Source organism: Procambarus clarkii, chromosome 54 (assembly GCF_040958095.1).
Source record: "Procambarus clarkii isolate CNS0578487 chromosome 54, FALCON_Pclarkii_2.0, whole genome shotgun sequence".
In the NCBI taxonomy this organism is placed as follows: domain Eukaryota; kingdom Metazoa; phylum Arthropoda; class Malacostraca; order Decapoda; family Cambaridae; genus Procambarus; species Procambarus clarkii.
In genome coordinates this window covers 31680219-31824397 of record NC_091203.1, presented here as the reverse complement: position 1 = coordinate 31824397, position 144179 = coordinate 31680219, and the positions used below count along the sequence as shown (strand labels likewise).

The 144179-nt window shown below is 42.8% G+C and overlaps 1 protein-coding gene across 1 annotated transcript; it reads right to left on the bottom strand.

The window, feature by feature from the left end:
- Positions 1 to 21235: 21235 nt before the first annotated feature.
- LOC138352777 (KRAB-A domain-containing protein 2-like) lies at positions 21236 to 21685 on the bottom strand. Its single transcript, XM_069305366.1, has one exon. The coding sequence runs from the start codon at positions 21683 to 21685 to the stop codon at positions 21236 to 21238; it is 450 nt and encodes a 149-aa protein (XP_069161467.1).
- Between the last annotated feature and the right edge of the window lie 122494 nt (positions 21686 to 144179).

Genomic DNA, 144179 nt, shown 5'->3' with positions numbered 1-144179 from the left:
GGTAGGGTTGGTTAGGTTCGGTCATATATCTACGATAATTTTAACTCCAATAAAAAAAAATTGACCTCATACATAATGAAATGGGTAGCTTTATCATTTCATAAGAAAATCATAAGTAGTCTCCGTGGTGTAGTGGTAAGACACTCGCCTGGCGTTCCGCGAGCTCTATGTCATGGGTTCGTATCCTGGCCGGGGAGGATTTACTGGGCGCAATTCCTTAACTGTAGCCTCTGTTTAACGCAACAGTGAAATATGTACTTGGATGAAAAAACGATTCTTCGCGGCAGGGGATCGTATTCCAGGGACCTGCCCGAAACGCTACGCGTACTAGTGGCTGTACAAGAATGTAACAACTCTTGTATATATCTCAAAAAAAAAAAAAAAAAAAAAAAAAATAGAGAAAATATATTAATTCAGGAAAACTTGGCTTATTAGGCAAATCGGGCCTTGCATAGTAGACCGAGTAAGACATTCTGGCTACTAGGTACAACATATATATATATATATATATATATATATATATATATATATATATATATATATATATATATATATATATATATATATATATATATATATATATGTCGTACCTAGTAGCCAGAACACACTTGTCAGCCTACTATGCAAAGCCCGATTTGCCTAATAAGCCAAGTTTTCATGAATTAATTGTTTTTCGACTACCTAACCTACCTAACCTAACCTAACCTAACTTTTTTGGCTACCTAACCTAACCTAAACTATAAAGATAGGTTAGGTTAGGTTAGGTAGGGTTGGTTAGGTTCGGTCATATATCTACGTTAATTTTAACTCCAATAAAAAAAAATTGACCTCATTCATAATGAAATGGGTAGCTTTATCATTTCACAAGAAAAAAATTAGAGAAAATATATTAATTCAGGAAAACTTGGCTTATTAGGCAAATCGGGCCTTGCATAGTAGGCCGAGAAGTGCGTTCTGGCTACTAGGTACGACATATGTCTATATATATATATATATATATATATATATATATATATATATATATATATATATATATATATATATATATATATATATATGGCTACTAGGTACGACATATATATATATATATATATGTCGTACCTAGTAGCCAGAACGCACTTCTGAGCCTACTATGCAAGGCCCGATTTGCCTAATAAGTCAAGTTTTCCTGAATTAATATATTTTCTCTAATTTTTTCTTATGAAATGATAAAGCTACCCATTTCATTATGTATGAGGTCAATTTTTTGTTATTGGAATTAAAATTAACGTAGATATATGACCGAACCTAACCAACCCTACCTAACCTAACCTAACCTATCTCTATAGGTTAGGTTCGGTTAGGTAGCCGAAAAAGTTAGGTTAGGTTAGGTTAGGTAGGTTAGGTTGTCGAAAAACAATTATTTCATGAAAACTTGGCTTATTAGGCAAATCGGGTCTTGCATAGTAGGCTGAGAAGTGCGTTCTGGCTACTAGGTACGACATATATATATATATATATATATATATATATATATATATATATATATATATATATATATATATATATGTCGTACCTAGTAGCCAGAACTCACTTCTCAGCCTACTATGCAAGGCCTGATTTGCCTAATAAGCCTAGTTTTCATGAATTAATGTTTTTTGGACAACCTAACCTACCTAACCTAACCTAACCTAACGTTTTCGGCTTCCTAACCTAACCTAACCTATAAAGATAGGTTAGGTTAGGTTAGGTAGGGTTGGTTAGGTTCGGTCATATATCTACGTTAATTTTAACTCCAATAAAAAAAATTGACCTCATACATAATGAAATGGGTAGCTTTATCATTTCATAAGAAAAAAATTAGAGAAAATATATTAATTCAGTAAAACTTGGCTTATTAGGCAAATCGGGCCTCGCATAGTAGGCTGAGAAGTGAGTTCTGGCTACTAGGTACGACATATATATATATATATATATATATATATATATATATATATATATATATATATATATATATATATATATATATATATATATATATGTCGTACCTAGTAGCCAGAACTCACTTCTCAGCCTACTATGCAAGGCCCGATTTGCCTAATAAGCCTAGTTTTCATGAATTAATGTTTTTTCGACTACCTAACCTACCTAACCTAACCTAACCTAACGTTTTCGGCTACCAAACCTAACCTAACCTATAAAGATAGGTTAGGTTAGGTTAGGTAGGGTTGGTTAGGTTCGGTCATATATTTACGTTAATTTTAACTCCAATAAAAAAAAATTGACCTCATACATAATGAAATGGGTAGTTTTATCATTTCATAAGAAAAAAATTAGAGAAAATATATTAATTCAGTAAAACTTGGCTTATTAGGCAAATTGGGCCATGCATAGTAGGCTGAGAAGTGAGTTCTGGCTACTAGGTACGACATATATATATATATATATATATATATATATATATATATATATATATATATATATATATATATATATATATATATATATATATATATACATGTCGTACCTAGTAGCCAGAACTCACTTCTCAGCCTACTATTCATGGACCGATTTGCCTAATAAGCCAAGTTTTCCTGAATTAATATATTTACTATAATTTTTTTCTTATGAAATGATAAAGCAACCCTTTTCTCTATGTATGAGGTCAATTTTTTTTTATTGGAGTTAAAATTAACGTAGATATATGACCGAACCTAACCAACCCTACCTAACCTAACCTAACCTATATTTATAGGTAAGGTTAGGTTAGGTAGCCAAAAAAAGCTAGGTTAGGTTAGGTTAGGTAGGTTAGGTAGAAGAAAAAACATTAATTCATGAAAACTTGGCTTATTAGGCAAATCGGGCCTTGAATAGTAGGCTGAGAAGTGCGTTCTGGCTATTAGGTACGACATACATATATATATATATATATATATATGTCGTACCTAGTAGCCAGAACGCACTTTTCAGCCTACTATGCAAGGCCCGATTTGCCTAATAAGCCAATTTTTCCTGAATTAATATATTTTCTCGAATTTTTTTCTTATGAAATGATAAAGCTACCCATTTCATTATTTATGAGGTATTTTTTTTTTTTGGAGTTAAAATTAACGTAGATATATGACCGAACCTAACCAACCCTACCTAACCTAACCTAACCTATCTTTATAGGTTAGGTTAGGTTAGGTAGCAGAAAAAGTTAGGTTAGGTTAGGTTAGGTAGGTTAGGTAGTCGAAAAACAATTAATTCATGAAAACTTGGCTTATTAGGCAAATCCGGCCTTGCATAGTAGGCTGAGAAGTGAGTTCTGGCTACTAGGTACGACATATATATATATATATATATATATATATATATATATATATATATATATATATATATATATATATATATATATATATATATATATATATATATATGTCGTACCTAGTAGCCAGAACGCACTTCTCAGCCTACTATGCAAGGCCCGATTTGCCTAATAAGCCAAGTTTTCCTGAATTAACATATTTTCTCTAATTTTTTTCTTATGAAATGATAAAGCTACCCATTTCATTATGTATGAGGTCAATTGTTTTTTATTGGAGTTAAAATTAACGTAGATATATGACCGAACCTAACCAACCCTACCTAACCTAACCTAACCTATCTTTACAGGTTAGGTTAGGTTAGGTAGCCGAAAAAGTTAGGTTAGGTTAGGTTAGGTAGGTTAGGTAGTCGAAAAACAATTAATTCATGAAAACTTGGCTTATTAGGCAAATTGGGCCTTGCATAGTAGGCTGAGAAGTGCGTTCTGGCTACTAGGTACGACATATATATATATATATATATATGTCGTACCTAGTAGCCAGAACGCACTTCTCAGCCTACTATACAAGGCCCGATTTGCCTAATAAGCCAAGTTTTCATGAATTATTTGTTTTTCGACTACCTAACCTACCTAACCTAACCTAACCTACCTTTTTCGGCTACCTAACCTAACCTAACCTAACCTATAAAGATGGGTTAGGTTTGGTAGGGTTGGTTAGGTTCGGTCATATATCTATGTTAATTTTAACTCCAATAAAAAAAAATGACCGCATACATAATGAAATTGGTAGCTTTATCATTTCATAAGAAAAAAATTAGAGAAAATATATTAATTCAGGAAAACTTCGCTTATTAGGCAAATCGGGCCTTGCATAGCAGGCCGAGTACGACGTTCTGGCTACTAGGTACAACATATATGTATATATATGTATATATATATATATATATGTCGTACCTAGTAGCCAGAACTCACTTTTTGGCCTACTATTCAAGGCCCGATTTGCCTAATAAGCCACGTTTTCCTGAATTAATATATTTTTTCTAATTTTTTTCTTATGAAATGATAAAGCTACCCATTTCATTATGTATGAGGTCAATTTTTTTTTATTGTAGTTAAAATTAACTTAGATATATGACCGAACCTAACCAACCCTACCTAACCTAACCTAACCTATCTTCATAGGCTAGGTTGGGTTAGGTTGCCGAAAAAGGTAGGTTAGGTTAGGTTAGGTAGGTTAGGTAGTCTAAAAAACATTAATTCATGAAAACTTGGCTTATTAGGCAAATCGGGCCTTGCATAGTAGGCTGAGAAGTGCGTTCTGGCTATTAGGTACTATATATATATATATATATATATATATATATATATATGTCGTACCTAGTAGCCAGAACGCACTTGTCAGCCTACTATGCAAGGCCCGATTTGCCTAATAAGCCAAGTTTTCATGAATTAATTGTTTTTCGACTACCTAACCTACCTAACCTAACCTAACCTAACTTTTTCGGCTACCTAACCGACCCTCACCTATAAAGATAGGTTAGGTTAGGTTAGGTAGGGTTGGTTAGGTTCGGTCATATATCTACGTTAATTTTAACTCTAATAAAAGAAAATTGACCTCATACATAATGAAATGGGTAGCTTTATCATTTCATTTGGAAAAAATTTGAGAAAATATATTAATTCAGGAAAACTTGGATTATTAGGCAAATCGGGTCTTGCATAGTAGGCTGAGAAGTGCGTTCTGGCTACTAGGTACGACATATATATATATATATATATATATATATATATATATATATATATATATATATATATATATATGTCGTACCTAGTAGCCAGAACCCACTTTTCAGCCTACTATGCAAGGCCTGATTTGCCTAATAAGCCAAGTTTTCCTGAATTAATATATTTTTTTCAAATTTTTTTTCTTATGAAATGATAAAGCTACCCATTTCATTACGTATGAGGTCAATTTTTTTTTAATGGAGTTAAAATTAACTTAGATATATGACCGAACCTAACCAACCGTACCTAACCTAACCTAACCTATCTCTATAGGTTAGGTTCGGTTAGGTAGCCGAAAAAGTTAGGTTAGGTTAGGTTAGGTAGGTTAGGTAGTCGAAAAACAATTAATTCATGAAAATTTGGCTTATTAGGCAAATCGGGCCTTGCATAGTAGGCTGAGAAGTGCGTTCTGGCTACTAGGTACGACATATATATATATATATATATATATATATATATATATATATATATATATATATATATATATATATATATATATGTCGTACCTAGTAGCCAGAACGCACTTCTCAGCCTACTATGCAAGGCCAAATTTGCCTAATAAGCCAAGTTTTCCTGAATTAATATATTTTCTCTAATTTTTTTCTTATGAAATGATAAAGCTACCCATTTCATTATGTATGAGGTCAATTTTTTTTTATTGGAGTTAAAATTAACGTAGATATATGACCGAACCTAACCAACCCTACCTAACCTAACCTAACCTATCTTTATAGGTTAGGTTAGGTTAGGTAACCGAAAAAGTTGGGTTAGGTTAGGTTAGGTAGGTTAGGTACTCGAAAAACAATTAATTCATGAAAACTTGGCTTATTAGGCAAATTTGGCCTTGCATAGTAGGCTGAGAAGTGCATTCTGGCTACTAGGTACGACATATATATATATATATATATATATATATATATATATATATATATATATATATATATATATATATATATATATATATATATATATTATTATTAAGTATGACTCAAAATGAAAAATTTCAGTCATAATAATAAAAACAAGATTAATAATTCTAACACGAATTTTCTCAATATTTCTTATGTTTCTTTTCATTTTCGATGATAATTGAAAAATCAATTCCCAAAAATTTATTTTTATTTCTAGTCTGATGCGACACTTGAACGCGTTTCGTAATAACTTATTACATTTTCAAAGACTTTAGTTTACACACACACAACTATAACCTGCAAACACTAAACAGAGTTTAAACAGCTTTCATTTTATACCTGCATTTGGGTGAGGTGATATGTTACAACAGTTTTGGATGAGGTGAAAACAAACTTTCAACACAAGACAGAACACGAAACAATGGGTATAATATTGGGTAAGTTAAAGGGAAGAATGGAAGTAACTGCAAAGGGTCTATTGGCCCATATTTCTTGATGCTTCTATATTGGTGCTGAGTCTTGAAGTGGGTAGAATATAGTTGCGCATTAATTGGCTGTTGATTGCTGGTGTTGTCTTCTTAGTGTGTAGTGTCTCGCAGATATCAAGCCGCCTGCTATGGCTGTGTCTATCGATAATTTCCGTGTTTTTTGTTAAGACTTCTCTGGTGGTGGTCTGGTTGTGGGAAGAGATTATATGTTCCTTAATCGAGCCCTGTTGCTTATGCATCGTTAATCGCCTGGAAAGAGATGTTGTTGTCTTGCCTATATACTCAGTTCTATGAGGCTTACAGTCCCCAAGAGGGCATTTTAAGGCATAGACGACATTGGTCTCTTTTTAAGCGTTCTGCTTTGTGCCTGGAAAGTTTCTCATGAGTAGGTTGGCCGTTTTCTTGGTTTTATAGTAAATCGTCAATTGTATCTTCTGATTTTTGCCTGTAGGGATAACGATTCTATTAACAATATCTTTCAGGACCCATTCCTCCGTTTTATGAGCTGTGGAAAAGAAGTTCCTGTAAAATAGTCTAATAAGGGGTACAGGTGTTGTGTTAGTTGTCTTTTCAGAGGTTGCATGGCGTTTCACCTTCCTTTTTATGATGTCTTCAGCGAAACCATTGGAGAAGCCGTTGTTGACTAGGACCTGCCTTACCCTACAGAGTTCTTCGTCGACTGGCTTCCATTCTGAGCTGTGGCTGAGAGCACGGTCGACATAAGCGTTAACAACAGTCCTCTTGTACCTGTCTGGGCAGTCACTGTTGGCATTGAGGCACATTCCTATGTTTGTTTCCTTAGTGTAGACTGCAGTGTGGAAACCTTTGCTCCTTTCCATGACTGTTACATCTAGAAAGGGCAGCTTCTCATCCTTCTCCATCTCGTAAGTGAAACGCAACGCAGAATTCCGCTCAAATGCCAAGGACACCTTACCATTCGCATCCGAGCGGTTTTTTATATACATACTATATAGATGTCATGTCTGTGACGGGAAAATAACAAGTTTTTTTTTTAAACTGTGTTTTTCTTGTGATTTTCATTTGAGGGAAATCTTCGAAACCTCTTTACCGATTGCATCATAATTTTGATGCAACGTTGCATTTGAATAGGCGCATACTTTTATATACTACTATATACATGCCTCATATGTAACATTAGAAAAAAATCCAGTCGGACTGGATCTCCCTGGGCACTCCTACCCAAGCAAAGAACCGCTGAAGGTGTCCCATGACACGTCTTGATGTCACCTTCTGCACTGGGATCTCCTCTGGAAATCTCGTCGAAACACACATGATGGTCAATAAGTAATTATTTCCCTTTCTTGTCCTATGTAATGGCCCCACAACGTCGATTGTTAGGCGTTCAAACGCCTGGCCAAACGCAGGAACTGGAACCAAAGGTGCTTTCGGGATGGCAGGGACGTTCTTCCCCGCCCTCTGGCACGGGAAACACGTCTTGCAAATTCTTCTTACATCGTCGTCCATGCCCGGCCAATAAAAATGTTCCCAAAGCCGGAATAAGGTCTTGGTTACTCCTAAGTGACCCGCGGGATCCGCTGAGTGTGCAAGCTTCAGTGCCGCATTTCTGTACCTCGCTGGCACCACCACCTGATGCCTCACTCTCAGCAAACTCTCACCCGCTTCTTCCCTTACCGGTCTCCACTGCCTCATTAGCACTCCCTTCTCCATGAAGAAGTGAGTCGGTGACTCGGGTCCGGCGAGACCATCTTCCGACTCCCGTACCAATTCAGGAAACTCTTCCTTTTGCAGCTCACCTAGACGGGTGCTGTCAATACCTAGAGGACTGGTGAGAGTAACTTGGATACTTCTATCCAACTCTTACTCGCCTGTCACTTGTCCTCTGGCCTCCTCTCGGAACAAATGATCGAGTTCCAGGTCACCCGGAATGTTTTCATCGGCGTGACCGGATCCGCTCACATCATCTTCCCTGACACCCTATCTCGACGTCAACGCGCATACCGAAAATGCCACTCTCGCAATTTCCGTCGCGTCACTGCTGGCCTCTGTCGTGCTGCTCTGTCAATAGGGCTCTATACACTCTTCACCCTTAATCAAATTCGGGAAAACACATCTCGCACAGGAGTCGTTCCCTAGGATCACCTGAGCTTCCATCCTGGGCAGTGAAGCACAGAATCCTACCACAAAAGTCTGACAACCATAGTCTGAATTACGAGTCACTTTATGAAGGGGCATCCTCACTTGTCCTCCCCCAACGTTTTTATCAGGGCTTCCCCTGTACTGGAACTTCTGTTGTCCTCGAGGAAGAGGGATTCACTAACAAGGGTGAAGTCGGATCCCGTATCCCTCAGCATCCTTGCTGGCACAGGATCAGCTCCTCTTATCTTCACCGTCCCCCTCACACACAAAGGGGTGAATTCTCTTCTCCCTCATCACCGGCATATCACCTAAGGTATCGTTGTCTCCTTCGCTTCCTACTTTTGCGAAAGCTACGTTTCCACCATGCCTGGGGCGACCACACTCCCGTGCAAAATGCCCTCGCCCCCCACAGTTGTAACACCGACCGCCTCTCATGGGCGACCCTCTACCAGTCACCCTGGTAGCACCACCTGTAGATGTTCCCTGGGTCCTCCTTGGACTCCCTGTCGCCGGTTCCTGGGCACCATCTCCGGCTCCCAAGCTCGGTTCACTGCTCACAGCTTGGAGCTTCCTCCCCGCGTCTCTTGAGCTCTTGAACCGATTTACTTCACAAGGCATACTATTCTTGGAAGTGTCCCCACTCGTCCTTGCTCCTGAACTCTTGAAGATCCCTCCATATCTTGGGTAAGGCGAGTGTCTGGGCGGTCCCTCCCTTCTGAGATGCACTGCCTCCTCCAGCATGTCGGCTCGGTCCGCTGCAGCTTTAAGGTCCTTTATTCCTGCCTCCTTCATTCTAACCTTGAGTTCCGGATGGAGCATCGACATGACCTTTTCCATAACAATCAACTGTTTCAGCTCCTCCATCGTCTCTACTTCTTCGCCCTTCAGCCATCGTAGAAACCTGCGCTCCATGTCCCGAGCAGTCTCAGCATATGACCTTCCTGATGCCCTTGTGCAATCTCGGAAGCGTTTCCTGTAGACCTCCGGGGTTAGTCTATATGATTGGAGCACCGCTTTCTTGATTGTGTCGTATATGGTGCACTCCTCGAAGTCCAACATGTTATTAGCCTCTCTGGCCTCACTAGTCAATCTACTCTGCACTAACGCAGCCCAATCCTCCTCCGGTCATTCCTTCAATGTTGCAATCCTCTCAAAATGGTCGAAGAAAGCCTCGGCCTCCAGAGGATCAAAGGTGGATAGATCGCGCTCCCGAGCCTTGCGGTCATCACGACGAGCAGGTATTGAGACTAACCCACGTTCAACATGCCTCAACTCGACCTCCCTGTTCGCCTCTATCTAGGCTCGCCGCATTTGTAGCTAGGCTTCCCTGCCTTCTCGTTTCAGCCGCGCCTCTCTTTCTTATCGTTTCAGCTGTGTCTCTCTTTCTCGCTCTTCACTCTGCGCTTATCTTTCTTCCCGTCTCAGCTGTGCCTCCCTTTCTCGCTCTTCCTGTCTCAGCTGTGCCTCCCTTTCTCGCTCTTCACACTGCAACTGTGCGTCTCTTTCTTCTCGTCGCAGTTGGGCCTCTAACTGCATTCGTGTTATCTCCAGCTACATGCTCTTCCTGCTACTAACTGATCCCCCGCTGTTTGCACGTTCACTGTGAATTCTGGCCACACTGGTAGGTGCGTGGGACGGCTCTACTTCAGACGGTTCACCTTGAGACAGCCCTTCTTGGGACAGCTCCTCTCCCGTCGTTTCCTCTCGAACTGTGAGCTGTCATGATCTCTATCCTTCGCTCCGCTACCTTAGTTGTCCTCAACCTGATCCCAAAGTGGTTTGCTACTTGTTAGAGCTGAGCTTTGGTACACTTCACTAATATTTTCTCATCCCTCGTCTCCATAAATTTCTTTACTTTATCCTCCTCCATCTATATGATATCGAGCATACACGAGAGCACAGACAAGTTAGTAGGTGCTAATTTCACTGTGTCGGTCCCTTAGCTGGTTGGGTAACACTATTACTGAATTCACTGGCAACACTGTATTAGTACCCTGGCCACACTGTACCTCGACGAACGTATCCTGGCAAGGTCGCTGTTACGTACCTCTATTGGATACGTATATAAATAATAAATAATTACTTACATATTGTATCATTAATTGTATGTGTTTATATATTGTATCATTACTTGTATGCTTATATCAGTACATGTATGTTCTCGTATGCTTATATCATTACTTGTATGTGTTGATATGTTATCTTATGATAATGATCAGTGGGTGGACTAAACCGTGGAAAACCGTTATTATTTTTGTGTGGTGGTCAGCGAGTCAGCTTCCCGTGAGAAAGTTATATTTTGTACTGATCAGCTGGTAACAAAACCGTGGGAAACCGTTATTATTTGTTCATCTAGACGGCAATATTGTGGGATATTATTTCCTGCTAGGTTGGGCAGCTGCCAGCAATTTAATTTTATTTTATAAATATATAACTATTATATTAATAACTACAGTACTTCTGTTTATGCATGTAAATCTGATCATTCCTTAATTTAGTTAATTAATTCCCATTATATGGCTCCATTTAAGTAAAATTTATATTAATTAAAAACTGTCACTCAATATGTTGTGCAGAACGAGATGGGCTCCTGCCGTGAGAAAATTATTCAGTAACTGTTTGGACACAGGAAGGATCACATCTAGGAGTTAAGTGCTGTTATATTATATCTATTATGTTCTGTTGTAGTATGTTAGTCTGTGGAGAAATAATTTTATTTTGATTTTCTTGTGATTGCCCACCTGTTGATTGATATATAATACTGATAATTGACTGAAGTATATTTCTAATACACATTTATTTTTATATGTGTGATTACTTATTCCTAAGGGGTGATTAATTTTAATTCTTGCCTGTACAAACCATGGGATTATACTGGTGACCCACCTTGAGATTGCAGCATCGGTAAATGTCCCTAGACTATAATATTTTGTTGCTGTATGGGTTACGAGCATTAATGTATGGTTTGTAAGAGTCGCCAGTTCTTGTCACAGGGGGTGGGCTGGGGCTCTGCTAGCAATCGGCTGCTAGGGGCTCAGAAGGCAGAATACTCAGCCCCTCTGACTCTTGGGATTCACCGGAGTCTCCTGGCCTCACAGGAGAGGACCAGTGATACCCACCGCCGCAGGACTTTGCCCCCCACCACTTGGGGTGCCACTGATTCACCTTGGGAGCCCTTCAGTCATATTCACGGGGAAACTGCTATTAGCAATACCGGCCTAGACCCGTGGAGAAGTGAAGAAAGACCCAGGCTTACCTTTTAACAATAACTTCCCCTGAGTCTTGCCTGTCAGACAAAAAATTGCTGGAATTTCTTTCCCGCCTGCCTTCTATATCTTCATTTAACAAGGTCGCCAGCTGGGGTGAGATCTCTGCACCCCAGCAGTGCAGTTCAGTGGGTGTATTCTATACTGCTTGTTGCCTAAGTGTTGCTACTCCTACAGAGTTGACACTAGTCTGTACACCCAAGGTACACTTCCAAAAAAGTCTGTGTGGCTTTACCTCTCTCCAGCCTCTGTATTGCTTGTTGCCACCATTCCGGCTCTGATACTGGACAGATAGCCTAGGGTACACTTCTACATAAGTCTGTGCTGCTTTACCACTCTCCAGCCACTAAGAACTTCTGTAGAAAACGTGATGTTCACTAGGTTGGACTATGATATCCCTCGTGTATGCTCAGAGATTATTATGGTGGCGCAGTTAAACACCATGATAAAATATGTGAATTTACTGACATAAGCTGCTTGATTACATATACAATTAAAATCAATACAGGAAATGAAAATAAGAATAAACAATCTGGACATCGTCAGCAACTCTTCTTTCACGACCTCCAACAACGCCTTCAACTGGGCAAATTTAAAAGGGGCAACACACACTCTCTCACAGAGGGGCCGCTTCGTCAACCTCGGCCACCTCTTCAACTGCCCTGTCGTCCACACACACTGTTCTCTTCAACAGTCCTGGACTCAAGCTGCCCTGCAGCCTATCCTACTACTAATGTATCAATGTTACACGCCAACATACATAGGTAAATATCGTGACCTATCTAGCCAACTCAAACAAGGGGCAATGGGAGGGAAATTGATCTACCTTTACATTCCTGGCTCATAATGGCTGTCCCTCGATGGTGTGAGGTTCCCACGTTTCCTGAGTCGATCCTTGATGATCCAGGAACGTTCCATAAGTCCTCACGTGTCGTGAAGCCTTCGCGTTGTCGCCAAACCGCTCCCAGAGTTTCAGATATCCCAATCCTGGGTCACCACTGGGCACTGAGCTAATTATTGTATGCATACATTCGTCCCTTCCACAAAGCGTTGCTCCTTGCCCTAGGAACGGTGTCGTCCCTCCAAAATCCTCAGTGAATGTGACCCGGTCACAGCTAGGTCTGCCCTCCACACCTTCCAGACCTCAAGTGTCAGGCGACGCCTCTCCAGCGTCGTAGCCGACCGATTCTACAAGTTTTGGCACTTCTCTGCTCAATGAACTTGGTTTCTTCTGGCTTCCCGGAAGCACAGAAAGCTTCTCCAATAACAATGGTGGGCTGCGATGGTTAGCTATAATCCACTTGGAGGCTCGAAGAGCTTCCAAACTCCGAGAGCTGACTGACGAAAGTCCTTCCACTCTCACTGTCAGTTCAGCTCTGACGCTAACACAGCTGGCGTCACCAGGGGCACTCGGGGACGTCACGGCGGGCACTGATTGGTCGGCTGTGACCTAAGTCAGCAAATCCGCACTCGGCTGGTGCCCTCCACAAAATGGCGGATCTGCAGGTAGGAGGTATCATTTCGTTTGTATCAGGGCGCCACTTTCCCCTTATCTACAAACTTATAGTGTAAATTTCTCCCCTATCTGGCGGCCTATCTGGTCGCCACATATACCGACAGACTCCCTGCATCTCAGAGAATCGGTAAAGAAAGCTGATATGACTCTTAAAGCAGGCATATGGGAGAAATAGGAGAGGACACCGTAACAATATTTAAATATATATATGTATATATATATATATATATATATATATATATATATATATATATATATATATATATATATATATATATATATATATATATTTACTTTATTTGAACTTTGTTACAAAAAAGGAGTTACATATGGGTTACAAAGATGGTTGTCATAGGTTGTCGAGTTCCTCCAGCTCCTCAGATGGCGGGCAGGAACCCTGGATGCAGTGCGCATTTCCCCTCTGTATCGCCACACTGAGGCGCTGGAAAAGAAAGCTTGCAGCTCTCGGGTCCCTTGTTGTTTCAATGAGCCTAGAACCCAGTTCCTTCAAAAAACTGGTAGCACTTTTACCCCAGGCGCCGAGCGTCTCAGAAGCAATGGGGACAAAATTGTAGTGGTGATCCAGTTCTCTATACTTACGGGATTTGGCTGCTTCCCTGTGGGTGGCAGCGCCACCTGGTTGTGCAACACTGAGGTTAATGTAGGTGTTAGCCAGGGTTGATACGCACGTGTAGTCCCATACCAACTGCTTGCCATTCTTCCAGGGGTTCACTGTGATACCATCCGGGCGACCAATAAGAGCATCAGAGTTATGGGGCGTTAGGTAACGGGGCTCTCTTTCAGCTGGGCATCCTGCTGTGGTGAGGCTCCTCTTGATGATGTCGTTAACTTCACTGTGCCTGGAGTGCCATCCCCCTGTGCTTTGGCAGAGTAGGCCATGGTGGCCGTACCTGTCAGCCACCACCTCGCCGCAAATACACCTATATCTGGTGTGGATTGGGGCAGCAAGGCGGAGGGCCACAGCAATTCGGAGGGCATGTGGTGTGAGACGCGTGCCAGTTGCCGACATTGGGGTTGCTAACAGGAAATCCCCTGCATGTGGTGCTGCTACTGCTGTGAGGCGAGCAATGTCGTGTTGTGTTGTTGCAGCACCCAGGCACTCTGCAGCAACTTGGTCTACAATGGGACCATCCCAGCTGGATTGCTTGTGGGATTTTGGGGATGGTGGTTGAGGTGATTGGCCTGCACGAGAGGCCCACTCTGTGGCACAGCGTGTAAAATTGGGATCATGTACACCTGCCAGCTGATGTAAGTGGGCAGGTAGAATTTCCTTCACAAAGTCGTCGGATGCTGATAAGGAGGACAGGAAGGCTGGAACAGCGATTTGCGTTGCTGTTCGAACTCCGAGGCCCCCAAGTCTTACGGGAAGAGAGGCTTGTTTCCACTGTAGGTCATCGAGAGAGAGGTTAAGGGCTTTTTCTAGCATTGATTTCAGTAACCGGTCATACTCACTTAGTTTTTGGCTACTGTAAGATGGTGAACACCTCAGAAAGTAGGTTAACCTGGGGAGGGACAGACATCTGGTGATGAGGTAGAGTGCATCATGAGCATCAATATCCTCAATCCTCCCATCCATCCTCTTAAGGTCGGCGATTTTCTTATCAAGGACCTCATCGATGGCTTTCAACCCCAGGGGAGCTCCTAGGAGTGTGCTGTCTGTCAGTGTGCTGAGTGTATATATATATATATATATGTGTGTATATCACGAAAATAAACACGTGATTAAGAATGTGACAATGTCAGACCACGGAGGAAAAATGAAACAGGAATTTCCTTAAGTACTTTCGTATATTAAATACATCTTCAGAAGGTCTTCTGAAGATGTATTTAATATACGAAAGTACTTAAGGAAATTCCTGTTTCATTTTTCCTCCGTGGTCTGACATTGTCATATATATATATATATATATATATATATATATATATATATATATATATATATATATATATATATATATATATATATATATATATATATATATATATATATATATATATATATATATATATATTTTTTTTTTTTTTTATATTAAAAATAAGGGTACCACCTCTGGTGCAAATGTAGGGACCCATAGCCTCAGAGAAGAAAATAAAGAGTACTCAGAGAAGACCTTTTGGATCCTCACTGAACACTTTGATATTTTCTTCTCCTACCACCCCTATTCTTTTGTTAAGTGTGTATATTTATCTAACTTTATTTGAAAATGTCATTACACAAAAAAAGTTACAATATTGATTACATACAGGGTACAAGGCTGCTTGTCATAAGTTGAATAGCTCCTCCAGCTCCTCAGATGGCGGGCACGAACCATGGATGCAGTGAGCATTTCCTCTCTGGATTGCCACACTAAGGCGCTGAAAAAGAAAACTGGCAGCTCTGGGGTCTCTAGTTGTTTCGATTAGCTTAGACCCCAACTCCTTTAAAAAGCTAGCAGCACTTTTACCCCAGGCACCAAGCGTCTCTGAGGCAATGGGGACAAAATTGTAGTGGTGCTCAAGGTCTCTGTATTTACGTGACTTGGCCGCTTCCCGGTGATTGGCAGCTCCTCCTGCTTGTGTAGCACTGAAGTCAACATAGGTATTGGCTAAAGTTGAAACGCAAGTGTAGTCCCACACCAACTGTCTACCATTCTTCCAGGGGTTCACCGTAATTCCGTCTGGGCGACCGACAGGCTCATCAGAGTTGCGGGACATTAGGTAACGGGGCTCTCTCTCTGCTGGACAACCGGCTGTGGTAAGGCTTCTCTTAATAATGTCATTAACCTCGCCGTGTCTTGCATGCCATCCTCCGGTCCTTTGGCAAAGAAGGCCATGCCGTCCATATCTGTCGGCCTCTGCCTCGCCGCAAATACACCTGTATTCGGTGTGGATTGGGGCAGCTAGGCGAAGAGCCACGGCAATTCGGAGGGCCTGCGGTGTGAGACGGGTGCCGGTTGCTGACATTGGGGTTGCTAATAGGAAATCACCTGCATGGGGAGCTGCTACAGCTCTAAGTCGGGCAGTGTCATGTGGTGTCGTCGCAGCTTCTAGCAAAGTTGCAGCTTCTTGGTCGGCAATGGGGCGATCCCAGCTGGATTGCTTATGGGCTTCAGAAGGCGGTGGTTGGGGTGCTGGTCCTGCGAGAGAGACCCATTTGGTTGTGCAGTCTGTGAAGCTGGGATCATGTACCCCTGCCTGTTGAACTAGGTGCTCAGGTAGGATTTCCTTCACCAGGTTGTCAGACCCCACTGAAGAGGACAGGAATGCTGGTACAGCAATTTGTGTTGCTGTGCGCACGCCAAGGCCCCCGAGTCTGACAGGAAGGGAGGCCTGTTTCCACTGTGAGTCGCTGAGGGAAAGATTGAGGGCTTTTTCTAGTGTTGATTTCAGCAAGCTGTCATACTCTTCTAATTTAATATTGTTGAAAGATGGCGAACATCTTAGAAAGTAGGTCAGCCTGGGAAGGGACAAGCATCTGGTGATGAGGTAAAGTGCATCATGAGCATCGATGTCTTCAATCCTCTCGTTCATCCTCTTCAGGTCAGTGATCTTCTTACCAAGGACCACGTCGATGGCATTCCTTCCAAGAGGAGCACCTAGGAGTGTGCTGTCCTCAGGGTTGGTTGTATGAATGTCAGGCAAAACAACCTTTATTTGCTCTATTATGTGCTGGTTGGTGGAGGTTATTTCGCACTTGGAAGGGTTCAGGGTGAGGCCTAGGCTTGCTCCTTGCTCCTGGATTATTCTTATGTCGTCCAAGAGTGAGGCTGGGGAGCCGGCTAGAGTACCATCATCCAAAAACCAAATGTTGAGCTCACTGGACAGGTTATCGGTGACTTCCTTGATAACTAGGCAGAACAGAAAAGGAGCAAGGGGGTCACCTTGTTGGACACCTTCTTGTGATTCAATTTCATGTTCCCCAAAAAGCAGGGTTAGATTCTTGCTGTAGCATGAGTTTACAAACGGGTAGAGGGAAGGAAAAAGGCGATGAACTGCACTGAGTACTGCATCCCTTCTAACCAGATTGAAAGCATTTTTGAAGTCCAGCTTTATCAGGGCTTTTTCATTCGTAATGTTGGCAATGTAGGCTCTAGCTGCATGAGCCGCTGCCTCACACCCTTGGGGAATGCCAAACCCAAGCTGTTTTGGCTTCAGCATGTCGGCTGCTGCCTGACTAACTGCTCTAGCAGCAGCCTTAGCGACGAGACGCCGGAGTGAATTGCCGACAGCTATCGGTCTGATTCCTCCATCTTTTTTCCTCAGGGCACAGAGGGTAGCGCCAAAAAAGAGAGGCCGTATGGTCTCTGGTTTGTTGCCAGCTAGACATGTGTTGGCGAATCTAGTTAGTTCCACCAGGAGGCCCTGTGCAATGTCTCCCAGTGCAGGGTTGAGCATTTGTTTGATGTGGTTGGGTCGTAGTCCTGTGAACCCACCTGCTGATCCTGGTGGGAAGGATAAAGCTGCTTTGTGCACCATGGATTCGAGCACACACAGGGGTTCTGCTCTGGTGACACCGACTAGGGAAACACTGTCGTCACGAGGAGCTCTGGGTGGGTGTTTTTCCCTCAGGGCTTGTGCTGTATCGGCATCCCTGGTGGCAACTGTGTCTTCACTGGTGATGACTCTGATCGCCCCTATTGTGTTGCCTTCTTCTATTTTCTTGCTGACTGTTGCTCTGATTTTGGATGCCTCGGTTCTGCTGTTGATACCTTTCCTGCGGTGGGTGTTTTTAGCACGGGTGAGGAGGGGTGCCTGGTTGTCCTCTCTAGGAAAACTATTTATAGCCATAATGACCGAGGAAGCTAGTGATTTGTCTCTCCTTGCAGGGACAGCTAGGCATATGTTTCCAAACAGGAGAAGGTTGTGCCATGCTTGGATAGTTCCGGGGGAGTCATTGACCTTTTTCAAGAGGCTGGATAGTTTGGCTGCTGCCTGGGGCCGGGCAGCTTTGGGGATGTGCTGCAGGGTTCCAACCGATGTTGCTTTGATGGCTTCTAGTAGATTCTCAGTCGAAATGAAGCTGTTAGAGGTGTTTTCCCTGACTGCTGGAGTGGGGCCTTGATTGATACCCTCTTTGGGAGGGCGCCACATACCCGGACAATCGGTTCCGTTGTGAGCATGCTTGCGCACATCTCCGTTACGCTTGAGTCTCCACACCTTGTCACACACTTGGCATGTGCCATACCTGTCGTCGATTGATGGCTCCTCTTGGCTGAGAGAAGCCTGGCTGTCAGTCGTGACCTGCGACATCAGCGGGCACTGGGTGGGCGCTGGGCGGGCGCTGGGTGGGCGCTGGGCGGGCGCTGGGCGGGCGCTGGGCGGGCGCTGGGCGGGCTCTGGGCGGGCGCTGGGTGGGCGCTGGGCGGAAGTAGCGTGAGGGGGTGGACACAGGGAGGTAGCGGTCGCGGTTGGGGGTGGGGCAGGGGGAAGAGGGTGACTCTTGGGTTGGGTGACGGTACACACTGGCGGGTATGGGGAGGGGGGGGGGGGTCAGAGGGGTGACACTAACACGTTTGTATAATCTCGTGATATATCACTGCACAATATAAACTGGTTCAATGTGGACTCGATGCACTTAAAACACGATACCAGTTTCCCGGGAGCCGAGGTATCTATTTTTCATTGATATTTTCATAAATACTTACACACTGGTCACCCCCCTCGACTGACCGCACAACAACACCCCATCCCCACCACCCCCCACCCCCCACCCCAACCACCATAACCGAGGAAGCCCCTCAGGGCGCCCTTGTTGGCCCTCACTGCAGTTCAAACGATTCCACACTGCCAATCCACTTGTTTGATTGTTTTTGCTTGCGATAGTTCACCCTGGACACTTCCCGCCACTCTCACACCTTCCCAGGATGTTCACACTGCACACTGTTGAGTCTTGGCCCCGTGAGGTCAGGATGTCACAAGATAATGGCACATGGCTGGCAGAGCCTCCTCCCAGCGTCCGTTCCCCATAGTCTGCCTCTCCATTCCCATTCCCACTCCATTCCCATTCCCACTCCATTCATATATATATATATATATATATATATATATATATATATATATATATATATATATATATATATATATATATATATATATATATATATATATATTATATATATATATATTATATATATATATATATATATATATATATATATATATATATATATATATATATATATATATATATATATATATATTGTGACGGTAAAGTGTTGGGAAAGTGTTGGAGTGTAGATGTTCGGCAGTCTTCCAATGGCAGGTGTCAATGCCTGTCACATTTACAAAAAGAAAAGATAGACTGCTTGCCTGTTGTCTGTGGTAAGTGAGAGGGAGGAACACGTAAAACACAAAGTATGAACAATGAAACTTTAATACAGTATACTTTAAACATAAATATAAATGAAGACAAGTCCCGTGGCAATGAATGGTGCAATTAAAGAACAAAGGTAAATGCAAAAACACAATAGATAAAATAGTAATAATGGTGCTGAGAATATTGGCTATGGCTGAGACCTCCCTTAGTATATAGAGCCAGAGAGCTTAGTATACCAGAGAGAGATGTCAACTCTTAGAGCACAAAGAATATTCTGATGTTGATGGCTGGTTCAAGCTCAGACATCGACTCAGGTAGATGGCGCTGACGTGCAGTGTGTAGTCGGCGAGTCACCAATCAGGAGCAGGCAGGCTGGGATGGGTAGTTGGCTGGTTGATGACGAGCCGGCGTGGAGGGAGTGTGGAGTTGGGGGTTTAGGGTACGTTTTGCCTCCTGGTAAAAACGTTTTGTGCTACTGGTGGATGTATCTTGAATGTAGTATCTTACACTTGTAGAATAAACGTAACTTTAGGTAGGGAAGAGCAGGCTCAATCTCTCTTGAAAGAGATTATCGTCACAACTCTCCCCCGAAGCCTTCGGTTCCGGGTAAAGTTACGTCTTCAGGTGGTAGAGTGGTAGGTGGAGCTGCCTCTACCTCATAGACTCTGGAGAGGGCGTCTGCTATGATGTTGTCAGAACTTTTGATGTAGAAGATCTCCAGGTTGAAATTTTGCAGATATAAAGCCCATCGTAGAAGCCGTTGGTTGTTGAATTGGGCTTGCTGCAGGAAGCATAGGGGATTGTGGTCCGAGTAAATGGTAGTAGACCGAGCACCTTGCATATATGATTCAAAGTGCTGCAAGTTCAGGACGATGGAGAGTAGTTCCTTTTCGATAGTGCTGTAGTTCTTTTAGTGTGGTTTTAACTTGTAGCTGTAGTAGCTAACAGGTAACACATCCTCGCCTCGTTGTTGCATCAGGACACCCCAGATGCCGGTACCACTGGCGTCGACATGGAGGATGAAAGGCTTCGTGATATCTGGCGAGGCGAGAATAGGATTAGAACATGGCAAAGGAGCACTATTATAGTCCTGTAAATTGGGATGAAGATCAGTAAGGATTTCCGAGTTGGAAAGCACCGACTCAGTGTTAGTGCTTTCGGGAGAAGCAGGGAAGGTTTCACTGTGGAGGTATGGACCTTTAAATGTTCAGACTGATACCAACACAGTGGGGGGAGTACCTTAATACTGCTTCAGGAGGTTGACGTGGCACAACTGGGTCTTCCGCCGCCTATCTGGAGTCTCAAGAACGTAGTTGTGGTTGTTCCTGCACTCCTTGATGCGGTAAGGTCCTGAAAACTTGTTTTGCAATGGAGAACCTCGGATAGGAAAATATGCCAATACGAAGTCTCCTGGTTTAAATTTTCTTAATTTGCTGCTTTGGTCAAAATGAGTCTTCAGCCTCTCCTGAGCTTTCAATAGATTGTCATTAGCAAATTTACGTACTCTCTCTAGAATATGTTTTAAGTTTTGAAGAAACTGGGGCACATTCTAAGGGTCACTGAAGGTGGCATTACATAGAGAGTCTTTAAAAGCTTTGAGAGGAGTAAGGCACTTACGTCCGCAGAGCATCTCATAAGGAGATACTCCTAGAGACTCATTGTGGAGACTTCTGAAAATGCACATAATGAGATGAAGTTGTTTATCATAGTCCTTCAAGGTGTCATTACAGAATTTCTTTAGGAGTGCTTTAATAGTCTGATGACTACATTCAAAAGAACCCTGTGAAGCAGGATGATAGTGGCTGGAAAATACCTGTGTGATGTTGAACTCTTCCAGTGTCTTCTTGAAGAGATCACTGGTGAAGTTGGTGCCACAGTCACTTTGAACCTCTCCTGGAAATCCATACTGGGTGAAGATCTTCAATAGTTTTTTCACCACAATAGCAGCCGTAATGTTCTTTACTGGAACTGCTATGGGGAATCTGGTGGTAGGACACATGATAGTTAGTATATAGGCGTTGCCAGAACTGGTCCGGGGTAAAGGACCAACACAGTCTATGATGAGTCTGTGGAAAGGTTCTGCAGGCACCTGAATGGGATTTAATGGAGCCTGGGGAATAGAGATGTTAGGTTTACCTGCCATCTGACATGTATGACACTGTTGCACGTACATTTTGACGTCTTTTACCATACCTGGCCAGTAGCAGTCTTGTCTGATTCCGTGGTAGGTTTTGTTAAAACCATAGTGAGAAAGAGCTCCGTGGGACAAGTGTAGAATATCGGGCCGTAGGCTGGTGGGAATCAGTAGTTGTTCGACATTGGCTCAATCGTATTCCTCCTTCAGCTTACTGGGTCTGTATCTGCGGTAGAGCAACTGATTCTCTAGGAAGAACCCAGGGATACTGTCAGGTTGAGTCTCAGCCTGGAAGAATAATGGTGTTAATGAAGGATCCTCCCTCTGTAACTTACGGAACTCCAACATAGTAAGATTCTGTGGTAGGTTCTAATGGTCTTGAGGGACAGCGGTGGCAGTAGAGTCAGCTGGTTGCGGGCGTGCAGCTTGTGCACGGGTTGTCACCAAAACCGGAGGAGAAACTTCATCACTTTCTTGGACCTCTGTTGGAACATACTTTAAGATGGGGCTGTCCATTACAGAGTCACATACCTGGGGTTTGTCCATGATGATCAGGTTGGAAGGTTGCAGATCTTAGGCCAAGTCATTGCCCAGGAGAAGTTCCACTCCAGACATGGGAAAAGGCTTTTTTATGGCGACTTGGACTTCACCGGTCACAAAAGGACAATCCAGGTGGACTCTGGCGAGTGGATACGGAGTGGTAGCAGTGAGGTCAGTGATAAGGACGATTTTCCCGGTGTAGGTGATGTTAGGCACAGCCGATTTCAATATTTTTGACTGAAGAGCCGCTGTGTCCCTCAAGATCTTCACTTTGGAATATCCCTCCGAATCTGTACTGTTGGCAGAGACAGTTCCTGGATACAGGTGTTTGCTGAGGAGAGAAAGATCATTAACAGGAACACCAACATTCATCACAGGCTTACTGGACTTAGGAGGAGTCGGTTTGGGTTTAGGAGTTTCACTATAGCCTTTGTATTGAGCTTTCCCACATTTATCTATGGTATGTCCATAAAGCTTGCAATGCTTACAATACAATTGGGAGCTCGCTTGATCGGTACTCACTTTGTCATAACTATACCAAGACTTCTTACTGGAAGGTGGGTCTGGTGTTAGCCGGTGTATGAGGCTGTAGGTGTCAGCCGACTTCGCACATCTGATGTAGTCGGTTTCTTCTTTGTCTGCTAAATATAAACGGATGGAAGGGGGAGCACGTCTAAAGAATTCCTCAACTAGAATGAGGTTGACGAGTTCTGAAAATGTAGAGACATGCGCTGCTTCCAGCCATTTCATGAAATATCTTTTCTTTGTATTGGCAAATTCTAAAAAGGTGGTGGTACTTGCCTTTAGATAATCACGGAATTTTCGTCTGTAGCTTGCAGTGGAGAGAAGGTAGGCGTCTAAAACTACTTGCTTCAGGGTCTGGTAGTCAAGTAGTTCTCAGACGCTAAGGTACTGAGAGTAACTGCAGGTCTACCTGTGAGATGCACTCTGAGAAGGGTAGACCATTGATCTTCAGGCCAGCTAAGTTTTTTAGCTAGGGTCTCAAAAGTGGTGAAAAACACATCTATCTCTGTCTCAACGAATGGTGGTATTAACTTACTTGCATGGGAGACATTGAAACTTACGGGAAGACTTGTGGTAGCTTGTTGGCGCTGAGTGTGGTGTGTAGTTTCCAAGGTGAGTTCTTGTCGATGATATGCTAGAACACTCTCAGCTTGCTGTTTATCGTGCTCACATTGCATCTCTCGGTGAAGTTTTTTTGCTGCAATCTGTTTCCTCTCCCGCTCACGGTGTAGGGCCGCCTCTTTTTTCTTTAGGGCCAACTCGCGTTCCTGTTGTTCTTTCTTTAGGGCAGCCTCGCGTTCCAGTTCTTCCTTCTTTAGGGCAGCCTCACGTTCTCTTATCTGGAGACCTACTTTTTGTTGTTCCCGCTCTATGTTTGCTTGTTCGAGCTTCAACTTCATAGCTGCCAGAGCATGTTCATCTGCAATAGAATAGTTTTCGTGAACATCAGAATCAATGATTCCTTCATCTAAGAGGTAATCCAAGATAAGATTGTGCAAGTCATTTTTGTTGGCTCCAGGGGGAGCACCTAGTTGATACTCGTGTGCAAGAGTTTGTAATTCGGCCCTATAGGCATGACTTAAGTTCCCTACTTCACCTGCTGGATCATTACGAAATGCTGAGAGACGAAACATTTTGAAATAGCAAATAAGTGTACAACGAATATACTTGTGATATTGTAAGTGTCAGTAACAGGATGACGTGACAACTGGTAACTATCCTGTGGAAATTTAATCGTTAACAATTAACGTTAATATTAGTATGGTAAATGATTAGTCAGCTCTAAACGGCAGCTAAGAGCCTTCGTGAGAACAAGGAGATAATCGTCAGGAGAGGTGACAAGTCGCCAATATACGTCATTCTTAAAAAAGACGAATATCTGGCGAAAATGAACCTCATACTCTCTGACCAAACTAAATTCCAAAGGGTAACGAAGAACACTACAGCCGAATTGAAAGCAAAGGTCAACAAATTGATCGAAACTGTGAACGCCAAGAAATCCGGAGTCCACCTCCCAAAGATTATTGGGGAATACAAACCTGGATACGTGTATGGAAATGTCAAGACTCACAAGCCTGGAAACCCACTTCGGCCAATCTTCAGCCAGAGACCCACACCTACGTACAGACTGGCAAAGCGACTCAACGGCTTGCTGACTCCTTATGTCCCTTGCGCCTTCAGCCTGAAGTCTCCAAAGGAATTTGTTGACTTACTGCGGGGAACACGGGCCACAGGGATAAGAGCCTTGTAGGACGTAGAATCACTGTTTACCAACGTACCTGTGGATGAAACAATCGGGATGATAGCGGACAGAATGTATCGTGATCCAGCCTGTACTCCTCTTGACATACCAGAAAACATTCTAAGGAAACTACTCCAAGCTTGTACTAAAGAGGTACCCTTCTTGAGCCCGGATGGGCACATGTATAAGCAAGTTGATGGGGTCACCATGGGTTCTCCCCTAGGTGTCTTGTTTGTGAACTTCTACATGGGTACCATCGAGGTCTTAGTCGACATGAACTTGAAACCGGCCATATACTGCAGGTATGTTGACGACATTTTTACACAGGTACCTGATGTCAAACATCTGCAGGAGCTGAAGGAGGCATTTGAGCGAAATTCTGTGTTGCGTTTCACTTACGAGATGGAGAAGGATGGGAATCTGCTCTTTCTAGATGTAACAGTCATGGAAAGGAGCGGAGGTTTAACACTGCAGTCTACACTAAGGAAACGAACATAGGAATGTGCCTCAATGCCAACAGTGACTGCCCAGACAGGTACAAGAGGAGTGTTGTTAACGCTTATGTCGACCGTGCTCTCAGCCACAGCTCAGGATGGAAGCAAGTCGATGAAGAACTCTGTAGGGTAAGGCTGGTCCTAGTCAACAACGTCTTCTCCAATGGTTTCGTTGAAGACATCATAAGAAGGAAGGTGAAACGACATGCAACCTCTGAAAAGACAACTAACACAACACCTGTACCCCCTATTAGACTATTTTACAGGAACTTCTTTTCCACAGCTCATAAAACGGAGGAAAGGGTCCTGAAAGATATTGTTAATAGAAACGTTATCCCTACAGACAAAAATCAGAAGATACAATTGACGATTTACTATAAAATTAAGAAAACTGCCAACCTACTCATGAGAAACTCTCCAGACACAAAGCAGAACGCTTTGAAAGAGACCAATGTCGTCTATGCCTTCAAATGCCCACTTGGGGACTGTAAGCCTCAAAGAACTCAGTATATAGGAAAGACAACAACATCTCTTTCCAGACGATTAACGATGCATAAGCAACAGGGCTGCATTAAGGAACATATAATCTCTTCCCACAACCAGACCATCACCAGAGAAGTCTTAAAAAAAAACACAGAAATCATCGATAGATACAGCGATAACAGGCGGCTTGATATCTGCGAGGCACTACACATCAAGAAGTCAAAACCAGCAATCAACAGCCAATTAATGCACAACAATATTCTACCCGCTTCAAGACTCAGCACCAATATAGAAGCATCAAGAAATACGGGCCAATAAGCCCTTTGCAGTTACTTCCATTCTTCCCTTTAACTTACCCAATGTTATACCCATTGTTTCGTGTTCTGTCTTGTGTTGAAAGTTTGTTTTCACCTCATCCAAAACTGTTGTAACATATCACCTCACCCAAATGAAGGTATATAAAATTAAAAGCTGTTTGAATTATAGCATAGTAAGAAATCTGTTTAGTGTTTGTAGGTTATAGTTGTAAGTGTGTAAACTAAAGTCTTTGAGAACGTAATAGGTTATTACGAAACGCTTTCAAGTGTCGCCTCAGACTAGTAATAAAAATGAATTTTGGAGAATTGATTTTTCAATTACCATCGACAGTGAAAAGAAACATAAGAAATATTGAGGAAATTCATGTTAGAATTATTAATCTTACTTTTTCGGTCATATTTAATAATCTATATATATACACATACACTGCTGCCCCTATCCACACTGTTCACAGGTGTATTTGCGGCGAGGCAGATGCTGACGAATATGGACTGCATGGCCTGCACTGTGGAAAATCAGGGGGTTGGCACACTAGACACGACGAAGTCAATGACATCATAAAAAGAAGCCTTGCCTCTGCTCAGTGTCCAGCGGAGAGAGAGCCCCGCAACCTACTGAACCCTGACTCTGTTAGCTTTGCCGGCCGACCAGACGGAATCACACTGCGTCCATGGAAGGGTGGCAGACAGTTGGCACGGGACTATACTTGCGTATCCACCCTGGCAACCACATACATCATCCTCTCTGCTGGCCAAGCTGGAGCCCCAGCGACACACACAGAAAGACAAAAGTCGGTCAAGTACAGGCAATTAGATCATCGGTACAAATTCGTTCCAATAGGGACTGAGACCCTAGGCCCATGTGGTGAGAGTACTTGAAGGTTTCTTAAGGATTTTGGTTACAAGCTCATTGACACCACAAGAGACCCTAGAGATGCACGTTTTCTCTTTCAGCACCTCAGTGTCGCGATCCAGAGGGGGAATGCCCGCTGCATCCTGTGTTCCTGCCCGGCGTCGGAGGAGTTCGAGGAAATCTACAGCCTCTAGGAAGCGAACTTTTTCTTGTGTCCTCTTAATGTTCATTTTTTTTATAAAATCAGATATGTAACTGTATAATCTTGCATAATAAAGTGTACACCATAATAAAAAAAAAGGGGGGAGGTAGGAGAAGCGAACACTCTTTCGTATTGAGAGCTAAATGGCCAGTTTTTCTCTGAATGATCTGTGTTCTCTTCTCTTCTCTGAGGCTGTGGGTCCCTATAATTGCACCAGAGGTTGATATATATATATATATATATATATATATATATATATATATATATATATATATATATATATATATATATATATATATATATATATATATATATATATATATATATATATATAAATATATATATATATATATATATATATATATATATATATATATATATTTATATATATATATATATATATATATATATATATATATATATATATATATATATATATATATATATATATATGCAGAATAACCACATATGAAAAATAGAAAATGCTTAACGCGTTTTCGGCTAATTCGCCTTCATCAGAGCAAAGTAGAATCATTCTACTTTGCTCTGATGAAGGCGAATTAGCCGAAAACGCGTTAAGCATTTTCTATTTTTCATATGTGGTTATTCTGCATACTTGGATCAGTGTTTTTGTGATCATTGTTGCATATATATATATGTATATATATATATATATATATATATATATATATATATATATATATATATATATATATATATATATATATATATATATATATATATATATTAGTTGATTTTATACCCGCATTAGGTCAGGTGATAATACAATGAAGGTGAAAAACATGGGGGATACATAAGTGAGGTGAAACATAGAGGCTGCAGAAGGCGTATTGGCCCATACGAGGCATCTCCTATCCAAACACAAAGATTAATCCAGTGTAATTGGCCTGTTATGTTGGACATTGTCTTCTGTGTTGGCATCGATATGTTCTTGTCTTGTCCTTACTCTCATGGTTGGTAGAGTAAATAGTTCCGTGATTTGGGTGTTCATGGTAGGTCGCTCTATTCTTATGTGAATTGCCTCAAGAATTTGTAATCTTCTTGAATCTTGGGTTTTGTCTATTATGCAAGTATTCTTGTTCAACATTTCTCTTGTTAGAGTAATGTCATGGGCTTGTCTCATGTGATTCCTAGGAGCACCAGATTGAAGATGGCATGTCAAACGCCTCGTCAGCTTGGTCGACGTCATACCTATGTACTTACATTGAAGGTTACATCCTTCGTGGGGGCAAGTGTACATGTATACAACGCTTGACTGCTGTAGAGGGTTCTCCGTCGGCTTCGGGCTGTTTTTGATAAGGAGTTCGGAAGTCTTCTTGGTTTTGTAGAATATTATCAGGTTTATGTTTTGGTTAGGAGTAGTGCTTCTTACTCCTTTACGGATTATTTCTTTCATTATTCTTTCCTCTTTTATATGTTCGCTGTGCATGGTTGATTTGTAATATAATTTTATTGGGGGTGTTGTGGTTTCTGTTCTAGGTTCTGAATTATACCAACGGTCCAAGTGTCTTCTTATAGCAGCGTTTATTTCCGCGTTGCTATATCCGTTGTTCACCAATACCTGAGTTACTCTTTCAAACTCTCTACTCACGTTGCTCCATTCAGAGCAGTGGGTAAGCGCTCGACGAATATAAGCATTGAGAACACTGGCTTTGTATCTTTGTGGGCACTCACTTCTACCGTTCAGGCATAATCCTATGTTGGTGGGCTTGGTATATACGTTGGTGCTTAAAGAGGTTCCTGTTTTTGTTATTAGTACATCCAAGAATGGCAGACTGTTATTTTCACTATTTTCATGTGTAAATCGGAGTACTGACTCTCTCTCTAGGTGTCTTTTTAGGTCAATTAGTTCATCTGAGTCTTTTACTATTACGAATATGTCATCTACATAACGGCAGTATACAGTTGGTTTTTGTCTGCTACTGAAGACCCTATCTTCGATGGTTCCCATATAAAAATTAGCAAATAAAACTCCTAAGGGGGAGCCCATTGCTACTCCGTCTATTTGTAAATACATGTCTCCTTGTGGACTGATGAAAGGGGCTTCCTTTGTACATGCTTCGAGAAGACTTTTCAAGTGTGGCTCAGGTATGTCTAATTTGGGGGTGCTCTCGTCTCTGTATACTCTGTCCAGTATCATTCCTATGGTTGTGTCGACTGGGACGTTGGTAAATAGGGATTCAACGTCCAGGGAAGCGATGATTCCATCGGGCTGGGTAGATTTGATCAATTCTATGAAATCTGCTGATGATTGTAGACTAAACTTACTTGGAGTGTATGGAGTTAGGAGTTCATTGAGTTTCTTTGCCAGGTAATAAGTTGGGGTTGGTATTTGGCTGATTATAGGGCGTAGTGGGTTACCTGGTTTATGCGTCTTAACATTGCCGTAGGCATATCCTAAGCCATAGTCGCCTTGAAGTTTATTGAAATGCACACTACCTTTCTTTGCGTTGATTGCTGTAATTGTTTTGTTTACTTTCCGCTTAAGGTCTTCTACGGGGTTCCTCGTGATTCGTTGAAATTTGGAGTCGTCACTTAGGATGTCGCTAATTTTGTGTAATTTTTTGTTTTGTATAATATAGAGTGTAATACACTCTATAGTAAATCACTTCTTTTCTTCACCTTAAAAGTACGAAAATGAGTTTTGGAGAACTCCTATTTCAATATATATATATATATATATATATATATATATATATATATATATATATATATATATATATATATATATATATATATATATATATATATATATATATATATATATATATATATATATATATATATATATATATATATATATATATATATATATATATATTTATATATATATATATATATATATATATATATATATATATATATATAGGTGGACTGATGTCACAGTATTATATGGGATGTATGTTTTTGGGCGTTAAAAAGCCAGTAAGGAAGGATGAAATGAAAATGCCTTAGTAGTATTACTGACTGGATCAAGAGTAATATTGTATTCAAAATATATGTATGTCGTTACAGGGGTTTGGAGATTTTAACAAGGTGTTGAGTCATGATCTTGTGTTTGGGGCTTAGAGTTATATACTGCTAAAGCAAGTGGGACACTTGATAGTCCAGACTCTGTTTCGACTCATTTGTTTCAACAGAATGGGAGATAGTGGATTTCATTCATTCCTATGCTCAATAAACGATCTTTGGCTGGACACTATAAATATCAGGTGTAGATAAGTGAGCTGAGAGCGCAAACAATCTTTCTCACAATCTAAATACTCTTTACTAGTGTTATGATCTCAGCCTACAGGAGAAACGAGTCTCCCTCCTTGAGAGTTATTCGTCAAGCCTGACCTGATTAGAAGGTCTAGCGAATATTGAAGTGATAACGCATATGTAAAATAGTTGCTTGGATATGTATAACAGTTTGAGATCATGGGCAATGAAGAAGAAAACAGATAAATGACTGGCGAGGAGATGTGGACATTTTGCTGGAGGCGTGAGGCTCGCTTCCGGAGGACCTTGACCTCACTTGAGTGCCAGACATCGCAGGGGGAAGCCGCGCTCCATTTGAGCTCCCGCCAGAAGGGAACCCCTAGTGATATATCTCGAAGAGAAGAGAAGTGTGTAGACGTGCCAGCTGTGGAACCGAGCTGGGAACGTTGTGGTATCAAGTCCTGGTCGACGAGCAGAGTTTAATAAGCTACTCAGAGGCATTTTCGTGGGCTGTGTGGAGCGCCCTGACCAGACGCCGTCAGAGGAAAAGCGCCCTCGATCAGTTAATCTGTGGTAAGCACGATATACGCCAGTTCATAGTGATCACTTGTAGTTGGTCGTGTGCCCAGCGACGGTAGCAATGTTTATTTATAAGTTAGACATGTTTTAATAAGGCAGAAAGCCTGAAATAGGAGAGTGAAGAGGGAGGAGCACGGAGCGACGTCCGCCCCCTCTGAGCGCTGGCGGACGACTGAGGGAGCCTGGCTCTTGACGGAGGAAGACCCTCCCAGCGAGTGAGGACCGCCGCCAGGCGAGGTGGAGTATGGACCCGCCCAAAACGGGGGAGTCCACTCTCACTGTATGTAGAGAACAGATAGAGGTTTGAGGCAAGCATATTGTGTGGTTATTTTTGTTTATGTGTTAAAGGGGAACATTTTATTGGAGTGTCGATGGGTTGCAGGTTTGTCTTTTGGGGAAGAAGTTGCTGAGAACTTCGAAGCCAGCAGATGAAGTAGCTGATGAGACTCCAAGGTAGTGGAGCAGAGGACCTCGAGCTGTGAGGAGAAGCAGCAGTGAAGAGGAGTGTCACGTGCTTCTGTAGAGGTGGTGAAGCACCGTAGTTGCTCAAGGAAACTTCATGGTGTAGCAGCCTGGAGGAGCTGCAGAGGATCCTGGTAGTGAAGCCCGGAAGAACCTAAGGATATTAGGGTAGTGAACTTCCAGAGGTGGAAGGGGAAGTTCTGGTGGATTACTTATAGGGAGTTGATAGTGTTTGGTTGTCATTAGCGTGCAAGACGCAGTGAGAGGTGAGTGACTGTTGGCATTCTTATGTCAAGGAGTTTTTTATACTGAAGTATCAATGAACATTTATACTGGTATATGTTATTGCATTCAAATGCTGATTTTCTATATATATATGTTATCTTGCTGATGGTGCAACAGTGTATGTAGGCTTGATCAACTTGAGGAGGTTGATAGTATCAGGTGGTGAACCAGGAGATAGGATACCACTTGATAAGCTGATAATAGAGTTCTGATGGTGTTGGAGTGCAACCTGATTGTGATATTATAGAGTATAGGATTCATTATTATTATATGTGTGTATGTATCGTGTATGTGCTTTGTCCAGTAAATGTGTCACAATTTGCTGGTGTTTGCCCTTGTCCTAGTGAGGCTTCCCAGGAGGTAGTAAAGAAGGAGAGAGAGAGAGAAAGAACCAAGAACCACTGCCGTGGACAGGGTAGGAGGTAATACTAATAAGTCACAGGGGATTGAGGAGATCATATCTCATAAGGAGAGAGTGGGGAGTCACAGCGGCTCGAGTGGGTGTGTGCACGTGACAACGAGGCTAAGTGTTGGAGCCGCATCCCCTAAACGTGTGACGTTGAGCCCCTCTCCAAGAGCCAGAAGCGCCAAGGGTGATCTCCTAGTATAAGCACTCTGCCGAGTTGTGGGTTGGGTTGTCCATAGAGAAGGATCAACGACGACAACACCAACCAACCCACAGTCTATAATACTAGTCACTAAAAAGAATTGGAATAGTTAGGCAAAGAGTATGGTGTCAAGCAGATGATTGGGCTTAATAAGGATTCATATTAATAGAGCCTTCTGGATATTGGTGGAGTGACATGATTCAAGGGTACAAGTCAATAAACGGATATGATAAGGGGGTATTTAATAATTAGGGATAGACTAGACTTAAGGTAAGACATGGGGTAAATACCTGTGTGAACATTATTATTTCCCTTGTTTCATACATAAACCTTCAGCGGTTTATCTCATAGTGGCAGATGATGTTTTGGTTCAACATGGGCTGGAAGTAAATGGGAGGTACTGTATAGTCCCTCCAAAAAGACCTGCAATTTCATTCTTATGTTCAATATGCTTTCTTTAACCAGAAATAATCTTTATAATGGGAAAAATATGAAAATGGTATTCAAACACTACTACTGGATGACGTCATTGCACAGTAGGGACGACAGGCGGCAGTCCTTTAATCACTTTGCGTAAATATAAAAACTGAGAATGAATGTGAAAATTACACTAAATACTCTTATCACGAACATCAGACTTATTGAGAAAGATGAAAACTGATTGGCTGATGGCGTTATTGAACACTGGACATTAGCTGTGTCTTTTTGGGTCGCGGAGGTAACTGTATTACGGGATGACAGAACCCGGCCTTTTAATATCCGGGAAGAAAATAGTGTACGCCAGAAATGAAGCTTCGTATTTCCTACACAAAATTAGATACACCAAAAGTGAAGCGCCGATGTTGACGGAAATAAAAAGTATGCCAGAAATGAAGTGTCGGGAAAACCAAAAATGCTTCAATCTAGGTGTACTTTATACTACTCATGTGCACACATGAACGCTCTGAGACACATGTGCACACATATATGCATGCTCTGAGACACATGTGCACTCATGTACGCTCTGAGACACATATGTACTCATGTACGCTCTGAGACACATGTGCACTCATGTACTCTGTGAGGCACATGTGCATATATGTATGCTCTAAGTCACATGTGCCTTCATGTATGCTCCAAGACACATGTGCACACATGTATGCTCTGAGAAACATTTGCATTCATGTACGCTCTGAGACATGTACGCATCAGGGCTTAATTGAAATAGGAGTTCTCCAAAACTCATTTTCGTACTTTTAAGGTGAAGAAAAGAAGTGATTTACTATAGAGTGTATTACACTTATTTGTATAATTTGCACGACGTTTCGAACCTCCATGGTTCATTCTCAAGTGAACAGATCTTACAATACTATTTGATTTTATACCCGCATTAGGTCAGGTGATAATACAATTAAGGTGAAAACATGGGGGGATACATAAGGGATAAACATAGGGGCTGCAGAAGGCTTATTGGCCCATACGAGGCATCTCCTATCTAAACACAAAGATTAATCCAGTGTAATTGGCCTGTTATGTTGGACATTGTCTTCTGTGTTGGCATCGATATGTTCTTGTCTTGTCCTTACTCTCATGGTGGGTAGAGTAAATAGTTCCGTGATTTGGGTGTTCATGGTAGGCCGCTCTATTCTTATGTGAATTGCCTCAAGAATTTGTAATCTTCTTGAATCTTGGGTTTTGTCTATTATGCAAGTATTCTTGTTCAACATTTCTCTTGTTAGAGTAATGTCATGGGCTTGTCTCATGTGATTCCTAGGGGCACCAGATTGAAGATGGCATGTCAAACGCCTCGTCAGCTTGGTCGACGTCATACCTATGTACTTACATTGAAGGTTACATCCTTCGTGGGGGCAAGTGTACATGTATACAACGCTTGACTGCTGTAGAGGGTTCTCCGTCGGCTTCGGGCTGTTTTTGATAAGGAGTTCGGAAGTCTTCTTGGTTTTGTAGAATATTATCAGGTTTATGTTTTGGTTAGGAGTAGTGCTTTTTACACCTTTACGGATTATTTCTTTCATTATTCTTTCCTCTTTTATATGTTCACTGTGCATGATTGATTTGTAATATAATTTTATTGGGGGTGTTGTGGTTTCTGTTCTAGGTTCTGAATTATACCAACGGTCCAAGTGTCTTCTTATAGCAGCGTTTATTTCCGCGTTGCTATATCCGTTGTTCACCAATACCTGAGTTACTCTTTCAAACTCTCTACTCACGTTGCTCCATTCAGAGCAGTGGGTAAGCGCTCGACGAATATAAGCATTGAGAACACTGGCTTTGTATCTTTGGGGGCACTCACTTCTACCGTTCAGGCATAATCCTATGTTGGTGGGCTTGGTATATACGTTGGTGCTTAAAGAGGTTCCTGTTTTTGTTATTAGTACATCCAAGAATGGCAGACTGTTATTTTCACTATTTTCATGTGTAAATCGGAGTACTGACTCTCTCTCTAGGTGTCTTTTTAGGTCAATTAGTTCATCTGAGTCTTTTACTATTACGAATATGTCATCTACATAACGGCAGTATACAGTTGGTTTTTGTCTGCTACTGAAGACCCTATCTTCGATGGTTCCCATATAAAAATTAGCAAATAAAACTCCTAAGGGGGAGCCCATTGCTACACCGTCTATTTGTAAATACATGTCTCCTTGTGGACTGATGAAAGGGGCTTCCTTTGTACATGCTTCGAGAAGACTTTTCAAGTGTGGCTCAGGTATGTCTAATTTGGGGGTGCTCTCGTCTCTGTATACTCTGTCCAGTATCATTCCTATGGTTGTGTCGACTGGGACGTTGGTAAAAAGGGATTCAACGTCCAGGGAAGCGATGATTCCATCGGGCTGGGTAGATTTGATCAATTCTAGGAAATCTGCTGATGATTGTAGACTAAACTTACTTGGAGTGTATGGAGTTAGGAGTTCATTGAGTTTCTTTGCCAGGTGATAAGTTGGGGTTGGTATTTGGCTGATTATAGGGCGTAGTGGGTTACCTGGTTTATGCGTCTTAACATTGCCGTAGGCATATCCTAAGCCATAGTCGCCTTGAAGTTTATTGAAATGCACACTACCTTTCTTTGCGTTGATTGCTGTAATTGTTTTGTTTACTTTCCGCTTAAGGTCTTCTACGGGGTTCCTCGTGATTCGTTGAAATTTGGAGTCGTCACTTAGGATGTCGCTAATTTTGTGTAATTTTTTGTTTTGTATAATATAGAGTGTAATACACTCTATAGTAAATCACTTCTTTTCTTCACCTTAAAAGTACGAAAATGAGTTTTGGAGAACTCCTATTTCAATATATATATATATATATATATATATATATATATATATATATATATATATATATATATATATATATATATATATATATATATATATATATATATTTTATTAAAATTTTGTGAGGGTACCACCTCTGGTGCCAATATATATATATATATATATATATATATATATATATATATATATATATATATATATATATATATATATATATATATATATATATATATATATATATATATATATATATATATATATATATATATATATATATATATATATATATACATATATATATATATATATATATATATATATATATATATATATATATATATATATATATTGTGACGGAGTTCCCCCCCTTATAATTCTCCCACGCCTGCAGTAAGAGTCATGTCTACTTTTCCCAAGCGTTTTCTACGTTGCAGGCTACAATTTGATATATGGGAGAGAGTGAAGTGTTCTCGGAGAGCCGAGAAATTTGTGAAATAGTGATATTTTGGCCTGTGGTTTAGGCCCTTTAGGGAGCCAAGATGGCGCTGGCTTCTCTGATCTCCCGCCAAAACCGTGTGACGTCAGTGGCACCGGATTGGTCACCGACAGCAGTGTGGCACCGGGAGCCAATGAAAACCTCCCATAGTAAAAGTGACGTCACGAAGGAAGGGGGTCCGGCCAGCGCGCCGGGCTGGCGCCAGCAGTCATACACGACACGTCATAGAGGTCGGACGTGCGACGAGTGGTCCTGTCTGTCGGACAGCTGTTTCCCACTACCGTGGATTTACGCGTCATCGGAAGTTCGCCAGTACTCTGAGAAGTCTTCCCTAGTTCATGTGTTGAACCAGAAGAGGGAATTGACGGTTATTTGAGCAACAAGTGCTCCAGTCAGGTACTGTGCCAGTAGCAGTGAAGCCGTGCAGTGACGTATGTTGACGTCTGTGGCAATTCACCAGTTCGTGACAGCGTAGTGGCTGACAGAGCCACTGGGTAGCTGAGGAAGAGAGGACAATTTGGGGAAACCGGACGACTGTAGCTGAGACGTAGGCGACAGCCGTTGCTGGGAGAAGACGACGGCCAGGAGACCGACTCCAACCTTCAAGAAGTCAAGGAGGAGGACGGACCTGCAGTGAGGAGGCACGGAGACGACGCGCTAAACGGTGGGACGACGAGAGGCTCTGGTAGGACACGACGACGTGTAGTGTGGGGGCGTTCCCGACACGAGGACCAGGAGCTACATCTCGACTCTCATCGGAGGATAGGGTGAAGTAGGTGGTTCTAGTTCCCTCCCCATTCCCCTTTAGTTAGCTATATTATTTGGCTATATTATCTAGCCTGAAGATTTTATATGTCGTGAGCAAGTCTCACTTATGTCATGGTAAAGCACCAGGGTGCTAGACAGTACTATCAAGAGTACTTGTAATATTCATGTTGATTATTGGTGTGTACAGGCACCAGGAACCAGTGATAAATTTACTGTGCTGTGTATATCTTTCTATAGATTTTGATATGAACATATAGTGGTGAATTATATATAATATTATGCCAGTATTTGGAGGTTAGGCTATGTGCCCAGAAACTATAGATTTTCCATGTATTGATGATTGATTTATATACTATATATATGTCTATGTTCATTCAGTGAATAATCATTTGTGAGTACAGTGAATTATTGCGTTATCGCCCACGAGAGAAAGTACTGAAAACTCCCGTGTTAATATTTCATAATATATTGTTGGATAAATAACAGTGTAAGACCATTACAGTGAATCATTGTAGAATTGATTGTAGAAAAGACTATTTGAGCCTGAGTACAGTGTAACTAAGTAATTCGGTTTATTTGTGCCAATATCGAGTGTGCGAGTTTCTAGTAATATTGGAAAATTTAAAGGAACAGCGCGCGTGAATCTAGAAAACAAGCAAAGTTCGCGCGGAGAGGCCATTGCAATCAGCTGTTCTTGACACTTGATGAGGAGGGGGAGAGTGTTGCCCTCTAGTGATCGCATAATATCCGTGGGAATTACCGGCCGAGTCAGGATCAGTTGATTTACCAATTATTGTGTGGCCTTGTGACATCTTTCATACATTTTAAGTAAAATACAAAACTCTCTTTGTGTTTTTATCATCCCCTCCATTGATCTTGTGGCTATACTATACCTGTAAGCATAGAGTGATAACAATAAGTACCTGCCTGATTCCTGATCTTTGAGTGTGACCTTGCCAAGGCTGCCACTGAATACACCAGTCCACTGAGGGTGTTACTGGCCACCTTAAACACCAGTTGGCGATCTTGTGTTTAACCGTAGAGCCCTATTGTTGGGGAGGGCACACGACAGTCGAGGTGAACGAGTCGTGTTCTCACTCTTTCTTGATAAGAGGCCGTTAAGATTGACTGGGAGACTCTCCTGGCGTGCAGTGGCGCCGTGAGGATCGAGGGAAGACCCGCAGGGCTACGGTGAGTTACCTTGAGCATAACTATTGCTCACCCCAGAGTAAGGGTAGAGAATAATAGAGAGGTGGAAACCCCAACATTTGGCGACCTTGCCAGGATACCGATCGAAGTAAAGGTTGCAGTGGTACTTGGCAGTGGTGTTAGAGATCAGGTGAAGGTTATCACTCGTAGCACAAGATGGAGGATGATAAAGTAGCGAGGTTTATTGACTCTAGAGACGAACAGGTGCTGGAAGAGTGCACCAAGGCACAGTTACAGGCTATAGCGGATCATTTTGGAATAAAGCTGAAATCTGCCCGAGTTGGTGAAAGAAGACTAGAGATAATGGCTCAGCTCAAGGCTCGAGACGAAGCTTTGGGGGAGGAACGGCCCCAAACACCTGCCAGTGAGGGTGAACACCTGAGTATTGGTGGAAGCAGCAGGGGATCCAGCGGCAGCAGGCACAGCATTAAGCTGGAAATAATGAAGCTGCAGCTAGAGGCACAGCAGCGCAAAGAAGAGCGAGAAGCGCAGCAGCGCAAAGAAGAGCGAGAAGCGCAGCAGCGCAAAGAAGAGCGAGAAGCAGAGGCACAGCAGCGCAAAGAGGAGCGAGAAGCACAGACGAAGCGTGAGGAACGAGAAGCACAGCTGCGCCGGGAAGAGCAAGAGCGAGAAGCACAGACGAAGCGTGAGGAACGAGAAGCACAGCTGCGCCGGGAAGAGCAAGAGCGAGAAGCACAGACGAAGCGTGAGGAACGAGAAGCACAGCTGCACCGGGAAGAGCAAGAGCGAGAAGCACAGCTGCGCCGGGAAGAGCAAGAACGAGAAGCACAGCTACGCAGGGAAGAACGAGAGCAAGAAGTTAGGCTGAGACAACAGGAAATAGAAGCCAACAAGGAGGTGGAGCTGAAGCGAGCTGAACTGGGACTAGGTGCCCCTGCCCCGCCACAGGAAGACCGACGAGTGAGGGAACGAGACCTGCCGGTCTTTGTGCCTAGTGAAGCCGAAAGTTTCTTTGATCACTTTGAGAGAGTTGCTGCTATGAAGAGGTGGCCGAGGGCGGAGTGGGCGGAGTTGGTCCAAGGAAGGCTCACAGGGGAAGCTCGCCAAGCCTTCACCATGCTCGACTTCCAAGAATGCACTAACTACGATGCGGTAAAACGAGCTGTGCTCCGTTCCTTTAAGCTCACGCCAGAGTGTTACAGAAAGAGGTTTAGAGAATGTACCCGGTTGCCAGGAAAATCGTATGCGGAGACGGCGAGGGACATGGAAAGAAAGTTCCTTAAGTGGATGGACTCTGAAGAAGCGGGGTCGGCCGAAGAAATCAAGGAACTAATGGTCATGGAAAAGTTTATGTCCGTGCTCCCTCCTGAGATCAGGATGAGGGTAAAGGAGGCGGACATAAAGGACCTGAGGGCCGCAGCCGACCGGGCCGATATGCTAGAAGAAGCCCTACGCCCACGCCGAGAGGGACAGCACCGACCGCCCGCATACGTCGGAAACGATCGGAGTTATAGAAGGACGGATGGATGGAGGGCAGGAACGAGTTCTCCCAAGTCCCATTTCTCAAGTTGGAACACCCGAGGAACAAAAGGTGTTGTAGAGCCGATAGGGGAGAACCAAGCTGAGAGCTCGGGAACTATTACTGCAGGGAAAGAAACGACAAGTGAGGCGGGAAAGACACAGGGTGTGGCGGTCTCTGGAGGCAGTGCTAAGACGAGCGGTGGTGGATGGTCTCCGCCGAGGGGCCGCTGCTACAACTGCGGAATACCCGGACACGTCGCGCGGGAATGCAGACGCCCTAAGCAGCGGGGACACGTTGCTTTAGTGATGTTCGAGGACCAGAGGGCCGAGGGAGTGCGGGATGAACCCGTGCTAAATGGGGAGAAGAAAGTTCACCCATTCATGTGTCAAGGAACCGTAAGGATGGGGGTCGCAGACCCCATCCCAGTGAAGATGCTAAGAGACACCGGGGCTGACTTTACCCTGGTAAGTGAAACCCTGTTCCCCGAGGGTTACAAGAGCACCAGTGTGGGGGTGGCACGGGTGGCCACTGTGGGAGGCCCAGTGAGGATGCCCCTACACCAGGTAACTTTAAGTTCCGATTATGGCTGCCAGACCCTAGAGGTGGGAGTCTGTACATCAATGCCCAAGATGGAGGCGCAGGTCATCTTGGGGAATGACGCGTGTGGAGGATATGTCCTCCCGCATCTCGTGAAAGGCGAAGAGTGCCCAGAACAACACGAGGAGACAGGCGAAGATTTGAACGCCTGTGGGGACGAGAAGGGAATCGCACCGGTGGCGATCCCAGTTTGTACTGTGACACCGAGACAACGCGAAGAACCAGGAGGTTGTGGATCTGATGGGGCTGAGGAGTCGACTGACAGCCTGGGAACAGATCACCTCTGCGTAGGACCCAGAGAACGAGTGGAGGGCGAGAGTAGCCCGAATGGTGAGTTGCAGGTGACACTCACCAGTTCTCCAGGGGTAAGCCGCACTCGTCTCGGAGAGTTACAGCAGGGGGAGGTCCCCGAATTGGTTAGTAAGGCCGAAGGAGGACGTGTGGGTCCTGAGAAGGCTTACTTTCCATTTATATATATTATATATGCCATGCTATTCATGATGAAGGAACGATGGACACCAGGAGCGACCGTGAGAACGGTGAATAAATATGTCCAGAAGTTCAAAGAACGTCTCACTAGAGCGAAGAAACTGGCTAGGAAACTCCTGAAGAAGGCGCAACGTAAGATGTCGGAGTGGTACAACAGGAGAGCTGCGCAGAGGAATGTTCAGGCCGGATCCAAAGTATTGGTTGTGCTGCCAGGTAAAGGTAGAGTGACCAGGTCGCGGTTCAAGAGAGCATACCGAGTGCTGCGACGGTTGGGTCCAGTGTCGTACGAGATTGGGAAGCCGGATGGACCCCGAAAGAAACAGGTGTGTCACGCAGGCCGCCTGAGACATTTCTTCGCTGTGGAAGGTAGAGCCGCCAAGCAGGACGGAACGGATACCCGAGAAACCCAGCGGAAGACGGGTCTGTGTGTACCGAGGAAACGAGAACTCCCGGAGGAGGAAAGTAAGTGGTCCAGGGCGAACGGCACCAGTCTCACCCGCGCTGAGAGTCTGACAAGGATCAAGGTCAAGCACATCAAAGGGAAGGACGACGTAGTAGCGGACGCCCTATCCCGCATACACTAACGAGACATGACTCTTATTTTAAGGGGAGGGGTATGTGACGGAGTTCCCCCCCTTATAATTCTCCCACGCCTGCAGTAAGAGTCATGTCTACTTTTCCCAAACGTTCTCTACGTTGCAGGCTACAATTTGATATATGGGAGAGAGTGAAGTGTTCTCGGAGAGCCGAGAAATTTGTGAAATAGTGATATTTTGGCCTGTGGTTTAGGCCCTTTAGGGAGCCAAGATGGCGCTGGCTTCTCTGATCTCCCGCCAAAACCGTGTGACGTCAGTGGCACCGGATTGGTCACCGACAGCAGTGTGGCACCGGGAGCCAATGAAAACCTCCCATAGTAAAAGTGACGTCACGAAGGAAGGGGGTCCGGCCAGCGCGCCGGGCTGGCGCCAGCAGTCATACACGACACGTCATAGAGGTCGGACGTGCGACGAGTGGTCCTGTCTGTCGGACAGCTGTTTCCCACTACCGTGGATTTACGCGTCATCGGAAGTTCGCCAGTACTCTGAGAAGTCTTCCCTAGTTCATGTGTTGAACCAGAAGAGGGAATTGACGGTTATTTGAGCAACAAGTGCTCCGTTCAGGTACTGTGCCAGTAGCAGTGAAGCCGTGCAGTGACGTATGTTGACGTCTGTGGCAATTCACCAGTTCGTGACAGCGTAGTGGCTGACAGAGCCACTGGGTAGCTGAGGAAGAGAGGACAATTTGGGGAAACCGGACGACTGTAGCTGAGACGTAGGCGACAGCCGTTGCTGGGAGAAGACGACGGCCAGGAGACCGACTCCAACCTTCAAGAAGTCAAGGAGGAGGACGGACCTGCAGTGAGGAGGCACGGAGACGACGCGCTAAACGGTGGGACGACGAGAGGCTCTGGTAGGACACGACGACGTGTAGTGTGGGGGCGTTCCCGACACGAGGACCAGGAGCTACATCTCGACTCTCATCGGAGGATAGGGTGAAGTAGGTGGTTCTAGTTCCCTCCCCATTCCCCTTTAGTTAGCTATATTATTTGGCTATATTATCTAGCCTGAAGATTTTATATGTCGTGAGCAAGTCTCACTTATGTCATGGTAAAGCACCAGGGTGCTAGACAGTACTATCAAGAGTACTTGTAATATTCATGTTGATTATTGGTGTGTACAGGCACCAGGAACCAGTGATAAATTTACTGTGCTGTGTATATCTTTCTATAGATTTTGATATGAACATATAGTGGTGAATTATATATAATATTATGCCAGTATTTGGAGGTTAGGCTATGTGCCCAGAAACTATAGATTTTCCATGTATTGATGATTGATTTATATACTATATATATGTCTATGTTCATTCAGTGAATAATCATTTGTGAGTACAGTGAATTATTGCGTTATCGCCCACGAGAGAAAGTACTGAAAACTCCCGTGTTAATATTTCATAATATATTGTTGGATAAATAACAGTGTAAGACCATTACAGTGAATCATTGTAGAATTGATTGTAGAAAAGACTATTTGAGCCTGAGTACAGTGTAACTAAGTAATTCGGTTTATTTGTGCCAATATCGAGTGTGCGAGTTTCTAGTAATATTGGAAAATTTAAAGGAACAGCGCGCGTGAATCTAGAAAACAAGCAAAGTTCGCGCGCAGAGGCCATTGCAATCAGCTGTTCTTGACACTTGATGAGGAGGGGGAGAGTGTTGCCCTCTAGTGATCGCATAATATCCGTGGGAATTACCGGCCGAGTCAGGATCAGTTGATTTATCAATTATTGTGTGGCCTTGTGACATCTTTCATACATTTTAAGTAAAATACAAAACTCTCTTTGTGTTTTTATCATCCCCTCCATTGATCTTGTGGCTATACTATACCTGTAAGCATAGAGTGATAACAATAAGTACCTGCCTGATTCCTGATCTTTGAGTGTGACCTTGCCAAGGCTGCCACTGAATACACCAGTCCACTGAGGGTGTTACTGGCCACCTTAAACACCAGTTGGCGATCTTGTGTTTAACCGTAGAGCCCTATTGTTGGGGAGGGCACACGACAGTCGAGGTGAACGAGTCGTGTTCTCACTCTTTCTTGATAAGAGGCCGTTAAGATTGACTGGGAGACTCTCCTGGCGTGCAGTGGCGCCGTGAGGATCGAGGGAAGACCCGCAGGGCTACGGTGAGTTACCTTGAGCATAACTATTGCTCACCCCAGAGTAAGGGTAGAGAATAATAGAGAGGTGGAAACCCCAACAATATATATATATATATATATTTATATATATATATATATATATATATATATATATATATATATATATATATATATATATATATATATATATATATATATATATATATATATATATATATATATATATATATATATATATATATATATATATATATATATATATATATATATATATATATATATATGTCGTACCTAGTAGCCAGAACTCGCTTCTCAGCCTACTATTCAAGGCCCGATTTGCCTAATAAGCCAAGTTTTCCTGAATTAATATATTTACTATAATTTTTTTCTCATGAAATGATAAAGCAACCCTTTTCTCTATGTATGAGGTCAATTTTTTTTTATTGGAGTTAAAATTAACGTAGATATATGACCGAACCTAACCAACCCTACCTAACCTAACCTAACCTATATTTATAGGTAAGGTTAGGTTAGGTAGCCAAAAAAAGCTAGGTTAGGTTAGGTTAGGTAGGTTAGGTAGACGAAAAAACATTAATTCATGAAAACTTGGCTTATTAGGCAAATCGGGCCTTGAATAGTAGGCTGAGAAGTGCGTTCTGGCTATTAGGTACGACATATATATATATATATATATATATATATATATATATATATATATATATATATATATATATATATATATATATATATATATATATATATATATATATATATATATATATATATATATATATATATATATATAGGTGGACTGATGTCACAGTATTATATGGGATGTATGTTTTTGGGCGTTAAAAAGCCAGTAAGGAAGGATGAAATGAAAATGCCTTAGTAGTATTACTGACTGGATCAAGAGTAATATTGTATTCAAAATATATGTATGTCGTTACAGGGGTTTGGAGATTTTAACAAGGTGTTGAGTCATGATCTTGTGTTTGGGGCTTAGAGTTATATACTGCTAAAGCAAGTGGGACACTTGATAGTCCAGACTCTGTTTCGACTCATTTGTTTCAACAGAATGGGAGATAGTGGATTTCATTCATTCCTATGCTCAATAAACGATCTTTGGCTGGACACTATAAATATCAGGTGTAGATAAGTGAGCTGAGAGCGCAAACAATCTTTCTCACAATCTAAATACTCTTTACTAGTGTTATGATCTCAGCCTACAGGAGAAACGAGTCTCCCTCCTTGAGAGTTATTCGTCAAGCCTGACCTGATTAGAAGGTCTAGCGAATATTGAAGTGATAACGCATATGTAAAATAGTTGCTTGGATATGTATAACAGTTTGAGATCATGGGCAATGAAGAAGAAAACAGATAAATGACTGGCGAGGAGATGTGGACATTTTGCTGGAGGCGTGAGGCTCGCTTCCGGAGGACCTTGACCTCACTTGAGTGCCAGACATCGCAGGGGGAAGCCGCGCTCCATTTGAGCTCCCGCCAGAAGGGAACCCCTAGTGATATATCTCGAAGAGAAGAGAAGTGTGTAGACGTGCCAGCTGTGGAACCGAGCTGGGAACGTTGTGGTATCAAGTCCTGGTCGACGAGCAGAGTTTAATAAACTACTCAGAGGCATTTTCGTGGGCTGTGTGGAGCGCCCTGACCAGACGCCGTCAGAGGAAAAGCGCCCTCGATCAGTTAATCTGTGGTAAGCACGATATACGCCAGTTCATAGTGATCACTTGTAGTTGGTCGTGTGCCCAGCGACGGTAGCAATGTTTATTTATAAGTTAGACATGTTTTAATAAGGCAGAAAGCCTGAAATAGGAGAGTGAAGAGGGAGGAGCACGGAGCGACGTCCGCCCCCTCTGAGCGCTGGCGGACGACTGAGGGAGCCTGGCTCTTGACGGAGGAAGACCCTCCCAGCGAGTGAGGACCGCCGCCAGGCGAGGTGGAGTATGGACCCGCCCAAAACGGGGGAGTCCACTCTCACTGTATGTAGAGAACAGATAGAGGTTTGAGGCAAGCATATTGTGTGGTTATTTTTGTTTATGTGTTAAAGGGGAACATTTTATTGGAGTGTCGATGGGTTGCAGGTTTGTCTTTTGGGGAAGAAGTTGCTGAGAACTTCGAAGCCAGCAGATGAAGTAGCTGATGAGACTCCAAGGTAGTGGAGCAGAGGACCTCGAGCTGTGAGGAGAAGCAGCAGTGAAGAGGAGTGTCACGTGCTTCTGTAGAGGTGGTGAAGCACCGTAGTTGCTCAAGGAAACTTCATGGTGTAGCAGCCAAGAGAGCTGTGGAGGACCCTAGCAGAAGGGTGAAGCACCGTAGTTGCTCAAGGAAACTTCATGATAGCAGCCTGGAGGAGCTGCAGAGGATCCTGGTAGTGAAGCCCGGAAGAACCTAAGGATATTAGGGTAGTGAACTTCCAGAGGTGGAAGGGGAAGTTCTGGTGGATTACTTATAGGGAGTTGATAGTGTTTGGTTGTCATTAGCGTGCAAGACGCAGTGAGAGGTGAGTGACTGTTGGCATTCTTATGTCAAGGAGTTTTTTATACTGAAGTATCAATGAACATTTATACTGGTATATGTTATTGCATTCAAATGCTGATTTTCTATATATATATGTTATCTTGCTGATGGTGCAACAGTGTATGTAGGCTTGATCAACTTGAGGAGGTTGATAGTATCAGGTGGTGAACCAGGAGATAGGATACCACTTGATAAGCTGATAATAGAGTTCTGATGGTGTTGGAGTGCAACCTGATTGTGATATTATAGAGTATAGGATTCATTATTATTATATGTGTGTATGTATCGTGTATGTGCTTTGTCCAGTAAATGTGTCACAATTTGCTGGTGTTTGCCCTTGTCCTAGTGAGGCTTCCCAGGAGGTAGTAAAGAAGGAGAGAGAGAGAGAAAGAACCAAGAACCACTGCCGTGGACAGGGTAGGAGGTAATACTAATAAGTCACAGGGGATTGAGGAGATCATATCTCATAAGGAGAGAGTGGGGAGTCACAGCGGCTCGAGTGGGTGTGTGCACGTGACAACGAGGCTAAGTGTTGGAGCCGCATCCCCTAAACGTGTGACGTTGAACCCCTCTCCAAGAGCCAGAAGCGCCAAGGGTGATCTCCTAGTATAAGCACTCTGCCGAGTTGTGGGTTGGGTTGTCCATAGAGAAGGATCAACGACGACAACACCAACCAACCCACAGTCTATAATACTAGTCACTAAAAAGAATTGGAATAGTTAGGCAAAGAGTATGGTGTCAAGCAGATGATTGGGCTTAATAAGGATTCATATTAATAGAGCCTTCTGGATATTGGTGGAGTGACATGATTCAAGGGTACAAGTCAATAAACGGATATGATAAGGGGGTATTTAATAATTAGGGATAGACTAGACTTAAGGTAAGACATGGGGTAAATACCTGTGTGAACATTATTATTTCCCTTGTTTCATACATAAACCTTCAGCGGTTTATCTCATAGTGGCAGATGATGTTTTGGTTCAACATGGGCTGGAAGTAAATGGGAGGTACTGTATAGTCCCTCCAAAAAGACCTGCAATTTCATTCTTATGTTCAATATGCTTTCTTTAACCAGAAATAATCTTTATAATGGGAAAAATATGAAAATGGTATTCAAACACTACTACTGGATGACGTCATTGCACAGTAGGGACGACAGGCGGCAGTCCTTTAATCACTTTGCGTAAATATAAAAACTGAGAATGAATGTGAAAATTACACTAAATACTCTTATCACGAACATCAGACTTATTGAGAAAGATGAAAACTGATTGGCTGATGGCGTTATTGAACACTGGACATTAGCTGTGTCTTTTTGGGTCGCGGAGGTAACTGTATTACGGGATGACAGAACCCGGCCTTTTAATATCCGGGAAGAAAATAGTGTACGCCAGAAATGAAGCTTCGTATTTCCTACACAAAATTAGATACACCAAAAGTGAAGCGCCGATGTTGACGGAAATAAAAAGTATGCCAGAAATGAAGTGTCGGGAAAACCAAAAATGCTTCAATCTAGGTGTACTTTATACTACTCATGTGCACACATGAACGCTCTGAGACACATGTGCACACATGTATGCATGCTCTGAGACACATGTGCACTCATGTACGCTCTGAGACACATATGTACTCATGTACGCTCTGAGACACATGTGCACTCATGTACTCTGTGAGGCACATGTGCATATATGTATGCTCTAAGTCACATGTGCCTTCATGTATGCTCCAAGACACATGTGCACACATGTATGCTCTGAGAAACATTTGCATTCATGTACGCTCTGAGACATGTACGCATCAGGGCTTAATTGAAATAGGAGTTCTCCAAAACTCATTTTCGTACTTTTAAGGTGAAGAAAAGAAGTGATTTACTATAGAGTGTATTACACTTATTTGTATAATTTGCACGACGTTTCGAACCTCCATGGTTCATTCTCAAGTGAACAGATCTTACAATACTATTTGATTTTATACCCGCATTAGGTCAGGTGATAATACAATTAAGGTGAAAACATGGGGGGATACATAAGGGATAAACATAGGGGCTGCAGAAGGCTTATTGGCCCATACGAGGCATCTCCTATCTAAACACAAAGATTAATCCAGTGTAATTGGCCTGTTATGTTGGACATTGTCTTCTGTGTTGGCATCGATATGTTCTTGTCTTGTCCTTACTCTCATGGTGGGTAGAGTAAATAGTTCCGTGATTTGGGTGTTCATGGTAGGCCGCTCTATTCTTATGTGAATTGCCTCAAGAATTTGTAATCTTCTTGAATCTTGGGTTTTGTCTATTATGCAAGTATTCTTGTTCAACATTTCTCTTGTTAGAGTAATGTCATGGGCTTGTCTCATGTGATTCCTAGGGGCACCAGATTGAAGATGGCATGTCAAACGCCTCGTCAGCTTGGTCGACGTCATACCTATGTACTTACATTGAAGGTTACATCCTTCGTGGGGGCAAGTGTACATGTATACAACGCTTGACTGCTGTAGAGGGTTCTCCGTCGGCTTCGGGCTGTTTTTGATAAGGAGTTCGGAAGTCTTCTTGGTTTTGTAGAATATTATCAGGTTTATGTTTTGGTTAGGAGTAGTGCTTTTTACACCTTTACGGATTATTTCTTTCATTATTCTTTCCTCTTTTATATGTTCACTGTGCATGATTGATTTGTAATATAATTTTATTGGGGGTGTTGTGGTTTCTGTTCTAGGTTCTGAATTATACCAACGGTCCAAGTGTCTTCTTATAGCAGCGTTTATTTCCGCGTTGCTATATCCGTTGTTCACCAATACCTGAGTTACTCTTTCAAACTCTCTACTCACGTTGCTCCATTCAGAGCAGTGGGTAAGCGCTCGACGAATATAAGCATTGAGAACACTGGCTTTGTATCTTTGGGGGCACTCACTTCTACCGTTCAGGCATAATCCTATGTTGGTGGGCTTGGTATATACGTTGGTGCTTAAAGAGGTTCCTGTTTTTGTTATTAGTACATCCAAGAATGGCAGACTGTTATTTTCACTATTTTCATGTGTAAATCGGAGTACTGACTCTCTCTCTAGGTGTCTTTTTAGGTCAATTAGTTCATCTGAGTCTTTTACTATTACGAATATGTCATCTACATAACGGCAGTATACAGTTGGTTTTTGTCTGCTACTGAAGACCCTATCTTCGATGGTTCCCATATAAAAATTAGCAAATAAAACTCCTAAGGGGGAGCCCATTGCTACACCGTCTATTTGTAAATACATGTCTCCTTGTGGACTGATGAAAGGGGCTTCCTTTGTACATGCTTCGAGAAGACTTTTCAAGTGTGGCTCAGGTATGTCTAATTTGGGGGTGCTCTCGTCTCTGTATACTCTGTCCAGTATCATTCCTATGGTTGTGTCGACTGGGACGTTGGTAAAAAGGGATTCAACGTCCAGGGAAGCGATGATTCCATCGGGCTGGGTAGATTTGATCAATTCTAGGAAATCTGCTGATGATTGTAGACTAAACTTACTTGGAGTGTATGGAGTTAGGAGTTCATTGAGTTTCTTTGCCAGGTGATAAGTTGGGGTTGGTATTTGGCTGATTATAGGGCGTAGTGGGTTACCTGGTTTATGCGTCTTAACATTGCCGTAGGCATATCCTAAGCCATAGTCGCCTTGAAGTTTATTGAAATGCACACTACCTTTCTTTGCGTTGATTGCTGTAATTGTTTTGTTTACTTTCCGCTTAAGGTCTTCTACGGGGTTCCTCGTGATTCGTTGAAATTTGGAGTCGTCACTTAGGATGTCGCTAATTTTGTGTAATTTTTTGTTTTGTATAATATAGAGTGTAATACACTCTATAGTAAATCACTTCTTTTCTTCACCTTAAAAGTACGAAAATGAGTTTTGGAGAACTCCTATTTCAATATATATATATATATATATATATATATATATATATATATATATATATATATATATATATATATATATATATATATATATATTTTATTAAAATTTTGTGAGGGTACCACCTCTGGTGCCAATATATATATATATATATATATATATATATATATATATATATATATATATATATATATATATATATATATATATATATATATATATATATATATATATATATATATTTATATATATATAAATATATATATATATATATATATATATATATATATATATATATATATATATATATATATATATATATATATATATATATATATATATATATATATATATATATATATATATATATATATATATATATATATATATATATATATTGGCACCAGAGGTGGTACCCTCACAATATTTTGAGGGTACATATATATATATATATATATATATATATATATATATATATATATATATATATATATATATATATATATATATATATATATATATATATATATATATATATATATATATATATATATATATATATATAGGTGGACTGATGTCACAGTATTATATGGGATGTATGTTTTTGGGCGTTAAAAAGCCAGTAAGGAAGGATGAAATGAAAATGCCTTAGTAGTATTACTGACTGGATCAAGAGTAATATTGTATTCAAAATATATGTATGTCGTTACAGGGGTTTGGAGATTTTAACAAGGTGTTGAGTCATGATCTTGTGTTTGGGGCTTAGAGTTATATACTGCTAAAGCAAGTGGGACACTTGATAGTCCAGACTCTGTTTCGACTCATTTGTTTCAACAGAATGGGAGATAGTGGATTTCATTCATTCCTATGCTCAATAAACTATCTTTGGCTGGACACTATAAATATCAGGTGTAGATAAGTGAGCTGAGAGCGCAAACAATCTTTCTCACAATCTAAATACTCTTTACTAGTGTTATGATCTCAGCCTACAGGAGAAACGAGTCTCCCGCCTTGAGAGTTATTCGTCAAGCCTGACCTGATTAGAAGGTCTAGCGAATATTGAAGTGATAACGCATATGTAAAATAGTTGCTTGGATATGTATAACAGTTTGAGATCATGGGCAATGAAGAAGAAAACAGATAAATGACTGGCGAGGAGATGTGGACATTTTGCTGGAGGCGTGAGGCTCGCTTCCGGAGGACCTTGACCTCACTTGAGTGCCAGACATCGCAGGGGGAAGCCGCGCTCCATTTGAGCTCCCGCCAGAAGGGAACCCCTAGTGATATATCTCGAAGAGAAGAGAAGTGTGTAGACGTGCCAGCTGTGGAACCGAGCTGGGAACGTTGTGGTATCAAGTCCTGGTCGACGAGCAGAGTTTAATAAGCTACTCAGAGGCATTTTCGTGGGCTGTGTGGAGCGCCCTGACCAGACGCCGTCAGAGGAAAAGCGCCCTCGATCAGTTAATCTGTGGTAAGCACGATATACGCCAGTTCATAGTGATCACTTGTAGTTGGTCGTGTGCCCAGCGACGGTAGCAATGTTTATTTATAAGTTAGACATGTTTTAATAAGGCAGAAAGCCTGAAATAGGAGAGTGAAGAGGGAGGAGCACGGAGCGACGTCCGCCCCCTCTGAGCGCTGGCGGACGACTGAGGGAGCCTGGCTCTTGACGGAGGAAGACCCTCCCAGCGAGTGAGGACCGCCGCCAGGCGAGGTGGAGTATGGACCCGCCCAAAATGGGGGAGTCCACTCTCACTGTATGTAGAGAACAGATAGAGGTTTGAGGCAAGCATATTGTGTGGTTATTTTTGTTTATGTGTTAAAGGGGAACATTTTATTGGAGTGTCGATGGGTTGCAGGTTTGTCTTTTGGGGAAGAAGTTGCTGAGAACTTCGAAGCCAGCAGATGAAGTAGCTGATGAGACTCCAAGGTAGTGGAGCAGAGGACCTCGAGCTGTGAGGAGAAGCAGCAGTGAAGAGGAGTGTCACGTGCTTCTGTAGAGGTGGTGAAGCACCGTAGTTGCTCAAGGAAACTTCATGGTGTAGCAGCCAAGAGAGCTGTGGAGGACCCTAGCAGAAGGGTGAAGCACCGTAGTTGCTCAAGGAAACTTCATGATAGCAGCCTGGAGGAGCTGCAGAGGATCCTGGTAGTGAAGCCCGGAAGAACCTAAGGATATTAGGGTAGTGAACTTCCAGAGGTGGAAGGGGAAGTTCTGGTGGATTACTTATAGGGAGTTGATAGTGTTTGGTTGTCATTAGCGTGCAAGACGCAGTGAGAGGTGAGTGACTGTTGGCATTCTTATGTCAAGGAGTTTTTTATACTGAAGTATCAATGAACATTTATACTGGTATATGTTATTGCATTCAAATGCTGATTTTCTATATATATATGTTATCTTGCTGATGGTGCAACAGTGTATGTAGGCTTGATCAACTTGAGGAGGTTGATAGTATCAGGTGGTGAACCAGGAGATAGGATACCACTTGATAAGCTGATAATAGAGTTCTGATGGTGTTGGAGTGCAACCTGATTGTGATATTATAGAGTATAGGATTCATTATTATTATATGTGTGTATGTATCGTGTATGTGCTTTGTCCAGTAAATGTGTCACAATTTGCTGGTGTTTGCCCTTGTCCTAGTGAGGCTTCCCAGGAGGTAGTAAAGAAGGAGAGAGAGAGAGAAAGAACCAAGAACCACTGCCGTGGACAGGGTAGGAGGTAATACTAATAAGTCACAGGGGATTGAGGAGATCATATCTCATAAGGAGAGAGTGGGGAGTCACAGCGGCTCGAGTGGGTGTGTGCACGTGACAACGAGGCTAAGTGTTGGAGCCGCATCCCCTAAACGTGTGACGTTGAGCCCCTCTCCAAGAGCCAGAAGCGCCAAGGGTGATCTCCTAGTATAAGCACTCTGCCGAGTTGTGGGTTGGGTTGTCCATAGAGAAGGATCAACGACGACAACACCAACCAACCCACAGTCTATAATACTAGTCACTAAAAAGAATTGGAATAGTTAGGCAAAGAGTATGGTGTCAAGCAGATGATTGGGCTTAATAAGGATTCATATTAATAGAGCCTTCTGGATATTGGTGGAGTGACATGATTCAAGGGTACAAGTCAATAAACGGATATGATAAGGGGGTATTTAATAATTAGGGATAGACTAGACTTAAGGTAAGACATGGGGTAAATACCTGTGTGAACATTATTATTTCCCTTGTTTCATACATAAACCTTCAGCGGTTTATCTCATAGTGGCAGATGATGTTTTGGTTCAACATGGGCTGGAAGTAAATGGGAGGTACTGTATAGTCCCTCCAAAAAGACCTGCAATTTCATTCTTATGTTCAATATGCTTTCTTTAACCAGAAATAATCTTTATAATGGGAAAAATATGAAAATGGTATTCAAACACTACTACTGGATGACGTCATTGCACAGTAGGGACGACAGGCGGCAGTCCTTTAATCACTTTGCGTAAATATAAAAACTGAGAATGAATGTGAAAATTACACTAAATACTCTTATCACGAACATCAGACTTATTGAGAAAGATGAAAACTGATTGGCTGATGGCGTTATTGAACACTGGACATTAGCTGTGTCTTTTTGGGTCGCGGAGGTAACTGTATTACGGGATGACAGAACCCGGCCTTTTAATATCCGGGAAGAAAATAGTGTACGCCAGAAATGAAGCTTCGTATTTCCTACACAAAATTAGATACACCAAAAGTGAAGCGCCGATGTTGACGGAAATAAAAAGTATGCCAGAAATGAAGTGTCGGGAAAACCAAAAATGCTTCAATCTAGGTGTACTTTATACTACTCATGTGCACACATGAACGCTCTGAGACACATGTGCACACATGTATGCATGCTCTGAGACACATGTGCACTCATGTACGCTCTGAGACACATATGTACTCATGTACGCTCTGAGACACATGTGCACTCATGTACTCTGTGAGGCACATGTGCATATATGTATGCTCTAAGTCACATGTGCCTTCATGTATGCTCCAAGACACATGTGCACACATGTATGCTCTGAGAAACATTTGCATTCATGTACGCTCTGAGACATGTACGCTTTGAGGCACGTGTGCACACCTGTATGCTCTGAGACACATGTGTACTCATGCACACTTTGAGACACATGTGCATTCATGTACGCTCTGAGAAACATGTGCACTCATGTATGCTCTGAGACACATGTGCACACATGTATGCTCTGAGACACATGTAAGCTCTGAGACACATGTGCACATATGTATGCTATGAGACACGTTTGCACTCATGTACGCTTCGAGACACATGTGCACACATGTATGTTCTGAGGTACATGTTCACACACATGTGCGCTATGAGACATATGTGCACTCATGAACACTCTAAAGCACATATGTACGCTGTGAGGTACATCTTGAGATGATTTCGGGGCTTAGCATCCCTGGTCCTCGCCAGGCCTCCTTTTTTGTTACACACCCCCAGGAAGCAGCCCGTAGCAGCTGTCTATCTACCAGGTACCTATTTGCTGCTAGGTAACAGGGGCATCAGGGTGAAAGAAACATTTTGCCCATTTGTCTCCGCCTCCACCGGGGATCGAACCCGGAACCTCAGTACTACGAATCCGAAGCGCTGTCCACCCAGCTGTCAGGCACCCATGAACACTGTGAAGCACATGTTCACACATGTAGTATATGGGCACATGTGCAATAAATGCAACAAGAACAATAACTATGAGGCGGAGCTCTAGAGCTGAATCTCACTCCCGTAGACAGAACGAGGTAAACATTTGACTTAAAGATGGTGAGAAACTCTTAAGTAACCAAGACATGACTTTCTACTTAATACAGTAACTCTTTGTGATGTTCCTCTCAAACATAATGAATTGTTCTGCAATCTCTTTGAAACTGAATTTAAATACTTGATTCTCAATTATTTTACACATTATTAAGCATATAATAAAATATCCTCTCTCCTTAACCCTAAACATATAAATAATAATAATAATAATAATAATAATAAAACTAATAATAATAATAATAATAATAATAATAATAATAATAATAATAATAATAACAATAATAATAATAATAATAATGCATTAAAAGGAGCATTGGAGAATAATCTGGGTTTGACCTGCGGAGTGTGAGGCCGCGGAGGACACTCCCACACCTGGACTACTGCGGCTCCTGATTATTCTTGCATGGTCACTGATCTTATCTTGTATAAACACTAACATTATGATTACCGGAAGGAAATCACCTGTGTTCGCTTGATTTGTGTAAGTTTGAGTATAAGTGAATGAATGGAAATGCTTTTTGACATTTGAGTTTCAATATTAATTAGAAACTTGTTTTTTGTAAAATCTTTCACAAATCAAATTTGTGTTTCTATATAATTTAATTTAAGTTTGCAATTGCATGTGAATGTGACATGATTGTTTGATGAAGTGTTTGTAAATTTGTACTTATCTATTTGAGTCTACAGGGAAGTGAGGTCTAGCTCTTTATGCCCCGCCTACTGGCCTTGTGTCTGTTGCGTTTAGTTATCAACTCTGACTATCAAGTTCTTTGTCGAATTGGGTCTTTAAGTTGTGGATAGAGGTGGCTTCCACAACTTTCTCTTTTAGAGCATTCCACTTGTACAGGGTACAAGTGGAATGTACCTGTACAGGGTACGAGTACTTTCTTAAGTTACTTCGGCTCATTTGATCTCCAGTCTCCACCTGTGTCCTCTTGTCCGGCTCTCTCTCAGTTTGAAGATGCTTTCCTTGTCCACCGTAACTATCATCCTCAGTATCTTGTAAGTTGTGATCATATCCCCTCTGTTCCTTCTATCCTCTTGGGTTGTGAGAGTTAATTCCATTAGCTTATGTTTGTAGCTCATCCCTCTTAGCTCTGTCACCAATCTTGTTGCAAACCTTTGTACTTTTTCAATTTTGACCGTATATTTCACAAGTTGCAGGTTCCATACTTGTGATTAAGTATTTCAATATTGGTCGAACAAATGTTGTGAAGATTGCATTAAGGAAATTCTGATTCAAGTCACTAAAATGATGATTTCTTTTCTAACGATGATTTCTTTTCTAACGTCCCATAAGCTGCCAATGTCATCCTGTTTATGTGTGCCTTCAGTATTAGTGTCAGAATTATATCCACTTCCTTATCCTTTCCTCTTTGAAATTACTGTAGCTACTTTTCCCGTACGGTATAAATGCTTTCTGGCCTTCTCTCTCCCTTTCCTATTTTCATTACCTTACACTTTTTGGGAATGAACTCCAGCAGCCAATTGTATGAACACTCCAGGAGTTTGTAAAGGTCCCCCTGTAACATTCTACAGTCTTCATCTGTTTTCAAATTCCTCATCAGTTTTGCATCATCTCCAGACATTGACATGTCTGAGCTCACTCTCTCGGATAGGTCGTTCACAAAAATTAGCAGAAGCATTATTATTATAATGCTTATTATATATTATTATTATTATTATCAAAATTAGTAGCAGCAGGCTAGAGCCTTGTGGGACCCCACTTGTTACATTCCACCAGTTTGAAACCTCTTCTCTGACTGTGGCTCTTTGCTTTCTGCCATTCAGATACTTCCTTACCTTGTTCAGTGTTTTCTTAGTTATCCCAGCCTGGTTCTCCATCTTGTTCAACAGTCTTTCATCTGGAACAGTATCAAATGCCTTTTGGCAGTCTAGAAAATTAGTCTATCCAGGCTTTGTTTTCTTATCTTATTTTAGTAACCTTGTCATAAAACTCAGTCAAGTTTGTTAGGCACGACTTTCCATTTCAAGATCCAAGTTGATTTTTAGTCACAAATTCGATTATCTCAAGATGATCCACATTTCTCTACCTGATTATTTTCTCCAGCACTTTGCAAGGAACACTTATTAGTCACACTGATCTGTAGTTTTGTGACTCCTTTCTATTCCTTTTTTTGAATGTTGGGACTACCTTTGCCTTTTTTCTAGACATCTTGGAACTGCATATCTGAAGAGTTTGATTAAAAATTTTAGACAACGGGTGAAAGTGCTTCGGCAGCCTTCTTCATCAGCTATGGTGAGATTAGGAGGCAGTGACTACAATGCCATCCAGTATTTCCTCTGGCTTTTCATATTGCAACTTGGTCTCCATGCATTGTTGTAAGACATGAAATCTTTCGTTGAGTGCCTCGCAAACCTCTTTATCATTCTCTGTCAGAGCTTTGCCTTGTTTCCTCAATCTGAGTACATGGTCTTGCACTTTCCTTTTCTCTTCATATAGCAATAGAACAGCTTTTGTTGTTCCTGAGATTTTGCTGCAATATAATTTTCAAATTGCCTCTCTGCTACTCTCCTAATTCGAGAGTATTCAATCCATGTTCTCTTTAGCAACTGTTTAATTGTTCTCTGTTTCGAGTTCTCTCTACTTTTCCCAGGCTTATGTTTTTCATTCTTTAGCTTCCCTGTATTGCCTATTGAACCAGGGGTTTACTTAACAGTTTTTCATCCAGCTCCTTCTTGGGGGGTACAAACTGTTCCGTCTCATCGACAAATTTCCCAGCATTGAATTCCTTCATCTCATTTGCTGTCTTCCCATCCATTTGTCTTTTCTACTGCATTTCTCGCAGAGAGTTGTAGGCCCAGTGTCTTTAATCTCTCTTCTTCTTCAATGGCTTTCTTTGTATAACCAATTCCTTCACGTAGACTATTCAAAAATGACAATGCAGTGGTCACTAGCTGCTAGAGGCATCTCATACGTATGTCAGAGCATCTTTTGCTGGGGCGCCTGACATCTAGGTGGACAGCGCTTCGGATTCGTAGTCCTGAGGTTCCGGGTTCGATCCCCGGTGGAGGCGGAGATAAATGGGCAAAATGTTTCTTTCACCATGATGCCCCAGTTACCTAGCAGTAAATAGGTACCTGGAAGTTAGACACCTGCTCTGGGCTGCTTCTTGGGAGTAGAGGCCAGGTCGAGGACCGGGCCGCGGGGATCCTAAGTCCCGAAATCATCTCAAGATAACCTCAAAATCTAGATGAGTAGATTCGTATGCATATATTTTCTTTAAAATTGATGAGAATCATTGCTATAAATGTTCACATTATTAAACATGAAAACAAAGAAGTAATCAATCAATATATGATGTAACTCGATATGGAGGCTCGACCTCCGGATTATGAGGCCACAGATAATGTTACAATTCCTGGACCACTGCGGCTCCTCATTCTTATGTCATGGAATTATTATATCCTGATTATTATTATTGTTATAATATATATATATATATATATATATATATATATATATATATATATATATATATATATATATATATATATATATATATATATATGTCGTACCTAATAGCCAGAACGCACTTCTCAGCCTACTATGCAAGGCCCGTTTTGCCTAATAAGCCAAGTTTTCATTAATTAATTGTTTTTCGACTACCTAACCTACCAAACCTAACCTAACCTAACTTTTTCGGCTACCTAACCAAACCTAACCTATAAAGATAGGTTAGGTTAGGTTAGGTAGGGTTGGTTAGGTTCGGTGATATATCTACGTTAATTTTAACTCCAATAAAAAAAAATGACCTCATACATAATGAAATGGGTAGCTTTATCATTTATAAGAAAAAAATTAGAAAAAATATATTAATTCAGGAAAACTTGGCTTATTAGGCAAATCGGGCCTTGAATAGTAGGCCAAAAAGTGAGTTCTGGCTACTAGGTACGATATATATATATATATATATATATATATATATATATATATATATATATATATATATATATATATATATATATATATATATATATATATATATATATATATATATATATATATATATATATATTAGTATATTTTGGTAGCAGTCTTTCCTGTAGACATATATTATTAAATATGACCGAAAAAGTAAGATTAATAATTCTAACACGAATTTTCTCAATCTTTCGTACATTACGCTTCACTGTTGGAGGTAAATCAAAAATCACTTCTCCAAAATTCATTTTTATTTCTAGTCTAACGCGACACGGGCGCGTTTCGTAAAACTTATTACATTTTCAAAGACTTCACAAATACACAACTGATTAGAACTTACGTATCTCTGATTTTATATCTACATTTGAGTGAGGTGGGAGGGGTGATGTGGCATTAACACAAGACAGAACAAGAGGGGATATTAATAGGGTATTAAAAGTATCAACACAAGACAGAACAGAAACAATGGGTATTGAATAGAAGTGTTTGTAGAAAGCCTATTGGTCCATATTTCTTGATGCTTCTATATTGGAGCGGAGTCTTGAGGTGGGTAGAATATAGTTGTGCAATAATTGGCTGTTGATTGCTGGTGTTGACTTCTTGATGTGTAGTGCCTCGCAAACGTCAAGCCGCCTGCTATCGCTGTATCTATCGATGATTTCTGTGTTGTTTACTAGGATTTCTCTGGCGATGGTTTGGTTATGGGAAGAGATTATATGTTCCTTAATGGAGCCCTGTTGCTTATGCATCGTTAAACGCCTAGAAAGAGATGTTGTTGTCTTGCCTATATACTGGGTTTTTTGGAGCTTACAGTCCCCAAGTGGGCATTTGAAGGCATAGACGACGTTAGTCTCTTTTAAAGCGTTCTGTTTTGTGTCTGGAGAGTTTCTCATGAGTAGGCTGGCCGTTTTTCTGGTTTTATAGTAAATCGTCAGTTGTATCCTCTGATTTTTGTCTGTAGGGATAACGTTTCTATTAACATTATCTTTCAGGACCCTTTCCTCCGTTTTATGAGCTGTGGAAAAGAAGTTCCTGTAAAATAGTCTAATAGGGGGTATAGGTGTTGTGTTAGTTGTCTCTTCAGAGGTTGCATGGCTTTTCACTTTCCTTCTTATGATGTCTTCGATGAAACCATTGGAGAAGCCGTTAGTGACTAGGACCTGCCTTACCCTACAGAGTTCTTCGTCGACTTGCTTCCATTCTGAGCTGTGGCTGAGAGCACGGTCGACGTATGCGTTAACAACACTCCTCTTGTACCTGTCAGGGCAGTCGCTGTTGGCATTTAGGCACATTCCTATGTTTGTTTCCTTAGTGTAGACTGCAGTGTGGAAACCTCCGCCCTTTTCCATGACTGTTACATCTAGAAAAGGCAGCTTCCCATCCTTTTCCGTCTCGTAAGTGAAACGCAGCACGGAACTCTGCTCAAATGCCTCCTTCAGCTCCTGCAGATGTCTGACATCAGGTACCTGTGTAAAAATGTCGTCAACATACCTGCAGTATATGGCCGGTTTCAAGTTCATGTCGACTAAGACTTTTTGCTCGATGGTACCCATGTAGAAGTTTGCAAACAGGACACCTAGGGGAGAACCCATGGCGACCCCATCTACTTGCTTATACATGTGCCCATCCGGGCTCAAGAAGGGTGCCTCTTTAGTACAAGCTTGGAGTAGTTTCCTCAGAATACTTTCTGGCATGTCAAGAGGAGTACAGGCTGGATCACGATACACTCTGTCGGCTATCATTCCGATTGTCTCGTCCACAGGTACGTTGGTAAACAGCGATTCTACGTCCAACGAGGCTCTTATCCCTGTGGCCCGTGTGCCCCGCAGTAAGTCCACAAATTCCTTTGGAGAGTTCAGGCTGAAGGCGCAAGGAACATAAGGAGTCAGCAGGCCGTTGAGTCGCTTCGCCAGTCTGTACGTGGGTGTGGGTATCTGGCTAATGATTGGCCGAAGTGGGTTTCCAGGCTTGTGCGTCTTGACATTTCCATACGCATATCCAGGTTTATATTCCCCAATGATCTTTGGCAGGTGGAGTCCGGATTTCTTGGCGTTCACAGTTTCGATCAGTTTGTTGACCTTTGCTTTTAATTCGGCTGTAGTGTCCTTCGTTACCCTTTGGAACTTAGTTTGGTCAGAGAGTATGATGTTCATTTTCGCCAGATATTCGTCTTTTTTAAGAATGACATATATTGGCGACTTGTCACCTCTCCTGACAACTATCTCCTTGTTCTCACGAAGGCTTTTAGCTGCCGCTTTAAGCTCGGGGGACAGTATGGTGCTTCTGTAGTTGCCTCGATTCTTTCCTCCTTCTGCAATAAGTTCTGCTTGTAAGGTATCTTTGGTAGTGACCTTCTTTTGTGTCTCGAGGTCGAATATGTCGTCCAACAGAATTTCCAACTCTACTTTCCGGGCCATTTCACTCGGTCTGGACATAACATGACAGTTTATGCCCAGATTTAGGAGAGTGACTTGGTCCTCAGTGAGGTTAATTCCTGCAAGGTTCAGGAAGCCATCTCTTGGTCGTGGAATTGCCATAGGTCCTCCATATAATGTTGTTAGTTTCTTGATAATCCTTGTTTCAGTGCTAAGGTGATGTTGGTCTGTGAGGATGAAATCAAAGACAACAAAACGCAACTACTTCATGCTACAAACGAGTGGAGAAATAGCAACATCGACCATAGTATCCGTACCCGCATTGAACAACACCTCGACATCCTCACAGACCAACATCACCTTAGCACTGAAACAAGGATTATCAAGAAACTAACAACATTATATGGAGGACCTATGGCAATTCCACGACCAAGAGATGGCTTCCTGAACCTTGCAGGAATTAACCTCACTGAGGACCAAGTCACTCTCCTAAATCTGGGCATAAACTGTCATGTTATGTCCAGACCGAGTGAAATGGCCCGGAAAGTAGAGTTGGAAATTCTGTTGGACGACATATTCGACCTCGAGACACAAAAGAAGGTCACTACCAAAGATACCTTACAAGCAGAACTTATTGCAGAAGGAGGAAAGAATCGAGGCAACTACAGAAGCACCATACTGTCCCCCGAGCTTAAAGCGGCAGCTAAAAGCCTTCGTGAGAACAAGGAGATAGTTGTCAGGAGAGGTGACAAGTCGCCAATATATGTCATTCTTAAAAAAGACGAATATCTGGCGAAAATGAACATCATACTCTCTGACCAAACTAAGTTCCAAAGGGTAACGAAGGACACTACAGCCGAATTAAAAGCAAAGGTCAACAAACTGATCGAAACTGTGAACGCCAAGAAATCCGGACTCCACCTGCCAAAGATCATTGGGGAATATAAACCTGGATATGCGTATGGAAATGTCAAGACGCACAAGCCTGGAAACCCACTTCGGCCAATCATTAGCCAGATACCCACACCCACGTACAGACTGGCGAAGCGACTCAACGGCCTGCTGACTCCTTATGTTCCTTGCGCCTTCAGCCTGAAGTCTCCAAAGGAATTTGTGGACTTACTGCGGGGCGCACGGGCCAAAGGGATAAGAGCCTCGTTGGACGTAGAATCGCTGTTTACCAACGTACCTGTGGACGAGACAATCGGAATGATAGCCGACAGAGTGTATCGTGATCCAGCCTGTACTCCTCTTGACATGCCAGAAAGTATTCTGAGGAAACTACTCCAAGCTTGTACTAAAGAGGCACCCTTCTTGAGCCCGGATGGGCACATGTATAAGCAAGTAGATGGGGTCGCCATGGGTTCTCCCCTAGGTGTCCTGTTTGCAAACTTCTACATGGGTACCATCGAGCAAAAAGTCTTAGTCGACATGAACTTGAAACCGGCCATATACTGCAGGTATGTTGACGACATTTTTACACAGGTACCTGATGTCAGACATCTGCAGGAGCTGAAGGAGGCATTTGAGCAGAGTTCCGTGCTGCGTTTCACTTACGAGACGGAAAAGGATGGGAAGCTGCCTTTTCTAGATGTAACAGTCATGGAAAAGGGCGGAGGTTTCCACACTGCAGTCTACACAAAGGAAACAAACATAGGAATGTGCCTAAATGCCAACAGCGACTGCCCTGACAGGTACAAGAGGAGTGTTGTTAACGCATACGTCGACCGTGCTCTCAGCCACAGCTCAGAATGGAAGCAAGTCGACGAAGAACTCTGTAGGGTAAGGCAGGTCCTAGTCAATAACGGCTTCTCCAATGGTTTCATCGAAGACATCATAAGAAGGAAAGTGAAAAGCCATGCAACCTCCGAAGAGACAACTAACACAACACCTATACCCCCTATTAGACTATTTTATAGGAACTTCTTTTCCACAGCTCATAAAACGGAGGAAAGGGTCCTGAAAGATATTGTTAATAGAAACGTTATCCCTACAGACAAAAATCAGAGGATACAACTGACGATTTACTATAAAACCAGAAAAACGGCCAGCCTACTCATGAGAAACTCTCCAGACACAAAACAGAACGCTTTAAAAGAGACTAACGTCGTCTATGCCTTCAAATGCCCACTTGGGGACTGTAAGCTCCAAAAAACCCAGTATATAGGCAAGACAAACACATCTCTTTCTAGGCGTTTAACGATGCATAAGCAACAGGGCTCCATTAAGGAACATATAATCTCTTCCCATAACCAAACCATCGCCAGAGAAATCCTAGTAAACAACACAGAAATCATCGATAGATACAGCGATAGCAGGCGGCTTGACGTTTGCGAGGCACTACACATCAAGAAGTCAACACCAGCAATCAACAGCCAATTATTGCACAACTATATTCTACCCACCTCAAGACTCCGCTCCAATATAGAAGCATCAAGAAATATGGACCAATAGGCTTTCTACAAACACTTCTATTCAATACCCATTGTTTCTGTTCTGTCTTGTGTTGATACTTTTAATACCCTATTAATATCCCCTAGTGTTCTGTCTTGTGTTAATGCCACATCACCCTTCCCACCTCACTCAAATGTAGATATAAAATCAGAGAAACGCAAGTTCTAATCAGTTGTGTATTTGTGAAGTCTTTGAAAATGTAATAAGTTTTACGAAACGCGCCCGTGTCGCGTCAGACTAGAAATAAAAATGAATTTTGGAGAAGTGATTTTTGATTTACCTCCAACAGTGAAGCGTAATGTACGAAAGATTGAGAAAATTCGTGTTAGAATTATTAATCTTACTTTTTCGGTCATATTTAATAATATATGTCTACAGGAAAGACTGCTACCAAAATATACTAATATATATATATATATATATATATATGACAATGTCAGACCACGGAGGAAAATGAAACAGGAATTTCCTTAAGTACTTTCGAATATTAAATACATCTTCAGAAGGAATGATTTTACAGATCGAGTGATGGGTATAAATAGGCAGGAGAGAGTGGTGAAGTGAGGTGAGGTACAATACTTGGACAACGCAGACGGCCCATTGGCCCATCAGATGCACCCAATTGGCCCATCCGATGTAGCCCAATGGCCCATCTGATACAGCAGACATACAAGCACAATACATAGGTAATTATAACATAAAGAGGTAAATATATACAATGAATTAGTGAGACAAATGTTTTCCAATGATCCTACTTAAATCGCCCTTTAGCTGATCTATTAGAAATGGATCTAAGTTATATAGACCACTGCTAATATTCAAATTACTTTCTTTGGTGATCTGTATCAAAGCAGATATAATTATGTTTCTGTTATAGGTGCTTTTACAATTTGTTATTGAAGAAGCACTCTCCCAATCAATTTGGTGAGCTTTTTCTGACAAATGAACAAACAAAGCATTAGACAATTGGCCATGTCTTACAGAGTATTTATGTTGCGATATTCTACATTTTAAATCTTTAGATGTTTGCCCGACATAGAACTTATTACATTCCTTACAAGGTATTTTATAAATGACGCAGTTATCACTACGAGGGCTGTTCCTAACTAATAGCTTACCAACAGTGTTTTCGTAGCTAAACATTACATCTATATTAAAAAGTTTCAAGGCCTTAACAATATTCTCAAACCCAGAGAAATATGGTAAACATAACACATTCTTTGGGCGAATCCTTTCACTGCATACATTATTATAATATGTACGACGTGCTTTGTTACGACAAACTTCCAGAAAATTCAGTGGGTAACAAAGCTTAAGACCAATCGAATCAATATTCTTAAATTCTTCGTCTAAGAATTCTGGACTCATAACTCGAAGAGCTCTTAGATACATTGAAGAAAAAATTGCCTTTTTTTTACATTGTATCTATGCCCTGAAAAATAATGAACATAAAATAAATTATTCGTGGGTTTTCTGTAAACACTAAACTTTAATGAAGAGTTTTCCCTATGAATAAGCACATCTAAGAATGGCAAACATTTATCAATTTCAGTCTCCATAGTAAATTTTATGGAGGTGACTTGGTCATTAAGTTTGGCTACAAATTCGTCTGTGTTTACATCTGAAGGCCAAATACACAAGATATCATCAACATATCTAAACCAAGGAATGATTCCAGGAGTTATTTTTGAAACAAATTTCTTTTCGAAGAATTCCATGTACAGGTTTGAGAGCAATGGCGATAGAGGATTCCCCATTGCCATTCCAAAAGTCTGTAAATAATACTCATTATTAAAGGTAAATTTACATTCTTTAATGCACAACTTAACAAGACTGACAATAATATCAGCAGAAAGAGGTAAGACATGGCTCATTAGTTCACGAGCAAGATAATCGAGAATATCATCGACCGGTACCTTTGTGAACAAGGAACAAACGTCAAACCCGATTAACTTTACATCAGGAGTGACAGGAACACTATTCAATTTGTTAACTAAATCAAGAGAATTTGTCAAATGAGAAGAGGAGATAGTTCCTAACAATGGGGACAAGATTTTGGTAAGCCATTTGGAGAGTTTGTAAGAAATGGATCCCACAGAACTGATGATAGGTCTCATGGGATTGTTAGGTTTATGCGCCTTGACAAGTCCATATAGATATGGTAATGAAGGTGATGAGGTAGTAAATTGATTAAGAAGATCTTTATGTTTACTTAACAACTTCCTCAAGCTACTATTGAAGAACTTGATGATGTCCTCAAGAGGATTTTTCCTAAGTTTAGTGTACGTTGAAGAATCTAGGAGGAGATCATTCATTTTCGAAATATATTCCTCCTTGTTTAAAATAACAATAGTGCTGGATTTATCAGCCTTTGTTATATGAATGGAAGGGTCGGCTCTTAACTCCTGTAAGCTTCGTCTGAATCTTTCGGGAAAATTGTTTGTTTGGGGCGTCAACATTGAACCATAAACAATACCTTTAACCAGGTTTAGGTTTTGTGAAGACAGGGAGTTATGTTTTTCAAGCTGTAACAATGAACTAGCAATTTTAACTGCAGAAGGTTGATTTGAAATGGCAACAGACATACCATAACCCAAAGCAGTAACCACATTTTCACATATCGTTTTGGACGACAAATTCAACACGTTGTTTGGATTAGATTTCTTGTTCCAATCACTATTTTTAATCAGGCTTTCTAACTTGCGCTTAAGAATTTTCTGTAACTGATTAATTTCTCCGCGTAAGTCACTATATATTTCATCCATCAGAAGATTTTTCCAGTCCAAAGGTATTGCGTGATGAAAGTTTCTTTTTGCTGTATCCAGGCTTTTGAAAACAGAACGTTCCCTTGATTTTGTAACTTCAATGTGTTTTTTCAAAATGGTAGCACAGAAATCACTAAACGGTTCATCACCTAATTTGAGCAGACGGGCAGGTAGCAGAGACTTGGGTACAACTTGCTCACCAAGACATTGTTTTAGGAATTTGAGGCGGATGCGGGAACAGTGCGCTTTCACTAGTAGAGTAGCGAAGGTGGTCACGAAGGAAGCAGTCTGAGGGAACAGCAAAGCAAAAGAGCGCGTGGTTCTCATTATGTGTGTATATCACGAAAATAAACACGTGATTAAGAATGTGACAATGTCAGACCACGGAGGAAAATGAAACAGGAATTTCCTTAAGTACTTTCGTATATTAAATACATCTTCAGAAGGAATGATTTTACAGATCGAGTGATGGGTATAAATAGGCAGGAGAGAGTGGTGAAGTGAGGTGAGGTACAATACTTGGACAAAGTTAAGGAAATTCCTGTTTCAACGACAACTTGCCATCCTAGAACGTGAACGCCAGAAAGAAGCTCTACAATTCAAGGAACGCGAGGCTGCCAGGCATAAAGAAGAACTAGAGTTCGAGTATGACCTTGCCTAGAAAAAGGCCGAATTTCAACTAGTAGCCGCAGAAAAACAAGCTGACATCATTGTAGAACAGAAAAGAAAGGAAGTGGAATTGGAAAGGACACGCCAACCACAAACAGCAAGTTCTCCAGTAAGCTTTAGCATCTCCCAGGCAAGTAAGTTAATGCCACCATTCGTTGAGACAGAGATAGATGTGTTTTTTAATACTTTTGAGGCCCTACCTAAGAAACGTAGCTGGCCTGAAGATCAGTGACCTATACTTCTCAGAGTACATCTCGCAGGTAGAGCTGCGGTTACTCTCAGTACCTTAGCGTCTGAGAATGACTACAAGATCCTAAAGTAAGCCGTTCTAGACGCCTACCTTCTCTCCACCGAAAGCTACAGACGAAAATTCCGTAATTATCTAAAGGCAAGTGACTCCCCCTATTTAGGATTTGTCAATACTAAGAAAAGATATTTCATGAAATGGCTGGAAGCAGCCCACGTTTCTACATTTTCAGAACTCGTCAACCTCATTCTAGTCGAGGAATTTTTTCGACGTGTTCCTGCTTCCATCCGTCTTCACTTAGCAGACAAAGAGGAAACCGACCTCATCAGATGTGCGAAGTCGGCTGACACCTACAGTCTTATACACAGGTTAACAGCTGACACATCTTCCAATAAGAAGTCGTGGTCTAATTATGACAAAGTGATTACCAATCAAGCAAACTCTCAATTATGTTGTAGGTATTGCAAGCTCTATGGACATACCATAGATAAATGTGGAAAAGCCCAATAGAAAGGCTATAGTGAAACTCCTAAACCCAAACCGACTCCTCCTATGTCCGGGAAGCCCGTGATGAATATTAGTGTTCCTTTTAATGATCTTTCTCTCTTCAGCAAACACCTATACCCTGGAACTGTCTCTGCCAACAGTACAGATTCGGAGGGATATTTCAAAGTGAAGATCTTGAGGGACACAGCTGCTCTTCAGTCTATAATTTTGAAATTGACTGTGCCTAGCATCACATACACCGGAGAGACGGTCCTTATCACTGACCTCACTGCTACCACTCCGTATCTACTCGCCAGAGTCCACCTGGATTGTCCTTTCGTACAAGGTGAAGTCCAAGTCGCCATCGGGGAAAAGCCTTTTCCCATGTCAGGGGTACAACTTCTCCTGGGCAACGACTTGGCCGAAAATCTATAACCTTCCAACTTGATCATCATGGACAAACCCCAGGTATGTGATTGTCGTGGAAAACCCAATCCTGAAGTATATTCCAGCTGACTCTGCTTCAACAGCTGTCCCTCAAGACCATCAAAATCTGCCACCGAATCTCACTATGCTGGAGTTCCGTAAGTTGCAGAGGGAGGAGCCCTCATTAACACCATTATTCTTCCAGGCCGAGACTCAATCTGATAGTATTCCTGGGTTCTTCATAGAGAACCAATTGCTCAACCGGAGGTACCGACCCAGTAAACTAACGGAGGATGACGACTGGGCTAATATCAACCAACTAGTAGTTCCCACCAGCCTACGGCCCGATATTCTGCACCTGGCCCATGGAGCACTACGGTTTTAATAAAACCTGTCACGCCATCAGACAAGACTATTACTGGCTAGGTATGATTAGGGATGTAAAAACTTATATACACCAGTGTCATACATGTCAGATGGCAGGAAAACCTAACATCTCTATTACCAAGGCTCCTTTGATTCCTATCCCGGTGCCTTCGGAACCCTTTCACAGACTCATCATAGACTGTGTTGGTCCTTTACCCCGGACCAGTTCTGGCAACGCTTATATACTATCCATCCTGTGTCCAACCACTAGATATCCCATAGCAGTTCCTGTAAAGAACATTACGGCTGCTACTGTGGTGAAGCAACTGTTCAAGATCTTTACACAATATGGATTTCCTCGGGAGATTCAAAGTGACTGTAGCACCAACTTCACCAGTGATCTCTTCAAGACACTGGAAGAATTCAACATTACTCAGGTATTGTCCAGCCCCTATCATCCTGCTTCACAGGGTTCTCTTGAACGTAGTCACCAAACTATACAATCACTCCTTAAGAAATTTTGCAATTAAACCATGAAAGACTGGGATAAACAACTTGACATCATGTGCATTTTCAGAAGTCTCCCAAATGAGTCTCTAGGAGTGTCTCCTTATGAGATGCTCTACGGACGTAAGTGCCGTACTCCTCTTAAAGCTTTCAAAGACCCTCTACATAATGCCACCTTCAGTGACCCTCGGTATGTGCCCCAGTTTCTACAAAACTTAAAGCACATTCTAGAGCGAGTGCATAAATTTGACAACGATAATTTATTAAGAGCTCAAGATAGGATGAAGACTCATTTTGACAAACACTGTAAAATCAGGAAGTTTAAAGCAGGAGACTTCGTTTTAGCATATTTTCCGATCCCTGGTTCTCCATTGCAAAATAAGTTTTCAGGACCTTACCGCATCAAGGAGTGCAGAAACAACCACAACTACGTTCTTGAGACTCCAGATAGGCGGCGGAAGACCCAGTTGTGCCACGTCAATCTTTTGAAGAAGTGTAAAGGTACACCCCCCACTGTGTTAGTATCTCTCTCCACCTTTCAAGATCCATACCTCCACAGTGAGACCTTCCCTGCTTCTGCTCCCGAAAGCACTAACTCTGAGTCAGTGCCATCCAACTAAGAAATTCTTACAGACCTTCCTGTACATTTGCAGGACTGTAACAGTGTTCATCTCATCAGAGAATTCCAACAACATCAGAAGTTGCTCAGCGATGATCCCCAAGAATGTAATGTGGTTCAACACGACATCCAGCTACTTCCTGATACCCGGCCGATTTGTCAACCCTTCTACCGCATCAGCCCGTACAAAAAGGAAGTTATGCATGCTGAGATACAGTACCTTCTGGATAATTGGCTGGCCACCCCTTGTGAGTCCCCTTGGGCCTCACCCTGCATCTTGGTGCCGAAAGTGCACGGTAAAGTACGATTATGTACAGACTATAGGAAACTAAACCTCGTGACCGTCAATGATCCTTACCCTTTACCTCGTATAAATGATATCCTTGACGCCGTAGGTAATGCTACTTATCTTTCCCAGATTGACTTGTTAAAAGGCTAATATCAGATTAGTCTGACAGAGCGGGCTAAGGAAATATCTGCCTTCACCACTCCTTTTGGCCTATACAGATACGAACGCCTTCCTTTTGGACCATGTAATGCCCCGGCCACCTTCCAGCGAGCTGTCAACCGCGTCATCCATGGCCTAGATCACACCTACGCCTACTTGGATGACATCGTTGTGGCAACCGACACCTGGAGCGAACATCTGCTCCAGCTGCAACGATTGTTCTCCAAGCTCCTGACAGCTGGCCTTACCATCAACTTGGGCAAGTCCACCTTTGCCACAGGAAAAAGTGCATTATCTTGGTCATGTGATAGGAAATGACAGCCTAGCTCCTTTAGCCATTCATACTCAAGCCATTCAGCATTACCTACAACCTACAACCAGGAAGCAGCTCCTGCGCTTCCTTGGCCTTGCATCTTACTACCGTAGGTTTGTAAAAAATTTCCCTACGGTAGTGACACCTATTATAGTTTGTGTGGTGGTGGTGTTGTCGTCGTGTTCCTCCTTTACTGACAACCCAACCCACAACTCGGTAGAGTGCTTATACTTCACTAGGAGATCACACTAGGCGCTTCTGGCTCTTGGAGAGGGGCTCAACGTCACACGTTTAGGGGATGCGGCTCCAACACTCAGCCTCGTTGTCACGTGCACACACCCACTCGAGCCGCTGTGACTCCCCACTCTCTCCTTAGTTGATATGATCTCCTCAATCCCCTTTGACTTATTGGTTTTCCATCCCACCCTGTCCACAGCAGTGGTTCTTGGCTCTTTCTCTCTCTCTCCTCCTTTACTACTTCCTGGGAAGCCTCACTAGGACAAGGTCAAATACCAGCAAATTTGAATACATTTACTGGACAGAGCACATACACAATACATATACACATATAATAATAATGAATCCTATACTCTATACTATTACAATCAGGTTGCTCTCCAACACCATCAGAACTCCATCATCAGCTTATCAAGTCCTATCCTATCTTCTGATTCACCACCTGATATTATCAACCTCCTCAAGTAGATCAAGTGTACATACACTGTTGCACTATCAGCAGGAGAATATATATATATACACACACACACACACACACACACACACACACACACATATATATATATATATATATATATATATATATATATATATATATATATATATATATATATATATATATATATATATATATATATATATATATGTATATATATATATATATATATATATATATATATATATATATATATATATATATATATATATATATATATATATATATATATATACACGTGTACAAGGAAACTCAGCATGTGAATGCAATAACATATATCAGTATAAATGTTCCTTGTTACACAACAATGATCAATCGATCACCCTATTAGTCCTAGAACACCTACATCTGTAGGTAATCCAGCCTACGACTGTGACTCTAAACTTCAGTATAAAACACTCCTTGACATAAGAATGCAAACAATCACTCACCTCTCACTGCGTCTTGCACGCTAATGACAACCAAACACTATCAACTCCCTACAAGTAATCCACCAGAACTTCCCTTCCACCTCTGGAAGTTCACTACCCTGATCTCTTCAGGTTCTTCCGGGCTTAACTACCAGGAGCCTCTGCAGCTCCTCCAGGCTGCTACCATGAAGTTTTCCTTGGTGCTTCACCCTTCTGTTAGGTTCCTCCACAGTTCTCTTGACTGCTACAATATGAAGTTCCCTCGAGCAACTATGGTGCTTCACGACCTCTACGGAAGCACGTGACACTCCTCTTCACTGCTTCTCCTCACAGCTCGAGGTCCTCTCCTCCACTACCTTGGAGTCTCATCAATTACTTCATCTGTGCTGGCTTCGAAGTTCTCAGCAACTTCTTCCCCAAAGACAAACCTGCAACCCATCGACACTCCAATAAAAATGTTTCCCCTTTAACACATAAACAAAAATAATCACACAATATGTTTGCCTCAAACCTCTAACTGTCCTCTACATACTGTGAGAGTGGACTCCCCCGTTGGGTGGGTCCATGCTCCACCTCGCCCGGTGGGCCTCCACACTCTCCTCTGCTGCCCCTCAGTCAGTTGGCTCCAAGCAGTCGAAGGGAGAGGACGCGCTGCTCGTCCCTCCAGCTGTCTCTCTCATCTCTGTCCTCTTATTTAGGCTTCCTGCCTTACCAAAACATTTCTAACTCATCAATAAACATTGCTACTGTCGCTGGGCACACGACCAACTACAAGCAATCACTATGAACTGGCTTAAATCGTGCTTACCACAGATTGTCTCGTCGAGGGCGCTCCTCCCTCTGACGGAGCCTGGTCAGGGCGCTTCCACAGCCCAGGAAAATGTCTCTGGGTGGCTTAATACTCTCCTCGTCGACAAGGACTTAAGACCACAACGTTCCCAGCTCGATATATCACTAGGGGTTCCTTTCTGACGGGAGCTCAAACCGAGCGCGGCTTTCCCCTGCGATGTCTGGCGCTCAAGTGAGGTCAAAGCCCTCCAGAAGTGAGCCTCACGCCTCCAGCAAATTCTCCACATCTCCTAACCAGTCATTTATCTGTTTCCTTATGCACTGCCCATATTCTTAAATTGTACATTGAATCCAACAAACTATTTTACATCTGTGTTACCGCCTCTATATTTCTTATACTTTCTAGTTAGGTCAGGCTTGTTGAATAACTCTCAAGGGGGCGACTCGTTTCTCCTGTAGGCTGAGATCATAAAACACAACTGATTAATCTGACAAGCCCCAAGCAACGGTATCATTAGACCATTCAACAGACCGTTGCCTTTGAACAACTAAAGTCTCTGCTATGTTCTAATCCCATTCTCGCCTCTCCAGATATTACGAAGCCCTTCATCATCAATGTCGACGCAAGTGGCACCGGCATCGGGGGCGTTCTAGTGCAACAGCGTGGCGAAGGGGTTCTTCCTGTCAGCTACTACAGCTACAAATTGAAGCCTCATCAGAGGAACTATAGCACAATAGAAAAAGATATCCTCTCCATCGTCCTGAACCTTAAACATTTCGAACCTTACCTACAAGGTAATCGGTCCATTGCCATCTCTTCAGACCACAATCCCTTACGATTTCTGCAACAAGCGCAATTCAGCAATGAACGTCTTCTACGCTGGGCTCTGTACCTGCAGAACTTTAACCTGGAGATATTCTTTATTAAGGGCTAGGACAACATCATAGCAGACGCCCTCTCCAGAGTCTACGAGGTAGAGGCAGCTACTCCTACCACTCTACCGTCTAATGAAGTAACTTAATCCTAGCAGCAGGCTAGTAAGTAAGTATGAGCAGGCTTCGGGGGAGAGCTGTGACAGTAATCTTTTTCAAGAGAGATTTAGCCTGCTCCTTCCTACATCGCGTTACTTCTATACTTCTGCAACATCATGATACCACATTGAAGAATAGTATATAAGTGGACTGTTACTAAGTAACTGTTACTCTCCGCAGAGATCCGCGGAGGTGATCTCTGTTGTACCAACAGAGATCCGCGGAGGTGTTACTCCTGCTGGAAGCGCGGGCATATACAGAGGGATTGCGAAGTCACTCCTACGAAAGCATGAAAGCAGGCTCCTAGTGATGGTAGGCCTACGTTTGAGGTGAAAGTGGAAGGTGTGAGATTGACAGCTTTTGTTGATACAGGAAGCCAGGCGACGGTAATTAAAAAGTCAGCCTTCAGCAATTTTAAGTATGCACGTCTTCAACGTTGCGCAAAGACATTAACAGCAGTCAATGGGGAAAAGATTGAGATCGTAGGTCAAGGTACAGTTAATTTTGAGATTGATGGGGAATTGCAGCCTCACACATGTACGATCGTAGAGAACCTTGATTTTCCTGGTCACATCTTAATGGGAACTGATTTTCTGTTGCGATTTGATTATTCCTTGTCTGCTCAAAAAGGGGCTAGGAACTGCAGGTTGCAGTTGGGACAGACTTCCTACCCAGTGGAGATGATAGACCATCCCCCAGTTGTAGCTTCAATTAAACGGAAGCTGAAATATAATGCGCACTTTCCAAAATTGATTTTTAAGTCTCTTCCAGACACAGTTAAGAGGTCATGCGCCTTGCATGCATTGACCAAACAGAGTTGCCCACCACATTCTGTTAAATTTATTAAAGTAGCCGTGGGACGTCACATACAACCAGGTACCACCCTTCAGGTGGCTGGGAGATGTGATAGTTTATTAATTCCTCATCACTTAGTTGTAGTGCTCGATAAAGGTGCACTCATTCCAGTTGTCAATCTTTCACATAAGACTTTTCGCTTCAGGGCAGGTGATAGGGTATCTCAGGGAACCATGGTGGAGGACACAGAAATCTTTCACCATGAGTCAGCTGAGACGCCAGCCGTCACTGCACAATGTAGTGCACTGAATATGTTGAACACTAAAACACCATCCAAAGTACAATACGAGACGAGAAATGTTGCACAGAATGTAGAGGAAGTGGAAAAATTAATTTCAGCACTTGATTTGCAACATGTTGCACTGGCGGATAGGAAGGCACTGAGAGGAGTTTTACGAAAATTCCCGAAATTGTTTGCGACAGAGGATGACCAGATTGGTCTCCTTGATAAGATCGAGCACACCATTCCAACTGGTGACCATTTGCCTGTGTACACAAGACAGGGGAGGTTGCCGGAACAGGCAAAGAACATTATCAGGGAGGAGTGCCAGAAAATGTTGAGACAGGGCGTGATAGAGCCTAGTACGTCACCGTGGCTCTCTCCTGTTGTGCTAGTTCGGAAACCGGACGGTAGTTATCGTTTCTGTGTTGACTACCGGAAGGTGAACGAATTAACTAAGGGTGATGTGTATCCGTTGCCCCGAATACAGGAGATAATAGATCAATTTGGTGCTGCTAAGTATTTCTCAACTCTTGACGCAAAATCGGCGTATTGGGCGATTCCGGTGGCAGAACAAGATAGGGAAAAAACAGCATTCTCGGATGGTAGGCACACTTATCAATTCCGTAGGATGCCGTTTGGTTTGAAGACAGCGTCTTCGTCGTTTCAGAGGGCCATCAACTTTATCCTTAGTCCGGTACTGGGTAGGCATTCTTTAGCGTACCTGGATGATGTTGTGATATATTCCAGGACGTTTGAGGAACACCTGCAGGACTTGACTGAGACTTTGAAGTTGTTAGATCAGGCAGGTTTCAGGCTGAATGTTCAGAAGTGCACCCTGGCGGCTCAGAAATTCAAATTTCTGGGGTTCCAGGTGTGCCCAGACGGTATCCGACCTGACCCAGATTCTTGCCGCACCATTGCTGACATGCCTACTCCAAGGACAGCAAAGGACGTGCGTAGGTTTTTGGGGGCGGCCGGATATTTTCGTCGTCATATTGAAGGTTTCGCTGGCATTTCAGCACCCCTGACTGATCTGACAAAGAAAAATGCGAAGTTTGTGTGGAAATCTGAACATGACGAGGCCTATCGCAAACTGAAAGACCAACTAATCACGACACCGGTATTGGCTATTCCTGATTTTGAGAAAGAGTGGGAAGTGCACACTGACGCCAGCGGTATTGCTATTGGCGGGTGCTTAATTCAGCGAGACGCAGATAATTTACCCCATCCAGTAGCCTATTTCAGTAGGAAGGTCAAAGGACCTGAAGTTCGCTATTCAGCTACGGATCGGGAGGCACTGGCAGTAGTAGAATCAGTCAGGTATTTCGAGCCTTACCTATTTCAGCGGCATTTTGTAATCTACACAGACCATCGAGCGTTAACACATATATTTAAAAAGCGAACGAAATGCCCACGAATGTCACGCTGGTCTCACGAACTTTCGGCCCACTCATTCCAGATCTTGTACAAGCCTGGTCCAGCACATGTTGTGCCAGATACGCTAAGTAGAAATATAGCGGCAGTACAGATTAATGAAAATATTGAAACCATTCCATCGGATAAAATGAGAGAATACCAGATGAACGAGCCGAGATGGAAAGAGATTATTGAGTATTTAGAGGGAGGAAAATACCCGAAAAAGAAAAAGAATTTACCTATTCATGATTTTGAGATGAAACAGGGCGTCCTGTATTATGTTAATAGCCAGAATGATAGGGCAGTATTTCAGCTAGTTATTCCGGACGCGTTGCGGTCATCAGCGTTAAAGCTTGCACATGCTTCAAAAATTGCAGGGCATCCGGGGATCTTTAAAACGTACTTAAAAGCAAAGTCTCTATTTTATTTTCCAGGATTACTTTCTGAGGTAATCAATTTCGTGAAGTCGTGCCCTCGTTGCCAGAGGAGGAAAGGTACCCTTAAGGTACAAGCCCCACTTCAGGAATTTCCTGAAATTCGTGAACCGTTAGATCGTGTGGGGGCCGATCTGATTGATTTACACCACAGTCATGCGGGTAACAGATACGTGTTGGTGCTAGTTGACCATCTGTCTAGATACACTACACTAGTTGCATTACCTCAGAAGGATTCTCGTACGGTTGCAGATGCGTTCTTGCGTAGGTTCGTTACTGTATTCGGACCTCCTAAAGTTTTAGTCTCTGACCGGGGTCAAGAATTCAATGGGAATATATTTAGAGAAGTTTGTAAGATTTTAGAGACAACTTCGGCTTTTACAACGGCCTACCACCCACAAGCAAACGGAATGACGGAACGGACTAATCGTTCAGTCAAGGATATGCTTGCAATCCTTGCTGAACATGATGCAAACACCTGGGATGAACACCTACCCTATGTTCAGTTCGCCTTGAATACTGCCATCCACCAATCAATTAACACCCAACCACTTCATTTGTTTACTGGTAATTCATGCAATTTCCCCTCAGGTCTGCTTAACAGACATAATGTTGCATACGGGGAGGACTATCCTTCAGAGGTCCTTGGAAAAATGAGAAATGCATGGAATATTGCAGCTGAAGCGTCCAAGAAGGCACGGACTCGGTATGCTCATTTTTATGACAAGAAAGTGCGCCCTCTTGAGTTGAAGGAAGGAAGCCTCGTATTGAGAGTGAATGAGGCTGCGCCCGCCAATCAGAGCAGGAAACTAGCTCCGAGGTGGCGAGGCCCATATAGAGTAATTAAAAGGGCGGGGCCGGTTAATCTTGTTATAAAAGGAGTGTTCGAGGACCAGGTGGAAAGGACAATTCATGTAAATAAATTGAAACATTATCATGCTAGAGAGGAATTAGAACTGCCTTCAGCGGGTCTAGTTCCTGACTCAGCAGTGCTGACTCATGGCTTCACCGACGAGTCAGAAGATGAGGATGACCCTCTGTCATCGCTCATCAGTAGTCAGGTGCAGTCTCGCCACCCTATGGTGACGAGATCTCGCGCTATACAGTAAAGTAACTTCCTTGGTTAGTATAATTTAGTATTCATTAGATTTTCCTGTAAAGGCAATGAGATGTACTATGTCTATACTTGACTCAGGTAGCAACTTTTACCGTGCTCTGGGGTTCCACCTCCACCAAACCCAGAGTATATCTATGCTTCCGCTGTGTTGTGTCTGTCTGTTCCCAGGTTTGATTGGTACACCGACCCAGTTGTTCCAGCCACACGTGAACCCTTGTCTGTAAAGACCGAGGGGGGAGGCACGTTACACAAGCCCTCCCCCCACCAGACCCAGTAACCCATACATCAGTTACTTTGGGGATGAGTGACTGTCCAAGAGTCACCCGGCCGACGCCTCACGTCACTAACGAGGTTGTCAGGGCCAGCGAGCTGTCCACATTATAGCAGTCACCGGAGGTGCCATACAACGCCGGGGTAGCTGTCTCGAGATCACCACTACCCACCTGCTGCGTCATCAAGACTGCAGTCATTCCAGCAGTGTTGGAGGAGAGGTCAAGAAATGGAAAGCACGTAGCAGTACTCAAGAATTTCGCCGGAAGATTAATGATTACGTCATCTGAAGTAACAAGAAAGCGGAAGTAAGGCGGTCACAGGTGGAAGGCACGGTTTCCCTACAGAGTACCGGGACTCGCCAATAGAAGGTCGCAAAATTGTCTCCTTTGGCCTAAAGTCGGCGGTACGAGGGTATACACAGTTGGTGTTTACGGCCTAGTAACCTGGTGACATCAAGAAACGCCTGAGATGACGTGAGCAATGATGGAAGACGAGATTCACCTGTTCTGCAAACAAGCAACCCGCCTCTACGACCTTCTGACACCACTCCTGCTAAGAGACACCGTTGGTACATCCAGTCCTGCTCTGCTGTGGTCATCTGCGACGTCAAGTTTAACATCAAGACTGCTGTGTGAACTGTGATTGATATGAAGGCGTGTGGACTGTCGAGAGCAAGATTAATGGCCGAAGTAACAGTATTCTACAGCTGTCACTTGGCACTCCGCTCTACTACACTCTGTCGTCATTCAGGAGTACCGGATGGGAGTACAAGAGGACCAGGTATTGATGTCTACACATGAAGAAGCAAGATCGACACCGTCATCGTCAGCGACTACATTCAGCATCCAGCAGCATCGATTTTTTTTTTCTCGATTACTCAATATGAACAATTGATACAAACAACAAAGTTGGCTCTGAACATCTGTGTAAAGAACATCTGGACACTTTTGTTTAAATGTTGAAAAACAGAGTTAGAATCACAATACTTTTAAATGTTGAAAAACAGATTTAAAATAATTCTGGTATAATATATGAAAATTTTACTCTATAAATTGGTCAGTAATCAAAATCGAAACCCCTGTGTAATTGTCTCAGCCCAGAACAAACGGTTATGGAAAATTATGTTGTGCTATTTTTTTGCAGAATGTTTGAACACAGGAGAGGCGGACCAATATAAACATTGACACTTCTAGTGAGTGAGAACACTTGGCTGTACAGTCGGCTGAAACCTGTGATATAGTATTGGAATTTTTTTTATATTTTTAGATACATGTAATAAACGTTAGGTGTGTTCCTTAGCATGTCAAGGTTGACATTGATGGGGAGTGGTTAGTACACGGATGTGAGCTTGATAGTTCCGTAGTACGCTCCCGGATGACTGAAAGTTCAGTCTGAAGATATACTCTAATGTTTGTTTGAGCACGGTGTGGCCGGCTCTAGAGGACACATGAACTTGGCTAGTGAAGAGCCAAGAGAGTTTAATAGCTAGTTTTTGATGGTAGAGTAGGGACATGTTATTTAGCTATGTCAGTAAGGATAGGATGTATGTTTCCTGATATTAGAGGATTGCTGTCAGTTGACAGCTGAGAAATTTATGAAATATGAACATGGTTATTATGATGTTGGACTATTATTTGTCAAATTTTATTAGTTAGGTTAGCTTTTGTTTGTGGCATGAGTTGAATTCTGGGTTTGGATACTAAACCTCGTGATTTTTTAACAAATTAACAAGGTTTACTAAGTGCTTGTGCGGGGGGGGGTTGTAACAAACTAGGCTGTTGTAAGAATTATCCAGAGTGGTTTATCGACAAAAGAGAATGGGAAGCTGAGCCCGCATGGTGACCTGACCCCCAGGGGAATTCGCGGTGGAAATAACCGACGCTTTGTTCATAGCTGCGTATAATGAATCATCCTATAGTATTCAGTAATTTAGAGAAATTAGCCTTTATTCATTTTGTATTAAAATTGTATTGTATAATAGTACTGGGTACAACATCAAGAGTATTCTAATTATTGAGTTTAAGTCACCATCAGTGACGTCACGAATCAGATCTAACTTGTAAGGCGGAGTGACCGGCGGTCATAGGTCAGCAGGGTTGACAGGTCTACTATTTCTCAAAGTTTTAATAACCATTTTTGTGATCGGGAACAGCTCTGCCGTTAGAGGCTTGTGTAATTTAATTTCAGTAAAATAATTCAACCAGTCTGGATCAATTCAGTACAAACAGAGGTTAATTGTTATAACTTAACCTTGCTAAAGTAACTGGGTAAGCGATGCGGAACAATACAATGTTCTAGTCTGGGCGAGATCAGACGAGGACAGATCAGTGTGAATACGGGAGCAGCTGGGAGAGGTCAAACATCTTACCTCTCCCCAAGACCAGCCCAACACCTAGAGCTGGTCGCCCAAGGTATAGTTGCTATTGTTAATTATAGGGATAGTCTTCTCATTTGCCATTCAGGTCAAGTAGGGAGTGTTAAAGTGATAGGGAGTGAACATATTTAGATTTTCTTTTAGTTTTTCTTTTAATAAATTAAGTTAATAATTTGCATTTTTATTGTTTCCATTTGGTTATGTGTATACTTGTCCTGGTCACGTGGTCCACACGAGGCAGAGTTGTATTGGGCGCCGATTCTAACATCGAATCGGAATTATCATTACCGTGTAATTTATTCCACACTCAAGGTCATCGTTTATAGTGGGGATCAAGCCCCTAGGTTGATTAATTAGCGTGATCGATCCAGACCTCGATCATTGCTCTTGTGTTACTGGTCTGGTGGTGGCAGCGTAGAGGCGACTCTAGGGTTTGCTCAGAGCCTAGGTCACGTCATACTGGGTGTAGAATCCTAAGTCGGTCAATCGTCTTAGGACCACGTGGCATGGAGTTGGCTTTGGTAAAAGTTTTGGAGTCCCTTGGTAGAGAATAAAAAGTAAGAATACGGGTAGAGGGAGTAGAAGGTAGAGAAGATAAGAGAGAGAACCCGAACCCGTGTTACACAGTAAGAGTCATGTCTACTTTTCCCAAGCGTTCTCTACGTTGCAGGCTACAATTTGATATATGGGAGAGAGTGAAGTGTTCTCGGAGAGCCGAGAAATTTGTGAAATAGTAATATTTTGGCCTGTGGTTTAGGCCCTTTAGGGAGCCAAGATGGCGCTGGCTTCCCTGATCTCCCGCCAAAACCGTGTGACGTCAGTGGCACCGGATTGGTCACCGACAGCAGTGTGGCACCGGGAGCCAATGAAAACCTCCCGTGGCAAAAGTGACGTCACGAAGGAAGGGGGTCCGGGCCGCGCGCCACTCTGGCGCCATCAGTCAGACACGACACGTCATAGAGGTCGGACGTGCGACGAGTGGTCCTGTCGGTCGAACAGTTATTCCAGCTCCCGTGGATTTACGCGTCACCGGAAGTCCGCCAGTACTCTGAGAAGTCTTCCCTAGTTCATGTGTTGAACCAGAAGAGGGAATTGACGGTTATTTGAGCAACAAGTGCTCCAGTCAGGTACTGTGCCAGTAGCAGTGAAGCCGTGCAGTGACGTATGTTGACGTCTGTGGCAATTCACCAGTTCGTGACAGCGTAGTGGCAGACAGAGCCACTGGGTAGCTGAGGAAGAGAGGACTATTTGGGGAAACCGAACGACTGTAGCTGAGACGTAGGCGACAGCCGTTGCTGGGAGAAGACGACGGCCAGGAGACCGACTCCAACCTTCAAGAAGTCAAGAAGGAGGACGGACCTGCAGTGAGGAGGCACGGAGACGACGCGCTAAACGGTGGGACGACGAGAGGCTCTGGTAGGACACGACGACGTGTAGTGTGGGGGCGTTCCCGACACGAGGACCAGGAGCTACATCTCGACTCTCATCGGAGGATAGGGTGAAGTAGGTGGTTCTAGTTCCCTCCCCATTCCCCTTTAGTTAGCTATATTATTTGGCTATATTATCTAGCCCGAAGATTTTAGATGTCGTGAGCAAGTCTCACCTATGTCACGGTAAAGCACCAGTGTGCTAGACAGTACTATCAAGAGTACTTGTAATATTCATGTTGATTATTGGTGTGTACAGGCACCAGGAACCAGTGATAAATTTACTGTGGTGTGTATATCTTTCTATAGATTTTTTGATATGAACATATAGTGGTAAATTATATATAATATTATGCCAGTATTCGGAGGTTAGGCTGTGCCCAGAAACTATTTATTTTCCATGTATTGATGATTGATTTATATACCATATATATGTCTATGTTCATTCAGTGAATAATCATTTGTGAGTACAGTGAATTATTGCGTTATCGCCCACGAGAGAAAGTACTGAAAATTCCCGTGTTAATATTTCATAATATATTGTTGGATAAATAACAGTGTAAGACCATTACAGTGAATCATTGTAGAATTGATTGTAGAAAAGACTGTTTGAGCCTGAGTACAGTGTAACTAAGTAATTCGGTTTATTTGTGCCAATATCGAGTGTGCGAGTTTCTAGTAATATTGGAGAATTTAAAGAAACCGCGCGCGTGAATCTAGAAAACAAGCAAATTTCGCGCGGAGAGACCATTGCGATCAGCTGTTCTTGACACTTGATGAGGAGGGGAGGATGTTGCCCCCTTGTGATCCCATAATATCCGTGGGAATTACCAGCCGCGTCAGGATCAGTTGATTTAATTGATTATTGTTTGGCTTTGTGACATCTTTCATACATTTTAAGTAAAATACAAAACTCTCTTTGTGTTTTATCATCCCCTCCATTGATCTTGTGGCTATACTATACCTGTCAGCATAGAGTGATAACAATAAGTACCTGCCTGATTCCTGATCTTTGAGTGTGACCTTGCCAAGGCTACCACTGAATACACCAGTCCACTGAGGGTGTTACTGGCCACCTAAAAAAAACACCAGTTGGCGACCTTGTGGTTTACCGTAGAGCCCTATTGTTGGGGAGGGCACACGACAGTCGATGTGAACGAGTCGTGTTCTCACTCTTTCTTAATAAGAGGCCGTTAAGATTGACTGGGAGACTCTCCTGGCGTGCAGTGGCGCCGTGAGGATCGAGGGAAGACCCGCAGGGCTACGGTGAGTTAACTTGAGCATAACTATTGCTTACCCCAGAGTAAGGGTAGAGAATAATAGAGAGGTGGAAACCCCAACAATATATATATATATATATATATATATATAATTCAAGTAATTTTAGTCAACTGTCGTGTTGTGAAATCAAAAACTTAGATACGTGAGAGGCCAAGTAGTATCGTCTAAGGTTTCCGTGTTGCTCGCCCAGCAACACGGGTGTGGGCTACCATTGTAGTGTGGGGGCTCTCCCACGCGTGTAAACGTATGTTAATTTGAAACCAAGTATAGTTAAATTTAAAGTACTTGCAGTTGTCCGTACAAGCTGGCCTATGCTTACAAAATAGTTTCAATTAGTTTTTTCCATAACTAAGGATTACAGGATAAATTTCGTAAACGACAGCATAGAAGTAGTATTATGGTGTGGCCTCCTACTGTCCTTGTCTCCTGCTATCCCGGTCTTGCCAGCATGTGCCAGTTGCTGATAACACTAGCTGACCCATTTAATACCCAACTCTCCAAAAGAAATTGGTAAAAATGTTTTGAAACTTAATGCATAAGTGTTGTAACTTAATTGACAAATTTAATCTTTTTAGTATGCAATATATAGCAATTAAAGGATTTGTTATGCATCACTCTTTAAAATGCAAAAAAAGTTTTAGAATAATCTATAAATCGATTTGTATAGAGACATTACTTTCATTTTCATTTAATGTAAAAAGAAATTTTAGTCAACTGTCGTGTTGTGAAATCAAAAACTTAGATACGTGAGAGGCCAAGTAGTATCGTCTAAGGTTTTCCAGAACGACTATTTAGAAAGTGAGTAACGTATCCAGCTGGGCTGTGGTTGCTAATAATGACATGAGTAGGAAACAGGAGGCAATTTAATAATTTACATATTAATTTTACTGTAAATTTTCATAAATGTTGACATCCTCTTAAAAGGGACACCACAGGATGATATTCATGTGGTAGTTTGGACATAGAGGAAGATTACAGTTCCATACTTATCTGAATTGAATATCTCAAATTCATTTAATGATGGCGACAAACCTACTTTGATCACATGAACTGGAATACTTTTTTACCATTTTTAAATATTTTTTGTGTATAATCCATTATTCATGGTAGTTTTGTAAACTACAAACGGTCAATAAAACAATTGTTAAATGTCCGACGTGCATTTACTCCACAGGGGATACGCCGTGCTAGGGAAAGAGTGGGCACCAGTGCTGTGGTAACCCGGAGAGCAGCGTCAAAAGATATCCTGCCTTGTATTTGTCACTGAATATCGTTTGCATGAGTAACTATAAGTTTACATTACTGGTTGTTAGAGATGCGGCCAAGAGTAGGAGAGGGTTAATAATTGAAAGTTTGTTGGCTAGCAAGTGGATGTTACTCCTTAAACCCTGTCGTAAGGTTAGGTTCATTCCATCCAGGGGCAGACCCCAAAGGCATATTCATCAGCGTTAACATGATCCTAACTAGAAATATAATTTTCCTAAAGCATTAATATTATACATTAGCATATTTAGACGTAGGTTAGGCGTTTAATTTCTGATGACAACTATTTGCATTTGCAGTATGTGGGTTACTAGTAGTACTTGTGCTACATTTGTAGCACAATTAGTTGTTGATCGAACAGAGGTAATCAGTGAAGCAGTGTTAAATGTTCAAACTTCACCAGTTGAGAGTAGTGTGCAAAGCTTTTCGTTGCACCCCCCTCCCCGCTCAGCTCGTTGTTGCCGTGTGGGGGCTTACTGGGCGGCTGCCGGAGTGTGATGCTCCTTGGGACAGTCCTCTGTCCTTCTCTAGCCATGTGCTCCTGCTGCCGTCCTCTCCAATTCTGCTGGGCACCTTTTTCTTTTCCTTTTGTTTCGTTTTTCTCCCCCCTCTTCTCCTATCTGCCTGTCGTTTCCTGCCGACCTTTTGCTTGTTCTGGTTCTTCCCTTGGACTTCTTCTATTTTGACGCCCGGGTGCTTGAGGAGGCATACTCTTGCACCCGTAGAACTGTAGTACCCGACGTCGAGAGCGAGGAGTTAACTCCTGTGGGCGGCAGCCCGCGGCCACCCGTGGCCACCCACCCAGGCCACCCGCCCGGCCAAACCCCACCCCCACCCCGCCCGCCAGCTCAGCCGGTGGGGTGCTATGACGTCATGCGCTACCCGTGGCCACCCGCCGCATGAAACCGCCACATGGCCCACCTGCCCGCACGCCGGCCACCCCACCCGCCTGCCCACGCGCCGGCCAAACCCCACCCCCCCTCTCAGCTCGGGAGGGGCGCTGTGGGCCATGCCTTGGCCACATGCCTTGGCCACTTTCCCGGGACAGCCTAGGGCCACATCTTGTCGACGCATGAGGAGCCAGCAAGCTAAGTGTTGTCAGCTAGTGTGGTAGTAACTTGGGAAATGAGGAAAGATAAGGGAAAGAGGACAGTAGAAATGAGTACTATTACAGTGTGATGGGTACCGGTGGAAATTCACAGAAAGAGTTGTCTCAGAGCCTCGCCAGGCTAGAGAAGCAGCTGAGTGACAGCTGTCAGTAGGGCCAGGTGTTTGATAGGGGCGGTACCTGGAGATAGATATTATACACGGGACCACACTGTATGTATAGTAGACTGACTAGAGTATGTAACCAGTCAGTGTAGAGATTTACCATATAAGTGATCCAGCCTGTCGATTCTATATAATCGTTCAGACTGGATTAATACCATAGAGTACCGTAAAATTATAATCATTAGAGGTAGGCAGGGATGTCAGTGGGGACCCCTGAAGTCTGTGTAGTTAGTTACATTTTTACCCGATATAATTTTCATTGATTATGTGAATGCCATTTCTATGTGTTTATTTGCATGTTTATGTACTGTGTTGTGTGGTGAGTCAGTAGTTGTGATTGCTGACTGATTGCCTAATGATGTCATTAGCATGTGGGGTATGCTGACGGCATCATTGTGTTGCAGGTTTGTGCAGTATTGTTTCAGTTTATACGATATTATTGCCCCAGGAACTGTGTTGAGGGTTTAAGGGACCTCTAGGATTATTCAGGGGAATTCACAGTACTTAATGAGAGCAGGCAATTGATGGGTTAATTGCCTTGCTGAGGTACTTGTGTGTGTTCACAGTATTCCTTTGCAATCGGGTGCAAGAAGATAAGAGGGGGGCAGTAATATTAGTATACTTTTGTGTGTTGCACAACCGTGTCATTATTGTGTGGGCACAGTAATTAGCGAGTTGCAGTAGCCGCAACCATATGTGGGCAGTGCTTTTATGATGTTGCATGCCATTGTAGTGTGACCTATGTAACGCTGGGGTTACTTTGTTTCTTTAAGTTGTGTTGAGGACTTAAGGATTCAGTGAGTTAATTAAGTAAGGGGTAATTAACTGGATAAGGGGTGCACACTTAGTATTGTGGAGTGAGTGAGGGCTGTTATGAAAGAACAGTGTTGAGCTTGAATGAGATACGTCTCGGGAGCAATTAATTGTCCATGTGACAACTAATTAACCACTCTAGCTAATTATGTAATTAGCCTTCTCATCATGAATTCACGTAGTGGGAGAGGATCTGTCAGTCTGTCAGTACTTGTGTTAACGTAATATGCTCGAGACTAATTACCTTTCAGGGTATAGCAATTAGTGGCCCAGGTTAATTAGTGGAGTAATTAACATTGGAGAGCTCCGGTGACTCGGTAAAGCGAGTTCATGGAGCTAGCATAAATCATTGTATTAATCATATCCTGTCTGAGGACAGTGGATTATTGGCACATCTTGTTAATTAGGGTAATTAACTCCTTTCCCGTGAATTCAGTGTTTGATGAGACCTGCTTAGGCAGTGCGGAGTGAGACGTATTTATGGATGATTAATTATCGGTCCTGGTGACAGTTAATTAATTGCTCAGAAGTAATTAGACTTAATTAGGGTAATTAACACTAGTAATTTTTTGACACAGACTGTGGAGAAGCTACCAAGTTAGGGTAGGCTTAGTTAACGTAACTCAATGGGGATGTAATTAGTGGTCCGTTTGACCTTAATTGAGAATTACTCACTAAATACTTGCAAGGAGTCAAGTGTGATGTAATATATGTTGAGTTATTGTTAACAAGAGAGAGACAAATGTTAAAGAGTAACGTAGAGTATCATCCTGTTGTTGTCTAGTGGGAGACAATTGTTTGTGATTACCGTAGTACTTTGTTGCTGACTGCTGTGATCAGTCAATTAACGTAATTAATCACTTAAGGCAATTTCTTTTGGTTGTCGTCTGGTGACGAAGGTAGAGTCATCTAGGGATCTGTGGAGCTGTGTCCCAGAATCCCGCCTTGCCTGTCTTTGTTACTGTTTACAACAGGGCAACTTCTTGTTGGGAGTTGCAAAGAGTATTCACACTGGGTTGTGATAGGGGGGAGTCACTGTTGGACTCCGGCCTAGTTACGTGGGTCTCTCCTGGGGGGGGCGGGAGGACCCCTAAGTTTGTGATTATAGTAGCTGTCAGGGAAACAGAGACACTATTGATTGCCTGCTTGTGTCTTTGTCTTCAGTGGATATCCTTCATTTGTTCAGTTAGTTCATGTTGTCAGCCCGAAGTGTTAGCAAGATGGAGTCTGCTGTCACTTCTCGAGGGGCTGTTGAATAGCTGTGTTGCAAATGCCACTTGATGTACAATAACGTAACCATTCGCTGTGGTGTAACTTAGTCTGTGATATTTTTCTTTAATTTGCAATATTGCGTCATCACCGGGCACACCTGTGTTCAGGTTAGTTCAGTATGCAGCCTCACAGCAAGGGTTGCTATTTAGCTGTTTGTTATCATGCCACTGGATTGACATTAACGTAATGTAAACTCGGTAATGAAGTAGTTAGTCTCTTGTTATTCATAAATTGTTATGTTAGAGAAAACGGTCTTTGATGTCAACCCTTCAACCATATTATTCCACCATATTTCTGCATATTATTAAATGTTGATGTGATCTTGATAAGGCGGCTGTTCTTGGGAATTCGAATTCCAATTCATAGTGCCACATCAAATATAAATATTTGATTGTGAGAACCCGTCGGTTACCCTTTATTAGTTTTAACGTCCTGTTTAACTAGGAGGAGCCAGCGGCCTATTGTGGACAGGTTTTCACCCTTGGTGGTGGAGGCCTGGCGGTTTGCTCCCGCTTTTCCTTTTTCTACTGTACTCATGCTTAACTGCCGTGAGCAGACTTTAAACTTGTAGTCCACCTCCTAATGGAGGTGGACTACAAGTTTACATAGAGAAAAATCTCACAATGGTAGGACCCTTCCACCCTCTGTCATTCTTGCTGGTGCCAGGTGCTCTGTCCAGGAGTACATTCCTTCTCCTCGGCTCTGTAACAAGTGCTGGAGGTTTGGGCATGGTGCCCTCCGCTGCTCTGGGACTGTCTCTCTCTCTGTCCTTTGTGTGGTGGCAAAGGTCACTCTAAGTCGGAGTGCACTTCTCCCCAGGCTCGTTGCCTCAACTGCGGTGAGGCCCATCCTACCTTCTCCCGTGCGTGTGTCCATTACAAGCTTGAGGCAGCCGTCCTCAACTTGAAGCACCGGGAGCGTTTATCTTTTCCTGAGGCGAGACGCCAGGTTCGCCGGCTCCCGCCTTATGCTAATATCTCTTATACTCGTGTGTTGCGCTGTTCCTCTCCTCGTCCTTCCCGCCTTCCTCAGACTCACAACCGTTTCCGGGCCTTGGACCCTGATACGCCCACTGCCCCCTCCTCTGTTCCTTTGGGTTCTCTCCCGAAGGATCCACCTCCTGGTCCTCTGTCTGGGGTTCCCCTTCTTTCTACCCGGTCCGTCGTGTCTCCTGTGTCTTCTTCCTCGTCTCCCTCCGTTCCTCGTACCCATCCTTCCCCTCTGTCTCTTGACTCTTCCCGCCGCCTGTCGGTGCGGGCTGATGTCCATCGCTCTCCAAACGGCCGTCATGTGTGCTCTCGTTCTGCTTCTCCTGCTGAGACGCTAAAATCCGTTGCCCAGTACGTGGTTGCTGGGACACCTGTCTCTTTAAGTCAGAAGCGTAAACCTGGCTCCTCTCCTCTCCTCCTCCCCGGCGGGTAAGAAGGTTTTGCTTTCTTCCTCGGTCCCTACTTCTGCCTCTCTCGCCCCTTCCCCCTCCCATTTCGGTGGTTGCTCCCCCTGTTCCTTTTATGGAGGTTTCTTTAGGCCCCGCTTCCCTCTCGGTTGCTGCCCTTGCTGAGGTTCGCTCTCCTCTTTCTACCCCCCTCTTCCTGCTGCTGTCCTTGACTGCTCCTCTCCGTTGTCTCCTCCTCTTCCTCTTCCTCCTCCCTCCTCCTCCTCCTCCGGACCCCGCCCGCCCACCTCTGATCTGTTCTCCCGTTTCCTTCCCTCCGTCTTTGCTCAGTTTACCCATGCCCCCTAAACCTGACTTTGCTGACCCTGATATTCTTTAAGGTGCTCTGTTGCTCTTTCGCCTTTGTTTCTTCCTTGTTCTCTGTTTTTGTCCTGTCTCTTCTCATCGTTGTCCATTCTTCAATGGAACGTTCGAGGTTATTACGCCAATTTCCTCGAACTCCAACTTCTGATTTCGCGGTTTTCGCCCCTTTATGTCTGTCTCCAGGAGCCGATGCTTGGTGCTCGTCCTGGTCGTTTTCGTGGCTATTCCTTTCTCCCCCCCCCCAGCCGTTGCTGGGGCTTCTAATTCTTCTGCTCTCTTGATTCGTGGTGATGTTCCCTTTGTTCCTTTACTTTTTCCTTCGCCTCTCCATTGTTCTGAATCTCGTATCTTTGTGGGGAAATGGTACACAGTTTGTTCCATTTATCTCCCCCCGAGTGTCCCGCTTTCTCTTCCTGATTTGAAACACCACCTTGACTCCTTGCCGGAGCCTGTGCTCCTGCTGGGTGACTTCAATTGTCGTCATTCTCTTTGGGGTGATGGTCTGACGAATACCCGGGGTCGCCTTCTTGAGCCGTTTCTCCTCTCTTTTTCCCCTGTCTTTTCTGAATTCTGGTGAGTCCACTCATTTGGACTCTCGGACTCGCACCCTTTCTTGTCTTGATCTTTCTCTCTGCTCTTCTTCTCTTTACTTAGATTTCACGTGGCAGGTTCTTGATGACCTCCATGGAAGTGATCATTTCCCCTTCCTTGTTTCCTTTTTCTCTTGGTGGCAGTTTGCTAAGGCGGACTGGACCCTATTTACCCTCAGTGCTACTCTCTCTGACCTCTCCCTTCTGCCTCTCTCTCGCGCTCTCCTCCTTTTTCATGACACTCTTCAACGCTGCCCTCTGCTCTATCCTCGGCTCTTCCTCTCAGGGTCCATGGAAGTGCATTCCCTGGTGGAATGCAGACTGTGCTCGGGCTGTCCGCTGTAAGCGTGCAGCCTGGAAGAGGCACCGCCGTAGGCAGACGACCGATTCTTTTTTCTTTCGGAAAGCGAGTGCGGTGGCCCGTAGGGCCATCCGTACGGCTAAACGTGAATGTTGGGCATCTTATGTCTCGACAATTACGTCCGAAACTCCTCTGGCCCAGATCTGGAAGCGTATCCGCAAGATAGCGGGTAAGTTCGTTCCCGATGTTTCACCGGTCCTTCACCTCGATGATACTCTTGTGGCGGACCCGTTGCAGGTCGGTTCGGTACTGAGTTCCCACTTTTCTTCTGTTAGCTCTGGTCTTCATCTTCCCCAATCTTTTCTTCTTCGTAAACCTGTCCTTGAGTCTCGTCGTTTAGATTTCTGCACTCATCTTCAGCTTCCCTATAATGATCCCTTCTCTCTCTCTGAACTTCGTTCTGCCCTGACCCTCTGCGGTTCTACGGCGGCGGGCTCCGATGGTATTCATTATGAGATGCTTCGCCATCTCCCTCCGTGCACGTCTCGGTATTTACTGAGTCTGTATAATCGGATCTGGGAGTCGTCGTCAGTCCCTGAGGACTGGCTCGATGCCGTTGTCCTCCCTGTTCGCAAATCGGGGTCTCTGGGTACTTTCCCTAAGGACTTTCGCCCTATTGCTCTCACAAGTTGTGTCTGCAAACTCTTTGAACGTATGGTTAACGTTCGTCTGATGTGGTTCCTGGAACACCATCACCTCCTCTCCCCTTCTCAATTTGGTTTCCGCAAGTGCCGCAGCAGGACAGATGTCCTGGTGAACTTGGAGGTCTATATTCGTACTGCTTTTGCTGCAAAGACCTCCGTTGTTGCCGTCCTTTTTGACCTGGAAAAGACTTGGACACCACTTGGCGATATCATATTCTATCTCAACTTCATTCTTTTGGCCTTCATGGTCATCTCCCTCTCTTTCTCCGCAGCTTCCTCTCCCGTCGTTCCTTTCGGGCGCGCCTTGGTAACGCTCTCTCTGCCTCTTTTCAGCAATACGAAGGTGTGCCCCAGGGTATTGTTCTGAGCACTATTCTTTTTTCTGGTTGCCCTCAATGGTCTTCTTTCCTCTCTTCCTTCTGGTGTCTTCTCCGCTCTCTATGTCGATGATCTTACCCTTTGCTGTCAGGATGATGATTCGCCTCTCCTTCAGCGCCGGCTTCAACTTGCAATTGATGCCGTGTCGTCTTGGGCCACCGATCATGGCTTCAAGTTCTCTACTTCTAGGACTTGTGCCATGACTTTTACGCGGAAACGGGTTGTTCTTCGTCCCTCTTTGTCACTTTATGGTCATCCCCTTGAATACAAAGATTCCGCGAAGCTTTTGGGGTTATTCCTTGACACTAGTGTTTCTTGGTCTCCCCATATCTCTTACCTCCGTGTTGAGAACTCTAAGGCCCTTACCCTCCTTCGGGTCTTGTCTAATACTTCTTGGGGGGGCAGATAGGCGCACTCTCCTTGCATTACATTCCTCTCTCGTCCTGTCTAAGATCGATTATGGTTGCCCTGCTTACTCGTCTGCTTCTCCTTCTACTCTTCGCCGTCTTGATGCTTTGCACCATACTGGGTTGCGCCTCAGTTCTGGTGCCTTTCGTTCGACTCCCGTCCTTAGCTTGTATGTTGACACTGGCTTCCTGTCTCTCCAGGACCGCCGTGATCGCTACTGTCTTCGCTATCTTGCGCGGTCCTTACAACATCCTCTCGCCTCTGTCGTGCTTTAACTTTTACCCCTCCTGCGGTTCCTGTTCCTCTTCACCACCTCCCTCTTTCTGTCCGGTTATCTCGCCTCCAGGAATCTCTTTCCGTTCGTATTTCTAATGTTTCTCCTCGTGTTGTTCCTTCTTTGCCCCCATGGAGAGTCCCTCTTCCGCGGTTTTGTACTTCCTTGACCCGTATCACTAAAGCCTTTACCCCTCCTACGGTTCTAAAACGCCTTTTCCTTGAGCACTTTTCTTCTCACTCCCGCTCCGTTTCTGTCTTCACCGATGGGTCAAAGTCGGCGGACGGTGTTGGCTACTGTTGTTTTTCCTGATCGCACTTATGTGTCGCTTACCTCCGGAGACTAGCATCTTTACAGCGGAACTTTATGCTATTCTCTATGCTCTTCGTCTCCTGCTTTCTCGTTGTCAGTCTTCCTTTGTAGTTGTTGTTGACTCTCGTAGTGCCCTCATGGCTCTCGGGTCCTTTAATCCGGTTCATCCAGTAGTTGTCGAGATCCAGCATTGGGTGTTTCTTGTTCACAGTAAATTTAAATTGGTTGAGTTTTGTTGGGTTCCCAGCCATATTGGTGTGTCTTTAAATGTGCGTGCGGATGCTGCCGACAAGGAAGCTGTCCGCTCTTGTCCCATCTCTCGTAAAGGCATTCCGTATTCCGACTTTTACCCGGTTATCCATTCCTCAGTCCTTACCCGTTGGCAGTCTTCTTGGTTGTGTTTTTACTGGTAACAAGCTACGTACTATTAAATGTTGTTTCCTCGTGGCCGTCCTCCTTCCACCGTAACCGGCGGTGGGAAACAGCTCTGGCGAGGTTGTGTATTGGCCATACTCGCTTAACCCATGGTCACTTGATGGAGCGCCGCCCTGCTCCTTATTGTCCTAGTTGCATTGTCCCTCTTACGGTCGTGCATGTCCTTCTTGAATGTCCTGACTTCCAGGACGAGCGTGTGTCTTGCTTTCCGACCGCCCCTCGCGGTCACCTGTCCCTCAATAGAATTCTTGGTGACTCGGATACTTTTGATATCGTTCGCCTTATGCGTTTTTGTTCTCGTATTGGCATCCTTGGTGATATTTAGCGCCCTCTGATTATTTTGCGCATTTGATGGTGCTACATAGCCTTCCCGGTTTGGTGCCTTCTTTTGATAATTAATTACTTACTTTTCGTTGCACGAGTTGGGGGGGGTTGGTCAGGTGCACGGTATCACTTGTGGGCTTTGTTGATGAGGATGGGCTGATCATGAAAACAGCATATTCCCGAGGGTTCGCCACAAGATGTAAACCACTAGCAGACCTTAACACAACAGCCAGATCAATTTGCTAATGTACAAAAAGATTAACACGTACGAAATTTCGATGAACTAATGAGACTAGGCATTGCTTTTAGTGGTGATGGAGAAATGTGATTTAAAGATTAAGATTGAAAAAGATTAAAACTGCTTAAGATCGAAAGCATAACTACTTGTGTAAATTATGGAGGCTGTATTAAATCTTGAGCATATGTGGCTGACACGGGAATTGAAATAACCCATAAAGATTAAAGTCCAATCGGAGACATTCAGGAAAGGTGTCCAGCGTTTGAAGTCGACGAGCCGTCTACTTAAAATCTAACTTCCGAAGGATTTGGAAATAAGATGAACAATGTGTCGCATTTCTTTGTCCAATAAATTGTAAGATATAAGACGGGTGGGATTCCTACACGGCAAAAGTGGCATGACTGTGTGTATGTTAAAATTATGAAATACTTTCTGCTTTTTCTTTTAAAATACAATGTGCCACATTACAGAGAATGGACACACTCCTGATGTCCTAATATTTATGAACTGCGAAATGTAATCCGCATAGTGTTCAATCTTGAGACGGCATAGACCATTGTACATAATTTTTTTTTTTTTACGGAATTTACATTTCTAAACCTACAGATTCTCAATATAAATGGTGAACTTACCTGAAGTGTATCTTTCAAAATGTGTTTAGAGATTGCACTTGTCAGTGGCAGTTGTGATGCTCACGCACATCGGTGCCCCCAAGTATGGTAGACTCCGTAAGATGTGTTAATTACTTCAGAGGATAAGTCCTCTGGTTTAAAGCAGGATTATAATATTGTACGTGTAAGTGTCCTTGCATTTTTAAACTACTTTTTAATAAATTCTTTCCACAATGGGGAAGAAATTTGTAGGGCTACAATCACTAACAGCTGTTAACTGGGTGGTTATCTTCCGATATCTTGATTATGGGACTTTGAGTTCTCGCTGCCCGGTCCTCGACCAGGGCTTCATTTTGTTACACACCCCTAGGAAGCATCCCGTAGCAGCTGTCCAACTCCCAGGTACCTATTTACTGCTAAGTAACAGGGGGCATCAGGGTGAAAGACACTTTTATCCGCTTGTCTCAGCCTCCACCGGGGATCGAACCAGGAACCTCAGGACTACGAATCTGAAGCGCTGTCCACTCGGCTGTCAGGCGCCCCTTAATTCAGGTAAGGATGGGATGTATTTTTAAAGTAAAATTACCAGAGCCGAATTTAATGTCTTATTAACACTGCTGCTGCAGCAGCAAAGTTTATTTTACTAATCTTGATACTGTTATTTTGAAGTTGATGCTGCTAAATACAAAACAAATTGCAGAGATTAACATTTCTTCAGTGTGTAGCAACCATATTAAAGATAATGAAAATGCTGTTAATATTATTCAAAGTATTCCACACTTTCATATTACTGACACCTGCTATACATTCCCAACAAGTTTAGTTAACTAACAAACTTCCAACAGATGCAAAGCAGTCCCCTCAACCGAATTACGAGCAGACTGGGGCAAGAAACAGATCAGGCGGCCGAGGATACATGGCGCCAGAATCACAGTATCGCCATTCTCGCTCATATGTGGTGAAGAACAACATCTTGCATATACGACGGACGCTACCAGTCTTCAACAGCAACGCACTACGGCTCGACCTGTCACAGCAATAACGTACCATTCGTCACCAACCTCTGTAACTATATAATGTTCCTAAGCTGGGGTGCCAGCACCCACAGGGGGTGCAATGTGGCATTTCTGGGTGTGCAACATAAAGGAAGGCTGTGTGATTTGCCTAAACATTATCCTCTTGAGAATAAAGTACAAAAAAAGATCTAGAATACTGTCTTCATATATGTTAATTTTATGACGTGCAAAAATATTTCCTTGGGGTGCAGGGCATAGCAAAGGTTTGGAACTCCTCTCCCCCTCCCCTTCCGGCCCGTTGGCGTCGTGAGGGGGCTTGGTGGACGGCTGCCGGAGTGTGATGCTCCGTTGGGCAGTCCTCTGTCCTTTTCTGGCCTTGCTCTCCTGCTGCTGTCTTCTCCAATTGTGCCGGATCGCTTTTCCTTTTCCTTATGTTTCGTTTTTCTCCCCCCTCTTCTCCTATCTGCTTGTCGTTTCCTGCCGACCTTTTGCTTGTTTTGGATTCTTTCTTTGGACTTCTTCTATTTTGACGCCCGGGTGCTTGAGGAGGCATACTCTTGCACCCGTAGAACTGTAGTACCCGACGTCTCGAGCGAGGGGAACCTTTTATTGTCAATCCCCCTTTCGTCGCTGAACCCGATCTCGACGGACTGACGGTTCTTAAGGTGGCGTTTGTGGGGCGTATACTCACGACGCACCCCTAGGGGGCCCCGGCATGATCAGCGATAGCTTCCTGTTGGGTGTCCTGCCTCTAATTGTGGCTCCATGGTGGGTATGGGGGCACATTCGTGGATGAATTTGTCACTTTTCGTCTCTATGTCGTTGAATGTTTCCGTTGTACCCTCTCAGGCTCGTGGGGTGGGCGACCAAGCCCCCGAGTCGGCCTGTATTGGAAGACCAGGCTCTGTAGCTCCCGCTGCGTTGGGCCCCGACCTTGCTCCTCCTTTGACCGTCCTGACTTCTTCCCCCAGCTCCCCTCCCTCCTCTGAGGTTGGGTCGAGCCTCCAGCCCCCGGTGGTGACCACTTCGTCCCCTGGTGTGGCTAAGTCTTTCGTTGTGACTACTGCGCCTTTTGACCCCTCTCTCTCTAGGGGTTCTCAACGCCGTTCGCGCCCCAACCGCACTCGCTCGATTCCTTCCCGTGCTGATGCGTATCAGGCCTTGTTTGGTCCTGCTTCATGGGCCAAATACTTTGATCTCCTCCCTCTTGATTCTGCGCCTCCTGACGATTTCTCCCTCCATCGGCATCTTGTAGATTCCGTGGATGCGTGTGTTACTTTCAACCCCACTCGTCTCGGTACACGTGTCGTTGCTGCTCCTTCTCAGGATGCGGCTTCCCGCTTGGCTGCCTTATCTTGCCTTGGCGAGATCCCTGTTCGGGTCTCCAAGAACGTTCAGATGAATTCCAGTGTTGGCACTATTCTCCTCCCACCCCATGTTGCAACCGGTGTTCGGAATCTGCAGGATTGCCACGATGATATTCGGCATATCCTTGATGCCCAAGGCCATTCTGTCCTCCAGGTTGACTCGTTTACTCGTCCCCCTCGTGGTCGTCGCCGTCAACCCCTTCGCGTTGTGAAGATCACCTTTGATGGTAGGACCCTTCCATCCTCTGTCATTCTTGCTGGTGCTAGGTGCTCTGTCCAGGAGTATATTCCTTCTCCTCGACTTTGTAATAAGTGCTGGAGGTTTGGGCATGGTGCCCTCCGCTGCTCTGGGACTGTCTCTCTCTGTCCTTTGTGTGGGAGTGAAGGTCACTCTAAGTCGGAGTGCACTTCTCCCCAAGCTCGCTGCCTCAACTGCGGTGAGGCCCATCCTACGTTCTCCCGTGCCTGTGTCCATTACAAGCTTGAGGCGGCCGTCCTTAACCTGAAGCACCGGGAGCGTTTGTCTTTTCCTGAGGCGAGGCGCCAGGTTCGCCGGCTCCCGCCTTATACTAACATCTCTTATGCTCGCGTGTTGCGCTCTTCCTCTCCTCGTCCTTCCCCCCTTCCTCAGACTCTCAACCGTTTCCGGGCCTTGGACCCTGATACGCCCACTGCCCCCTCCTCTGTTCCTTTGAGTTCTTTCCCGAGGGGTCCCCCTCCTGGTCCTCTGTCTGGGGTTCCCCTTCTTTCAACCCGGTCTGTCATGTCTCCTGTGTCTTCTTCCTCGTCCCCCTCCGATCCTCCTTCCCATCCTCTTCCTCCATCTATCGGTTCTCCCCGCCGCCTGTCGGTGCAGGCGGATGTCCATCGCTCTCCTAACGGCCGTCGTGTGTGCTCTCGTTCGGCTTCTCCTGTTGAGACACTGGAATCCGTTGCCCGGTACGTAGTTGCTGGGACACCTGTCTCTTTAAGTCAGAAGCGTAAGCCTGGCTCCTCCCCTTCCTCTTCCCCGGCGGGTAAGAAGGCTTCGCTTTCTTCCTTAGCTCCTACTTCTGGCTCTGTTGCTCCTTCCCCTCCCGTTTCAGTGGTTGCGCCCCCTGTTCCTGCTATGGAGGTTTCTTTGGCCCCTGCTTCCCTTTCGGTTGCTGCTCTTGCTGGGGTGCGCTCCCCTCTTTCTACTCCCCCTCTTCCTACTGCTGTCCTTGACTGCTCCTCTCCGTTGTCTCCTCCTCTTCCTCCTCCTCCTCCGGACCCCGCCCGCCCACCTCTGATCCGTTCTCCCGTTTCCTTCCCTCCGTCTTTGCTCAGTTTACCCATGCCCCCTAACCCTGACTTTGCTGACCCTGATCCCGACCCTGATATTCTTTAACGTGCTCTGTTGCTCTTTCGCCTTTGTTTCTTCCTTGTTCTCTGTTTTTGTCCTTTCTCTTCCCGTCGTTGTCCATTCTTCAATGGAACGTTCGAGGTTATTACGCCAATTTCCTCGAACTCCAACTTCTGATTTCGCGGTTTTCGCCCCTTTGTGTCTGTCTCCAGGAGCCAATGCTTGGTGCTCGTCCTGGTCGTTTTCGTGGCTATTCCTTTCTCTCCCCCCCCCCAGCCATTGCTGGGGCTTCTAATTCTTCTGCTCTCTTGATTCGTGCAGATGTTCCCTTTGTTCCTTTACTTTTTCCTTCGCCTCTCCATTGTTCTGCTGCTCGTATCTTTGTGGGGAAATGGTACACAGTTTGTTCCATTTATCACCCCCCGAGTGTCCCGCTCTCTCTTCCTGATTTGAAACACCTCCTAGACTCCTTGCCGGAGCCTGTGCTCCTGCTGGGTGACTTCAATTGTCGTCATTCTCTGTGGGGTGACGTTCTGACGAATACCCGGGGTCGCCTCCTTGAGCCGTTTCTCCTATCTTCTTCCCTGTCTCTTCTGAATTCTGGTGAGCCCACTCATTTGGACTCTCGGACTCGCACCCTTTCTTGTCTTGATCTTTCTCTCTGCTCTTCTTCTCTTTACTTGGATTTCACGTGGCAGGTTCTTGATGACCTCCATGGAAGTGATCATTTCCCCATCCTTGTTTCCTTTTTCTCTTTTCGCCCTTCCCTCTCTTTCCCTAGGTGGCAGTTTGCTAAGGCAGACTGGACCCTATTTACCCTCAGTGCTGCTCTCTCTGACCTCTCCCTTCTGCCTCTCTCTCGCGCTCTCCTCCTTTTTCATGACACTGTCTTCAACGCTGCCCTCCGCTCTATTCCTCGCTCTTCCTCTCGGGGTCCACGGAAGTGCGTTCCCTGGTGGAATGCGGACTGTGCTCGGGCTGTCCGCTGTAAGCGTGCAGCCTGGAAGAGGCACCGCCGTAGGCAGACGACCGATTCTTTTCTTTTCTTTCGGAAAGCGAGTGCGGTGGCCCGTAGGGCCATCCGTACGGCTAAACGTGAATGTTGGGCATCTTATGTCTCAACAATTACGTCCGAAACCCCTCTGGCCCAGATCTGGAAGCGTATCCGCAAGATAGCGGGTAAGTTCGTTCCCGATGTTTCACCGGTCCTTCACCTCCATGATACTCTTGTGGCGGACCCGTTGCAGGTCGCTTCCGAACTGGGTTCCCACTTTTCTTCTGTTAGCTCTGGTCTTCATCTTCCCCAATCTTTCCTTCTTCGTAAACCTGTCCTTGAGTCTCGTCCTTTAGATTTCTGCACTCATCTTCAGCTTCCCTATAATGATCCCTTCTCTCTCTCTGAACTTCGTTCTGCTCTGGCCCTCTGCGGTTCTACGGCGGCGGGCTCCGATGGTATTCATTATGAGATGCTTCGCCATCTCCCTCCGAGCACGTCTCAGTATTTACTGAGTCTGTATAATCGGATCTGGGAGTCGTCGTCAGTCCCTGAGGACTGGCTCGATGCCGTTGTCCTCCCTGTTCGCAAACCGGGGTCTCTGGGTACTTCCCCTAAGGACTTTCGCCCTATTGCTCTCACAAGTTGTGTCTGCAAACTTTTTGAACGTATGGTTAACGTTCGTCTGATGTGGTTCCTGGAACGCCATCACCTCCTCTCCCCTTCTCAATTTGGTTTCCGCAAGTGCCGCAGCACGACAGATGTCCTGGTGAACTTGGAGGTCTATATTCGTACTGCTTTTGCTGCGAAGACCTCCGTTGTTGCCGTCCTTTTTGACCTGGAAAAGGCTTACGACACCACTTGGCGTTATCATATCCTATCTCAACTTCATTCTTTTGGCCTTCGTGGTCATCTCCCTCTCTTTCTCCGCAGCTTCCTCTCTCGTCGTTCCTTTCGGGTGCGCCTTGGTACCGCTCTCTCTCCCTCTTTTCAGCAATATGAAGGTGTGCCCCAGGGTAGTGTTCTGAGCACTACTCTTTTTCTGGTTGCCCTCAATGGTCTTCTTTCCTCTCTTCCTTCTGGTGTCTTCTCCGCTCTCTATGTCGATGATCTTACCCTTTGTTGTCAGGGTGATGATTCGCCTCTCCTTCAACGCCGGCTTCAACTTGCAATTGATGCCGTGTCGTCTTAGGCCACTGATCATGGCTTCAAGTTCTCTACTTCTAAGACTTGTGCCATGACATTTACGCGGAAACGGGTTGTTCTTCGTCCCTCTTTGTCACTTTATGGTCATCCCCTTGAATACAAAGATTCCGCGAAGCTTTTGGGGTTATTCCTTGACACTCGTTTGTCTTGGTCTCCCCATATCTCTTACCTTCGTGTTGAGTGCTCTAGGGCCCTTACCCTCCTTCGGGTCTTATCCCATACTTCTTGGGGGGCAGATAGGCGCACTCTCCTTGCTTTACATTCTTCTCTCGTCCTGTCTAAGCTCGATTATGGTTGCCCTGCTTACTCGTCTGCTTCTCCTTCTACTCTTCGCCGTCTTGATGCTTTGCACCATACTGGGTTGCGCCTCAGTTCTGGTGCCTTTCGTTCGACTCCCGTCCTTAGCTTGTATGTTGACACTGGCTTCCTGTCTCTCCAGGACCGCCGTGATCGCTACTGTCTTCGCTATCTTGCGCGGTCCTTGCAACATCCTTCCTCTCGCCTCTGTCGTGCTTTAACTTTTACCCCTCCTGCGGTTCCTGTTCCTCTTCACCACCTCCCTCTTTCTGTCCGGTTATCCCGCCTGCAGGATTCTCTTTCCGTTCGTATTTCTGATGTTTCTCCTCGTGTTGTTCCTTCTTTGCCCCCGTGGAGGGTCCCTCTTCCGCGGTTTTGTACTTCCTTGACCCGTATCACTAAAGCTTTTACCCCTCCTACGGTTCTAAAACGCCTTTTCCTCGAGCACTTTTCTTCTCACTCCCGCTCCGTTTCTGTCTTCACCGATGGGTCTAAGTCAGCGGACGGTGTTGGCTACTCTGTTGTTTTTCCTGATCGCACTTATATGTGTCGCTTGCCTCCGGAGACTAGCATCTTTACAGCGGAACTTTATGCTATTCTCTCTGCTCTTCGTCTCCTACTTTCTCGTTGTCAGTCTTCCTTTGTAGTTGTTGTTGACTCTCGTAGTGCCCTCATGGCTCTCGGGTCCTTTAATCCAGTTCATCCAGTGGTTGTCGAGATCCAGCATTGGCTGTTTCTCGTTCATAGTAAATTTAAGTCGGTTGAGTTTTGTTGGGTTCCCAGCCATATTGGTGTGTCTTTAAATGAGCGTGCGTATGCTGCCGCCAAGGAAGCTGTCCGCTCTTGTCCCATCTCTCGTAAGGGCATTCCGTATTCCGACTTTTACCCGGTTATCCATTCCTCAGTCCTTACCCGTTGGCAGGCTTCTTGGTTGTCTGTTACTGGTAACAAGCTACGTACTCTTAAATGTTGTGTTTCCTCGTGGCAGTCCTCCTTCCACCGTAACCGGCGGTGGGAAACAGCTCTGGCGAGGTTGCGTATTGGCCATACTCGCTTAACCCATGGTCACTTGATGGAGCGCCGCCCTGCTCCTTATTGTCCTAGTTGCATTGTCCCTCTTACGGTCGTGCATGTCCTTCTTGAATGTCCTGACTTCCAGGACGAGCGTATGTCTTGCTTTCCGACCGCCCCTCGCGGTCACCTGTCCCTCGATAGAATTCTTGGTGACTCGGATACTTTTGATATCGTTCGCCTTATGCGTTTTTGTTCTCGTATTGGCATCCTTGGTGATATTTAGCGCCCTCTGATTATTTTGCGTATTTGATGGTGCTACATAGCCTTCCCGGTTTGGTGCCTTCTTTTGATAATTACTTACTTACTCCTGGTAAACTTGGAGGTCTATATTTGTACTGCTTTTGCTGCGAAGACCTCCGTTGTTGCCGTCCTTTTTGACCTGGAAAAGGCATACGACACTACCTGGCGGTATCATATTGTCTCAACTTCATTCTTTTGGCCATCGTGGAAACCTCCCTCTCTTCCTCCGGAGCTTCCTCTCTCGTCGTTCCTTTCGTGTGCGGCTTGGTACTGCTCTCTCTGCCCCTTTTCAGCAGTATGAGGGTGTTCCCCAGGGTAGTGTTCTGAGCACTACTCTTTTTCTAGTTGCCCTTAACGGTCTTCTTTCCTCTCTTCCTTCTGGCGTCTTCTCTGCTCTCTATGTTGATGATCTTACCCTTTGCTGTCGGGGTGATGATTCCCCCTCTCCTTCAACAGCGGCTTCAACTTGCGATTGATGCCGTGTCGTCTTGTACCACCGATCATGGCTTCAAGTTCTCTGCGTCTAAGACTTGTCCTATGACTTTTACTCGGAAGCATGTCGTTCTTCGTCCCTCTTTGTCGCTTTATGGTGATCCCATTGTGTACAGGGATTCCGCGAAGCTTTTAGGGTTGGTCTTTGACACTCGTTTGTCTTGGTCAGCCCATCTCTCTCACCTCTGAGTTGAATGCTCTAAGGCCCTTAACCTCCTTAAGGTTTTGTCCCATACTTCTTGGGGAGCGGATAGGCGCACGCTCCTCTATTTGCACTCCTCTCTCGTCCTGTCTAAACTCGATTATGGTTGCCCTGCATACTCTTCTGCTTCTCCTTCTACTCTTCGCCGTCTTGATGCTTTGCACCATACTGGGTTGCGTCTCAGCTCTGGTGCCTTTCGTTCGACTCCCGCCCTTAGTTTGTATGTTAACACTGGCTTTCTCTCTCTTCAGGACCGCCGTGATCGCTACTGTCTTCGCTATCTTGCGCGGTCTTTCCGACATCCTTCCTCTCGCCTCTGTCGTGCATTGACTTTTCCTCCTCCTGTGGTTCCTGTTCCTCTTCATTATCTCCCACTTTCTGTCCGGTTATCTCGCTTACAGGATTCTCTTTCTGTTCATATTTCTAATGTTTCTCCTCGCATTGTTCCTTACCTCCGTGGAGAGTCCCCCTTCCCAAGTTTTGTACGTCCTTAACTTGCATTACTAAAGCCTTTACCCCTCCTACTATTCTGAAAAGCCTCTTCCTTGAGCACTTTTCTTCGCACTCCCACTCTATTTCCATCTTCACTGATGGGTCTAAGTCTGTGGACGGTGTGGGCTACTCTGTTGTTTTTCCTGACCGTACTTATATGTGTTGCCTTCGGAGGCTAGCGTCTTTACGGCAGAACTTTATTCTATTCTCTATGCTCTTTGTCTCTTGCTTTCTCATTCTCATTCCTCCTTTGTGGTTGTAGTTGATTCTCGTAGTGCACTCATGGCTCTAGGGTCTTTTAATCCTGTCCATCCGGTGGTCATAGAGATTCAACATTGGCTGTTTCTTATTTCTAGCAAATTTAAATCAGCAGAGTTTTGCTGGGTTCCCAGCCATATTGGTGTTTCTTTCAATGAGCGTGCGGATGCTGCCGCTAAGGAAGCTATCCGTTCTTGTCCCATCTGTTGTAAGAGTTTTCCTTATTCCGACTTTTATCCTGTTATTCATTCTTCCATTCTTGCCCGTTGGCAGGGTTGTTGGTCCTCTGTGGTTGGTAACAAGCTGCGTACTCTCAAACGCAGTGTGTCCCCGTGGCCTTCCTCCTACCACCGTAACCGGCGGTGGGAAACTGCTTTGGCACGGCTGCGGGTTGGTCATACCCGCTTAACCAACGGTCACTTAATGAAGCGCCGCCATGCTCCTTATTGTCCGAATTGCGTTGTCCCTCTTACAGTTGTGCATATCCTTGTTGAATGTCCTGACTTCCAGGACGAGCGTGTGTCTTGCTTTCCGACCGTCCCTCGCGGTCACTTGTCCCTCGATAGAATTCTAGGTGATTCGGATACTTTTGATATCGTTCGCCTTATGCGTTTTTGTTCTCGTATTGGCATTCTTGGTGATATTTAGCGCCCTCTGATTATTCCGCACTTTGATGGTGCTACATAGCCTTCCCGGTTTGGTGCCTTCTTTTGATAATTACCGTACCTTACTTCTCCTCTCACAGGTTGAGGTCCAACTCCTCACTATAGGGACTGCTCTTCCACAGAGCTCAGTATCTTCCACAACCTTGGAATCTCATCAACTACTCCCTCTCTGCTGGCTTCGAAGTTCTCAGCAACTCCTTCCCCAGACAAACCTGCAACCCATTGACACACCAATAAAAATGTTTCCTTATAAACACACAAACAAAATAATCCACACAATGTTTGCATCCAACATCTATCTGCTCTCTACATACTGTGAGAGTGCAACCCGTTCTCGCACTTGCTTATAGTAAATATTGGCTTATTTAATAAGTGCATATGTGACATACTAATTGATTGTGAATATTTTAGTATACCTTGAAAAGCTTCATAGAAAACACCGACCTCACCTAACCTTCTTGGTATGTTAAGCATCTTATTGCTTATTTACATTTATTACTTAACCTATCAACGGTATAGATTAATAAACGTAAGTAAGCAATAAGATGCTTAACATACTAAGAAGGTTAGGTGAGGTCGGTGTTTTCTAAGAAGCTTTTCAAGGTAAACTAAAATAATCACAATCAATTAGTTTGTCACATACGCACTTATTCAATAAGCCAATATTGACAGAAAGCAAGTGCGAGAACGGGTTGGAGAGTGGACTTCCCCGTTTGGGCTAGTCCATGCACAGCCTGGGGCAGGCGGCTCCTCACTCCTGGAGCTATCCTCCGCCGCCAGCCAGTCAGTTGGCTCCAGGTGGTCGACAGGAGAGGACATGCCGCTCGTCCCTCCAGCTGTCTCTCCCATCTCCGTCCTCTTATTTAGGCTTTCTGCCTTATCAAATCATGCCTAATGTACCTATAAACATTCGCTACGATTGAATAAGAAATATTAACGAGAAGAATAAGAACCAGGAGGGATGTCATAATGATTCAAGAGGACCTGGACATGCGATAGGAATGAGCAAACCAGTGGTTGCTGGATTTTAATTTCCAAAAATGTCAAGTAATGTGGTTGAGAGATGAGGGAAAGGAGACAATGATGTGAATACAGTAAAGAAGTTGAAAACCTCACCACACCAAGAAAAGTGATAATAGACCTGGTAGTGGAAGCAACTGTAGCCTTACCACCAGACACACATTAACAGAATAACATCAGCATCATAGGAAACACAACCACATTATAACAGCATTCAGGAATGCAACCAAGGAAGCAATCAGAACATTATTCCGACCATTCCAGACATTATTCTAATTACTGTTAAAGTAGTCTGTGACGATAATCTCTTTCAAGAGAGATTGAGCCTGCTCTTCCCTATATCATTCACGTCATTCTACAAGTACAAGATAATATATTGAAGATATGTTCACCAGTATTGCCAAACGTTTTGCCCAGGAAGCAAAGCGTACCTTGCACCACCCGACACGCCGGCTTCCCGCCCGCCGTCAACAAGCAAACTACCCATTCTCCGCCTGCCTGCTCCTGATTGGTTGGTGTATTGCCGACCGCCCCTGCACTCACGCCCTCTACCTGAGTCGACGTCGGGGCCAGCTCACGCCGTACTCCTCAGAATATCTCTGTGCTCTTAGAAGTTGATATCTCTCTCTGGTAGACTAAGCCCTGGCTGTCGTGTACTAAGTGAGGTGGCAGCTTTAGCCAGTATTCTCAGCACCTGATTAATATTATTATTGTCTTGCACTTCATTTTATTTTAGAGTAAATTTTACATTCATTAATTATTCATGTTGTTTTGTTTGTTGACTTGTTTTGAATTTTACGTAAGCCAAGGGATTGTCTTTGTTCATATCTTGTTTTCTAAAGTAATTAAAATTTCATTGTTTATATTTTGTTTTGTGTGTCTTCCCATTACCTTACCACAGACAAACAGGCAAGCAGTCTTTTTTTTCTGTAAGTGTGACAAGGCATTGCCACCTGCCATTGGAGGACTGCCGAACATCAACACTCCAACACTCTACCGTCACAAGTCCAATAATAAGAAAAAGAGGAGAGGGAGCTCAGGTTGAAGTTGGTGACACTAATATGGCAGAATGTAAGTTAATACTCGCATGCGGCGAGAGTGGAAAACAAGTGGAATCATCTTGAACCAGAGGTGGTAGTTGTAGAATTGAGCCTTAAAGTTGTGGATGTGGGTGGCTTCCATAACTTGCTCTTTTAGAACATTCCTCTTGTTAACTACCCGTACAGGGTACGAGTATTTTCTTAAATCTTTAATTATGTCCCTTCAGCTCATATGCTCCCCAGCCTCTACCTGTGTCCTCTTGTTCTTCTCTCCCTTTCTGAACAGGTTATCATAGTCTGCTTTAACAAACGTTGGGAATAATGTTATGAATGCTTCCTTGGTTTGATGTTTAAATGTTGTCATTAAAATTCCTTGAGTTGCACATGAAGCTGATGGTATTCTGTTAATGTGTCAGGTGTTAAGACTGCAGTTACATCCACTACCAGGTCACCTTTATCACCTTTCTTGGTGTGGTGATGTCTTTGAACTTCTGAACTGTAGTCACATATTTGTCTCCTTTCCCTTCTCACAACCACATTACTTGACTTTTTTTTTTTAATTAAACTCCAGCAACCATTTGTCCGCTCATTCCTATAGCATTTCCAGGTCCTCCTGAAGCATTATGACATCCTTCTCGGTTCTTATTCTTCTCGTTAGCTTAGCATCATCTGCAATCATTGACATGTTTGAGAATACTTCCTATAGAAGGTTGTTTTCGTGATTCAGGAAGAATAGTGTCCCAGTACCGAGCCTTGCATAATCCCTCATGATATTTCCCTCCATACTGACACTTCATCTCTGTGCGATCCTCTGTTTCCTATCTGTCAGATACTCTTTAAACCAGTCCATTATCGTTCTAGTTACTCAAGTCTGCTACGTTTCTGTTTGTGTTTCATTCTTTTGTAGAGTACTGTGTCAAAGAATTGTTAACAATCTAGAAAAATGCGAGCCGCCCATACTTATCTCTCATGCCTCATCTCAACATCTGTGTAGAAAAACTCGAGCAGGTTCGTAAGCCCCCCGTTCGTAAGCGCCCCCCCCCCCCCGTTCTCCCCCTCTCTCTATCTGCGTGTGTCTATGAACTTTGTATTACGAAACACTAAAGGAAACAATATGGAAAACATTTGGAAAACACATCCACGATTTCAATTTAGACGTCATGAAAATTGCTTGGGTGGATACCAATAAATACTGGTGTTTCTTAAAGTGTAGCACTGATGCCAATCCAGATAGGCTTATGACACTCCCATACCCCCTTGTTTCATGTTGGAGGAACTTAAGAAGTCAGACAAATGGCTGCTGTAATTCAGTCCCAACAAGTGTAAGGAGGGTGAAGATGGGAAAGAGAGAGAGGAGACCAGAAGGCATCTACACCATATGGGGAAGGCAACAATAGTAATCAGAAAGAGAGGAGATGGGAGTGGATATAATGCTGACACTCACACTGGAGGCACACATAAACATCAGCAGCTGACAACTGAGTGTACAGCGCTTCGGATTCGTAGTCCAGAGGTTCCAAGTTTGATCCCCGGTCAAGGCGGAGACAAATGGGCAAAAGTTTCTTTCACCCTGATGCCTCTGTTTCCTAGCAGTAAACAGGTACCTGGGAGTTCGACAGCTGCTACGGGCTGCTTCCTGGGGTGTGTGTAAGAAAAAGGAGGCCTGGTTGAGGACCGGGTCGCGGGGACGCTATGCCCCGAAATCATCTTAAGATAACCTCAATAAGAAGCTTTAGGGATGCTGGCATATATAAGGTCATCGTTTAGGAGCATGAAATAAGACTCCAATTTAATCTATGCAACATTTGTTCGACCAATACTGGAGAACTCATCACCAGTGTGGAACCTGCCCCTTGTTAAACATAAAGCCAAAAAAAAAATTGAAAAAGTTCAGAGGTCTGCAACAAGATTCGTGCCAGAGCTAAGAGGGCTTAGCTACGAACATGGACTAATGAAACTTAATCTCTCAACCCCAAAGGATATAAGGAACAGAGGGGAAATGATCGCAACTTACAACATATTAAGGGGAACAGATAAGGTGAACTAGGATAACCTGTTCAGACTGAGAGAGAAGGACAAGAGGACACAGGTGGAGGCTGGGGAGCAAATGAGCCGAAGGGACTTATTTTATGATTAAAAAAAGTACTCGTACCCTGTACTGGTAGTTAACAAGTGGAATGCTCTCAAAAAGGAAGTTATGGAAGCCACCCACATCCACAACCTAAAGGCTCAATTCTACAAAGAACCTGAAAGTCAAAGTAGATAAGTTGAAACAATAGGAACCACGCCAGTAGGTGGGACATATGATGCTAGACCTCACACCTCTCTATACACTTATAGACAAGTACACATTCACATACACTTAAACAAATACTCATTTCACACAAACACATATTATGGCAAACTAGCGCTTAAATGAAGTTACATTCAAACGCAAATTTAATTTGTGTTAGATGTTTCGAATAAAGTTTCTGATTAATACTGAAACTGAAATGTCAAAAAGCATTTCCATTCACTCACTCACACACACACACTTGTACAAATTAAGCGAACACACGTGATTTCCTTCCGGTAATCATAATGTTAGTGTTTATACAAGATAAGATCAGTGACCATGCAAGAATAATCAGGAGCCGCAGTAGTCCAGGTGTGGGAGCGTCCTCTGCGGCCTCACACTCCGCAGGTAGAATCCTTCACCAACTTCGTGCTCTTATTTTTGTTGAACTCCTAACAAGTTATACATATGTCATTACATCTAACATGCTTAAACGTATTATTATTATTATTTCTTAATTGTTATTATTTATTATTATCATTTATATGTACAGTTAAAGGGAAAGAAAATGTAAAGTTTAATAACGTGCATCTATATACGAAAATTTTATTAAATAAATTCAGATTGAAAGAGATTACAGAACAATTGGTTATGTTTGAGAGGAACATCACTCAGTCACGGTACTGAGTAGAAAGTCATGACTTGGTTATTTTAGCGTTTCTCACCATTTTTAAGTCAAATGTTTACCTCGTTCTGTCTACGGGAGTGAGATTCAGCTCTAGAGCTCCGCCTCATAGTTATTGTTCTTGTTGCATTATTCCACATATGTGCACATGTATCTCAGAGCGTACATGTGTGCTCATGTACCACAGAATGTAAATGTGCTCACACATGCCTCAGAGCATACATGTGTGCACAGTTGCCTCAGAGCATACATGTGTGCACTGGTGCCTCAAAGCGTATATGTGTGTGAACATCTGCCTTACAGCGTAAAAGTATGCACATTTGCCTCAGGGCGTATATGTGTGCAATGTGCCTCAGATCACATATGTGTGCACATGTGTCTCGGTGTACATGTGTGCTCAAGTGCCTCAGAACGTGCAAGTGTGCACATGTGACTCAGAGCGTACTTGTGTGTACAGGTGCCTCAGAGTGTACATGTGTGAACATGCTCCTCAGAGCGGACATGTGTGCACATGTGCCTCAGAGCAAACATGTGTACACACATCTCTCAGGGCGTACATGAGTGCACATGTGCCTCAGAGCGTATATGTGTGCACATGTCCCTCAGAGCATACATATTTGCATCTGAACCTCAAAGCGTACATGTGTGTGCACATATTCCTCAGAGTGGAAATGTGTGCACATGTACCTCAATAGAACGTAAATATGCCTCAAAGCGTACATGTGTGCACATGTGCCTCAGAGCGAACATGTGTGCACATGTGCCTCAGAGCGAACATGTGTGCACATGTGCCTCAGAGCTTACTTGTGTGTTCATGTGCCTCAAAGCGGACATGGTTGCACATGTGCCTCAGATGATACTTGTGTACACACATCTCTCAGAGCGTACATGAGTGCACATTTGCCTCAGAGCGTACATGAGTGCACATGTGCCTCAGAGCGTACATAAGTGCATGTGTGCTTTTGATGATAATTGTGTGCACATGTGTTTCAGAACGTACATGTGTGCACAGGTGCCTCAGAGCGTCTATATGTTCACAGTTGCCTCAGACCAGTAAATTGTCCTTGTCACGGTAAAATCTCCAGGAAGATAATTTGGCCTACTCCATTATCGCCTATTGTACTCATTCACTTCTATGTAATCAAGAACTGCAGCCAAGAACAATAACAACAACAACAGCTACTTCCAGACATCTAGACAGAACTACCAGTCTCCTCCCTTCACGGCCTGTCACCCCACCTAGCACCTGGGTCGGTGGGAGGCCATGCCCTCCCAAACAAGCAGTTAAAGGAGCCGGGTCATAGTTAAAGAAGACATCAGCGCCATCTGCTCGGCCGATATTCTGTATAAATAGGGCTACCAAGCTCTCCAAGATTCAGATTACTCCTGTGTGCTCAACTGAGTAGACCCGTTGACACATCTCGGTGTGGTAACGGATTTAGTCAGACTAGCAAACAGCATTCTGCACCATATTTTATTTTGCATCTTAACGTAATGTAAATTTGATTGTTCATCTTGTTTGTTTTGCACACTTTGTATTAAAGCCAAGCCTGGATATTATTTTATATTTTGTAATTTGTTTAACTTCAGTTTTTATTTTTAAAGTAAAATATTTTTAAATGTTTTTTCCCTCTGCTTTATCCTACAGTTTACCTCACTGTGAATATACCTTTTGCAGTTTACTTCTTTTTTTTTAATATTTTGTGACTGGCATTACAGACTGCACGACCACCAACGTTTACCGTCACAGCATCCATATGTGCACAGTTGCCTCAGACCGTCCATGTGTGCACATGTGCCTCTGAGCATCCATGTGTGCATAATTGCCTCAGAGCGTATATATGTGCACATGTGCCTCAGAGCGTGCTTGTGTGTACAGGTGCCTCAGGGCTTACTTGTGTGTACAGGTGCCTCAGAGCGTACTTGTGTGTACAGGTGCCTCAGAGCGTACATGTGTGCTCATGTGCCTCAGAGCGTACTTGTGTGTACAGGTGCCTCAGAGCGTGCTTGTGTGTACAGGTGCCTCAGAGCGTGCTTGTGTGTACAGGTGCCTCAGAGCTTACTTGTGTGTACAGGTGCCTCAGAGCGTGCTTGTGTGTACAGGTGCCTCAGAGCGTATATGTGTGCTCATGTGCCTCAGAGTGTACAAATGTGCACATGTGCCTCAGAGTGTACTTGTGTGTACAGGTGCCTCAGAGCGTATATGTGTGCTCATGTGCCTCAGAGCGGACATGTGTGCACATGTGTCTCAGATGATACTTGTGTGCACAAGTGCCTTAGCGCGTGTACATGTGTACACACACACACACACCTCAGAGCGTATATGAGTGCACATGTGCCTCAGAGCGTACATGTGTGCACATGTGCCTCTGCGTACATGTGTGTACATGTGCCTCAGAGCGTACATGTGTGTACATGTGCCTTAGCGCGTACATGTGTGCACATGTGACTCAGAGCGTACATGTGTTCACACATGAATTGGGAAACAAAGAGCTGGCGTACCGAAAGGGAAACTTTGAGGAGATGAATAAATTCCTAAGGGATATAACACGGAACACAGAACTCAGAACCAAGTCCGTACAGGACATGATGGACTATGTCACTAATAAGTTTCAGGAGGCTGTAGTCAGGTTTATCCCGGCCCGACAGGAAAAAAACGAGAAGCAAAGGAAGAATCCGTGGTTTAATAGGGAATGTATGGAAGCAAAGGAGCTGATTAAAAGGGCGTGGAGGAACTTCCATAATAACAGAACACCAGAAAGTAGAGAGAGATACCAAAGAATCTGGAACGAGTATGTTAGTGTGAGAAGAGCAGCTGAGAAAAGGTTTAAAAATAATACAGCTAATAAAGCCAAGACCGAACTAAAGCTACTACACAGTCACATCAGGAGGAAGACAACAGTGAAGGAACAGGTGATGAAACTTACAACGGGTGAGGACAGGTACACAGAGATTGACAAAGAGGTGTGTGAAGAATTTAACAAAAGTTTCCAGGAGGTCTTTACAATAGAACAAGGAGAGGTCACGGCGCTAGGAGAGGTGGCAGCAAACCAGGTGCAAGTGTTAGAAATTACAAGAGATGAGGTCAAGAAGCACCTATTGGAGCTGGACGTGATAAAGGCTGTTGGGCTGGACGGAATCTCACCATGGGTATTGAAAGAGTGTGCAGGAGCACTTTGTTTGCCACTCTCCATAGTGTATAGTAGGTCACTGGAAACGAGAGACCTACCAGAAATATGGTAGACGGCTAATGTAGTCCCAATATACAAAAAGGGTGAAAGACAAGAGGCATTGAACTACAGGCCAGTGTCCTTAACTTGTATACCATGTAAGGCGATGAAGAAGATCGTGAGAAAAAACCTAGTAACACATCTGGAGAGAAGGGACTTCGTGACAATCCATCAACATGGGTTCAGGGAGGGTAAATCTTGCCTTACAGGCTTAATAAAATTCTACGATCAGGTGATAAAGATTAAGCAAGAAAGAGAAGGATGGGCGGACTGCATTTCCTTTGACTGTCGGAGAGCCTTTGATGCAGTACCCCATAAAAGACTGATGCATAAGCTGGAGAAACAGGCAGGAGTAGCTGGTAGGGCGCTCCAGTGGATAAGGGGGCAAATAAGCAATAGGAAGCAGAGAGTTACAGTGAGGGATGAGACCTCAGTTTGGCGTAAAGTCACCAGTGGCGTCCCACAGGGCTCTGTACTTGGACCTATCTTGTTTCTGATATACGTAAATGATCTCCCAGTGGGTATAGACTTATTCCTCTCAAGGTTTGTTGAAGACGCCAAAATTATGAGAAGGATTAAGACAGAGGAGGACAGCTAGATGCTTCAAGAAGACCTGGACAAGCGGCAGGAATGGTCGAGCAAATGGTTGTTAGAGTTTAACCCAAGCAAATGTAATGTAGTGAAGATAGGTGTAGGGAGCAGGAGACGAGATACAAGGTATCATATGGGAGATGAAATACTTCAAGCGTCAGAGAGAGAGAAAGATTTGGGGGTTGATATCAGGCCCGACCCGTCCCCTGAAGCTCATATCAAGAGGATAACATCAGCGGCACATGCCTGGTAGGCTAACCTAAGAACGGCCTTTAGAAACTTGTGTAAGGAATCATTCAGAACATTACATACCACATATGTCAGACCAATCTTGGAGTATGCGGCTCCAGCATGGAGTCCATATCTAGTCAAGCATAAGACTAAACTTGAAAAGGATCAAAGGTTTGCCACCAGACGAGTACCTGAGCTGGGAGGTATGAGCTACGAGGAGAGACTGCGGGAATTAAACGTCACTTCGTTGGAAGACAGAAGAGTTAGGGGGGACATTATCACCATATTCAAGATTATCAAGGGAATCGATAGGGTAGATAAAGCCAGGCTATTTAACACAAGGGGCACACGCACTAGGGGACACAGGTGGAAACTGAGTGCCCAAATGAGTCACAGAGATATTTAGAAAGAACTTTTTTAGTGTCAATGTGGTTGACAAATAGAATGCATAAGAAGTGATGTGGCGGAGGCGGACTCCATTCACAGTTTCAAGTGTAGGTATGATAGAGCCCAATAGGCTCAGGAACCTGTACACCTGTTGATTGACGGTTAAGAGGCGGGACCAAAGAACCAGAGCTCAACCCCAGCAAGACAAATTAGGTAAGTACATGCCTCAAACCGTACATGTGTGCCCATGTGCCTCAGAGCGTATATGTATGTACACACATGCCCAGAGCGTACATGTGTGCACATGTATCTCAGAGCGTAGATGTTTGCAATGTACCTCACAGCGTATATGTGTGCACGAGTGTCTCCACGTACATGTGTGCACATGTGCCTCACATGATGCTTGTGTGCAAATGTGCCTCAAAGCATACATATGGACACACTTCTCTCAGAACGAACATGTGAGCACAGGTGCCTCAGAGCGTATATGTTTGTTTCACAGCGTACAATTATGACACGTACTTCAGAGGGTAAATGTGTGCATATGTGCCTCAGAGCGTACATGTGAGCACATGTGCCTCAGAGCGTCAATGAGTGCACGTGTGTCTCAGAGCGTACATATATGCACATGTGCCTCAGAGCGTCAATGAGTGCACGTGTGTCTCAGAGCGTACATATATGCACATGTGCCTCAGAGGGTACATGTGTGCACATGTGTCTCAGATGCTACATGTGTGAGCATGGGACTCATGCAGAGCGTACACGTGTGCTTATGTGCCTCAGAGCGTTCATGTGTGAATATGTGTCTCAGAGCTTGCATGTGTGAATATGTGTCTCAGAGCGTTCATGTGTGAACATGTGTCTCAGAGCGTACATGTGTGCACAGGTACCTCAGAACGTTCATATGTGCACATGTGCCTCAGTGCTTCAATGCGTGCACATTTGCCTCAGAGAATCCATGTGTGCACATGTGCCTCAGAGCGTTCTTTTGGACATATGCCAAGCAGCATCCATGTGTGTGCACATGTGCCTCGAAGCGTTCATGTGTGCACATGTGCCACGGTGCGTCCAAGTGTGCACATGTGCCTCGGAGCGTCCAAGTGTGCACATGTTCCTCGGAGCGTCCATGTGTGCACATGTGCCTCAGAGCTTACATGTGTGCACATGTGCCTCTGAGAGTCCTTGTGTGTGGACATGTGCCTCGGAGCGTCCATGTGTGTACACATGTGCCTTGGAGCGTACATGTGTGTGCACATGTGCCTCAGACCGTCCATATGTGTGTACTCACCTAGTTGTGTTTGTGAGGGTTGAGCTCTGGCTCTTTGGTCCCGCCTCTCAACCGTCAATCAACAGGTGTACAGATTCCAGAGCCTATTGGGCTCTATCATATCTACACCTGAAACTGTGTATGGAGTCAGCCTCCACCACATCACTTCCTAATGCATTTCATTTGTCAACCACTCTGACACTAAAAACGTTCTTTCTAATATCTCTGTGGCTCATTTGGGCACTCAGTTTCCACCTGTGTCCCCCTTGTGCGTGTGCCCCTTGTGTTAAATAGCCTGTCTTTATCTACCCTATCAATTCCCTTGATAATCTTGAATGTGGTGATCATGTCCCTCCCTAACTCTTCTGTCTTCCAGCGAAGTGAGGTTTAATTCCTGTAGTCTCTCCTCGTAGCTCATACCTCTCAGCTCGGGTACTAGTCTGGTGGCAAACCTTTGAACCTTTTCCAGTTTAGTTTTATCCTTGACTACATATGGACTCCATGCTGGGGCTGCATACTCCAGGATTGACCTGACATATGAGGTATACAAAGTTCTCAATGATTCTTTACACAAGTTTCTGAATGCCGTTCGTATGTTTGCCAGCCTGGCATATGCCGCTGATGTTATCCTCTTGATATGAGCTTCAGGAGACAGGTCTGGCGTGATATCAAGTCCCAAGTCTTTTTCTTTCTCTGACTCCTGAAGAATTTCCTCGCCCAGATGATACCTTGTATATGGCCTCCTGCTCCCTACACCAATCTTCATTACATTACATTTGGTTGGGTTAAATTCTAACAACCATTTGTTCGACCATTCCTTCAGTTTGTCTAGGTCCCCTTGAAGCCTCAAACAGTTTTTCGACGGCCGGTACTTGTCTCGTGTGTTTTTTGTTACCTCATCGGGTAGCCAGTCTTCAATTTGCCTGGGGGTAGGATTAAAAGGCCGGTCCCTGGCATACCCAAATTTCGTTACCCCAGTGACCCATGCACAGGCATCGCTAATGGACAATGACGTCACCAGCTAGCCGCTCAGCGTTCCTGCACAGGCACGATCTAGGGGATTAAAAAGCCGGTCTATAAGTCGTGTGTTTTGCGATACAACAGTAACCCTGAACCTAATGTAAAATACCATCATCCCTAGTCTATTTTTAATTACCTATTTACTTCCAACCATCGGCCATTGCATGTAGCAAAAAGGGGTTGCGACACAGAGCAAGAAGCTATGTGTGTATTTTCGTGTTCGTCCCTTGCTACCTGTATTTACCCAGGTCTTTTAATATATCTAAAACCTATCCAATTTATTCCTGTTCTGTTTCTTGTTCATACGTTTAATAGGTTATTAATATCTCACTTTACTATGACCATTCCGTCACACCTCTATTAGGTCACCCCTATTTCTTCGTCTTTCTAGAGAATGTAATTCGAGCTTTGACAATCTTTCTTGAAGGAACGTTTATTATGCGTAGGGCAAAAATAAAATGAAAGAACCGCTATCAGTCATATATATGAAAAAACAGAGCCCTGGGCATTGGCAATTTCAATGAAAGTTCAGTAGTAATCCAATATTGTCCCTAACCGTATACACATCTCACATTCGCTCGAAACATACCTCCCTGTAGCATATAACAAATCAAAAATACTCATTCAGTAAAAGCAAGCCTCTCATGTTTTGAAATAAGGCCTTCTGCAGTTACCTTCTTTTCTGACGTCATCATCATCCCTGCTGGGGTGCGAGGCGCCAGCGTGCTAAATGCGGATCCCAGGAGGTTCACACATAAGTGTGAACTCTTAATCTGGCTTATTACCTCAACTGTACTCTGTGCTACATCAGAGTCGATATTCAGCTACATTGGCTCGTATTTTCACTCATTGCTCATATTTTCTGATAATCATAAACCCGATCAAACAATCCTTACATAACTTATTATTTATAACAAACAAATACATTCTACAGACCAGTTGTTGTCATTGTTTAGTGACATCACAAAAAGCGACCTCAAGTATAGGGATAAGGTATTGCTGGTCATTAGCATATAAGTGTCAAGGTATCACAGCACCTGACTGGTCAACTACGTGTGACGTCACTTGATGGCCAATGCGGCCTTTATCGTCCTACTGGCATGTGAATTTGATATTATTATTCAAAAATGACTAGAAAACCCATCCCCACCTAACCTAATCAGAGGTTTAAGAATATACATTTTTTATTATCCACAACTGTAATCATTATTCGGTGATAAGTGCAAAAGTATAACAGCAACCTAAATGTCATACCGCAATTTTTTGTAGAATCGTACATCTGGCAGCATAGCAGGTGAGCTGAACATAAGAATAAAGGTAACTGCAAAAGTCCTATTGGCCCATACGAGGCAGCTCCTATATATTTCCACCCAATCTCATTCATATTCATGTCCACCCTATGCTTAAAGCAACCAAGGGAACCCACTTAAAGTATTAGTTTACAATAATAGTTTTAATAAATAGCTGTCATTCTAATTTTCATACACAACAGCAATTATGAAACCCTATAGCTAGATATCGTACTGTAATCCACAAGTAGCTACCACACATCTGGCAGCACAGCGGATTATTAGCTGTGTTGATAGGCTAGTCAACTGTCCTCACATCCATCCAATAGCTATCCAAATGTCGCACCTCAATTCATCCATCTAGCAACTTAGCTGGATGCTAGTCACTATATTCATAGCCTAATCATTTCTACACCTCAAAAATAAAAAAATCCTAGTTTCTAAATCAACACTCGCAAATACATGCATACATACCTACACATACTCCACAACCCATACATTCATAGAGAATAGCCTAGTTTTTTGCCACCATTTCCCCCATTAATCAGATGTGATTTATGCCTTACACAGAAAATACAGCAGTTACACGCCAAATATGCCATTTATGCACAAAATATATTATTTACACTCAAAATATACCATCACACAAAAATATGACATTTACATACGAAATATGTCAGTTGCACACAAAAATATACTATTTACACAATATTGCATGTACACTCAGAGTATGACATTTACACAAAGTATGGTGTTTGCACAAATATATCAAAATGCTTATGCATTTAGACAATCAAAAATGAGCTTTCACTATAATTACACAATTCCACATACTTAATTTTCACAAAATACTCATACATTATCACATAAACCAAAATACACTTACACTACTAAGGTCTATTTTTTCAGATTACAGAGCTTACACAAAATACACAATTTGCACACAAAAATACAGTTGCACCAGTTCCACTTCAACAATTTAAAAACACAACTTGCATAAATGCACTTTTAGCCCAAAAATTATTATAAAACATAGACAATTATTACACAATTTGTGTAATTATTGTACATCTTTGCGCAATTAATACAAGAAAACTTGTTATATAATTTCTCGACTTGTGCAATGACAATCAATAAACAAAGGTATAAATAAACAATTCGTCCATATACAATTACACAACATGCGCAATTAATACACAACTTTCACATATATTACACATCTTTCATAATTATTACACAACTTGCACAAATACATATCAAGCACAAATACGTACAATACATAACTACCCCAAATATGAAAATACACAACTAGCATAAATACACGATTTACACAAATATAATTGCGACATTTACACAAATTGCTCAAAAATAAAATCAATACACAACTGAACAATACATAACTAGCACATATTCATTAAATACACAACTAGAAAATTTACACAAATACATATACAATTAATACATACGACTTGCACAAAACATTACACAATTTATAGAAATATAATCAATACATAATTGCAATAATCATACAACTTATGCAAAATACATAATCTGCACAATTAATACACCAGTATATTAATTGTGCTATATATGTACAAATACAAACACAACCAACTGGGTCAAACAATACACAATTTGCATGATATTTTTCTATGTATATTTAGGACATTAATTACAATATGCTGAGTTTAACCAACTCCCCAAAAGTCAGAATTTCACATATAAAAAGGTACATATGACTTCCGATGAGCTCAATATAAAACACATTCATTTTCCATTAATATTTCAACATTATTAGTGCTAAACTATTCATCTAACATATGTCCATTGTTTTTAATGTCTTATTAATACCTTCCTTGTCACATCTTCTCTAATCAGACTACCCATATTTATGTATTTATGCAAACCATCTAAAAGACTTATTTGTTCTAGCCTTAGTTATGTTAGGGCAGGTAGGGTTAGGTGAAGTCAAAATTTTCTATGATAACTTTAAGCAAATTTGCTATATCTTATCAAAAATGCATCCTATTAAAACCTAAATTCATCTAAATCTATCAAAAAAAAATATACCTATAATACACAAATTTGACTAAATTTAACCTAGCAAAAGCTAAACTAACTAAATATGAGCATCCCATATCCTCACATACAAGCCTATGTCACCTCTGTCCATACATTACATGAGTTGGCCATATAGCTCGAACCCCAAATAGGAAAATTTACACTATTTCATAAACATGCTAGTTCATGACCCCTAAAATATTATATATATATATATATATATATATATATATATATATATATATATATATATATATATATATATATATATATATATATATATATATATATATATATATATATATATATATATATACGACATATATATATATATATATATATATATATATATATATATATATATATATATATATATATATATATATATATATATATATATATATATATATATATATATATATATATATATGTCGTACCTAGTAGCCAGAACTCACTTCTCAGCCTACAATGCAAGGCCCGATTTGCCTAGTAAGCCAAGTTTTCCTGAATTAATATATTTTCTCTAATTTTTTCCTTATGAAATGATAAAGCTACCCATTTCATTATGTATGAGGTCAATTTTTTTATTGGAGTTAAAATTAACGTAGATATATGACTGAACCTAACCAACCCTGCCTAACCTAACCTAACCTATCTTTATAGGTTAGGTTTAGTTAGGTAGCCGAAAAAGTTAGGTTAGGTTAGGTTAGGTAGGTTAGGTAGTCGAAAAACAAATAATTCATGAAAACTTGGCTTATTATGCAAATTTGGCCTTGCATAGTAGGCTGAGAAATGCGTTCTGGCTGCTAGGTACGACATATATATATATATATATATATATATATATATATATATATATATATATATATATATATATATATATATATATATATATATATATATATATATATATATATATATATATATATTAGTATATTTTGGTAGCAGTCTTTCCTGTAGACATATATTATTAAATACGACCGAAAAAGTAAGTTTATTAAATATGACCGAAAAAGTAAGATTATTAATTCTAACACGAATTTTCTCAATCTTTCGTACAACCTACGTACAATCGTACGTACAACGTACAACCTTTTCACTGTTGGAGGTAATTCAAAAATCAATTCTCCAAAATTCATTTTTATTTCTAGTCTGACGCGACACTTGAGCACGTTTCGTAAAACTTATTACATTTTCAAAGACTTTACAACTACACCAGTTGTAGCTTAAATATATATATATATATATATATATCATAAGAAGGAAAGTGAAAAGCCATGCAACCTCTTAAGAGACAACTAACACAACACCTATACCCTATTAGACTATTTTACAGGAACTTCTTTTCCACAGCCCATAAAAAGGAGGAAAGGGTCCTGAAAGATATTGTTAATAGAAACGTTATCCCTACTGACAAAAATCAGAGGATACAACTGACGATTTACTATAAAACCAGAAAAACGGCCAGCCTACTCTTGAGAAACTCTCCAGACACAAAACAGAACGCTTTAAAAGAGACTAACGTCGTCTATGCCTTCAAATGCCCACTTGGGGACTGTAAGCTCCAAAAAACCCAGTATATAGGCAAGACAAACACATCTCTTTCTAGGCGTTTAACGATGCATAAGCAACAGGGCTCCATTAAGGAACATATAATCTCTTCCCATAACCAAACCATCGCCAGAGAAATCCTAGTAAACAACACAGAAATCATCGATAGATACAGCGATAGCAGGCGGCTTGACGTTTGCGAGGCACTACACATCAAGAAGTCAACACCAGCAATCAACAGCCAATTATTGCACAACTATATTCTACCCACCTCCAGACTCCGCACCAGTATAGAAGCATCAAGAAATATGGACCAATAGGCTTTCTACAAACACTTCTATTCAATATCCATTGTTTCGTGTTCTGTCTTGTGTTGATGAAATTAATACCCTATTAATACTCTTGTTCTGTCTTGTGTTGATGAAATTAATACCATATTAATACCACACTTTGTTCTGTCTTGTGTTAATGCCACATCACCCCTTCCACCTCACTCAAATGTAGATATAAAATCGGAGATACGTAAGTTCTATTCAGTTGTGTATTTGTGAACTAAAGTCTTTGAAAATGTAATAAGTTTTACGAAACGCGCCCGTGTCGCGTCAGACTAGAAATAAAAATGAATTTTGGAGAATTGATTTTTGATTTACCTCCAACAGTGAAGCGTTTACGCTTCACTTTTACGTTTTTTTGGTACGAAAGATTGAGAAAATTCGTGTTAGAATTATTAATCTTACTTTTTCGGTCGTATTTAATAATATATGTCTACAGGAAAGACTGCTACCAAAATATACTAATATATATATATATATGTATATATATATATATATATATATATATATATATATATATATATATATATATATATATATATATATATATATATATATATATTAGGATATGCCTACGGCAATGTTAAGACGCATAAACCAGGTAACCCACTACGCCCTATAATCAGCCAAATACCAACCCCAACTTATCACCTGGCAAAGAAACTCAATGAACTCCTAACTCCATACACTCCAAGTAAGTTTAGTCTACAATCATCAGCAGATTTCCTAGAATTGATCAAATCTACCCAGCCCGATGGAATCATCGCTTCCCTGGACGTTGAATCCCTTTTTACCAACGTCCCAGTCGACACAACCATAGGAATGATACTGGACAGAGTATACAGAGACGAGAGCACCCCCAAATTAGACATACCTGAGCCACACTTGAAAAGTCTTCTCGAAGCATGTACAAAGGAAGCCCCTTTCATCAGTCCACAAGGAGACATGTATTTACAAATAGACGGAGTAGCAATGGGCTCCCCCTTAGGAGTTTTATTTGCTAATTTTTATATGGGAACCATCGAAGATAGGGTCTTCAGTAGCAGACAAAAACCAACTGTATACTGCCGTTATGTAGATGACATATTCGTAATAGTAAAAGACTCAGATGAACTAATTGACCTAAAAAGACACCTAGAGAGAGAGTCAGTACTCCGATTTACACATGAAAATAGTGAAAATAACAGTCTGCCATTCTTGGATGTACTAATAACAAAAACAGGAACCTCTTTAAGCACCAACGTATATACCAAGCCCACCAACATAGGATTATGCCTGAACGGTAGAAGTGAGTGCCCCCAGGGATACAAAGCCAGTGTTCTCAATGCTTATATTCGTCGAGCGCTTACCCACTGCTCTGAATGGAGCAACGTGAGTAGAGAGTTTGAAAGAGTAACTCAGGTATTGGTGAACAACGGATATAGCAACGCGGAAATAAACGCTGCTATAAGAAGACACTTGGACCGTTGGTATAATTCAGAACCTAGAACAGAAACCACAACACCCCCAATAAAATTATATTACAAATCAACCATGCACAGTGAACATATAAAAGAGGAAAGAATAATGAAAGAAATAATCCGTAAAGGAGTAAAAAGCACTACTCCTAACCAAAACATAAACCTGATAATATTCTACAAAACCAAGAAGACTTCCGAACTCCTTATCAAAAACAGCCCGAAGCCGACGGAGAACCCTCTACAGCAGTCAAGCGTTGTATACATGTACACTTGCCCCCACGAAGGATGTAACCTTCAATGTAAGTACATAGGTATGACGTCGACCAAGCTGACGAGGCGTTTGACATGCCATCTTCAATCTGGTGCCCCTAGGAATCACATGAGACAAGCCCATGACATTACTCTAACAAGAGAAATGTTGAACAAGAATACTTGCATAATAGACAAAACCCAAGATTCAAGAAGATTACAAATTCTTGAGGCAATTCACATAAGAATAGAGCGACCTACCATGAACACCCAAATCACGGAACTATTTACTCTGCCCACCATGAGAGTAAGGACAAGACAAGAACATATCGATGCCAACACAGAAGACAATGTCCAACATAACAGGCCAATTACACTGGATTAATCTTTGTGTTTAGATAGGAGATGCCTCGTATGGGCCAATAAGCCTTCTGCAGCCCCTATGTTTATCCCTTATGTATCCCCCCATGTTTTTCACCTTCATTGTATTATCACCTGACCTAATGCGGGTATAAAATCAACTAGTATTGTAAGATCTGTTCACTTGAGAATGAACCATGGAGGTTCGAAACGTCGTGCAAATTATACAAATAAGTGTAATACACTCTATAGTAAATCACTTCTTTTCTTCACCTTAAAAGTACGAAAATGAGTTTTGGAGAACTCCTATTCCAATTAAGCCCTGATGCTAAGAAAATAGTTAGAGGGATAGAAGCCCTAAACCAGAAAATAATAAATACAGAATATGCGGTCATATTCAATGAAACATGTTTGAAAGAAAACCTGCTGCCAGTATACACCAATATATATATATATATATATATATATATATATATATATATATATATATATATATATATATATATATATATATATATATATATATATATATATATATATATATATATATATATATATTTATTTAAGCTATTCCAACCTAAATTTGACCTAATTTAAGACAATTCCCATCAAATATATCCAAATGTTGTGTATCATAGCATCGCCAAAGCCCATTTTTACTTACATTTTCTCCTATTCCATCCTACCCCACGCAACCTTACCTAACCTATCCTAGCATATCCAAACCTAGATTTGGCTAAAGTCGGTGAAATTTAAGCTATCCCACATAAATTCGACCTAATTTAAGACAATTCCCACCTAATATCCCCAAATGTTGTGCACTGCCAAAGCCCATTTTTACCTACATTTTCTCCTATTCCATCCTACCCTATGCAACCTTACCTAACCTAACCTAGCACATCCAAACCTAGATTTTGTTAAAGTTGATAAAATTTAAGCTATTCCCACCTAAATTTTACCTAATTTAAGACAATTCCCACCAATATATCCAAATGTTCTGTATCATAGCATTGCCAAAGCCCATTTTTTTACCTACATTTTCTCCTATTCCATCCTACCCTATGCAACCTTACCTAACCTATCCTAGCATATCCAAACCTAGATTTGGTTAAAGTCAGCGAAATTTAAGTTATCCCATATAAATTTGACCTAATTTAAGACAATTTCCACCAAATATACCCAAAAATGTTTTGGAACATAGCACGGATAAAGCTCATTTTAGCTGAGCTTTCACCTATTCCAACCTGCCCTAGACAACCCTACCCGGCCTCTCCTGGCATATCCAAAGTCAGATTTGATTATAGTTGGCAAAATTTATGCCTTTCCCACCTATATTTTACCTAATTTATGCCAATTTCCACCGAATATACCCAAATGTTTTGTATCTTAGCATGGCCAAAGTTCATTTCACCCAAGTTTTTCACCTATTCCATCTTACCTTACACAGCCTTACCTATCCTGACCTAGCATATCCCAAGCTAGATTTGATTAGAGTTCGTGAAATTCATGCTTACTCACCTAAATTCAACCTAATTTAAGACAATTTCTGCCCAATATACCAAAAATGTTTTGTTACATAGCTCAGCCAAAGACCATATTAGCCAAGTTTTCACATATTCCAACCTACCCTACATAGCCTTACTTATCCCTGACCTGGCAGATTTGATTAAAGTTGGGAAAATTTAAGCTATCACCACCTAATTGTAGACAATTTCCACCAAATATGCCTAAATGTTGTGTATCATAGCACAGGCAAAACCTATTTTATCCACATTTTCACCCATTCCATCTAAACCTGGACCTAACCTCTGATACGACATATACTCAGAGAAGTGATGATTTTTGGATATGAACCTAAATGCCCGTGCCTAACCTGCAAGAGTCTTGGAGCTTTGTTGAATATTTTATCTATTTTTCTTCGAAAACTGAAGTTTTGGATATGAACCTATCCGAACTGTGCCTAACCTGCTAGGTTCTTTGTTGAACATTGTAACCATATTCATAGAAAAGTGATGTTTTGGATATGGACCTAACAGCCCCTCTCCTTTAAAACTTGGAACTGTGTTCAATATTGTAGATATAGTGTTGGGTATGTGTTTTGTTTTTACACATCAACCCAACTGTCCTGGACCTAACCTCCCTTCATCTAACTTCAAATTTATCATAAATATGGAAGGAACGTGTTGTTTGTGCATCAACCCAACCGTCCTTGACCTAACCTCCATTTATCAAACTTCAAATTTATCATAACTATGGGAGGACCGTGTTATTTGTGCATCAATCCAGCCGTCCTGAGCCTAACCTCCCTTTATCTAACTTCAAATTTATTGTATTTATGGGAAGAAGGTGTTGTTTATGCATCAACCCAACCGCCCTGGACCTAACCTCTGATACACGAATCTTGGTTCAATATTGCATCATACTCGTAGCATTTTTTTCACATAATTCAATCATCCTCAACCTAACCTCTATTACCTGGGGGAGGAAAGTTAATGGAAAATATGATAATAATGGGAATTTTCTCTACATCAGTTCAACTTAACCATCCTTAACCTAACCTTAGTTAGAAAGGGATATAACTCACCAAAACTATTTAATTACCATTTACCCAATTTTTCTTATCATAACCCATAACCAGAGGGTTTAGACCCCCCTTTACCTCGAAATTATAGTATAGGGTTAAATTAGGGAATGTTAGGTTTATATGTGAAAATATATTCCTACCTTAAATATATAGTATAATTTCGAGGTAGTATAGTATAGTATAATATTTCAGAAAAGAAGGTAACTGCAGAAGGCCTTATTTCAAAACATGAGAGGCTGGCTTTTACTGAATGAGCATTTTTGATTTGTTATATGCTACTGGGAGGTATGTTTCGAGCGAATTTGAGATGTGTATACGGTTAGGGACAATATTGGATTACTACTGAACTTGCATTGAAATTGCCAATGCCCAGGGCTCTGTTTTTTTCATATATATGACTGATAGCGGTTCTTTCATTTTATTTTTGCCCTATGCATAATAAACGTTCCTTCAAGAAAGATTGTCAAAGCTCGAATTACAATCTCTAGAAAGAAGAAGAAATAGGTGTGACCTGATAGAGGTGTGACTGAATGGTCATAGTAAAGTGAGATATTAATAACCTATTAAACGTATGAACATGAAACAGAACAGGAATAAATTGGATAGGTTTTAGATATAGGAAAAGACCTGGGTAAATACAGGTAGCAAGGGACGAACTTGAAAATACACATATAGCTTCTTGCTCTGTGTCGCAACCCCTTTTGCTACATGCAATGGCCGATGGTTGGAAGTAAATAGGTAATTAAAAATAGACTAGGGATAATGGTATTTTACATTAGGTTCAGGGTTACTGTTGTATCGTAAAACACATGACTTACAGACCGGCTTTTTAATCACCTTGATCGTGCCTGTGCAGGAACGCTGAGCGGCTAGCTGGTGACGTCATTGTCCATTAGCGATGCCTGTGCATGGGTCACTGGGGTAACGAAATTTGGGTATGCCAGGGACCGGCCTTTTAATCCTACCCTCAGGCAAATTGAAGACTGGCTACCCGATGAGGTAACAAAAAGCACATGAGACAAGTACCGGCCATCACCATTTGTAACGAAAAACACACGAGACAAGTACCGGCCGTCGAAAAAAGTTCGTGAAACTTGGGGTGCAAGTACCGGCCGTCGAAAAAAGTTTGTGAAACCGGGGGTGCAAGTACCGACTGTCGAAAAAAGTTCGTGAAACCGGGGGTGCAAGTACCGGCCGTCGAAAAAACTTCGTGAAACCGGGAGTGCAAGTACCGGCCGTCGAAAAAAGTTTGTGAAACTGGGGGTGCAAGTACCGGCCGTCGAAAAAAGTTCGTGAAACTGGGGGTGCAAGTACCGGCCGTCGAAAAAACTTCGTGAAACCGGGAGTGCAAGTACCGGCCGTCGAAAAAAGTTTGTGAAACTGGGGGTGCAAGTACCGGCCGTCGAAAAAAGTTTGTGAAACCGGGGGTGCAAGTACCGACTGTCGAAAAAAGTTCGTGAAACCGGGGGTGCAAGTACCGGCCGTCGAAAAAAGTTCTTGAAACTGGGGGTGCAAGTACCGGCCGTCGAAAAAAGTTCGTGAAACCGGGGGGTGCAAGTACCGGCCGTCGAAAAAAGTTCGTGAAACCGGGGGTTCAAGTACCGGCCGTCGAAAAAAGTTCTTGAAACTGGGGGTGCAAGTACCGGCCGTCGAAAAAAGTTCGTGAAACCGGGGGGTGCAAGTACCAGCCGTCAAAAAAATTGGTGAAACCGGGGGTGCAAGTACCGGCCGTCGAAAAAAGTTCGTGAAACTGGGGGTGCAAGTACCAGCCGTCAAAAAAATTGGTGAAACCGGGGGTGCAAGTACCGCCGTCAAAAAAAATTCGTGAAACCGGGGGTGCAAGTACCGGCCGTCGAAAAAAGTTCGTGAAACCGGGGGTGCAAGTACCGGCCGTCGAAAAAAGTTCTTGAAACTGGGGGTGCAAGTACCGGCCGTCGAAAAAAGTTCGTGAAACCGGGGGGTGCAAGTACCGGCCGTCGAAAAAAGTTCGTGAAACCGGGGGTTCAAGTACCGGCCGTCGAAAAAAGTTCGTGAAACCGGGGGTGCAAGTACCGGCCGTCGAAAAAAGTTCGTGAAACCGGGGGTGCAAGTACCGGCCATCGAAAAAAGTTCGTGAAACCGGGGGTGCAAGTACCGGCCGTCGAAAAAAGTTCATGAAACCGGGGGTGCAAGTAGCCGGCCGTGGAAAAAAAGTTTGTGAAATCGGGGGTTCAAGTACCGGATGTCGAAAAAAGTTCGTGAAACCGGGGGTGCAAGTACCGGCCGTCGAAAAAAGCAAAACGGCCGGTACTTGTCATACTTTACACTACTCTGGAGCACCTTACCAACTACACCTGCCTGTCTCTCCAACTTATGTACCAGCCTCTTATGCGGTACTGTGTCAAAGGCTTTCCTACATTCCAAGAAAATGCAGTCCGCCCAGCCCTCTCTTTCTTGCTTAATCTTTGTCACCTGGTCGTAGAATTCTATTAATCCAGTCAGGCAAGATTTACCCTCCCTGAACCCATGTTGACGATTTGTCACGAAGTCCCTTCTCTCCAGATGTGTTACCAGGTGTTTTCTCACGATCTTCTCCATCACCTTGCATGGTATACAAGTCAAGGACACTGGCCTGTAGTTCAGTGCCTCTTGCCTGTTTCCCTTTTTGTATATTGGGACCACATTCACCATCTTCCATATTTCTGGTAGGTTTCCCGTCTCCAGTGACTTACTATAAACTATGGAGAGTGGCAAGCAAAGTGCCTCTGCACACTCTTTCAGTATCCATGGTGAGATCCCGTCTGGACCAACAGCCTTTCTAACATCCTGATCCAGCAGGTGTCTCTTGACCTCCTCTCACGTAATTTCGAACTCTTCCAAGGCCGCCTGGTTTACCTCCCTTTCTCCTAGCACATTGACCTCACCTTGTTCTATTGTGAAGACTTCCTGGAACCTCTTGTTGAGTTCTTCACACACCTCTTTGTCATTCTCTGTATACCTGTCCTCGCCTGTTCTAAGTTTCAATACCTGTTCTTTCACTGTTGTTTTCCTTCTGATGTGACTGTGGAGTAGCTTTGGTTCGGCCTTAACTTTGTGTGCTATATCATTTTCAAAACTTATTTCTGCTTCTCTTCTCACCCTGACGTACTCATTCCTGGTCCTCTGGTATCTCTCTCTGCTTTCTGGTGTTCTGTTATTCCGGAAGTTCCTCCACGCACTTTTGTTCAGTTTCTTCGCTTCCATACATGCCCTATTATACCATGGATTCTTCTGTTGCTTCTCGGATTTTTCCCTTTGGGCCGGGATGAAACTGTTTACTGCCTCCTGACACTTTTGGGTAACATAGTCCATCATACCCTGTACAGACTTATCTCTGAGGTCTGTGTCCCAAGGTACCCTTAGGAAACTTCTCGTCTTTTCATAATTTCCCTTTCGGTATACCAGCCTTTTGATTCCTAGTTCTTCTTGGGGGGAGATAATTCATAGCTCTACCAGGTACTCAAAGTTCAATACACTGTGGTCACTCATTCCCAAGGGCGCTTCCATCTTAACTTCCTTTATATCCCACTCATTTAGGGTAAATATCAAATCAAGCATTGCTGGTTCATCTTCTCCTCTCATTCTTGTTGGTTCCTTGATGTGCTGGCTTAGAAAGTTTCTTGTTGCCACGTCCAGCAGCTTAGCTCTCCATGTGTCTGGTCCTCCATGCGGGTCTCTGTTCTCCCAATCTATCTTCCCATGGTTGAAGTCTCCCATAATTAGTAGTCCAGATCCATTCCTGCTAGCAACAGAAGCTGCTCTGTGTGTATGTGCCTCGGAGTGTCCATGAGTGCACATGTGCCTCAGAACGTCCAAGTGTGCACATGTGCCTCAGAACGTCCATGTGTGTGCACATGTACCTCCGAACGTTCAAGCGTGCATATATGCCTCAGAGCGTCCGTGTGTACACATGTGCCTCGGAGCGTCCATGTGTGCACATGTACCTCAGAACGTTCAAGTGTGCACATGTGCCTCGGAGCGGCCAAGTGTGCACATGTACCTCGGAGTGTCCGTATGAGCACATGTATCTCAGAGCGTAAACGTGAGCACATGTGCCTCAGAGCGTACATTTACCTCAAAGCGCACATATGTGCACATGTATCTCAGAGCGTACATGTTTGTACATGTGCCTCTGGCGTACATGTGTGCACATATGCCTCAGAACGTACATTTGTACACATGTTCCTCTGAGCGTAAACGTGTGCACATGTGCCTCAGAGCGTACATGTGCCCCAGAGCATACATGTGCCTCAGAACGTACATATGTGCAAATGTGTCTCAGAGAGTACATGTGTTCTCATGTGCTTCATCATACATGTGTGCTCATGTGCATTAGAGCGTTGTTGTTGGCATATGTGCCACGGAGCATCCATGTGTGTGCACATGTGCCTCGGAGCGTCCATATGTGCACATGTGCCTCTGTACTCACCTATTTGTGCTTGCGGGGGTTGAGCTTTGGCTCTTTGGTCTGTGCGTCCATATGTGCACATGTGCCTCGGTGCGTCCATGTGTGCACATGTGCCTCAGAGCATTCATGTGGGCATATGTGCCTCAGAGCTTACATGTGTGCACATGTGCCTCTGTGAGTCCTTGTGCGTGGACATGTGCCTCGGAGTGTCCATGTTTGTACACAAGTGCTTCAGAGCTTACTTGTGTGCACACATGCCTCAGAGCATTCATGTGTGCACATGTGCCTCAGAGCGTACATGTGTGCACATGTGCCTCAGAGCGTACATATATGCCTCAGAGCTTACATGTGTGCACATGTGCCTCACAGCGTGCATGTGTACATGTACCTGCGAACGTATATATGTCCAGGGGCCTCAAAACTTACATATGTGCACATGTGCCTCCCAGCAACACGTGTGAACATGTGCATCAGAGCATACATATGTGTGCACATGTGCCTCAGAGCATACATGTGTGTGCACATGTGCCTCAGAGCAAACATGTTTGCACATCTGCTTCAGATCGTACATGTGTGCACATGTACCTGGGTGCGTACGTGTGTGCATATGTGCCTCAGAGCGTACAAGAGTGCATATATGCTTCAGAGAGTACATGTGTGTACATGTGCCTCAGAACGTACATGTGTGCACATGTGCCTCAGAGTGTTACATGCATTTTTAGCATTGGATTAAAGACAGTAATTATACAAATACACTTTCATGCCCCATATGTAGTTAAAGAACCATACACAGGCGCGCGCGCGTGCACACACACTTACATGAAACAAGGGAACACACGTGACTTCCTTCTGGTAATCATAATGTTAGTGTTTATACAAGATAAGATCAGTGACCATGCAAGAATAATCAGGAGCCGCAGTAGTCCAGGCGTGGGAGCGTCCTCCGCGGCCTCACACTCCGCAGGTCAAACCCATAAACTCAAGAGTTGACTTAAGCTCCTTTTTTTTTAACTTATTAAAAATGTATACATTTTCCCAGACCTCTAGCATACTTAAACGTGTACTATTAATGAATACTAAAGTGTATTTTCATTCAAATTGAACGAGTAATTGCAGATCAATTCGTACTTGATGTGAAGAGCATTAATCAAAGACAGTATTGTGTAAATAGGAGAGTCATTTGGACACTTAAGAATTTCTCGCCGTGTCTCAGTAAAATGCTCACCAACTTCTGTTTATGAGAAGTGAAATTCCACTGTATAGGCCAGTCTCATTGTTCCTAGAGAATGCATAGCTCCCAACACTCAGGTACTCTTTCATACTCTTCAAGACGTAAATGGTGGTTGTGTTCACTTCTGGTTCATGATGATTCCACTTGTTCTCCACTCTCGCTGAATGCGAGTATTTCCTTACATTCTCTGCCATATTAATGTCGCCACCTTCAACCTGAGCTCTTAGTCTTGCTGTTCTTGTCCAGGAAACTAATTTCCCGTGACACAACAGTATTACTTTGCTTTTGGGGGAAGTAAACTCCAGCAACCACTTGTCGCTCATTCTTATAGCATGTCCAGGTCCTCCTGAAGCATTATGGCATCCTTCTCTGATCTTATTCTTCTCGTTAGCTTAGCATCATTTGCAAACACTGAGAATACTTCCTACAGAATGTTATTTACATAACTCTGGAACAGTAGTTGTTCTAATACCGAGCCTTGCATAATCCCGTTTGCTACTTGCCTCTATACTGACTCTTCATCTCTCTATGATCCTTTGTTTCCGATCTGTCAGATTCCTGTAATCCAGTCCATTACCTTTAAAAGTTATCTCCGTCTGCTAAGTTTCAGTTTGTATTGCAACCTTCTGTGGAGAGCTGAACTTTTTTCACAATATTGCAAATTGGCTACATATACAAATTGGCCTTTCTTCTGATTTATGACTATTCTCAGCATCCATGTCGAAAAACTTGAAGCGTTCGAAAGCCACACTGTCTTCACCTTAAAAAAAATAAAGCTATTTTTCAATCACAAAGTTAACTATTAAAGATGGTCCACTGTAGTCTTTCTGATAATGTTCTCCAGTATTTTGTAAGATATTCATGTCTGTGACACGAGCTGTTGTTTATGACCTCACGCTAGAGTCATGAATATGATCACCACGTTTGCAGTCTTCAGAGTATCAAGGAGTTCCACATAAGCGACTACTTATAGACTGTCGCCAGAGGGTTATACAGTGTCTCTGCTGCCTTTGATAATATCTACAGTAATATCTGGACTGGTGTTGGTGCTTTATTTAATTCTAATTCCTCCAGATGTTTCTTTCGTTTCTTTTGGTAATTCCATATTTTTCTAGGAGCTTCCCTAATGGTTTTCATCCTTATGGGGTCTCTTTGACCTGATCATCACTCTGTCTTTACAATAATGATCCTAAATATGTTGACTTATTCATTGTACGTGTCACCATGAGAATATCTCCATCTTTTGTATTTCTAATAACTTTACACGGACATTTTCATCCGGCCTCTGCACTTTTTTTCTTGACTCTGGTGAACTCAAGTTTTGCAGTTCTTGGATCCTTCATGTTTGTCTTGGTTCTGTTGTCCGTTATTGACTGTCTGTTGAACCATGTGTTAGTTTTGATCTTCTCAACATCTTCCCAGAATGGGATGTACCGTTCTTTACCTTCCGTGCACTTGTGTGCTGTGTGCTCCATCATTAATTTGTCACTCTTCCCTCTAGCTCGTCCTCAAACTGGCCTTATTAAAGGAATCCTTTCCCCTTCCTGCCGTCTCTCCCTTCTGTAGAAGTTAGTTAATGTAAGTAAATATTTGTCTCTTGTGTGTACATGTGTGTATGTGTGTGCAACAATATTCTTCCTTCATTTACAGATAACAAATATACAATATTCACATGTCCATATACATTATGCAGTTCAACAACAGTAATAAAGCCACTATTACAATTACTATATAAACTCGTGTGTCACAGAGCTGCTCCATCCATAATACATGCACTTTAACAAAACAAAGACTGCGGTGACATGCAGACTCCATGGTGTAGTGGTAAGACGCTTGCCTGGTGTTCCGCGAGCGCTTTGTCCTGGGTTCGTATACTGACCGGGGAGTATTTACTGGGTGCAAATCCTTAAATGTAGCCTCTGTTTAACCGAACAATAAAATGGGTACTTGGTTGTATTCTTCATGGGGGTCGTATTCCAGGGAACATAGGATTAAGGACTTACCGAAACACTACGCTATGCCCGGGTTTTCCTCCCCACTCCCCATAACCCCCTTCCCTCTCACTTACCTTATCCTAACTCTCTTCCTCTATTCCCTTCTCTCTTCCCCTTTCTCACATCTTTCCTTTCTTATCTCCCCCTCTCTTCGAACATTCTACCCCCCCTCTACTCCTTTCTTACCTCTCGACACTCATCTCTCTCCCTCTCCTCGTCTCTTCCTACTCTCCCAACTTGTCCACCTTTGTCTGTTGTTGGAAATAACCAACAGTTTTATACATCTTTGTATTTTATGCAACCTTTGTATTAACCACAAGTAGTTACTAAAATTACTAACTTGTAGATTTAATCATTATCATGATTTATTTAAACATATTGCCAGAATCGTTGCAGCTGGAGCAGATGTTCGCTCCAGGTGATGGTTGCCACAACGATGTCGTCCAAGTAGGCGTAGGTGTGATCTAGGCCGTAGATGACTTGGTTGACAGCTCGCTGGAAGATGGCCGGGGTGTTACACAGTCCAAAAGGAAGGCGTTCATATCTGTATAGGCCAAAAGGAGTGGTGAAGGCAGATATTTCCTTAGCTCTCTCTGTTAGGGCGATTTGGTAATAGTCCTTTAACAAATCAATTTGGGATAAATAATTTGCATTACCTACTGCGTCAAGGATATCATCTATACGTGGTAAAGGATAAGCATCCTTGACGGTCACAAGGTTCAGTTTCCTATAATCGGTACAAAGGCGTACTTTACCGTGAGGTTTCGGCACCAAGATGCAGAGGACAAAGGGGACTCAAGGGGACTCAAAAGGGGTAGCCAGCCCATGATCCAGAAGGTAATGTACATCAGCACGCATAACTTTCTTTTTGTACGGGCTGATACGGTAGAAGGATTGACGAATTGGCCGGGTATCAGGAAGCAGCTGGATGTCGTGCTGAACCACATTACATTCCTGGGATCATCGTTGAACAACTTCTGATGTTCTTGAAGAATTTTGATGAGAGGAGCACTATTACAGTCATGTAAATATTTAGGAAGATCATTAAGGATCTCCGAGTTGGAAGGCACTGACTCAGAGTTAGTGCTTTCCGGAGGAGAAGCAGGGATAGTCTCACTGTGAAGGTATGGATCTTTGAAAGTGGAGAGTGATATTAGCACAGTGGGAGGAATACCTTTATACTCCTTTAGAAGACTGACGTGGCACAACTGGGTCCTCTGCCGCCTATCTGGAGTCTCAAGAATGTAGTTGTGGTCGTTTCTGCACTCCTTGATGCTGTAGGGTCCTGAAAACTTATTTTGCAATTTAGAACCTGGGATAGGAAAATATGCTAACACGAAGTCTCCTGGTTTAAATTTCCTTATTTTGATGCTTTGGTCAAAATGAGTCTTCATCCTATCTTGAGCTTTCAATAAATTGTCATTAGCATATTTATGTACTCTTTCTAGAATGTGCTTTAAGTTTTGAAGAAACTGGGGCACATTCTGAGGGTCACTGAAGGTGGCATTACGTAGAGAGTCTTTAAAAGCTTTAAGAGGAGAACGACACTTACGTCCGTAGAGCATCTCATAAGGAGATACTCTTAGAGACTCATTTGGGAGACTTCTGAAAATGCACATGATGATGTCAAGTTGTTTATCCCAGTCTTTCATGGTTTCATTGCAAAATTTCTTAAGGAGTTATTTTATCGATTATCGTTCAAGAGAACCCTGTGAAGCAGGATGATAGAGGCTGGACAATACCTGAGTGATGTTGAATTCTTCCAGTGTCTTTTTGAAGAGATCTCTGGTGAAGTTGGTGCCACCGTCACTTTGAATCTCCCTAGGAAATCCATATTGGGCAAAGATCTTCAATAGTTGTTTCACCACCGTAGCATCCATAATGTTCTTTACAGGAACTGCTATGGGGAATCTGGTGGTAGGACACAGGATAGTTAGTATATAAGCGTTGCCAGAACTGGTCCGGGGTAAAGGACCAACACAGTCTATGATGAGTCGGTGGAAAGGTTCCGCAGGCACCGGGATAGGAATTAAAGGTGCCTCTGGAATCGGGATGTTAGGTTTTCCTGCCATCTGACATGCATGACACTGTTGCAGATAACTTTTTACATCTTTAACCATACCTGGCCAGTAGTAGTCTTCTCTGATTCTGTGACAGGTTTTGTTAAAACCATAGTGAGAAAACACTCCGTGGGCCAGGTGTAGAATATCGGGCCGTAGGCTAGTGGGAACTACTAGCTGGTCGACATTAGCCCAATCGTCATCCTCCGTCAGCTTACTGGGTCTGTACCTGCGGTAGAGCAACTGATTCTCTAGGAAGAACCCAGGGATACTGTCAGATTGAGTCTCGGCCTGGAAGAATAATGGTGTTAATGAAGGATCCTCCCTCTGTAACTTACGGAACTCCAACATAGTAAGATTTGGTGGTAGATTCTGATGGTCTTGAGGGACAGCGGTTGCAGTAGAGTCAGCTGGTTGCGGGCGTGCAGCTTGCGCACGGGTTGTCACCAAAACCGGAGGAGAGGCTTCATCACTTTCTTGGACCTCTGCTGGAACATACTTCAAGATGGGGCTGTCCACTACAGAGTCACACACCTGGGGTTTGTCCATGATGATCAGATTGGAAGGTTGCAGATCTTCAGCCAAGTCGTTGCCCAGGAGAAGTTGTACCCCCGACATGGGAAAAGGCTTTTCCCTGATGGCGACTTGGACTTCGCCGGTCACGAAAGGACAATCCAGGTGGACTCTGGCGAGTGGATACGGAGTGGTAGCAGTTAGATCAGTGATAAGGACGGTTTCCCCGGTGTAGGTGATGTTAGGCATAGCCGATTTCAATATTATTGACTGAAGAGCCGCTGTGTCCCTCAAGATCTTCAATTTGAAACGTCCCTCCGAATCTGTACTGTTGGCAGAGACAGTTCCAGGATACAGGTGTTTGCTGAAGAGAGAAAGATCATTAACAGGAACACCAACATTCATCACAGGCTTACCGGACTTAGGAGGAGTCGGTTTGGGTTTAGGAGTTTCACGATAGCCTTTGTATTGGGCTTTCCCACATTTATCTATGGTATGTCCATAGAGCTTGCAATACTTACAATACAATTGAGAGCTTGCCTGATCATTACTCACTTTGTCATAACTAGACCAAGACTTCTTACTAGAAGGTGGGTCAGGTGTTAGCCGGTGTATAAGACCGGTGTCAGCCGACTTCGCACATCTGATGTAGTCGGTTTCTTCTTTGTCTGCTAAATATAAATGGATGGAACGGGGAGCACGTCTAAAGAATTCCTCAACTAGAATGAGGTTGACGAGTTCTGAAAATGTAGAGACATGTTCTGCTTCCAGCTATTTCATGAAATATATTTTCTTAGTATTGGCAAGATCTAAAAAGGTGGTGGTACTTGCCTTCAGATAATCACGGAATTTTCGTCTGTAGCTTTCGGTTTAGAGAAGGTAGGCGTCCAAAACTGCTTGCTTTAGGGTTTGGTAGTCGTTTTCAGACGCTAAGGTACTGAGAGTAACCGCAGCTCTACCTGTGAGATGCACTCTGAGAAGTGTAGACCGTTGATCTTCAGGCCAGCTAAGTTTTTTTAGCTGGGACCTCAAAAGTAGTAAAAAACACATCTATCTCTGTCTCAACGAATGGTGGCATTAATTTACTTGCATGGGAGACATTGAAGCTTACTGGGAGACTAGCTGTAGCTTGTTGGCGCTGATTGTGATGTGTAGTTTCCAAGTTGATTTCTTGTTGATGATAAACTAAAGCCCTATCAGCTTGCTGTTTATCGTGCTCACGTTGTATCTCCAGGTCACGTTTTCTTGTTTTTAGCTGTACCCTCACACGCTCATGTTGTAGGGCAACCTCACGTTCACGTTCCTGTTCTTTCTTTAGGGCAGCCTCACATTCCTGTTCTTTTTCTAGGGCAGCCTCACGTTCCCTTATCTGGAGAGCTTCTCTTTGTTGTTCCTGCTCTAATTTTGCTAATTCGAGCTTTAACTTTATAGCTGCCAGAGCATGCCGATCTGCAATAGAGTAGTTATCGTGAGATTCAGAGTCTATAATTCCTTCATCTAAGAGGTGGTCCAAGATAATGTTGTGCAAGTCACTTTTGTTGGCTCCATAGGGAACATATAGGTGATACTCATGTGCTAGAGTTTGCAATTCTGTCTTTCTGGCACGAATTAAGTTCCCTACTTCACTTGCTGGATCATTACAAAATGCTGAGAGACGAAGCATTTTGAGATAGCAAATAAATGTACAGTGAATATACCTGTGGTATTAAAAGTGTCAGTAACAGGATGACGTAGCAACTGGTAACTATCCTGTGGAAATTTAATCATTAACAATTAACGTTAATATTAGATGTTAAATATTTAATCAATCAAAATCACAGGAAATCTTGTACCTGGTACTCAATATAAGAGAATAAGGGCACGAAAATCCTACTAAATAAATGAAACCGATAGTTTCGAAAACAAATGAAACTTTTAATTGCTTCTAAAGTGAAAGGGTAGTCCAAAAATGTAGGGATACCTTGCCGGGTCTCTATAGGACAGAAGCAAGGGGTTTCCTACTTAACTACATGATACTTACAGAATTAGCGTTCTTTATGCTCTGAAAAAAGAATGCTAATTCCCTACCTTAGTAAATATCATCATCTCTGACCGACGTGTAGGGGTGCGAGTGTCAACTGGTGACGAGAACTGCTGTTGAGGTCCCAACTCAACAGCGTAGTCAGTGCGAGAGGAACTATGGCCCTTTGTATCCTCCTTTGGTCGGATTGCAGAAGAGAAGGTGCGTGGCCCGAAGACAAACCAAAGTACCAGGGTACTAAAATGATGATCTGCTTGAATTTGAGAAATATTCTAGGGACGAGAAAGGTGGAATACACGAGTAATAACACTGAGGGATGGACGACCAATTAAGAGAGTGACTGGCAACTAGTCACCACGTAATCCACAGTTATCCAACACTCACAATATGTTACCCTCGGAATGCACAAAATACACAGCACCATATAAATATTAAAAGTTATGTAAATGTTGAAAAGCAACTGTATCAAAGCCAAGTACACTTACCACAAATTGATGTTCTAGTACTAGACCCTTTGTGAGGCTCCTAGGACAGGCCCCCATTAAATGTGATGTAAAAAAGAAGTGTAGGTGTTCGGCAGTCCTCCTAATGGCTGATGTCAATGCCAATCACATTTACAAAAAAAAAGTTGACTGTGTGGCTGTTGCCTCCTGTGGTAAAGTAAGGGAAAACACGCAAAACAAATCGTATGAACAATAAAACTTTAATAACTTGAAAATAAATATGAACAAAGATAATCCCTTGGCTATGAACAGTGCAAACAAACAAGATTATAAAGTAAAAAAAATAACATAAAATAAAACAGTGGTTAAGTTACTCTACAATGAATAAAGACAAAAAATGAATTAACAGGTGCTGAGAATATTTCCTGGCTAAACACATCCACTACTACACAGAGCGTATATTAGAAAGGTGTGTCAGCTTTGAGAGCACAGAATATTCTAAATCCAATGGCTTCTGCACGCTCAGTCATCGGCTATGTAGATGGTGCTGAAGTGGAGTGCAGACGACGATTCACCAGTGGGACGCATGCTGGCTGGAAGTGGTGGTTTGGTGATCGACGTAGGTGGAGGGGGGAGGTGGAGAGCGAGAGTCTGATACGTATGCGCCTCGCATAAACATATTTTGCTCAATATGTACTACACTTGCTTGTAGTATCTAGATGTTGTAGATGTACTGAAGTAACATGACGATAGGAAAGAGCAGGCCAAATCTCTCTTGAAGGAGATTATCGTAACAGTAGAAACCCTAGTGTTCAGTATTAACATTCCATATGACATGGTTAGACTGATCCATGCTTATTTTCTATTTTGTTGTGCCTATTTGAAGTGAATGTTCCGGTATCATTAGTAGATGTTTTGATGTTTTGTGTCTCTGCGTATCATTCAGATCATTCACTCTGCGTATCATGCAGTCCTATGAGAACCTAGTTAATACTGCACTTGCAACCCTGCATGCCAGTAGTAAGTGTACCCTTTTTGCGTGTCTGTGGGGCATGCTAATCTAGTATAGTGTTGATTTGTATGGGAAACACCCTAGAGTTAGACGTGGCACCCAGAATGACTAAAGCTAAATTATTGCAAATTAATTTCTTGCATCTAGTAGAAGATGGCATTTTGAGTGATGAGGTATTAGAGGAATACCCTGACGAGGCAGAGAGTACTGCTAGACTGGGAAGGCAGGAGTTAGAACTTCAGCTAAGGCAAGTTGAGTTAAGAGAGGCTTAAATGTGTAGAAGACACTAAGCATAGAGAAGCCGAGATAGAACTTGCTAGACTCAGAGGAGAAGAATAAAATAGGCAGAGAGAAGCTGAGTTAGAGACAGAATTAAACAGCAGATGGCTGAGGTGCAGATTAGGCTTGAGGAGAAAAAGCTAGAAGCTACAGCCGCTGCTAGTAGTAAGGATTCTAAGGGATGTTCAAATAGTAGTCACAGTAGTGGACTTCATTTCCTTACAGGGTTTGAATTACCCAAATTTGATGAGGACTCCAAATTTTTTTCCTTGCATTTTTCAAAATTAGCTACTAGTTTGAAATGGTCAGGGGATTCTTGGGTGACCATTATGCAAGGTCAGTTGCGAGGGAAGGCACAAGAGATATTTGCCTCCCTCCCTTTTGAAGACAGATTTCACTATCCCACAGTCAAAAAGAGGATCTTGCAAGCATTTGAATTCAATACACAGGCATTGAGCTCATATGAGACCACTAAACAAAAGTTTAGAGGTCTCATGCGGGCACCTGATCAAACAGTTACAGATTTTGCTCGGGCAAAAGGGTCAATCTTTAACAGGTGGCTTAATAGAAATAGTACTCATGATTAGTTGTCCTTTAAGCAGCTCATTATAGTAGAAGAACTCCTGTTTTGTTTACCTGTAAAGTTGACCATTACGCCAGCCACAGGTAAACGTTCATACACGGATGTTTATGATTTAGCTATATGGGCAGATGAACATGAGACAATAAATAAGATACCATATAATAACTATCATATGGCACTTAAAGCATTCACTTCCAGGCAGGATAATTCTGAGAAGTCAAAGAGTAGTCATTATAATGCGAAGTATGCTCTCACAGTTAGGGGAGACCATGCATCTCGTAAATCTAAGGGTACTGTTAACCCTAGTAGAGTTTACTTCAGGTTCGACACGTTCGGCTGATGTAAAACAATGGATTTATTGCCTTAAGAAAGGACATGTTGTCCGTCATTTTATCAGGTTACATCCAGCATTATGATCAAACGCCTTGATTGTGAGTAAAATAAGGCAAGGTCATAATTCCGAGACATTGTGTAAGGGCAAGCCACAGTGGCTTGCTGGTTTTGACTCTTATGATTCATGCTAAAATGGTTGGAGTTGTAGACAAGTGGGTTCCTGTGGTAATGTTTAGAGGCACTGGTGCGTCGTTAACCTTGATTACTTCCAGTATGTTGTCTATTGTCAAGAAGGTTAACCTGAACGAAGGAATGCTTATACAGGGTATAGTTGGGGTAGTGCAACGTGTTCCCCTTATGCAAGTATACATTAAGTTCCCCTATACTCCTGAACTATGTACTGTAGGTGTGTGCGATACCTTGCCCATACCTGGTGTCGATATAATTCTTGGAAATGACATTTCTTGCACCTTGATAAATAGTCATCTCCCCATCATGTTCAGTGACCCAGGTAGAGTTCACTCAGAAATGAGTGAGATTGCTCCTGAAGTGCATTCCAGCCTGCGCAGTCAACAGATCTCAAGTTGCCAAGTCCCAGAGGAATATGTCCAACCCTACACCCGGCGTAGACTACACTACACTTCCAGCGTTAGAACCGGAAATCAACTTGGCAGACACTTTTATAGTTCGTTTGGATGAGGTTAGTGCTGTTGAGGGAGTTGTGCCTGATAAGGAAGTTGTACCTCCTGTTACTACCTTTTCCCCTAATTTTGATGTAAAGTACCACACTTTAGCCCAACTTCAACAGAATGACCCCAGTTTAAATGCATGTTTTTTCTGAAGCTGTTAGGGAGGAGGAGGATGCTTTGGCAGATGATGTTGCATACTTCCTCCGAGACCAGATGCTGATGAGACGATAGAGATCTAAGTTATCTCCCTTTTCAGAGTACTGTGTGAGTGTTACCCAGCTTGTGGTCCCCAAAACATACCGTGAACCAGTCCTCTCAGCTACCCACGACGATCAATTAAGGGGTCACCAAGGGATCAGTCGAATGGTGTATCAGGTAACTAAGTATTTCTATTGGCCCAGTCTTGAGAAGGATGTTGGGAAACTTTGTAGATAGTGTGTAACCGGTGAAATGGTGGATAAACCTAGTGGAAGTGTACCTAAAACTTCCGTGCATCCAATTGTAGTTCCAAGTGAACCTTTTTCCCACATCATTATCGACTGTTTCGGCCCTTTGAATCGGACCAAGTTAGGTTATGTATTTTTTATAACCTTAATGTGCGCCACATTCAAGTTCCCAGAGGCTTACCCTGTACGTAATATGAGAGCAAAGACAGTCATCCATCATTTGATAAAAGTTTTGTACCTTCTTTGGACTACCTCGAGTGATCCAGTCGGATGTTGGTAGTAACTGTTCTGCAGAGTTCAAACGATTTTGTTTGAAGTACAATATAGAACACCGTATGTCCAGTACTTATCATCCACAGAGTCAAGGTGTCTTGGAGAGATATCACCAGACCATGAAGCAGATGTTACGAACTGTTGGCGAAGACTCCGGACGAAATTGGGATGAGGACTTACCCTTTATATTATTTGCAGCTCGTAATTTGTTACAGCATTCGTTGGGGTATTCTTCCTTCTAACTAATTTACGGACATCAAGTGAGAGGCCCAATCCAGTTGCTGCGTGAGAGGATGATGGGAAACGTTTCTCTCCCTGATGGAAGTCGTGCTGTTGAGTGAGATTCAGTCAAAGTTGAAGAAGTACCAAGACGGGGCAAGTGAGTCTCTGAAGCAGTCGCAGCTTAAGATAAAACAACATCATGACAAGAAGTTCAGGGTGAAGTTGAGATGTTTCCAGCCAGGTGATCTTGTCCTTGTTTGTGAAATCCAGAGTAGAGGCTGCTTTAGCTCATCATTTTTATGGTCTTTTTGTAGTTGTTTGCAGACGCTCTGAGTTAACTGATACAATTAAAAGTCTGCAGGACCCTTCCAACATTTTAAAAGTGCACATTAACAGGTTGAAAGAATTTTAAGGCTCCAGGCCAGTGGCATGTGTGGTACAGGACACAGTCACTCTCCGAGAACCATATAACTGATGACTTGTTTAATCCTACCTTTTGTCATTCTAGCTTTAAGGAGATGTTGGGACATTTGGACAAGGAGAAACAGGGAGAGTTGAGAACCTGACTACACCAGTATTCTAATCTGTTTGGAAGAGTGCCTATCCAGACCGATGTCATTATACATGATATTCAGCACACAGACACCGCCCCTATTCGCTTGCATCCGTATAGAGTATCATTGGAAAAAAAAACATTTTATTAGGAGGGAAGTGGAGTTCCTCCTTGAACATGGTCTAGTTAAGCCCACTCAGAGTTCCTGATGTTCACTGAGCTTACTAGTTCCTAAACCGGATGGGAAGTGGCGCCTGTGTACTGACTATAGGCGATTGAATAAGGTAACTGCAGTAGATACATTTCCATTACCATTGCTTGAGAACTGTATTGACCACATTGATCACTGACAATTTATATCTAAACTCGATTTGTCAAAAGGTTATCATCAAGTGCCCATGACAAGTCGAGCTAATGAAGTTTCAGCTTTTATAACACCTGATGGTTGTTTCCATTATACTGTTATGCCTTTTGGTCTTAAGAATGCTCCAGAAACTTTCCATCCCGGCAAGACCCTTTAAAGGGTTTAAAATTTTTATTTGCTAAGTTGCAGGAGGTCAATCTTACTGTTAACCCTAAGAAATGTAACTTTGCCAGAGGTACACTTGTCTATCTAGGGCACGAGGTTTGTCAAGGTAGGGTGATGCCTTTATCTGATAAAATTAATGTCATTGTTTATTATCCTATCTGGACTAACAAGAAACAGGTTCAGCGATTTTTAGGAATGAGTGCCTACTACCGTAGGTATTGTAAAAACTTCTCTATGATAGCTTCACCTCTGACTGATTTGTTGCAGCAGAGAAGTAAATTTAATTGGACTACCCAGTGTCAAGAAACCTTTGATGGTTTACAAAGTTTCTTGTCTTCATCCCCAGTCCTCGCTAGTTCTGATTTAATAAACATTTTCTAATGTATATAGATGCTTCTGATTTGGGTGCAGCTGCTGTCTTACTCCAAGTTGGATGTGCAACCCGTTCTCGCACTTGCTTACAGTCAATATTGGCTTATATAACAAGTGCATATGTGACATACTAATTGATTGTGAATATTTTAGTTTACCTTGAAAAGCTTCATAGAAAACACCGAACTCACCTAACCTTCTTAGTATGTTAAGATAAGCATCTTATTGCCTCTTATTTACAATTATTACTTAACCTATCAACGGTATAGGTTAAGTAATAATTGTAATTAAGAACCAATAAGATGCTTATCTTAACCCGCCAAACACACAGCGAAACTACCACGTTGCTACAACGTTCGGACAAGATTTAACACCTCCTAACAAGTTATAAGAACCAATATAACAAGTTATAACAGCGTTCTAATGCGTCAAAAGCATGTTAAGCCAAGATGTAACAACTTTATTTCAAGTTGTAACAAGCGGAAAATAGGGTCAATTACGGTTTGTGTTCCAGGGGTTCATACTAAGAAGGTTAGGTGAGGTCAGTGTTTTCTATAAAGCTTTTCAAGGTAAACTAAAATATTCACAATCAATTAGTATGTCACATATGAACTTATTAAATAAGCCAATATTGACTAGAAGCAAGTGCGAGAACGGGTTGGGATGTGATAATGTTGAGCATTTTGTATATTATTTTTCAAGAAAGTTTACTAGTACAGAGAGAAATTACTCTGTTGTTGAGAGCATAAGCTCTTGTGTAGGCATGCAAGAATTTTGAGGTATATCTCCATGGAAATAAGGTTGATGTGTATAATGACCATAATCCGTTAATCATTGACAGAATGAAAATTCATAAACAGAAAATTTTGAGATGGTCGTTGTATTTGCAGGAATTCAATATCCACATACATCATGTTCCTGGCACGTTAAATTTTTTGGCTGATGCCTTGTCTAGGTATTTTTACTAATAAAACCGAGTTTGAAGAACCACCCTAAAACTTTCTGATTGACATTGTTTATATAATGATTGATTATAAATACTTGTAATTGCTGATATATTTGTAAACAATTTAAACTTAATGACGTTGTAAATATTTTACATACTGTAGTAGTTGATGCTGTAGTTGTACTTGCACTGAATATTGTGCAGCTCATGTAAGTTTATTGTGAGTATATATGTATGATTAATGATATTATTTTGTGGTCCATGTTAGTAAGAATGTGTACACTGTGTCTCGCATTGTACCCATTTCTTGCGATGGAGGGATGTTATTCCCCACATACACAGGTATGATCATGTTGTACTCACCTAGGTGTTTTTGCTCACATAGGAAAATAGATGTAAAGTTCCTTGTATAGGGACTGTTGTGAGCCTCATGACAAATCCCTTGTGACACAAAAGATTATTGATGTGTGTATTTGTGTGGGTGATTAAATATGTATGTGTATGCATATATGCATATGTATGTATATGTACATGTATGCATGAGTATGTGTACATGTATATATAACATTAATAATTTTGTAACTAGCGTCAAAAGATTGTTATTTCCTTAGCTAAACGAACTAGAGGGTTCAGTTCCTGAACCGATTATGTGCCTCTGTAATCCTTTACACCACCTCCCACGGAATGGGTATGGTGTG

Coding starts and splice junctions, on each gene's coding strand:
- LOC138352777 (XM_069305366.1), bottom strand. CDS start 21,685: ATGTGTCCTACCACCAGATTCCCCATAGCAGTTCCAGTAAAGAACATT.